This window comes from Petromyzon marinus, chromosome 43, assembly GCF_048934315.1.
Source record: "Petromyzon marinus isolate PM22_M1 ecotype Great Lakes invasive population chromosome 43, UKy_Petmar_22M1.pri1.0, whole genome shotgun sequence".
Lineage (NCBI taxonomy): Eukaryota > Metazoa > Chordata > Hyperoartia > Petromyzontiformes > Petromyzontidae > Petromyzon > Petromyzon marinus.
Window position 1 is genome coordinate 997,429 of NC_133709.1, and position 121,896 is coordinate 1,119,324.

The window sequence follows — 121,896 nt, forward strand, 5'->3', positions numbered from 1 at the left end:
TCTCAGACTCACCTGAATTTTTGCATTACAATTCGGGCCGAGCTAAAATCTAAAATTCTGGGAAAGACCAGCACGACTGGCGTAAAACAAATGAACTCAGGTTGTCCGTCAGCACGAATTGTAAGAGGAATCACGCCGACTCGAGGGCATCCGAGCCGTGCGTGCCATGGACACCGGGAATCAGAGCCGGCAAAGCCGTCAGCGTGCAGGGGGGCCCCTCAGGGAGCCGTTAAAACATCAAAGGGACCTTGAACGTACAAAAAGGTCCTGGCCATGGGCACGCCGCCAGCTCAATAACACAAGCGCAGCTTGTCTGTAAACAAAGCGATAAACTGCGAGCGGGAGCCTTCCCCGCGCGCCCTACGGAGACCCGGTAAAGCGACACCGATCCATCGCGTCGCTACGTAGCCGGCGCGGAGTTGAAACACGACGAGAGGCGGAGATGTGAGAATATCGCGCTCCCGTGCTGCGATAATTAATTAGCGGAACAAACTCAAGGGAGCAGCGAGGGCGGCGGAAGCGGCCAACCCCACTCGCAAGAAGAAGAAAACATTCCCGCAGAACAAAGCCGTCAAGAGCACAGCGGTGTCGCCCAGACCACGTCGCACAGAGCGGCGGCAGACGGCGACGGGCGGAAGGAAGCCCTCGCCCCAGGCCGAGGGACCTCGACCGCTCCGCCACGCGACGGACCAGCGCACCTCCCTACCCCCGGGGGGGGGGCTGGGCCCCACCGCAGGACCCCCCCCCCCCAGGCGCCTTCTCGACGCGGTTCGACTCCCGGTCACAAGCACGAGGAGGCGCGCTCGGCGAGCCGTCATCAATCCACGCGCAGGGCAGGCCAGCGTCCGACCCACGCGAGATTCATTATGGTCCCCCGCGCACTGGCAAAGTGGCTCTTGCTTGGCTAAGCATTTGCACGCAGGATGGATGGGCGGGGAGCTTGGCACAAAATACTGAATAATGAAACGGGAACAAAGCGAAGGGGGGAAAGGGGAGACGAAGAGAACCCGCCCAGAGAAAATAAACAAACGGCAGCACCAACGACAACGAAATGTTAGCGCCGGTTTGGGCCATCTTTGGCGCATGATGAAAATACTTCACGATCGATTATTCGTTGTTTGTAATCGACACTCACAAAACGAATGCACAATCCGCGCCGCCTCCTCCGCCACGTGGTTTGTGGTGTTGGCCGCCGAGGCCCGGAGAGCCGCGTGCCGAGTCGCGGGGATCATCGCGGCCCCTTCCGAGGGAGCATTCCTCTCAATAGACACCCTGACACGACATTAAATCACGGCCACTGCTGAGCCGGGCCTTTCCAACTTCGCTACCAGTCGACATTTCTCAGGTTTGGGGAGATTAAATTAGCTGTGCGAATAGATTTACGCAAGATGCATTCTCCAGCAGAAGCTGCGCAGTGTCTTTCATAAGATGGAAGACGTCACAGAGGCTTCCTATGTTGATGTTTTCGTTTAATGTATGTTGTTATTTATTTTAAAATGTCCACAATATTACCTCTATAGCGCTATCGGCGTCACGCGGTCACGGGACGATGCATCCATTCTTGTCTCTCGCATTGGCAGCGCGGTCCTCGATGTTGGAGAGCGGCCCACGGAAGCGGACATCACAGAGCAGCCTCCAAGAGGCTTTCTTCACGTGACCTCTGGCCCACGCACAGCAGAGGGCAGCACTCCCTCGCCCGCTCTGCCACACGAGAGTGATGCTCGACCCGAGATTGGATTCCCAGAGGTGGAATGCCATCCAAATGAAGTGCAGCGCCAATCTTGAGGCGATGGGGCGCGAGGGGAGCGGTTGTGCATTCATTTTTTAAGTTTTCAGTTTCATGTATTCGGTATAACCCTGTGAGCCATGCGGCTCTCAACTCGCGTGCAACCGTAACAAACAAAAACATGAACAAGAAACGTCTTAAAGTGACTACACGCAACAGAAAAATCCAGGAAAAAACAGCAAAGTCTTCCAGAGAAAACACCGTTATATCAACGCTGTGTGCAAAAATCCCAGTGGGATGCAAGTCAAACAATAACATCCATAAGACAATTTAGATTAAAGTTATCAGGCTAACTGTACTACAACAAACACACATGGCTAAACCAAAACGTTTTCAAAATCACCAAAATAAAGCTTTAAAAACAATGTAACAGTGATCATAAGAACTGTGATTCAAATCTAACAATAAACGATATACATAACATGTACGAATAACCTTTGCAGCCATAGCTGGCAGCATGTGTCACTCCATAACAGCAGGAGTATCAGCAGCAGCAGCATCATTGGTGGCTGGGGCTGTCCAGAGAAGTGAGCGTGGGCAGCGCACGTCTTGGCGAGATTGGGATAATGGGCGATGGTCGAGACTGGTGCTGGAATGGCAGCCAAAGGAGCGTCAGACCTGAGAGGCGCTACCCGACTGCAAGTGCGGAACACGCGGATCGGCTTGTGTGCAGGATGCGAGGTGGACTGCAGTGTCCCGAGATGCCGAGGGACGGCAATGATGTGGGGAGGCCTTCGTCCTGCAGCGGAGAGTTAATGGCTCATGTTGAAAATGGTGATGGAAACAAAAAGAAAATCTCTTCAGAAATTGGCAATGAACGTTCTTACGTCATTTCGTGTTATTATCCGGCGTCTGTGGTAAATATAACGCTGTGAAACGTGAACGTCTAACTCACTATGGTGCAGCGTACGTGGGCCGCTGTATGAAGAATGTGAGTGTCCGTGTGAAGCTGTGGTTCTCTACGCAAGTCTTTGGGCCGCTGTGTTCGATCACGGGTCGCCGTGTGCGCTGCAGTGAAACTCATCACTCACGCGGCACAGGCGGTACACACGGAACCCATCCCGTGGCTCCAGGCGCCACCGAAACTCTTTCCAAGCTCAACACAGACACTGAGACAGAGAGAGAGAGTTACAGACCCAGTGCTATGCGAGAGGAGAAGATCAATCATGAGCTCACACTGCTGCACGAAACCGCACTGCTTGCTCCGTCACGACCATGGTGATTGTTTGTATGTGTGTGTTGAACTTCCTTCGCACCGTACATAGCCAACCATGCTCATTAGAGGTTGAGTCCAGCAGGGAAGGAGGGAGGGCATCGCGATAACACAGCGGAAATGACGCGAATTCAAGGACACATATTTTACAGAATTATAGGAGTCTGGAATTCCTCTTTAAACAATAATTTAGCCTCGTCGGCTCGGTTTTCAGCGTTGTATCGGACGCATCGTAGAGCACGTGCTGGGCTTCAGTGTCACATCACGCGCTGCGCTGGTGGTGCATCTACCGGTCATCTCGGTCACTCGACCCATGGCACCTGCTGGGTCTGTCCCGTGACCTCCTGTCGGCGAGCCTTCGACACTTCACATGGTGGCCTCAAAGTGCACCTGGCTTGGCACAGGAGCCGTGGTGACATCACCGCCACTTAGTGGCGAATGGCGGGGATTGGTGTTTTGGTGTTGGTGGTGGGGAAGGGGGGGTGCAACGGGGGGGGGGGCACCTCGGATAACCAGGCGCCGTGAGCGATGGTTCCAGGGTGGAATGGGGGAAATGAATAGGCGCTGGGTTTATCAAGCTCACACACTCTTAATAGACCACACACGCGCACACACCACCACCACCCCTACGTCGCCACCCATTCCACACACAGCCCCCATCACCAAACATGGGCAGAGGGGATTAACTGATTAATTTGGAGTCCAAATATTTATCTGAATTAGAAATTCTAGTCTCAGCTCCGTGGCGAAAAACATTATTATTATATGGATCTTTTTTGGCTGCAGATTTTTTTTCCTTTTTTTTACTCAAGGATATTGTGTTCATTGAATGCAGATGAATGCCATAACAACTCTCTACAGTCCTGTGTCAATCTACTGCTGGGTCACGGCTTCCCCCACGCCGTGTCGGTGAAGGGGGTTGATTGACCATACTTCACCACGCTGGTTTTGGTCGGGTGGGTGAAACCAGTAGGGAGGGGAGGTGTGGGATGCGGGGGGAGGGGGTGTGAGACTGGTTCAGATATCACTCAGCACGGATGTTAGCCGTGGCGGGGAATACAACTTGAGAATGCCAGGTTCGTAGTGCTGGCCGAGTTACCCTTGAAAAAAGAGCCGCGTCGCTGAGTAGGATATTTACTCGGATAATCAACTTCTGATTCTGAAAGCGCAGCTCGCTCATCGCTGCGCCACCGCCCCCCCCCCCCTCCGCCCCACCACCGTAGAGTACACCCCCCCCTCCTCCCCACGTATTGCTGATAAATGACTTGCGTCCTGTTTGGACGCCCTGTCCCTTTCACTTCTCCTCCTCCTACGTGTCGCGTTATTGCACCGAGGCCACCGTTCCTGAGCACCGCCGCATTGGTTCGACCGGCGCGGCCGCGGTCTGGGAGGGGAGCCACCTGGCACGGTGGTGGCACCGGCTGCTCGGGGACTCCAGGGAGGCACCGACAGCCCCCCCCCCCCCACGCCCCCCTATGCCCTCCCCATGCCCCCCTATGCCCCCACGCTCCCCCCGGGACTGAGGATGGTTTCCCGGATGGAGCGCTGCTCCCGCTGTTGCTGCTGCTGCTGCTGTTGCTGCCGCTGTTGCTGCCGCTGTTGCTACTGCTGCCGCTGTTGCTGCTGCTGCTGCCGCTGTTGCTACCATGCTCAGCGCCAACTGTGTCGGGCTGTCTTGAACCGCATCACAACTTCGTTTGTGCGGATGGACAATGATGAATCATGGTGCAAAGCGTGGACCGCGTGGCATGCAACACTGCACACTCCGAACATTTAAGAGTCTCGGTGTGAGCCTGTGGGTCTCTATCTGAGCCTGTGGGGCTGATCAATGGTACGCTACTTTGTTGAGCTTTCATTCGTGGCCAGGTCGCTTTTGAAACACATTCCTGCGGAGGGAGCTGGTAGGAACGTTGGGTTGCTCGGTAAATGGCCAGGGTCAACGGCGGCGTGGTGTATTGCGCAAATATGCCCGACTGTGAGGGTGGGCACAAGCCGGCGTGAGTAGGTTAAACATTGAGTTTTATAAGGTCACCACGGGGTGACCAGCCCCTCCCCATCCAGGCCCACCCCTCCCACCCCCCACCCAGCCCCTCCCCACCCTCCCCACCCAGCCCCTCCCACCCTCCCCACTCAGCACCTCCCCACCCTCCCCACCCAGCACCTCCCCTCCCCACCCTCCCCACCCAGCCCCTCCCCACCCTCCCCTCTCCACCCAGCCCCACCCCTCCCATTTTTGGATTCACGACGGACGGACGGACACAAGAATCCCCTGTGGGCTGGTGAAACCAGGAGGTTCCTACCAGTAAGATAAGTTAATACCTCAGTGGGCTTTGCCTGGAAGGATGGGGATGGTTTAGTTTAATTTGTTTGTGTTTGGGTGATTTTTTTTACTTTGCTTGTACTTTACACTGCGATCATATTTTTGTCTTATTTGTTGTTGTAGCGTTCTTACCCGCCCCTACTGGACATCTGTGAAAAATAGCTTTATAGCTCATCGGATTCCTACAGGATAAATAAATATTCTGATTCTATAGGCATTTATGTGAGCTATGGGTCTCTATGTGAATCTATGGGGCTTCTCTCTAAGCCTGCGGGTCTCTATGTGAGTCTATGGGTCTGTAGGTAAGTTTAAAAAAAACTCTTTACTCTGCGATGGTGACACTCCCTCTAAAGCCACCAGGAGCCAATGCTCATGACAGACCTGACACTCGGTAAAAAACCCAACCTAGATTCTGGCCTTACAGATTCTTTTCTCAAGCCAGTGCTCAATTCTGCGTTAGCATAAACGACTTTATCAGTAATAAAAGACACTAATATCTGCCTGTCTGAGATTTAAATATGAACAGAGCGTAGCAATAATTTATAAGCGGTGTTTAATTGGCATTCTATTAATAGTTCGAAGTTATTAATGCATGATACGCCGAGACATTCACTCGACGTAAATAAAACATGAGGATTGTGCAAGAACTTCAATAACTGAGCTGTCAATGTTCGATGCGTCACTCCGCATTGGGTCGCTCTTTAAAAATGCGCTTCACACGACGCGTTCCGTGGCAACAAGATGAATACAATGCGAGGGTTGTGGATGCGTTCACGAGTCAAGGTAGACGACGAATCGACTCGCTACAGGCGGCACTACTCGCATTGCACGCGGCACTGCTGCCCGATGCACTTAAAAGGATTTTTTTTTCAAAATTGGTAAAATTATGGATTTTGCTCCTCTTTGGGTGAATGCCACCCATACTGCATGGGGGATTTGTGCGAGGTAGATGTCTTTATTAATCACCCCCCACCCACCCACCAAGTGGACGAGCCGAGCGGCTCGCTAGGGAGGTTCGTTCCTCGTGGCGGGCGGAGTGAAAGCCGCGTTCACGAACTCCTCACCTGCGGCGCGTCAACTAAAGGGGCCTCGTGTTCCAAATATGTCGACGTACGTAAAGAACCACAAGACGCGCAGCCCTTTTGTCAATCCACTGCTGGATGAAAGCCTCCCCCCCATGCCACGTCTACCACGTAGAGATGTTGTATGTATGTTGTATGTCTGTATGGGAGCGGTGGTGTAGCGGTTAGCACGCTGCGCTACAAACCCGGCCACCATAGTTCAATTCCCGCGACTATTTGAATGGATACATCTGGCCTCCCCTAGGTCGACTCAGCCTCCAATGAGTACCTGGCGCGGTGTGTAAACATCGCCACTGGGGAGACAAAGGCGGTCGGGCGTGGTGTTGGCCACTCACCCCCCCTCTTGTACCGTTCCGGCCTTCATAGGTGCTACTCGCTAACAGCACTTGCCCCAACAGTCTGTCGAGGCTATACGGGGGGATCTTTGTCTTTGTTTGTACGTATGTTGAACTTCTTTCGCACCGTATGTAAGATGCGTGGGAAGGACAACAAACCGAACGCTAAGAACAAAAAGCAGCTCTGGAGAAATGAGTTTCCAATACCGGGTCGATGCGCGGAGTGGAGTGGATGGAGCAAGCCCTCCCCCCCCCCCGTTCCTTCTCCATACTTCACCGCGCTGCTCAGCGTCCCTGGGCCCGTTGTGACTTCTCACCGCCCGCTCGGCGTCACACTGCGGTCGGGACTCGAACCGGCGCCGCGGGGCTCACGCGAGACCGCGGCGTCTTGGCGACACCCCTCCCTGTTCACTCTATGAACGCGGTCCGCGGCGTCTCGCAGCGGCCGAGTTGCTCGCACTCTGCCCCTCTATCCAACCGCGGCGAAAGCACCCGAAACAGTTCTTTGTTAGGTGACAGACGTGCTCATTTTAGATCACTTACATACGGAACCCAGTGGGCCAAATCAACACGGCGCATTAATTGAACGCTGCGGTTAATGTGTATAAATGGCTTGCGTCTCCTCTTTAAAAACAACAAACTATTAAACAAAGTACCGCTGCCAGGCATCAATGTTGTGTTGCAGTATTGAATGAAACGCATTGACCCAACCACAGGGGCTTTTGTTGGACCACTGCCGAGGGTTGTCGTCGGAGAGCGAGGGACGGGAAAAGGAGGAGGGTGACGAGGAGGAGGATTGGGAAGAGTCGCGCAGGGCACCGCGCCCCCGCACGAATCGATGAAGTCACCCTACAACAAAGTCCGGAAATTATTCCTTCCGAACGTCATCTATACGCTGTGCTGCGGTCTTCTTCTTCTTCTACTTCGCGTGGGTGACGATGTGTGTCTGTAGATTGAACTTCCTTCGCACCGTACGTAGCCAACCGCGCTGATGGGAGGCGCGGGATGACGCAGAACAACAGCCGCGACTCTACGTCGAGGTGGATGAGTCGGCTGATTGCGTCAGGAGTGGCGGAGTGGGGAAGTCGTCGCTGCTGTGATGATGATGCTGATGATGATGCTGATGATGCTGATGATAATGCTGATAATGCTGCTGATGATGATGCCTCCTCCTTCGTGTTTGTGATTCGGGTTTTGAGTCGTGACACGTTCCGTGGTTCTGTTCTGAACCATCTGTGAAAAAAGAGCTTCATAGCCCATCTGATTCATCCAGGATACGTAAATGTTCTAAGTGGTTTAACTTGTAAAGCATCGGTGAGGTGTCTGTGCTGTCTGTGGCGCAGAGGTCAGAGGATTGTGCCGCCCTCATGTGAGGTATTTGGCTCTATGCCGCCACCCTCAATTCAACTCCCTTCTCAATTGTGACAAGCTAACGTTGACAGCCTGGTCACCAACGACTACACACACAATCAGGTTCAATTACTCTCTTTATTTATTACACGCTTTCTATTAACTCACTCTGTCTGTTGTTGTCGTTGTATCCTCAAATCTTGTAACTAAATTGTAACCCACTTCCCAATGTGGTATCGACTGCAAACTTGGTATACTTATGTCATGCTGATGGGTCTAATTGTCCACGCTCAACTGGCGTTGGCTGTAAATCACCACGGTCCCTTACGTTATGGCAAGCTTCGAGGCCACTTCTTGGAGTCGTGGAGCTCTTCCATGACTAGTACGGTACATTTCATTAAAGCGTGTTTTTTTTAAAAAAGTTTAAAAAATATATTTTTCCCACTCAATTTACCGTAGAAATCCAGGTCTGGTAACTATGATATAACATTTCACGTAGACTGCGATACAGCGAATATTTCCTCTCCGGCGAGGCACGTGGAAGAACGCAGTGTAGACACGAGCTCACTTGAAGGGATCTCAGACGTAGTTCTGTGACATCTCAGTCTACGGGCCGTTCTCAGCCACGTGGCGATGCACTGGACTCGGAGTGTTCCGAATGGGCGGAATTTCATCGCGCGACATCACACCAATAGGTCAAATGGAGTAAAGCTGAGCAATGCAATAGACAATGCTTTTCATGCAACACTGGTGGTAGTCAATCAGACAGACATGACTCTCGTCGGAGGAGTGGGGGAGGAGGAGGGGGAGGATGGAGAGGAGGAGGATGGAGAGGAGGAGGATGGAGAGGAGGAGGATGGGGAGGAGGATGGAGAAGAGGAGGATGGAGAGGAGGAGGATGGGGAGGAGGAGGATGGAGAGGAGGAGGATGGGGAGGAGGAGGATGGAGAGGAGGAGGATGGAGAGGAGGAGGATGGAGAGGAGGAGGATGGAGAGGAGGAGGATGGAGAGGAGGAGGATGGGGAGGAGGAGGATGGAGAGGAGGAGGATGGGGAGGAGGAGGATGGAGAGGAGGAGGATGGAGAGGAGGAGGATGGAGAGGAGGAGGATGGAGAGGAGGAGGATGGAGAGGAGGAGGATGGAGAGGAGGAGGATGGAGAGGAGGAGGAGGATGGAGAGGAGGAGGAGGATGGGGAGGCGGGAATGAGGAGGGGGAGGAGCCCCCTCGCGCTCTGACTGCGTCCATGCCGCGCTGGATGAATCGCGCAGGGAGTGGAGCACTCGGGGTCGTGACCGCCACGACCTCCACCACTACGGCGACACCCCCGAGGTAGCCGTCTCCCGGGGCTGTGCATCAACGGCCCTTGTCGGCCAGCACGGAGAGGCGCGCAGATTGCGCGACGTCGTGCGTCGCGAGGGCGCGGAATGCCGCACGTGTCGACGGAAGGGGCGATGCGAGTTGTGAATATTTAATCCGTAATGGGATTTTTTTTTTGGGGGGGGGGTGGGGGGACCTGGTCTTTTGACTTTAATTCCGCGCCGCGTTCAGCGAAACGCAAGAGAGCGCGCCGGCCATGAATTCGAAGCGAGGGCTCGTCGCGGTTATCGTCGTAATAATGATGATTATAATTATTTGTTGAGAACGCAGAGGCCTCTCGCGTCTGGCCGCTGACCCCAGCTCGCCAGTGCCGCACCGCGCAGCAGCAGCAGCAGCAGCCTCGAGGGCCCCGCACACCGCGCCGTCTCGGGCACGCGGAGAAGCCGGCAGTCGCATTAGAGGAAATATATTCTGAAAAATAAACATTTAAACCGAACGCCGGCAATTACCTCCTTTCCCTGCCCATTTAATTCCCCCCCCCGCCCCGCACCAAGCGAAGCCCTCGTGCAGAGAGCCCCACCACGGCATCACCGAGTGTGCCTGGAGCGTGCCGCAGGGGCGAGAGACGACGTCGGCCTCGTGCTGGTGGTGAATGTCGACCTCGTGCTGGTGGTGAATGTCGGCCTCGTGCTGGTGGTGAATGTCGGCCTCGTGCTGGTGGTGAATGTCGGCCTCGTGCTGGTGGTGAATGTCGGCCTCGTGCTGGTGGTGAATGTCGGCCTCGTGCTGGTGGTGAATGTCGGCCTCGTGCTGGTGGTGAATGTCGGCCTCGTGCTGGTGGTGAATGTCGGCCTCGTGCTGGTGGTGAATGTCGGCCTCGTGCTGGTGGTGAATGTCGGCCTCGTGCTGGTGGTGAATGTCGGCCTCGTGCCGGTGGTGAATGTCGGCCTCGTGCCGGTGGTGAATGTCGGCCTCGTGCTGGTGGTGAATGTCGGCCTCGTGCCGGTGGTGAATGTCGGCCTCGTGCTGGTGGTGAATGTCGGCCTCGTGCTGGTGGTGAATGTCGGCCTCGTGCTGGTGGTGAATGTCGGCCTCGTGCTGGTGGTGAATGTCGGCCTCGTGCTGGTGGTGAATGTCGGCCTCGTGCTGGTGGTGAATGTCGCCTGAGCTGCTGGTGGTGAATATCGCCTGAGCTGCTGGTGGTGAATGTCGGCCTCGTGCCAGTGGTGAATGTCGGCCTCGTGCTGGTGGTGAATGTCGGCCTCGTGCTGGTGGTGAATGTCGCCTGAGCTGCTGGTGGTGAATATCGCCTGAGCTGCTGGTGGTGAATGTCGGCCTCGTGCCAGTGGTGAATGTCGGCCTTGTGCTGGTGGTGAATGTCGGCCTCGTGCTGGTGGTGAATGTCGCCTGAGCTGCTGGTGGTGAATGTCGCCTGAGCTGCTGGTGGTGAATGTCGGCCTCGTGCTGGTGGTGAATGTCGGCCTCGTGCTGGTGGTGAATGTCGGCCTCGTGCTGGTGGTGAATGTCGGCCTCGTGCTGGTGGTGAATGTCGCCTGAGCTGCTGGTGGTGAATATCGCCTGAGCTGCTGGTGGTGAATGTCGCCTGAGCTGCTGGTGGTGAATGTCGGCCTCGTGCCAGTGGTGAATGTCGGCCTCGTGCTGGTGGTGAATGTCGGCCTCGTGCTGGTGGTGAATGTAACCTGAGCTGCTGGTGGTGAATGTCGCCTGAGCTGCTGGTGGTGAATGTCGCCTGAGCTGCTGGTGGTGAATGTCGGCCTCGTGCCAGTGGTGAATGTCGGCCTCGTGCTGATGGTGAATGTCGGCCTCGTGCTGGTGGTGAATGTCGCCTGAGCTGCTGGTGGTGAATGTCGCCTGAGCTGCTGGTGGTGAATGTTGCCTGAGCTGCTGGTGGTGAATGTTGCCTGAGCTGCTGGTGGTGAATGTCGCCTGAGCTGCTGGTGGTGAATGTCGCCTGAGCTGCCGGTGGTGAATGTCGGCCTCGTGCTGGTGGTGAATGTCGCCTGAGCTGCTGGTGGTGAATGTTGCCTGAGCTGCTGGTGGTGAATGTCGCCTGAGCTGCTGGTGGTGAATGTCGCCTGAGCTGCTGCTCCGTCTCGCCCCGCCCGCTGCCAGAGGAAAAGCTCCCCCCTTGCTCCCCCCCACGCTCTCCCGTCAGGAGGGGACTGTCCCCGCGCCACCGCGCGTCCCAAGCTGGAGCGACGCGGCCTGCGCGAGTTCTGCCTCCCACGCCCCCACGCCCCGCGGCATCAATCACCACTTCTATACCCCGACACTGTGCGCACTCGTGAGGAGCACTCCCCGTGGTACCCCCTCCTCCTACCTCCTCCTCCTACCCCCTCCTCCTACCCCCTCCTCCTACCTCCTCCTCCTACCCCCTCCTCCTACCTCCTCCTCCTACCCCCTCCTCCTGTCTCCTCCTCCTACCCCCTCCTCCTACCTCCTCCTCCTACCCCCTCCTCCTACCCCCTCGTCCTACCCCCTCCTCCTACCCCCTCCTCCTGTCTCCTCCTCCTACCCCCTCCTCCTACCCCCTCGTCCTACCCCCTCCTCCTACCCCCTCGTCCTACCCCCTCCTCCTACCCCCTCGTCCTACCCCCTCCTCCTACCCCCTCCTCTTACCCCCTCCTCCTTCCTGCTCCTGGCGCCTCTGAGTCGCCGTCTCTCTCTCCCTGTACCAGAGCGAGCGAACACTGCGCGACGCTGGGTCACAAGTGTCAAGTTGTCGTCATCCGTTACCGAGAGCCGAGCAACCCTCGACAGCACCGCTCTGAGCACTGCCGAGTGGCTGTCGGCAGACTTGGTCAACTCCGGGGTCAACTCCGAGGTCAACTCCGAGGTCAACTCCGAGTCATCACTCCGAGTGGCTGTCGGCAGACTTGGTCAACTCCGGGGTCAACTCCGAGGTCAACTCCGAGGTCAACTCCGAGTCGTTACTCCAAGTGGCTGTCGGCAGACTTGGTCAACTCCGGGGTCAACTCCGGGGTCAACTTTGCAGTCACTTTGCGGAGAGGCGACGGAGGGGCGCGGTTTCCGTGGTTGATCGACGAGAGCTGTGGATGTTGAGGCCGCTGTAAGCGAGCTCCGCTCGGCGCAACAGTCCCCACCATCGCGTGAGGGAATCTCTGAATTGGCGTGAGGTGCGACTCTGCAACAATTGACAGTCGATGAATGTTTCAAGCGATAAAAAATAACAACAACAACAGCAGCAACAACAGCCGCCGTATCACAATGCCAATTGGACGGTGAGCAAGAGGCACGCCAAGAGATAATTCGTGTTTCGTTTATTTTGGGGGAGATTGTCGCTGTTGGTGCAATGTCACACAATCTCTCGCCCTCCACGAGCCCACAGGGACAATAAATTCAAGTTGGCAAGCCATGGGGCTAATTGATTTTGGTTTTTATCAGCAAAACCGGAGGAATTTTGAAAAGAAAACAACATTTTGAAGAAGACAGTGGAAGCGCCTCGCTGCGCGGCGTGTTAATATGTTTCGCTGGAGATTATAACCAGCATCATGAGGTGTTTAACTAAGCTCAGCTTGACTTAAACACATTCTATCGACACGACGATCTAACTCAAAGTGCACCCATTGTGAACCTCGATGTTGTTGGTGCAAGCTAGACGTCTAAACGTACACCCCGCGAAATGCGTGTTTCGGCTGTGCGTCGTGCATTATTATTATTATTACGATCCTCACCACCCACATTGTCAATCTCTCAACGTCTCTCCGGGGCCCAGCACATCGGGAGAGTTGACATCGGGTGAGCCGCAGAGCGATTCCCACGGCCAGATTCGGCGGCAGTGAGATGATTAGAGACGCTTCTTTGACTTCCTGCATTGTGCGAGTGACCTCCTGGATCACGTCCTGATGGTGTTTGACGCAGTTGCACACGAAACACCGCGTTTCAAACTGCTGAATTTGGCTGTGGGAATTCCCCTTTGCGTAGTCAAACGCTTGTACACGTGACCGTTACATTATTTGTCCGTGTCGGGTGGTGGAGGGTCTTAACGACGCACATTCGATCAGATCATGACGTGCGTGGCCTAACACGCAGATTCAATGCGAATCACTCCGTGGCGGCATCTTCAACGTGAAGGTATTGTTTCTCAAGACCTCGTTTGTTAAATTAACTATTTTATTTTATCATATCAAGTAATGCGTCAGGGCTGCAGTAGATAATAAAATCAAATATAAAACGAAATGTCTCTCTCCATGAAAAGCCCAGGCAATAACTAAAGAGAGAGAGACGGTAACCCGAGGGGTGTAGAGCCAATGTCGCATGCGATGTCACGGGTTAAAGACGCCAGTGGCAGCGTTCCGCCCAAACAAAAACAAAAAACGAGAAACGTCGCGCGATTATTTTTTTCACTTTGCGAGCGCCGAGTGGCGTCTCGACCGTGGGCGTCGTTTTTGTTGTTTCGTTTGCTTGCTGCCCCGCAGGCGTCTCTCGCCGTGAGTCCGCTGAGCCCCCGGGGCATGCGACGCCGATGAGAAGAAGCCACTCCGACGGTGGAAGAACGCCGCGCTGCATCGATTCCCAATCCGAGTGGGGGGGCGTGGGGGCGGGGGGGGGCGTGACGTCACCGAATAAGAAGTTGACCGCTGCCAAAGACCGAAATTCGCTACAATTAACCACGCGTGATCCCGCAGCAGACGTGCCCCCTTGCGCACCGTGATTAATCGCGAGAGTCAGCTCCACGGGCAAACATCGATTGCTCCTCAGTAAGCTCGCGAGCACAACGCAGCCCCCCCCCGCACCCCTCCCCCATCATCCCGCCGTATCGACCGCAGCGGCATGACAAAGGAGCTGTCATCGGAGCGTCAATCACAAAGGGTTTTTATGCATTTCTTTTTTAACCCATTAATCCACCAGCGTCGTTTCGCGCTTTCGCTGCCACCACCGAGCAGGTGATACGGCGTGGGGGGGGGGGGCTGGTCGTCGTTACCTGCGGCCCGCTGATTTAAACTCCGCGGAATAAACGAGACGAAGCCCGCTGGAGCGGCGGCAGTGGCGTCGCTTTCGACGGAGGGAAAATCTCCTCCGGCCCCGAGTTCGCGTCCACGTCGCCGAACGAGTTAAGTTGGTTTTCCCTGCCTTTCCTTTCCACCCTCTCTGAATCTTTTACGTCTGACGGCATCGATGCCATTATTGATGACCTCGCTTGTAGAGAATAAGCAGCCCGTAACGGGTTTCCTGTTGATGACCCGCGATCGCCTGCCAGGGGCTTGCCACGAGCGAGGCCGCGCGGCTAACGATGACAGCTCCCAAGGAAGGCTTGCCCACCCCCCCCTCTCTCTCCGAGATGATTGTCGCAGAGTCTCCGGCAATCGTCGCTGTGGCTGAATGTCTCGAGCCGTGACACCGCCCCAACCTCCCAGCGACGTGGTGAGCGTGGTTTTTGTTTTGTGTGTTCACCTTGTGCGGTGCCACAACATAAATAAATAAACTAACGCGTGTGCCCTGGTAAACTAAAACTAAACGATGTTTAAGTTTACCAGGTATGGGCCTACCGAGCTGCATAAGAAGAAGCGACCTGGCCACGATTGATAGCTCAACGCAGTGGCTTGGCATGTCGAAGTGTAGAGCAGTCAGATACTCTAAACGCGTGGATGTTGATTCTCAATGTGGAGAGGAAAATTGAAGGACTCGGAAAAAATCAATGCGAACACGGGGAGAGAGAAAGAGACACAGCTGGTGTCAGGGTCGGGATCGAACCCACGACATCCTGTATACCAGGCAAGGTAGGTGATATCTCCTAGGCACCGTGATGATGATGAGAAAAAGACACAAACTCCAAATATACAGCTGGTGTCAGGGTCGGGATCGAACCGACGGCCTCCTGCATACCAGGCGAGGTAGTTGACATCTCCTAGGCACCGTGATGATGATGAGAAAGAGACACAAACTCCAAATATACAGCTGGTGTCAGGGTCGGGATCGAACCGACGGCCTCCTGCACACCAGGCGAGGTAGTTGACATCTCCGAGCCGCCATGGGCGTCCCTGGTGCCCTGGTGATCATCAGAGCAGGAGCCTCTCTCAGCCGGCGCACGGCTTTCATCGCCACCCCCAACGACTCCCCCTCGGAGAAGAGATCTCCTTCATCGCTCGCACTCACCGACAACAACCACAACAACCGCGACAACAACAACAACAACAAAAGCACTCTCACTCGTGCCGACTTTGTTGTTGCCGCTGTTGTTTTTTTTCCCATTTTCACCGCGTCCAAAATGTATTCGATCAAAAATAAAATAATAATCTACGAGTCAGATGTAGAGGCGCAGATCAACGAGGGTCTCGCGTGTGATGTCGAGACGAGGGACCGCGGGAGTGCAAAGTGTCCTCGCGCACGCCGCAATCCTCCACAGCAGCAGCAACAACAACAGCAACAACAACCTCCACGGGGCCAAATCATCCGCTGGAGCTGAACCAAACTCCAGCCTAGCGCCCGTCTCTACGGCCAATCGAGTTATCAATAACTCTGTCGATTATCGGTTCGATGAATCGGCTCATTCGGACAAGACGAAAATAGTTGTGGTCAGCGCGGGGAAGGGCGGAAGTTTCACCCGTTCTCCCACGCGTGTCGCTGGACGGGAGGTGGTGCAACGGGGCACGGTGACGTCACCGGAATCATCAGCCGCGTTGGGCATGGCGTGCCAGGGGGTTTCCTGCCTTCGGGAGGCAGGATGTGGGAAGCGGCAGTCATATTTAACGGGGCCCCAAAATAGCGGACGGCAAAATGAAGAATCCGATTTGCTATTTTATTCTCGATTAATTGGCGTAATCGTCCCAGCTCTACTCCGGCCCTACGCTCGCGCAGATGCTCACGCGTTCATGCGCGCGTATGCGCGTGCACGTGTGCACGCGTCATTGACGTGCACGCGTGGATGCTAAGCGCGCGCGAACGGAGCTCCAAACGATGAGCGCGCTCCTACTTCAGAGGCAAAAGAAACAGAAAATGGAATCGCCTGAGGGGGGGAGGTCATTTCATCCGAGCTGCATCAGAATACAAAACAGGGGCACAATGCGCGAGAATCCACGGCTCGAATGACCTCAACCTTTGGAGCGATGTTCCCATGCAATGCGCCTGCACTTTTATCTTTTTTGTTTATCTGAGCCCCCTTGAAATGACATTCATAGCGGCGCCGTGCTCTTTGACTTTGGCTTCACACCTGCGCTGTGCCGGTTGCGCGCATGCATACGCAAAGATAGCTTACAAACAGCCACACACGCGGGCGACTGCGAGCGCCGTGGTGGCTAGGAGATGTTAACTACCTCGCCGGGTATACAGGAGGTTGTGGGTTCAATCCCGACCCTGACCCCTGATGTATATTTGGAGTTTGTGTGTGTGTGTCTCTCTCATCATCATCACGGTGGCTAGGAAATGTTAACTAGCTCGCCGGGTACACAGGAGGCCGTGGGTTCGATCCCGACCCTTAATCCCTGCTGTATATTTGGAGTTTGCGATGTCTCTGCCTCTCTGTGGTTGTGTGTATTTTTCTCCAGGTCCTGCGGTTTTCCCCTCCACATTTAGAAACACGCGTTTAGAGTATTTGGCTGCTATAAATGTCCACGTGATAAGCCACTTCGTTTAGGTTTCACGTGTGGCCAGGTCGCTTCTGAAAAGGAGCTACATAGTTCAGTGGACCTTACCTGGTATAATAATAATGTTATTAAACATTTACATCATTAGACCTCCTTTGCCAATACAAAAATGTAATAATAGGGTTTTTCCCCTTTTTTCTGGCAACAAAACTGAAACCTTTTTTTACAAAGATTCATGTCTGCATTAACCACAAAACCTGCAGTCAAAATGCAAACAAAAACATACTATGATAATATATGCCAAAATGTGTACGTACGCCTTTTGGCGTCATCTGGTCGAGCACCAATTGGGTCGAGGCTCAAAAGAAAGCCGTCCCTTGGTATGGACCAATCAGTTTCAAAGACAATACATATGTAGAGGTGTTAACTACGCGCTGTTGCGTAACCCGCGTTGCCACCAGGGCGGTGCAGCATTACCCCTGGGTACAACGGTTGGGGTCAGTTGAGGTGAAACGGATCGTGGCCAGGGTTTGGTGCGAACCAATCAGACGGTTCCACGTGGGAATGTATGATTGGTTCTACCTGGCCACGAAGGGGTATAAGACGGGTGACCCAACGGACCTCGAGGAGTTCTCTCCCTGCACGAAGACAGAAGACTGGGCTGAAGCCTAGCTAGGACCCTGGACCAGCCTTTCAGCCCTTCTAAGGGCTAAGGCTCGGCATACCCAGTGGTCAGGACCCACCGGGCCAGCGGTGGGTCAGATAGCCTCCCCTAGGTCCTAGCCGGAGGACTAGGATAGCGGTAGACGTGTGAGTCCCGCCAAGTCCGGAGGTTGTACCTCCTTAGGTATCAAGGAGGTTAGCGGTAGACGTGTGAGTCCCGCCAAGTCCGGAGGCTGTACCTCCCTAGGGTATCGGGTGAGGGGACCGAATATCCCTCTGTGTGTGTTAAGCATTGTATAAGGAAATAATACAATAAACAGAGTGTGCCTCCATAAGAAGTCTGCTCGTCCTTACAACACTACACATATTGTCCTTGAAACCAAAGCGCTGTCTTCTGGACAGTCCTGCTCATTCACCTGAAGAAGGCTACTTGTGTTGTGGCCGAAACGTCGTGAGAATTTTATTTTATTACGTTTTATTTGTATTATTTTATTTCCATTCTACGTGACTTTACCGAAAGAACCAAGAAGACAATGCATATATTATCATAGTATGTTTTTGTTTGCATTTTGACTGCAGGTATTGCGGTTAATGCAGACATGAATCTTTGTAAAAAAAAAAGGTTTTAGTTTTGTTGCCAGAAAAAAGGGGAAACCCCCTATTATTAAACATTGTTTAGTTTTAATAGTTTAATGCATTCAGTCCCGAGCACTGAATACTGAGCGCTGAGCGTACGCACGTGGCACGCGCGTTTGTGTGCCACGGCAAACACTGAGGTGGTGACAGATGTTTAAACAAAAGTGCCTTTGGATAAAATAAACTAAAAATCGAAGGTAACGCACGAACAGATGCTCTCCTGCTGATTACACCGGCATTTAATCTGACACATGTTTGTAATCTGCTTATCTGCCACCGTGATAAGCCACCACAGACGATCGCGATAGGCCAACGAGTGGAAACACGGAGGCAGTCGCAGTGAGATCTGTGTGCACTCGAAGTGAGTGTTGACGCTCGTTGGCATCGTCGGTACCGAGGGGGAGACCACCCCCTGGTTTCGCGTCCCCCTGCGGGATCTGCGTGTCCGTACGCACGTGCGTGCGTGCGTGTATGTCGAAGGGAGGAGCGGTGGTGTAGCGGTTAGCGCTACGCTGCGCTACGAACCTGGCGACCGCGAATTCGAATCCCGCTCGCGGCCAACACCGGTGACGATTATCTGAACCGGGCCTGGGCCTCCCCTAGGTCGACTCAGCCTCAAATGAGTACCTGGTGCGGTGCGTAAAAACATCGCCACTGGGGAGACAAAGGCGGCCGGGCGTGGTGCTGGCCACTCACCCCCACGTGCGCCGTTCTGGCCTTCATAGGTGCGCGCTAACAGCACTTGCCCCAACAGACTATACGTGGGATCTTTGTATGTCGAGGTGCACCTCAAGGTGCACCTAGCCTGCCACGGGCGGCCGTGGCGACGTCGCCGTTCCTTAGTGGCGAACGGCGGCTGTGTTGACATTGTGTCGAACGTCTTTCGCATCGTACGGAGACAACCGCGCTCATCTGAGTTAAGTCACCGCACAGCGGGGGCAGCTGTCCCAAAGCCACGTGGGACGCGGTGCCCGTCACGAGAGCGTTGCGTTCCTAGCCACCGTGGGCTTCAAGCTGGGGGGGGGGCTCACACGAGCGATGGCTTCCTCAGGGCACTGAGTACTGCTGACACCCCCCTCCCCCACCCTCTTGACCGCCCTTCTCTCGCACGGTGCGGCCGCGCAGGGGTGCGTCTCAGTGACCACGAGCGGTGGCACGCGGGATGCTGGGATTTGACTCCAGAGGTTCACCGGTGCGAAAATGCCGCCGCCGGCGACTCCGCCCAGCCAGCAGGATGCACGGGAACGCTACCCCTTGGTAGAGCACAGTGGGGGGGGCACTAAGAAACTCAACACGTTCGTCGATAATACTGCGGCCTTCAAAGTCTAAATACATAATCGGCGACGTTTCGAGTAATGGCCTGTAGCGCAAGGTAATTGAGCGCTGTTGGTCGATCGGCGAGATGTTAACTACCTCGCCTGCTGTGCAGGAGGTCGTGGGTTCGATCCCGACCCTGACGCCTGCTGCTGCTACTGCTGTATATTTGGAGTTTACAGGTCTCTCTCTCCCTGTGGTCGCGTGGATTTTTCCCCGGATCCTCCGGTTTTCCCCTCCACATTTAGAATCAACATCGCCACGCGTTTAGAGTATTTGGCTGCTGCTATACATGTCCACGTGATAAGCCAGGTTGCTTATGCGAAAATAGCAATATATCTCAGTGGGGTCTACTTGATCAAATAAAAAATATACAGTAGTTACAAATAGATTCGGTGTGGTTAAGGGTGCAGTATCCAAGTTTTACTTCAGAGCTTCGCCACAGGCGACGAAGCGTGGGCGCGCGGTCACCACCGCGAGACTGAGCTTTCGGGGCTACGTACGGTGCGAAAGAAGTTCAACATACGGCACATACATCCACAGACAGCGAGCGAGCGACGGAAAGAGTTCGTGCACAGGGGCTGGAGGAATCGTTGCATCGCGGGATCGGGAGAGGTTGCGGCAGCTTCGGGAGGTCTTCATCCAGCAGTGGATTGAGTGTGGCTGATGATGATGATGACGCTGACATTGAGTTGTTGGTCGATGTTCGGTTGCCGAGATCATGACGGTATGAGTCGTGATTTCTCAACCAAGGCAGCGGGCCGCGTGAAGGCTCATGTCATCTAGCAAGCCGTGATGGCAATTGCGAAAATCTATCTACATGAACAACAACACGTACACAAACACACAGGTGTTACACAACAGCACGTACACAAACACAGGTGTTACACAACAGCACGTACACAAACACAGGTGTTACACAACAACAACACCTACGCACAGGTGTTATACAACAACAACACGTACACAAACATAGGTGTTACACAACAACACTTACACACAGGTGTTACATAACAACAACGCCTACACACAGGTGTTACACAACAACAAAACGTAGACAAACACAGGTGTTACACAACAACAACACGTACACAAACGCACAGGTGTTACACAACAACTACACCTACACACAGGTGTTACACAACAACAACACGTACACACAGGTGTTACACAACAACAACACGTACACAAACATAGGTGTTACACAACAACACTTACACACAGGTGTTACACAACATCAACACCTACACACAGGTGTTACACAAGAACAACACGTACACAAACACACAGGTGTTACACAACAACACTTACACAAACACACAGGTGTTACACAACAACACCTACACACAGGTGTTACACAACAACAACACCTACACACAGGTGTTACACAACAATAACACGTACACAAACACACAGGTGTTACACAACAACACAAACACAAACACACAGGTGTTACACAACAACAACAACACCTACACACAGGTGTTACACAACAACAACACGTACACAAACACACAGGTGTTACACAACAACAACACCTACACACAGGTGTTACACAACAACACTTACACAAACACACAGGTGTTACACAACAACACCTACACACAGGTGTTACACAACAACAACACGTACACCTACACACAGGTGTTACACAACAGCAACACGTACACAAACACACAGGTGTTACACAACAACAACACGTACACAAACATAGGTGTTACACAACAACACTTACACACAGGTGTTACAAGACAACAACACCTACACACAGGTGTTACACAACAACAAAACGTACACAAACACAGGTGTTACACAACAGCACGTACACAAACACAGGTGTTACACAACAACAACACCTACACACAGGTGTTATACAACAACAACACGTACACAAACATAGGTGTTACACAACAACACTTACACACAGGTGTTACATAACAACAACGACTACACACAGGTGTTACACAACAACAAAACGTAGACAAACACAGGTGTTACACAACAACAACACGTACACAAACGCACAGGTGTTACACAACAACTACACCTACACACAGGTGTTACACAACAACAACACGTACACACAGGTGTTACACAACAACAACACGTACACAAACATAGGTGTTACACAACATCAACACCTACACACAGGTGTTACACAACAACAACACGTACACAAACACACAGGTGTTACACAACAACACTTACACAAACACACAGGTGTTACACAACAACACCTACACACAGGTGTTACACAACAACAACACCTACACACAGGTGTTACACAACAACAACACGTACACAAACACACAGGTGTTACACAACAACAACACCTACACACAGGTGTTACATAACAACACTTACACAAACACACAGGTGTTACACAACAACACCTACACACAGGTGTTACACAACAACAACACGTACACCTACACACAGGTGTTACACAACAGCAACACGTACACAAACACACAGGTGTTACACAACAACAACACGTACACAAACATAGGTGTTACACAACAACACTTACACACAGGTGTTACATGACAACAACACCTACACACAGGTGTTACACAACAACAAAACGTACACAAACACAGGTGTTACACAACAACAACACGTACACAAACACACAGGTGTTACACAACAACTACACCTACACACAGGTGTTACTCAACAACAACACGTACACACAGGTGTTACACAACAACAACAACACGTACACAAACACACAGGTGTTACACAACAACACTTACACAAACACACAGGTGTTACACAACAACAACACCTACACACAGGTGTTACACAACAACAACACCTACAAACAGGTGTTACACAACAACAACACCTACACACAGGTGTTACACAACAATAACACGTACACAAACACACAGGTGTTACACAACAAGATGTACACAAACACAGGTGTTACACAACAACAACACCTACACACAGGTGTTACACAACAACAACACGTACACCTACACACAGGTGTTACACAACAACAACACGTACACAAACACACAGGTGTTACACAACAACAACACAAACACACAGGTGTTACACAACAACAACACCTACACACCGGTGTTACACAACAACAACACGTACACAAACACACAGGTGTTACACAACAACAACACCTACACACAGGTGTTACACAACAACAACACATACACAAACACACAGGTGCTACACAACAACACGTACACCTACACACAGGTGTTACACAACAATAACACGTACACAAACACACGGTGTTACACAACAACAACAACACCTACACACAGGTGTTACACAACAACAACACGTACACCTACACACAGGTGTTACACAACAACAACACGTACACAAACACACAGGTGTTACACAACAACAACACGTACACAAACACACAGGTGTTACACAACAAAAACACCTACACACAGGTGTTACACAACAATAACACGTACACAAACACACAGGTGTTACACAACAACAACACGTACACCTACACACAGGTGTTACACAACAACAACACGTACACCTACACACAGGTGTTACACAACAACAACACGTACACCTACACACAGGTGTTACACAACAACAACACGTACACCTACACACAGGTGTTACACAACAACAACACGTACACCTACACACAGGTGTTACACAACAACAACACGTACACCTACACACAGGTGTTACACAACAACACTTACACACAGGTGTTACATAACAACAACACCTACACACAGGTGTTACACAACAACACGTACACAAACATAGGTGTTACACAACAACACTTACACACAGGTGTTGCATAACAACAACACCTACACACAGGTGTTACACAACAACAAAACGTACACAAACACAGGTGTTACACAACAACAACACGTACACAAACACACAAGTGTTACACAACAACTACACCTACACACAGGTGTTACACAACAACAACACGTACACACAGGTGTTACACAACAACAACACGTACACAAACATAGGTGTTACACAACAACACTTACACACAGGTGTTACACAACATCAACACCTACACACAGGTGTTACACAACAACAACACGTACACAAACACACAGGTGTTACACAACAACAACACGTACACACAGGTGTTACACAACAACAACACGTACACACAGGTGTTACACAACAACAACACCTACACACAGGTGTTACACAACAATAACACGTACACAAACACACAGGTGTTACACAACAACACGTACACAAACACAGGTGTTACACAACAACAACACCTACACACAGGTGTTACACAACAACAACACTTACACAAACATAGGTGTTACACAACAACTCGTACACCTACACACAGGTGTTACACAACAACAACACGTACACCTACACACAGGTGTTACACAACAACAACACGTACACAAACACACAGGTGTTACACATAACAACAACACGTACACAAACACACAGGTGTTACACAACAACAACACCTACACACAGGTGTTACACAACAACAACACGTACACCTACACACAGGTGTTACACAACAACAACACCTACACACAGGTGTTACACAACAACAACACGTACACAAACACACAGGTGTTACACAACAACAACACGTACACAAACACACAGGTGTTACACAACAACAACACCTACACACAGGTGTTACACAACAACAACACGTACACAAACACACAGGTGTTACACAACAACAACACCTACACACAGGTGTTACACAACAATAACACGTACACAAACACACAGGTGTTACACAACAACAACACCTACACACAGGTGTTACACAACAACAACACGTACACCTACACACAGGTGTTACACAACAACAACACCTACACACAGGTGTTACACAACAACAACACGTACACCTACACAAAGGTGTTACACAACAACAACTCGTACACCTACACACAGGTGTTACACAACAACAACACCTACACACAGGTGTTACACAACAACAACACCTACAAACAGGTGTTACACAACAACAACACCTACACACAGGTGTTACACAACAATAACACGTACACAAACACACAGGTGTTACACAACAAGACATACACAAACACAGGTGTTACACAACAACAACACCTACACACAGGTGTTACACAACAACAACACGTACACCTACACACAGGTGTTACACAACAACAACACGTACACAAACACACAGGTGTTACACAACAACAACACAAACACACAGGTGTTACACAACAACAACACCTACACACCGGTGTTACACAACAACAACACGTACACAAACACACAGGTGTTACACAACAACAACACCTACACACAGGTGTTACACAACAACAACACGTACACAAACACACAGGTGTTACACAACAACACGTACACTTACACACAGGTGTTACACAACAATAACACGTACACAAACACACGGTGTTACACAACAACAACAACACCTACACACAGGTGTTACACAACAACAACACGTACACCTACACACAGGTGTTAAACAACAACAACACGTACACAAACACACAGGTGTTACACAACAACAACACGTACACAAACACACAGGTGTTACACAACAACAACACCTACACACAGGTGTTACACAACAACAACACCTACACACAGGTGTTACACAACAACAACACGTACACCTACACACAGGTGTTACACAACAACAACACGTACACCTACACACAGGTGTTACACAACAACAACACGTACACCTACACACAGGTGTTACACAACAACAACACGTACACCTACACACAGGTGTTACACAACAACAACACGTACACCTACACAAAGGTGTTACACAACAACAACTCGTACACCTACACACAGGTGTTACACAACAACAACACCTACACACAGGTGTTACACAACAACAACACCTACAAACAGGTGTTACACAACAACAACACCTACACACAGGTGTTACACAACAATAACAAGTACACAAACACACAGGTGTTACACAACAAGACATACACAAACACAGGTGTTACACAACAACAACACCTACACACAGGTGTTACACAACAACAACACGTACACCTACACACAGGTGTTACACAACAACAACACGTACACAAACACACAGGTGTTACACAACAACAACACCTACACACAGGTGTTACATAACAACACTTACACAAACACACAGGTGTTACACAACAACACCTACACACAGGTGTTACACAACAACAACACGTACACCTACACACAGGTGTTACACAACAGCAACACGTACACAAACACACAGGTGTTACACAACAACAACACGTACACAAACATAGGTGTTACACAACAACACTTACACACAGGTGTTACATGACAACAACACCTACACACAGGTGTTACACAACAACAAAACGTACACAAACACAGGTGTTACACAACAACAACACGTACACAAACACACAGGTGTTACACAACAACTACACCTACACACAGGTGTTACTCAACAACAACACGTACACACAGGTGTTACACAACAACAACAACAACACGTACACAAACACACAGGTGTTACACAACAACACTTACACAAACACACAGGTGTTACACAACAACAACACCTACACACAGGTGTTACACAACAACAACACCTACAAACAGGTGTTACACAACAACAACACCTACACACAGGTGTTACACAACAATAACACGTACACAAACACACAGGTGTTACACAACAAGATGTACACAAACACAGGTGTTACACAACAACAACACCTACACACAGGTGTTACACAACAACAACACGTACACCTACACACAGGTGTTACACAACAACAACACGTACACAAACACACAGGTGTTACACAACAACAACACAAACACACAGGTGTTACACAACAACAACACCTACACACCGGTGTTACACAACAACAACACGTACACAAACACACAGGTGTTACACAACAACAACACCTACACACAGGTGTTACACAACAACAACACATACACAAACACACAGGTGCTACACAACAACACGTACACCTACACACAGGTGTTACACAACAATAACACGTACACAAACACACGGTGTTACACAACAACAACAACACCTACACACAGGTGTTACACAACAACAACACGTACACCTACACACAGGTGTTACACAACAACAACACGTACACAAACACACAGGTGTTACACAACAACAACACGTACACAAACACACAGGTGTTACACAACAAAAACACCTACACACAGGTGTTACACAACAATAACACGTACACAAACACACAGGTGTTACACAACAACAACACGTACACCTACACACAGGTGTTACACAACAACAACACGTACACCTACACACAGGTGTTACACAACAACAACACGTACACCTACACACAGGTGTTACACAACAACAACACGTACACCTACACACAGGTGTTACACAACAACAACACGTACACCTACACACAGGTGTTACACAACAACAACACGTACACCTACACACAGGTGTTACACAACAACACTTACACACAGGTGTTACATAACAACAACACCTACACACAGGTGTTACACAACAACACGTACACAAACATAGGTGTTACACAACAACACTTACACACAGGTGTTGCATAACAACAACACCTACACACAGGTGTTACACAACAACAAAACGTACACAAACACAGGTGTTACACAACAACAACACGTACACAAACACACAAGTGTTACACAACAACTACACCTACACACAGGTGTTACACAACAACAACACGTACACACAGGTGTTACACAACAACAACACGTACACAAACATAGGTGTTACACAACAACACTTACACACAGGTGTTACACAACATCAACACCTACACACAGGTGTTACACAACAACAACACGTACACAAACACACAGGTGTTACACAACAACAACACGTACACACAGGTGTTACACAACAACAACACGTACACACAGGTGTTACACAACAACAACACCTACACACAGGTGTTACACAACAATAACACGTACACAAACACACAGGTGTTACACAACAACACGTACACAAACACAGGTGTTACACAACAACAACACCTACACACAGGTGTTACACAACAACAACACTTACACAAACATAGGTGTTACACAACAACTCGTACACCTACACACAGGTGTTACACAACAACAACACGTACACCTACACACAGGTGTTACACAACAACAACACGTACACAAACACACAGGTGTTACACATAACAACAACACGTACACAAACACACAGGTGTTACACAACAACAACACCTACACACAGGTGTTACACAACAACAACACGTACACCTACACACAGGTGTTACACAACAACAACACCTACACACAGGTGTTACACAACAACAACACGTACACAAACACACAGGTGTTACACAACAACAACACGTACACAAACACACAGGTGTTACACAACAACAACACCTACACACAGGTGTTACACAACAACAACACGTACACAAACACACAGGTGTTACACAACAACAACACCTACACACAGGTGTTACACAACAATAACACGTACACAAACACACAGGTGTTACACAACAACAACACCTACACACAGGTGTTACACAACAACAACACGTACACCTACACACAGGTGTTACACAACAACAACACCTACACACAGGTGTTACACAACAACAACACGTACACCTACACAAAGGTGTTACACAACAACAACTCGTACACCTACACACAGGTGTTACACAACAACAACACCTACACACAGGTGTTACACAACAACAACACCTACAAACAGGTGTTACACAACAACAACACCTACACACAGGTGTTACACAACAATAACACGTACACAAACACACAGGTGTTACACAACAAGACATACACAAACACAGGTGTTACACAACAACAACACCTACACACAGGTGTTACACAACAACAACACGTACACCTACACACAGGTGTTACACAACAACAACACGTACACAAACACACAGGTGTTACACAACAACAACACAAACACACAGGTGTTACACAACAACAACACCTACACACCGGTGTTACACAACAACAACACGTACACAAACACACAGGTGTTACACAACAACAACACCTACACACAGGTGTTACACAACAACAACACGTACACAAACACACAGGTGTTACACAACAACACGTACACTTACACACAGGTGTTACACAACAATAACACGTACACAAACACACGGTGTTACACAACAACAACAACACCTACACACAGGTGTTACACAACAACAACACGTACACCTACACACAGGTGTTAAACAACAACAACACGTACACAAACACACAGGTGTTACACAACAACAACACATACACAAACACACAGGTGTTACACAACAACAACACCTACACACAGGTGTTACACAACAACAACACCTACACACAGGTGTTACACAACAACAACACGTACACCTACACACAGGTGTTACACAACAACAACACGTACACCTACACACAGGTGTTACACAACAACAACACGTACACCTACACACAGGTGTTACACAACAACAACACGTACACCTACACACAGGTGTTACACAACAACAACACGTACACCTACACACAGGTGTTACACAACAACAACACGTACACCTACACACAGGTGTTACACAACAACAACACGTACACACAGGTGTTACACAACAACTACACCTACAAACAGGTGTTACACAACAACAACACGTACACACAGGTGTTACACAACAACAACACGTACACAAACATAGGTGTTACACAACATCAACACCTACACACAGGTGTTACACAACAACAACACGTACACAAACACACAGGTGTTACACAACAACACTTACACAAACACACAGGTGTTACACAACAACACCTACACACAGGTGTTACACAACAACAACACCTACACACAGGTGTTACACAACAACAACACGTACACAAACACACAGGTGTTACACAACAACAACACCTACACACAGGTGTTACACAACAACACTTACACAAACACACAGGTGTTACACAACAACACCTACACACAGGTGTTACACAACAACAACACGTACACCTACACACAGGTGTTACACAACAGCAACACGTACACAAACACACAGGTGTTACACAACAACAACACGTACACAAACACACAGGTGTTACACAACAACAACACCTACACACAGGTGTTACACAACAACAACACGTACACCTACACACAGGTGTTACACAACAACAACACCTACACACAGGTGTTACACAACAACAACACGTACACAAACACACAGGTGTTACACAACAACAACACGTACACAAACACACAGGTGTTACACAACAACAACACCTACACACAGGTGTTACACAACAACAACACGTACACAAACACACAGGTGTTACACAACAACAACACCTACACACAGGTGTTACACAACAATAACACGTACACAAACACACAGGTGTTACACAACAACAACACCTACACACAGGTGTTACACAACAACAACACGTACACCTACACACAGGTGTTACACAACAACAACACCTACACACAGGTGTTACACAACAACAACACGTACACCTACACAAAGGTGTTACACAACAACAACTCGTACACCTACACACAGGTGTTACACAACAACAACACCTACACACAGGTGTTACACAACAACAACACCTACAAACAGGTGTTACACAACAACAACACCTACACACAGGTGTTACACAACAATAACACGTACACAAACACACAGGTGTTACACAACAAGACATACACAAACACAGGTGTTACACAACAACAACACCTACACACAGGTGTTACACAACAACAACACGTACACCTACACACAGGTGTTACACAACAACAACACGTACACAAACACACAGGCGTTACACAACAACAACACAAACACACAGGTGTTACACAACAACAACACCTACACACCGGTGTTACACAACAACAACACGTACACAAACACACAGGTGTTACACAACAACAACACCTACACACAGGTGTTACACAACAACAACACGTACACAAACACACAGGTGTTACACAACAACACGTACACTTACACACAGGTGTTACACAACAATAACACGTACACAAACACACGGTGTTACACAACAACAACAACACCTACACACAGGTGTTACACAACAACAACACGTACACCTACACACAGGTGTTAAACAACAACAACACGTACACAAACACACAGGTGTTACACAACAACAACACGTACACAAACACACAGGTGTTACACAACAACAACACCTACACACAGGTGTTACACAACAATAACACGTACACAAACACACAGGTGTTACACAACAACAACACGTACACCTACACACAGGTGTTACACAACAACAACACGTACACCTACACACAGGTGTTACACAACAACAACACGTACACCTACACACAGGTGTTACACAACAACAACACGTACACCTACACACAGGTGTTACACAACAACAACACGTACACCTACACACAGGTGTTACACAACAACAACACGTACACCTACACACAGGTGTTACACAACAACACTTACACACAGGTGTTACATAACAACAACACCTACACACAGGTGTTACACAACAACACGTACACAAACATAGGTGTTACACAACAACACTTACACACGGGTGTTGCATAACAACAACACCTACACACAGGTGTTACACAACAACAAAACGTACACAAACACAGGTGTTACACAACAACAACACTTACACAAACACACAGGTGTTACACAACAACTACACCTACACACAGGTGTTACACAACAACAACACGTACACACAGGTGTTACACAACAACAACACCTACACACAGGTGTTACACAACAATAACACGTACACAAACACACAGGTGTTACACAACAACACGTACACAAACACAGGTGTTACACAACAACAACACCTACACACAGGTGTTACACAACAACAACACTTACACAAACATAGGTGTTACACAACAACACGTACACCTACACACAGGTGTTACACAACAACAACACGTACACCTACACACAGGTGTTACACAACAACAACACGTACACAAACACACAGGTGTTACACAACAACAACACGTACACAAACACACAGGTGTTACACAACAACAACACCTACACACAGGTGTTAAACAACAACAACACGTACACAAACACACAGGTGTTACACAACAACAACACCTACACACAGGTGTTACACAACAACAACACGTACACAAACACACAGGTGTTACACAACAACAACACGTACACAAACACACAGGTGTTACACAACAACAACACCTACACACAGGTGTTACACAACAACAACACGTACACAAACACACAGGTGTTACACAACAACAACACCTACACACAGGTGTTACACAACAATAACACGTACACAAACACACAGGTGTTACACAACAACAACACCTACACACAGGTGTTACACAACAACACGTACACCTACACACAGGTGTTACACAACAACAACACCTACACACAGGTGTTACACAACAACAACACGTACACCTACACACAGGTGTTACACAACAACAACACGTACACCTACACACAGGTGTTACACAACAACAACACGTACACCTACACACAGGTGTTACACAACAACAACACGTACACCTACACACAGGTGTTACACAACAACACTTACACAAACACACAGGTGTTACACAACAACAACACCTACACACAGGTGTTACACAACAACAACACCTACACACAGGTGTTACACAACAACAACACGTACACCTACACACAGGTGTTACACAACAACAACACGTACACCTACACACAGGTGTTACACAACAACAACACGTACACCTACACACAGGTGTTACACAACAACAACACGTACACCTACACACAGGTGTTACACAACAACAACACGTACACCTACACACAGGTGTTACACAACAACAACACGTACACCTACACACAGGTGTTACACAACAACAACACGTACACACAGGTGTTACACAACAACTACACCTACAAACAGGTGTTACACAACAACAACACGTACACACAGGTGTTACACAACAACAACACGTACACAAACATAGGTGTTACACAACATCAACACCTACACACAGGTGTTACACAACAACAACACGTACACAAACACACAGGTGTTACACAACAACACTTACACAAACACACAGGTGTTACACAACAACACCTACACACAGGTGTTACACAACAACAACACCTACACACAGGTGTTACACAACAACAACACGTACACAAACACACAGGTGTTACACAACAACAACACCTACACACAGGTGTTACACAACAACACTTACACAAACACACAGGTGTTACACAACAACACCTACACACAGGTGTTACACAACAACAACACGTACACCTACACACAGGTGTTACACAACAGCAACACGTACACAAACACACAGGTGTTACACAACAACAACACGTACACAAACATAGGTGTTACACAACAACACTTACACACAGGTGTTACATGACAACAACACCTACACACAGGTGTTACACAACAACAAAACGTACACAAACACAGGTGTTACACAACAACAACACGTACACAAACACACAGGTGTTACACAACAACTACACCTACACACAGGTGTTACTCAACAACAACACGTACACACAGGTGTTACACAACAACAACAACAACAACACGTACACAAACACACAGGTGTTACACAACAACACTTACACAAACACACAGGTGTTACACAACAACAACACCTACACACAGGTGTTACACAACAACAACACCTACAAACAGGTGTTACACAACAACAACACCTACACACAGGTGTTACACAACAATAACACGTACACAAACACACAGGTGTTACACAACAACAACACCTAAACACAGGTGTTACACAACAACAACACATACACAAACACACAGGTGCTACACAACAACACGTACACCTACACACAGGTGTTACACAACAACAACACGTACACAAACACACAGGTGTTACACAACAACACAAACACACAGGTGTTACACAACAACAACACCTACACACCGGTGTTACACAACAACAACACGTACACAAACACACAGGTGTTACACAACAACAACACCTAAACACAGGTGTTACACAACAACAACACATACACAAACACACAGGTGCTACACAACAACACGTACACCTACACACAGGTGTTACACAACAATAACACGTACACAAACACACGGTGTTACACAACAACAACAACAACACCTACACACAGGTGTTACACAACAACAACACGTACACCTACACACAGGTGTTACACAACAACAACACGTACACAAACACACAGGTGTTACACAACAACAACACGTACACAAACACACAGGTGTTACACAACAAAAACACCTACACACAGGTGTTACACAACAATAACACGTACACAAACACACAGGTGTTACACAACAACAACACGTACACCTACACACAGGTGTTACACAACAACAACACGTACACCTACACACAGGTGTTACACAACAACAACACGTACACCTACACACAGGTGTTACACAACAACAACACGTACACCTACACACAGGTGTTACACAACAACAACACGTACACCTACACACAGGTGTTACACAACAACAACACGTACACCTACACACAGGTGTTACACAACAACACTTACACACAGGTGTTACATAACAACAACACCTACACACAGGTGTTACACAACAACACGTACACAAACATAGGTGTTACACAACAACACTTACACACAGGTGTTGCATAACAACAACACCTACACACAGGTGTTACACAACAACAAAACGTACACAAACACAGGTGTTACACAACAACAACACGTACACAACACACAAGTGTTACACAACAACTACACCTACACACAGGTGTTACACAACAACAACACGTACACACAGGTGTTACACAACAACAACACGTACACAAACATAGGTGTTACACAACAACACTTACACACAGGTGTTACACAACATCAACACCTACACACAGGTGTTACACAACAACAACACGTACACAAACACACAGGTGTTACACAACAACAACACGTACACACAGGTGTTACACAACAACAACACGTACACACAGGTGTTACACAACAACAACACCTACACACAGGTGTTACACAACAATAACACGTACACAAACACACAGGTGTTACACAACAACACGTACACAAACACAGGTGTTACACAACAACAACACCTACACACAGGTGTTACACAACAACAACACTTACACAAACATAGGTGTTACACAACAACTCGTACACCTACACACAGGTGTTACACAACAACAACACGTACACCTACACACAGGTGTTACACAACAACAACACGTACACAAACACACAGGTGTTACACAACAACAACACGTACACAAACACACAGGTGTTACACAACAACAACACCTACACACAGGTGTTACACAACAACAACACGTACACCTACACACAGGTGTTACACAACAACAACACCTACACACAGGTGTTACACAACAACAACACGTACACAAACACACAGGTGTTACACAACAACAACACGTACACAAACACACAGGTGTTACACAACAACAACACCTACACACAGGTGTTACACAACAACAACACGTACACAAACACACAGGTGTTACACAACAACAACACCTACACACAGGTGTTACACAACAATAACACGTACACAAACACACAGGTGTTACACAACAACAACACCTACACACAGGTGTTACACAACAACAACACGTACACCTACACACAGGTGTTACACAACAACAACACCTACACACAGGTGTTACACAACAACAACACGTACACCTACACAAAGGTGTTACACAACAACAACTCGTACACCTACACACAGGTGTTACACAACAACAACACCTACACACAGGTGTTACACAACAACAACACCTACAAACAGGTGTTACACAACAACAACACCTACACACAGGTGTTACACAACAATAACACGTACACAAACACACACGTGTTACACAACAAGACATACACAAACACAGGTGTTACACAACAACAACACCTACACACAGGTGTTACACAACAACAACACGTACACCTACACACAGGTGTTACACAACAACAACACGTACACAAACACACAGGTGTTACACAACAACAACACAAACACACAGGTGTTACACAACAACAACACCTACACACCGGTGTTACACAACAACAACACGTACACAAACACACAGGTGTTACACAACAACAACACCTACACACAGGTGTTACACAACAACAACACGTACACAAACACACAGGTGTTACACAACAACACGTACACCTACACACAGGTGTTACACAACAATAACACGTACACAAACACACGGTGTTACACAACAACAACAACACCTACACACAGGTGTTACACAACAACAACACGTACACCTACACACAGGTGTTACACAACAACAACACGTACACAAACACACAGGTGTTACACAACAACAACACGTACACAAACACACAGGTGTTACACAACAACAACACCTACACACAGGTGTTACACAACAATAACACGTACACAAACACACAGGTGTTACACAACAACAACACGTACACCTACACACAGGTGTTACACAACAACAACACGTACACCTACACACAGGTGTTACACAACAACAACACGTACACCTACACACAGGTGTTACACAACAACAACACGTACACCTACACACAGGTGTTACACAACAACAACACGTACACCTACACACAGGTGTTACACAACAACAACACGTACACCTACACACAGGTGTTACACAACAACACTTACACACAGGTGTTACATAACAACAACACCTACACACAGGTGTTACACAACAACACGTACACAAACATAGGTGTTACACAACAACACTTACACACGGGTGTTGCATAACAACAACACCTACACACAGGTGTTACACAACAACAAAACGTACACAAACACAGGTGTTACACAACAACAACACGTACACAAACACACAGGTGTTACACAACAACTACACCTACACACAGGTGTTACACAACAACAACACGTACACACAGGTGTTACACAACAACAACACCTACACACAGGTGTTACACAACAATAACACGTACACAAACACACAGGTGTTACACAACAACACGTACACAAACACAGGTGTTACACAACAACAACACCTACACACAGGTGTTACACAACAACAACACTTACACAAACATAGGTGTTACACAACAACACGTACACCTACACACAGGTGTTACACAACAACAACACGTACACCTACACACAGGTGTTACACAACAACAACACGTACACAAACACACAGGTGTTACACAACAACAACACGTACACAAACACACAGGTGTTACACAACAACAACACCTACACACAGGTGTTAAACAACAACAACACGTACACAAACACACAGGTGTTACACAACAACAACACCTACACACAGGTGTTACACAACAACAACACGTACACAAACACACAGGTGTTACACAACAACAACACGTACACAAACACACAGGTGTTACACAACAACAACACCTACACACAGGTGTTACACAACAATAACACGTACACAAACACACAGGTGTTACACAACAACAACACCTACACACAGGTGTTACACAACAACACGTACACCTACACACAGGTGTTACACAACAACAACACCTACACACAGGTGTTACACAACAACAACACGTACACCTACACACAGGTGTTACACAACAACAACACGTACACCTACACACAGGTGTTACACAACAACAACACGTAAACCTACACACAGGTGTTACACAACAACAACACGTACACCTACACACAGGTGTTACACAACAACACTTACACAAACACACAGGTGTTACACAACAACAACACCTACACACAGGTGTTACACAACAACAACACCTACACACAGGTGTTACACAACAACAACACGTACACCTACACACAGGTGTTACACAACAACAACACGTACACCTACACACAGGTGTTACACAACAACAACACGTACACCTACACACAGGTGTTACACAACAACAACACGTACACCTACACACAGGTGTTACACAACAACAACACGTACACCTACACACAGGTGTTACACAACAACAACACGTACACCTACACACAGGTGTTACACAACAACAACACGTACACACAGGTGTTACACAACAACAACACCTACACACAGGTGTTACACAACAACAACACGTACACAAACACACAGGTGTTACACAACAATAACACCTACACACAGGTGTTACACAACAACAACACCTACACACAGGTGTTACACAACAACAACACCTACACACAGGTGTTACACAACAACAACAACACGTACACAAACACACAGGTGTTACACAACAACTACACCTACACACAGGTGTTACACAACAACAACACGTACACCTACACACAGGTGTTACACAACAACAACACCTACACACAGGTGTTACACAACAACAACACGTACACAAACACACAGGTGTTACACAACAACAACACGTACACAAACACACAGGTGTTACACAACAACAACACCTACACACAGGTGTTACACAACAACAACACGTACACAAACACACAGGTGTTACACAACAACAACACCTACACACAGGTGTTACACAACAATAACACGTACACAAACACACAGGTGTTACACAACAACAACGCCTACACACAGGTGTTACACAACAACAACACGTACACCTACACACAGGTGTTACACAACAACAACACCTACACACAGGTGTTACACAACAACAACACGTACACCTACACAAAGGTGTTACACAACAACAACTCGTACACCTACACACAGGTGTTACACAACAACAACACCTACACACAGGTGTTACACAACAACAACACCTACAAACAGGTGTTACACAACAACAACACCTACACACAGGTGTTACACAACAATAACACGTACACAAACACACACGTGTTACACAACAAGACATACACAAACACAGGTGTTACACAACAACAACACCTACACACAGGTGTTACACAACAACAACACGTACACCTACACACAGGTGTTACACAACAACAACACGTACACAAACACACAGGTGTTACACAACAACAACACAAACACACAGGTGTTACACAACAACAACACCTACACACAGGTGTTACACAACAACAACACGTACACAAACACACAGGTGTTACACAACAACACGTACACCTACACACAGGTGTTACACAACAATAACACGTACACAAACACACGGTGTTACACAACAACAACAACACCTACACACAGGTGTTACACAACAACAACACGTACACCTACACACAGGTGTTACACAACAACAACACGTACACAAACACACAGGTGTTACACAACAACAACACGTACACAAACACACAGGTGTTACACAACAACAACACCTACACACAGGTGTTACACAACAATAACACGTACACAAACACACAGGTGTTACACAACAACAACACGTACACCTACACACAGGTGTTACACAACAACAACACGTACACCTACACACAGGTGTTACACAACAACAACACGTACACCTACACACAGGTGTTACACAACAACAACACGTACACCTACACACAGGTGTTACACAACAACAACACGTACACCTACACACAGGTGTTACACAACAACAACACGTACACCTACACACAGGTGTTACACAACAACACTTACACACAGGTGTTACATAACAACAACACCTACACACAGGTGTTACACAACAACACGTACACAAACATAGGTGTTACACAACAACACTTACACACGGGTGTTGCATAACAACAACACCTACACACAGGTGTTACACAACAACAAAACGTACACAAACACAGGTGTTACACAACAACAACACGTACACAAACACACAGGTGTTACACAACAACTACACCTACACACAGGTGTTACACAACAACAACACGTACACACAGGTGTTACACAACAACAACACCTACACACAGGTGTTACACAACAATAACACGTACACAAACACACAGGTGTTACACAACAACACGTACACAAACACAGGTGTTACACAACAACAACACCTACACACAGGTGTTACACAACAACAACACTTACACAAACATAGGTGTTACACAACAACACGTACACCTACACACAGGTGTTACACAACAACAACACGTACACCTACACACAGGTGTTACACAACAACAACACGTACACAAACACACAGGTGTTACACAACAACAACACGTACACAAACACACAGGTGTTACACAACAACAACACCTACACACAGGTGTTAAACAACAACAACACGTACACAAACACACAGGTGTTACACAACAACAACACCTACACACAGGTGTTACACAACAACAACACGTACACAAACACACAGGTGTTACACAACAACAACACGTACACAAACACACAGGTGTTACACAACAACAACACCTACACACAGGTGTTACACAACAATAACACGTACACAAACACACAGGTGTTACACAACAACAACACCTACACACAGGTGTTACACAACAACACGTACACCTACACACAGGTGTTACACAACAACAACACCTACACACAGGCGTTACACAACAACAACACGTACACCTACACACAGGTGTTACACAACAACAACACGTACACCTACACACAGGTGTTACACAACAACAACACGTAAACCTACACACAGGTGTTACACAACAACAACACGTACACCTACACACAGGTGTTACACAACAACACTTACACAAACACACAGGTGTTACACAACAACAACACCTACACACAGGTGTTACACAACAACAACACCTACACACAGGTGTTACACAACAACAACACGTACACCTACACACAGGTGTTACACAACAACAACACGTACACCTACACACAGGTGTTACACAACAACAAAACGTACACAAACACAGGTGTTACACAACAACAACACGTACACAAACACACAGGTGTTACACAACAACTACACCTACACACAGGTGTTACACAACAACAACACGTACACACAGGTGTTACACAACAACAACACCTACACACAGGTGTTACACAACAATAACACGTACACAAACACACAGGTGTTACACAACAACACGTACACAAACACAGGTGTTACACAACAACAACACCTACACACAGGTGTTACACAACAACAACACTTACACAAACATAGGTGTTACACAACAACACGTACACCTACACACAGGTGTTACACAACAACAACACGTACACCTACACACAGGTGTTACACAACAACAACACGTACACAAACACACAGGTGTTACACAACAACAACACGTACACAAACACACAGGTGTTACACAACAACAACACCTACACACAGGTGTTAAACAACAACAACACGTACACAAACACACAGGTGTTACACAACAACAACACCTACACACAGGTGTTACACAACAACAACACGTACACAAACACACAGGTGTTACACAACAACAACACGTACACAAACACACAGGTGTTACACAACAACAACACCTACACACAGGTGTTACACAACAATAACACGTACACAAACACACAGGTGTTACACAACAACAACACCTACACACAGGTGTTACACAACAACACGTACACCTACACACAGGTGTTACACAACAACAACACCTACACACAGGCGTTACACAACAACAACACGTACACCTACACACAGGTGTTACACAACAACAACACGTACACCTACACACAGGTGTTACACAACAACAACACGTAAACCTACACACAGGTGTTACACAACAACAACACGTACACCTACACACAGGTGTTACACAACAACACTTACACAAACACACAGGTGTTACACAACAACAACACCTACACACAGGTGTTACACAACAACAACACCTACACACAGGTGTTACACAACAACAACACGTACACCTACACACAGGTGTTACACAACAACAACACGTACACCTACACACAGGTGTTACACAACAACAACACGTACACCTACACACAGGTGTTACACAACAACAACACGTACACCTACACACAGGTGTTACACAACAACAACACGTACACCTACACACAGGTGTTACACAACAACAACACGTACACCTACACACAGGTGTTACACAACAACAACACGTACACACAGGTGTTACACAACAACAACACCTACACACAGGTGTTACACAACAACAACACGTACACAAACACACAGGTGTTACACAACAATAACACCTACACACAGGTGTTACACAACAACAACACCTACACACAGGTGTTACACAACAACAACACCTACACACAGGTGTTACACAACAACAACACGTACACAAACACACAGGTGTTACACAACAACTACACCTACACACAGGTGTTACACAACAACAACACGTACACCTACACACAGGTGTTACACAACAACAACAACACCTACACACAGGTGTTACACAACAACAACACGTACACCTACACACAGGTGTTACACAACAACAATACCTACACACAGGTGTTACACAACAACAACACGTACACCTCAACACATGTGTCACACAACAACAACACCTACACACAGGTGTTACACAACAACAACACGTACACAAACAAACAGGTGTTACACAACAACCACACCTACACACAGGTGTTACAAAACAACAACACCTACACACAGGTGTTACACAACAACAACACCTACACACAGGTGTTACACAACAACAACACGTACACAAACACACAGGTGTTACACAACAACAACACGTACACACAGGTGTTACACAACAACAACACCTACACACAGGTGTTACACAACAACAACACCTACACACAGGTGTTACACAACAACAACACGTACACCTACACACAGGTGTTACACAACAACAACACCTACACACAGGTGTTACACAACAACAACACGTACACCTACACACAGGTGTTACACAACAACAACACAAACACACAGGTGTTACACAACAACAACACGTACACCTACACACAGGTGTTACACAACAACAACAACACCTACACACAGGTGTTACACAACAACAACACGTACACAAACACACAGGTGTTACACAACAACAACACCTACACACAGGTGTTACACAACAACAACACGTACACCTACACACAGGTGTTACACAACAGCAACACGTACACAAACACACAGGTGTTACACAACAACAACACGTACACAAACATAGGTGTTACACAACAACACTTACACACAGGTGTTACACAACAACAACACCTACACACAGGTGTTACACAACAACAACACGTACACAAACATAGGTGTTACACAACAACACTTACAAACAGGTGTTACACAACAACCACACCTACACACAGGTGTTACACAACAATAACACCTACACACAGGTGTTACACAACAACAACACCTACACACAGGTGTTACACAACAACAACACGTACACAAACACACAGGTGTTACACAACAACAACACGTACACACAGGTGTTACACAACAACAACACCTACACACAGGTGTTACACAACAACAACACCTACACACAGGTGTTACACAACAACAACACGTACACCTACACACAGGTGTTACACAACAACAACACCTACACACAGGTGTTACACAACAACAACACGTACACCTACACACAGGTGTTACACAACAACAACACAAACACACAGGTGTTACACAACAACAACACGTACACCTACACACAGGTGTTACACAACAACAACAACACCTACACACAGGTGTTACACAACAACAACACGTACACAAACACACAGGTGTTACACAACAACAACACCTACACACAGGTGTTACACAACAACAACACGTACACCTACACACAGGTGTTACACAACAGCAACACGTACACAAACACACAGGTGTTACACAACAACAACACGTAAACAAACATAGGTGTTACACAACAACACTTACACACAGGTGTTACACAACAACAACACCTACACACAGGTGTTACACAACAACAACACGTACACAAACATAGGTGTTACACAACAACACTTACAAACAGGTGTTACACAACAACAACACCTACACACAGGTGTTACACAACAACAACACGTACACAAACACACAGGTGTTACACAACAACAACACCTACACACAGGTGTTACACAACAACAACACGTACACAAACACACAGGTGTTACACAACAACACGTACACCTACACACAGGTGTTACACAACAATAACACGTACACAAACACACGGTGTTACACAACAACAACACCTACACACAGGTGTTACACAACAACAACACGTACACCTACACACAGGTGTTACACAACAACAACACGTACACCTACACACAGGTGTTACACAACAACAACACGTACACCTACACACAGGTGTTACACAACAACAACACGTACACCTACACACAGGTGTTACACAACAGCAACACGTACACCTACACACAGGTGTTACACAACAACAACACCTACACACAGGTGTTACACAACAACAACACGTACACAAACACACAGGTGTTACACAACAATAACACCTACACACAGGTGTTACACAACAACAACACCTACACACAGGTGTTACACAACAACAACACCTACACACAGGTGTTACACAACAACAACACGTACAAAAACACACAGGTGTTACACAACAACTACACCTACACACAGGTGTTACACAACAACAACACGTACACCTACACACAGGTGTTACACAACAACAACAACACCCACACACAGGTGTTACACAACAACAACACCTACACACAGGTGTTACACAACAACAACACGTACACCTACACACATGTGTCACACAACAACAACACCTACACACAGGTGTTACACAACAACAACACGTACACAAACACACAGGTGTTACACAACAACCACACCTACACACAGGTGTTACACAACAACAACACCTACACACAGGTGTTACACAACAACAACACCTACACACAGGTGTTACACAACAACAACACGTACACAAACACACAGGTGTTACACAACAACAACACCTACACACAGGTGTTACACAACAACAACACCTACACACAGGTGTTACACAACAACAACACGTACACCTACACACAGGTGTTACACAACAACAACACCTACACACAGGTGTTACACAACAACAACACGTACACCTACACACAGGTGTTACACAACAACAACACAAACACACAGGTGTTACACAACAACAACACGTACACCTACACACAGGTGTTACACAACAACAACACCTACACACAGGTGTTACACAACAACAACACGTACACCTACACACAGGTGTTACACAACAACAACACAAACACACAGGTGTTACACAACAACAACACGTACACCTACACACAGGTGTTACACAACAACAACAACACCTACACACAGGTGTTACACAACAACAACACGTACACAAACACACAGGTGTTACACAACAACAACACCTACACACAGGTGTTACAGAACAACAACACGTACACCTACACACAGGTGTTACACAACAGCAACACGTACACAAACACACAGGTGTTACACAACAACAACAAGTACACAACCATAGGTGTTACACAACAACACTTACACACAGGTGTTACACAACAACAACACCTACACACAGGTGTTACACAACAACAACACGTACACAAACATAGGTGTTACACAACAACACTTACAAACAGGTGTTACACAACAACCACACCTACACACAGGTGTTACACAACAACAACACCTACACACAGGTGTTACACAACAACAACACCTACACACAGGTGTTACACAACAACAACACGTACACAAACACACAGGTGTTACACAACAACAACACGTACACACAGGTGTTACACAACAACAACACCTACACACAGGTGTTACACAACAACAACACCTACACACAGGTGTTACACAACAACAACACGTACACCTACACACAGGTGTTACACAACAACAACACCTACACACAGGTGTTACACAACAACAACACGTACACCTACACACAGGTGTTACACAACAACAACACAAACACACAGGTGTTACACAACAACAACACGTACACCTACACACAGGTGTTACACAACAACAACAACACCTACACACAGGTGTTACACAACAACAACACGTACACAAACACACAGGTGTTACACAACAACAACACCTACACACAGGTGTTACACAACAACAACACGTACACCTACACACAGGTGTTACACAACAGCAACACGTACACAAACACACAGGTGTTACACAACAACAACACGTACACAAACATAGGTGTTACACAACAACACTTACACACAGGTGTTACACAACAACAACACCTACACACAGGTGTTACACAACAACAACACGTACACAAACATAGGTGTTACACAACAACACTTACAAACAGGTGTTACACAACAACAACACCTACACAAAGGTGTTACACAACAACAACACGTACACAAACACACAGGTGTTACACAACAACAACACCTACACACAGGTGTTACACAACAACAACACGTACACAAACACACAGGTGTTACACAACAACACGTACACCTACACACAGGTGTTACACAACAATAACACGTACACAAACACACGGTGTTACACAACAACAACACCTACACACAGGTGTTACACAACAACAACACGTACACAAACACACAGGTGTTACACAACAACAACACGTACACAAACACACAGGTGTTACACAACAACAACACCTACACACAGGTGTTACACAACAACAACACGTACATAAACACATAGGTGTTACACAACAACAACACCTACACACAGGTGTTACACAACAATAACACGTACACAAATACACAGGTGTTACACAACAACAACACGTACACCTACACACAGGTGTTACACAACAACAACACGTACACCTACACACAGGTGTTACACAACAACAACACCTACACACAGGTGTTACACAACAACACTTACACAAACACACAGGTGTTACACAACAACAACACCTACACACAGGTGTTACACAACAACAACACCTACACACAGGTGTTACACAACAACAACACGTACACCTACACACAGGTGTTACACAACAACAACACGTACACCTACACACAGGTGTTACACAACAACAACAACACGTACACCTACACACAGGTGTTACACAACAACAACACCTACACACAGGTGTTACACAACAACAACACGTACACAAACACACAGGTGTTACACAACAACAACACCTACACACAGGTGTTACACAACAACAACACCTACACACAGGTGTTACACAACAACAACACTTACACCTACACACATGTGTTACACAACAACAACACCTACACACAGGTGTTACACAACAACAACACGTACACAAACACACAGGTGTTACACAACATCCACACCTACACACAGGTGTTACACAACAACAACACCTACACACAGGTGTTACACAACAACAACACCTACACACAGGTGTTACACAACAACAACACCTACACACAGGTGTTACACAACAACAACACTTACACCTACACACATGTGTTACACAACAACAACACGTACACAAACACACAGGTGTTACACAACATCCACACCTACACACAGGTGTTACACAACAACAACACCTACACACAGGTGTTACACAACAACCACACCTACACACAGGTGTTACACAACAACAACACGTACACAAACATAGGTGTTACACAACAACACTTACACACAGGTGTTACACAACAACAACACCTACACACAGGTGTTACACAACAACAACACGTTCACAAACATAGGTGTTACACAACAACACTTACACAAACACACAGGTGTTACACAACAACACCTACACACAGGTGTTACACAACAACATCACGTACACAAACACACAGGTGTGACACAATAACAACAACACCTACACACAGGTGTTACACAACAATAACACGTACACAAACACACAGGTGTTACACAACAACAACACGTACACAAACACACAGGTGTTACACAACAATAACACGTACACAAACACACAGGTGTTACACAACAACTACACCTACACACAGGTGTTACACAACAACAACACCTACACACAGGTGTTACACAACAACAACACCTACACACAGGTGTTACACAACAACAACACGTACACAAACACACAGGTGTTACACAACAACACCTACACACAGGTGTTACACAACAACAACACGTACACAAACACACAGGTGTTACACAACAACACCTACACACAGGTGTTACACAATTACAACACGTACACACAGGTATTACACAACAACACGTACACCTACACACAGGTGTTACACAACAACAACATGTACACAAACACACAGGTGTTACACAACAACACAAACACACAGGTGTTACACAACAACACAAACACAGGTGTTACACAACAACAACACGTACACAAACACACAGGTGTTACACAACAACACCTACACACAGGTGTTACACAATTACAACACGTACACACAGGTATTACACAACAACACGTACACCTACACACAGGTGTTACACAATTACAACACGTACACACAGGTATTACACAACAACACGTACACCTACACACAGGTGTTACACAACAACAACATGTACACAAACACACAGGTGTTACACAACAACAACACCTACACACAGGTGTTACACAACAACAACACGTACACAAACATAGGTGTTACACAACAACACTTACAAACAGGTGTTACACAACAACAACACCTACACACAGGTGTTACACAACAACAACACGTACACAAACACACAGGTGTTACACAACAACAACACCTACACACAGGTGTTACACAACAACAACACGTACACAAACACACAGGTGTTACATAACAACACGTACACCTACACACAGGTGTTACACAACAATAACACGTACACAAACACACGGTGTTACACAACAACAACACCTACACACAGGTGTTACACAACAACAACACGTACACAAACACACAGGTGTTACACAACAACAACACGTACACAAACACACAGGTGTTACACAACAACAACACCTACACACAGGTGTTACACAACAACAACACGTACATAAACACATAGGTGTTACACAACAACAACACCTACACACAGGTGTTACACAACAATAACACGTACACAAACACACAGGTGTTACACAACAACAACACGTACACCTACACACAGGTGTTACACAACAACAACACGTACACCTACACAAAGGTGTTACACAACAACAACACCTACACACAGGTGTTACACAACAACACTTACACAAACACACAGGTGTTACACAACAACAACACCTACACACAGGTGTTACACAACAACAACACCTACACACAGGTGTTACACAACAACAACACGTACACCTACACACAGGTGTTACACAACAACAACACGTACACCTACACACAGGTGTTACACAACAACAACACGTACACCTACACACAGGTGTTACACAACAACAACACCTACACACAGGTGTTACACAACAACAACACGTACACCTACACACATGTGTTACACAACAACAACACCTACACACAGGTGTTACACAACAACAACACGTACACAAACACACAGGTGTTACACAACATCCACACCTACACACAGGTGTTACACAACAACAACACCTACACACAGGTGTTACACAACAACAACACCTACACACAGGTGTTACACAACAACAACACCTACACACAGGTGTTACACAACAACAACACGTACACAAACAAACAGGTGTTACACAACAACACAAACACACAGGTGTTACACAACAACAACACGTACACCTACACACAGGTGTTACACAATAACAACAACACCTACACACAGGTGTTACACAACAACAACACGTACACAAACACACAGGTGTTACACAACAGCAACACGTACACAAACACACAGGTGTTACACAACAACAACACGTACACAAACATAGGTGTTACACAACAACACTTACACACAGGTGTTACACAACAACAACACCTACACACAGGTGTTACACAACAACAACACGTACACAAACATAGGTGTTACACAACAACACTTACACAAACACACAGGTGTTACACAACAACACCTACACACAGGTGTTACACAACAACATCACGTACACAAACACACAGGTGTTACACAATAACAACAACACCTACACACAGGTGTTACACAACAATAACACGTACACAAACACACAGGTGTTACACAACAACAACACGTACACAAACACACAGGTGTTACACAACAATAACACGTACACAAACACACAGGTGTTACACAACAACTACACCTACACACAGGTGTTACACAACAACAACACCTACACACAGGTGTTACACAACAACAACACCTACACACAGGTGTTACACAACAACAACACCTACACACAGGTGTTACACAACAACAACACGTACACAAACACACAGGTGTTACACAACAACACCTACACACAGGTGTTACACAACAACAACACGTACACAAACACACAGGTGTTACAAAACAACACCTACACACAGGTGTTACACAATTACAACACGTACACACAGGTATTACACAACAACACGTACACCTACACACAGGTGTTACACAACAACAGCATGTACACAAACACACAGGTGTTACACAACAACACAAACACAGGTGTTACACAACAACACAAACACAGGTGTTACACAACAACAACACGTACACAAACACAGGTGTTGCACGCATTCGTTAGAACTCGCCAATAGCTGAGCCCAAATAATGCCGGAAACCTCCTGCAAAGGAGCCTTGGACCATCATTACTGTACTGGCACTAATTACATCCACCACGCGTGAATATTCAACATGCACCCCCCACCCCACAAAAAGCTGTGCAATTAATAATTTAATAAGGTAAGCAAATAGATGTAAATCATCTGTTGTGGCCACTTGGCGGGGCCTGCTCGTTGGCATCTCTCCCTGGGCAATGCACGGCCTGAAGGCGGCGTGCTGGGAGGCTTCAATCAAACTCCCAAAATAGCCGCCACCAGCAGCTGCTGCTGCTGCTGCTGCCCAGAGTCTTGGCGCCGCGGAGCCATCGGAAGCGGCGCTCTTCGCTCCGCAGGTGGCCTCGAGAGGAGGTGGGGGGGAGGTGTGGAGCTGCTGCTGTGGCTGCTGTGGCTGCTGCGGCTGCTGCTGCTGCTGTGGCTGCTGCTGCTGTGGCTGTGGCTGCTGTGGCTGCTGCTGCTGTGGCTGTGGCTGCTGTGGCTGTGGCTGCTGCTGTGGCTGTGCCTGCTGTGGCTGCTGCTGCTGTGGCTGTGGCTGCTGTGGCTGCGGCTGCTGTGGCTGCTGCTGCTGTGGCTGCTGTGGCTGCTGCTGTGGCTGTGGCTGCTGCTGCTGTGGCTGTGGCTGCTGCTTCGGCTGCTGCTGCTGCTGTGGCTGTGGCTGCTGCTGCTGCTGTGGCTGCTGCTGCTGCGGCTGCTGTGGCTACTGCTGCTGCTGCTGCGGCGGCTGCTGCTGTGGCTGTGGCTGCTGCTGCGGCGACGCGTCAGAGGAATGACATCGTTTACAAGAAACTGGCAGAGGAATAATTCGTACATTTGCGTCGAAAATTGTAAAAGTGCGAAGCGGGAGAGAGAGGAGTGGAGTTTGGGGTGATTCGGGGGGAGGGGGGGGGGCGTGAATGAGCCAGGCGAGCTGAGGGGCCAGGGGGAGGAGGAATCGTACGATGGGACTCCCGGCTGATGCGCGACAAAACGACGACGAGCAGCAGGCAGGACGCGCCTCTACAGTCGTCATCACGAACCAGCTCCCGTTCCTCCCTGAACAACAACCCCCAACTATTCTTCCCCTAGCCCATCATGCTGCTACTGCTACTCCCTATCCCTGTCCCCATAGCTACGACCAGGGATACCCCAAGCGCTACCGCTACCCCGTATCACTACCCCAACCCTTGTCACTACCCCAACCCTTGTCACTACCCCCTATCACTACCCCAGCCACTATCACTACCCCTACCGCTACCCCCTATCACTACCCCAACCCTTATCACTACCCCAACCCTTATCACTACCCCAGCCACTATCACTACCACAACCCTTGTCACTACCCCCTATCACTACCCCAGCCACTATCACTACCCCAACCCCTACCACTACCCCCTATCACTACCCCAACCCTTATCACTACCCCCTATCACTACCCCCTATCACTACCCCAGCCACTATCCCTAACCCTATCACTACCCCTATCACTACCCCAGCCACTAACACTAGCCCCTATCACTACCCCTATCAATACCCCTATTACTACCCCCTATCACTACCCCTATCACTACCCCAGACACTAACACTAGCCCCTATCACTACCCCTATCAATACCCCTATTACTAGCCCAGCCACTATCACTAGCCCCTATCACTACCCCTATCACTAGCCCAACCCCAACCCCTGCTTAAAGATCCCCACCTGTCCATAGCTACACCGCCAATTTTAATAACCCCATTCTTTATTGTAACCACTATCATCGCGTGTAAAATGTTATAATTTGTGTAAAGCGCACGGGACTAAGGTGCTGCTACGTAAAATAAAAATCTAAGATAACGCCGTTCCGACGTTCCCCGCACGTCGTCCCGGCAACGTTGTGCCGAGAGGTGAATGTCCCCGCGAGGGTGGCGCCGCGTTCAGCCGGACAGCCGCTCGGCAGTGACACCCACAGGGCCTGGCCACCACCGCGCTTGCAAAGTCGAGCGCCATCCAGCCCCACGGCTCGCACGCACGTGACACCAGAAGCACCATCACCACCACCAGCATCACCAGCTCCACCACCAGCAGCACCATCACCACCAGCAGCACAACCATCACCACCACCGTCACCAGCAGCAGCACCACCACCAGCAGCACCACCAGCACCACCACCAGAACCACCACCACCAGGAGCACCACCAGCACCATCACCACCAGCAGCACCAGCACCACCACCAGCACCACCACCAGCACCACCATCACCACCAGCAGCACCACCACCAGCACCAGCACCACCAGCACCAACACCACCAGCACTACCACTACCAGCACCACCACCGCCAGCAGCACCACCAGCACCGCCGCCACCAGCACCACCACCACCGGCACCACCACCAGCACCACCAGCACCACCAGCACCACCAGCACAACCACGTTATCCAGGTTGAAACCGAGCCCATCCAATCCATCCTCCGCAAATGTGACACGCCACTTGACGTGTGCGGCGTTTATTTATTGCAGCGTCGTGACACGCGTCGTGCGAATTGTTCCAGATGTGAATGATGACGAACGAGACGGTAACATATTTGGCCTCGTGTCTTGATCGCATTTAACCCCCCCCTTCCTCCGCATTTCCCCACCGCCGCGTTTATAAGCGACGAGGAACAACGTTGATGTCCGATCACCGAGCCAAAGTTAATTGTGCGAGAGATGTCAGCCTTTCTTCTCAAAATAATTGTCAACTCTATGTAAATACGCCGAGAGCCATGCTCATTAAAGTGTTTGCTGATGCTCCGTTGGCAGCGGTGCACAAACAACAAATAACAACAGCCCTCAACGCAGCCGTCAATAACACTGTGGCATTAAATTGACCAAAATTACATTAGCGATGTTTCAAAATATCGCGTATTATTTATTCATTCTCTTTTACATGCCGTGAACAAGGTCCGCTGCCAGGAAGTTTATTGTCCAAGTAAAGCCCATTGGGTCATAATGATTTTGAGGCCGCAGTGTTATTGACGAATGTGTTGAGTATATATTATGTATTAATAGTCAGACACTGACAGATATACACGCACGGTATATGGCTTTTATGAAAAGGAACTACGTTACAAGGCATTGCAAGCGCAATTCGTACCTAAATCGCAGTGGGATCATAGGATTTTTCCACTTTTTTCTGGCAACAAAACTGAAACCTTTTTACAAGGATTCATGTCTGCATTAACCACAATACCTGCAGTCAAAATGCAAACAAAAAAACATACTATGAAAATATATGCATTGTCCTTGAAACTGATTGGTCCACACCAAGGGACGGCTTTCTTTTGAGCCTGGACCCAATTGGTGCTCGACCAGATGACGCCAAAAGGTACGCCAATGCATATATTATCATGGTATGTTTTTTTGTTTGCATTTTGACTGCAGGTATTGTGGTTAATGCAGACATGAATCCTTGTAAAAAAGGTTTCAGTTTTGTTGCCAGAAAAAAGGGGAAAAACCCTATTATTACATTTTGGTACTGGCAAAGGAGGTCTAATGACGCAGTGGGATCGTTAAATTATTGCTAAAGTCGGGGATATTTTCATGAATTGTATCCTCATCATGGGACCTCCTTTGCCAGTACAAAAATATGATCATAGGTTTTTCCCCTATTTTTCTGGCAACAAAACAGGTGTTAAGATGTTAAAACACCAAACTGAAACCTTTTACAAGGAATCATGTCTGCATTAACCACAATGCTTGTGGTCAGAATGCAAACAAAAAAAATATACGAGACTCAAAAGAAAGCTGTCTCTGGTGTGGACCAATCAGTTTCAAGGACAATGCATCTACTATCAGAGTGTGTTTTGTTTGCATTCTGACCACAAGCATTGTGGTTAATGCAGACATGATTCCTTACAGTTTGGTGTTTTAACATCTTAACACAGCTGTTTTGTTGCCAGAAAAAAGGGGAAAACCCTATTATCATCCACTTTGGTTCTTTCGGTAAAGTCACGTAGAAAGAAAATAAGTTACATAATTATTAAATAAATAAATACTATAATAATAGAATACGACTCACATTTAATGTTAACACAAAAAATGTTCCCTGCCGATTGGGATCGTGTTGACAACATGACAGCCGCCTCTGCTGATTCACTGTCAACCAAATGTAAAGCTAACCTGATCGCTAAATTCAACCTCTTGCAAAGAAGAAGCCAGAACCATGCATTACAAAGCTAGATGTTAACAAGATCGTTATCAATCAGAGTAACATCCCGATCTCTGATAATCTAAAAAAGTTAATAGCTAAAGGGCTGATTTTCGCAGTTACCCCTAAACATATCCCAATAGAGGATATCATCTCCCATGTCGATGTAACCCTCAAAGGCTTAGGACACATCCAAATGGACGTTGCGAAAGCTGAAATAGCCACTATCCTCAAGAATGCTAAGAAACTTGTTAGCAACATGAGCAAAAGCGAGCGTTCTGAACTCGCAAATTTGAAAAAGAGGGATGACATAGTCATCCTCTCAGCCGACAAGGGCAATGCCACTGTCATCATGGATAAAAACTCATACAACAACAAAATCCAGGACCTACTCAATGATAGCAGCTACTCCAAAATCAATAGAAATCCGACTAACAGCCTAACTACTAAAATCAACAAGATGATCACTAGTTCGACTTCCCTGAAACCCTCGGCTGCGAGACCTCCCAGATTCTATGGGCTTCCCAAGATCCAAAAAGAAGGTACCCCACTACGGCCCATCGTGTCCATGATCAACTCACCTATCTACAGACTGGCCCGCTTTCTGTCGATACTCTGCTTCCCTTCACTGGCAAGACCACATCAGCAGTACTTAACTCAACTCACTTGGTCTCTCTAGTCAAGGACATTGTACTGTCTACTGATGATGTCCTCGTCAACTTTGATGTGGTCTCTCTGTTCACCAAGGTTCCAGTGCCTGACACCATAACAATAATTGAAGATTTAGTCCAACATGGACTGAACCATGTCCCTGCGCTGGTTAGGCACTTACTCACCAACACTTACTTCACCTGGAATGGTACCTTCTACAAACAAAATGAGGGCACCCCTATGGGTTCCCCCTTGTCACCAGTGATAGCCAATGTTTTCATAGAGAAATTTGAAACGGACGCCATCCAGACATCCACCCTGCGTCCTTCCCTGTGGAAGAGATACGTGGATGATACTTTCGTCATTTGCCCACATGGCCTCCCAGCATTGAACCAATTTCTAGACCACATCAACTCCATACACCTGTCCATCAAATTCACCATGGAAGTGGAGAAGGATGGCAAGCTACCATTCCTGGATGTTCTGTTTGAGAGGAGGCCCAATGGCTCTTTGGGACATTCTGTCTACAGGAAGGCCACCCACACATATTCCTACCTGAAGCCTGATTCCCACCACCATCCAGCACAAAATAATTCCCTCATCAAAACACTATACCATAGGGCCCATTGCATCTCTGACCAACACCACCTGGCCAGTGAATTGGAACATGTACACCTGGCCCTCAAGATGAACGGATACTCAGACCGTGCTATCCGCCAAGCTGTTTCTCACAACGTGGAGGAACAACCCATGTCAATGAGAGAGCTGTGTGGAAATCCAACCCGAAGCGGCCGGGGGGAGAGAAAGAGCGAATCGGTCACCCACCCACCGTCGCCGCTGCCTCCGCAGTGCTGGATTAAAGGCCACGTGCAGCATTGCCGCCCAAGCCACTTTGTGGCATCCAAGGTGTTCCCTAACCGGGGATTGCACTCGTACTGTGCACGCTGTCTTTACTTCTCACAGCGTGCGATGGCACCGGCCAAGTTAGCACTCCCAGCTCTTCGTCGTTATTATTTAACAACGCCGTCGAGAAGAACGTCGCCTCATTGCAGCCGCAATCGTTCCCACCGTGCAGAGTATGCCCGAATTGTATTGATTCGCACCAAATCGGGCAACGACAACGGGTAATCCTTCGGTGAAAATTCAAACAAACAAACTAACAAACAGACGAAGAGAAACGCTTTCGGATAGGTCACGGTGCAGCCTCGCTGGCACTACCGAGAGCCTGAGTTCAACTCCAGGCAGCCAACGGCGAAAAAAAAGGCATTCTTAAAAGTCGTAGTGAGTTGACTGTCTCAGCCAGGGCATCAGCGACTGCACCCCCCCTCCCCCATCACTTTAAACTTCGATCAGCGCTAAATTTGGCGACAATCCAAACCTGAGAATTGGGCATAGGCGAGTCGATAGAGGACGAGGGTTGAGATCAAGTGGCCATTGGAAGCGTCCACCTGGCCGGCCTCATCACATCTGCCTGCGTCACACCTGGCCTCATCACACCTGGCCTCGTCACACCTGGCCGCGTCACACCTGGTTTCGTCATACCTGGCCTCGTCACACCTCGCCTCGTCACACCTGGCCGCGTCACACCTGGCCGCGTCACACCTGGCCGCGTTACACCTCGCCTCGTCACACCTGGCCTCGAAAACACCTGGCCTAGTCACACCTGGCCGCGTCATACCTGGCCGCGTCACACCTCGGCTCGTCACATCTGGCCGTGTCACACCTGGCCTGGTCACACCTGGCCTCGTTACACCTGGCCTCGTCACACCTCGGCTCGTCACACCTGGCCTCGTCACACCTGGCCTCGTCACACCTGGCCTTGTCATACCTGGCCTGCGTCACACCTGGCCGCATCACACCTCGCCTCGTCACACCTGGCCGTGTCACACCTGGCCTGGTCACACCTGGCCTCGTCACACCTCGCCTCGTCACAACTGGCCTGCGTTACACCTGGCCGCGTCACACCTCGCCTCGTCACAACTGGCCTGCGTTACACCTGGCCGCGTCACACCTCGCCTCGTCACACCTGGCCTGTGTCACACCTGGCCTCGTCACACCTGGTCTCGTCACACCTGGCCTCGTCACACCTGGCCTGTGTCACACCTGGCCGCGTCACACCTGGTCTCGTCACACCTGGCTGGCCTCGTCACACCTGGCCTGCATCACATCTGGCCGCGTCACACCTGGCCTCGTCACACCTGGCCTCGTCACACCTGGTCACGTCACACCTGGCCTCGTCACACCTGGCCTCGTCACACCTGGACTCGTCACACCTGGTCACGTCACACCTGGCTGCGTCACACCTGGCCGCGTCACACCTGGCCTCGTCACACCTGGCCTCGTCACACCTGGCCGCGTCACACCTGGTCACGTCACACCTGGCCTCGTCACACCTGGCCTCGTCACACCTGGTCACGTCACACCTGGCCTTGTCACACCTGGCCGCGTCACACCTGACCGCGTCACACCTGGCCTCGTCACACCTGGCCTCGTCACACCTGGCCGTGTCGCACCTGGCCGGCCTCGTTACACCTGGCATCGTCACACCTGGCTGGCCTCGTCACACCTGGCCTCGTCACACCTCGGTTCGTCACACCTCGGCTCGTCACACCTGGCCTCGTGACACCTGGCCGCGTCACATCTGGCTGCGTGTGTATACACGGTGTGTTTACGTGTGGTGTGAGTCACCCGTTTGAAAAATGCGCTCATAAAAAAGGGCCGATTCATAAAAAAATCCTGAAAGCAACAATGGTGAAATGGCTAAACAAATATCGCAATTATTTAAAAGCGCGTCAAACGAATGCTCATAACAGATCGCATGCAGTGGGTTGAGGGAGCCTGTGGGCCGCAGAACAACCTCGCCCTGTTGTGTGCAGGTGGCACGATGCTGCCATCGCTGCACGCAAGCCCCAAGTGGAATGAACCCAGAAACCCGAGTTCAATTCTCGACCACGCAAGTCCAACGTGAAGCAAGCCCCAAGTGAAATGAACCCAGAAACCCGAGTTCAATTCCCTACCACGCAAGTCCAATGCGAAGCGAGCCCCAAGTGGAATGAACCCAGAAACCCGAGTTCAATTCCCTACCACGCAAGCCCAACGCGAAGCGAGCCCCAAGGGGAATGAACCCAGAAACCCGAGTTCAATTCCCTACCACGCAAGCCCAACGCGAAGCGAGCCCCAAGGGGAATGAACCCAGAAACCCGAGTTCAATTCTCGACCACGCAAGTCCAACGCGAAGCGAGCCCCAAGTGGAATGAACCCAGAGACCCGAGTTCAATTCCCTACCACGCAAGCCCAACGCGAAGCGGGCCCCAACTGGAATGGACCCAGAGACCCGAGTTCAATTCCCGGTCGCGTCCGACATCGGCGCAGAATGATATCTGAACCGGTTCTTTGAGCCCACCCCCATCACCTTACCCGCAATGATCAAGCACGGTGAATTATAGTAAAACCGCCGTCACGATCGGCACCAGCATGTGAGAGGTAGGTCTTCATTCAGCGCTATATTGACAAAGGGGCAATCAATGATTACGCTCGTTATTAATAAGCTGCACCACTCCAGCAATAATTCGTGCGTACGAGAGTCCCCGAGTGGCTGAACGCGAATGCACTACTCGAATACTGGACATCAAACCCATTCATTTGGCACCACGCGGCGATTTAGTCCCAGAAAAACCATTGATCACAGGAAGAAAAAAAATCTACATCAGAAGGGTGATCTATGTATGCAAAACATGAAGTGAAAAAACTCCCACCTAAAAACCATTGATTGCAAACATAAAATTGTGGCCTGCGACCGTCTCTCGTGTCAATCAATACCGCAGTGGCATTCCATTCCAACTGTGCAGTCATTAGGGGCGCGCCAGCTTTTTGCTGCGGATTATTTCCAACATCGCGGTGTGCGGCTGGCTGGCTGCGAGGGGGGGTGTGTGGTGGTGGTGTTCTTTTCCGTAATGGTCCTAATGCAGGCTTCTTAACGATACATCAATCTGGGCCGCGGGACGTGTATACGCTGAGACTCCATTACGCAGAGTGGTGGTCAGGCTCTTTAGTTACCCCAACACACACGGAGGATGAGGAGGAGTTCTCGTGCATATCCATGGCTTTCTGTAATGCTTGCCTACTTGTGTTTGTGCTTGAATGTATTTTCGTTTTCAGTTCAGTTCATTTATGAGGTATAGCCCTGTGAGCCATGCGGCTCTTGACTCGGGTGCAACCGCAACAAACAAAAACATGAACAAAGAACCCCCTATGGTGACTACGCGCAACATAAAAATCCAGGGAAAAAACAGCGTTTGAGTAATGAATGCGTGACATATGGACCAGAAATGCAGACGCGCTGTTTAAGAACAACGTGCCAAGTAGGGAGAGTGCACACAACACACATTGGCGAATGGAGAGGCGCAACACATGGAATGAACATCGGAGGGACAGACAGAGAGAGGCACGTGCGGATGGTGGGCTACAGACGTCGTTCACAGACGCAAGTCACTCAAAAGCGGTGAAGTAATTGAGAACAGTGAAGTCGGCTTGGGTAGCACGCGTCGCTAGAAGGGACGATGGCCAATGGTGAGGAATAAACGACAGTGGTGGCCAAGGAATGGGATATTGTCGAGCTTCCACTCTCTTGGGTATGGCCACGTGCCTGGACCACGTCATAGCAGGTAGCGCGCACTGATTAAACACTTTCGCTTTTTAAGGCGCATCGGCAGTGCATTCGCTACCCCATTAATGTATTCGCCTCTGTTTGGTCGTTTGGTGTTTGATAGCAATGTCAACTTGCAACGCGCTGCTGCGGCACAGCACTCGCCCGCTCTCTTTACGACAGTGTGCGGACTCAGAGGCGCCACGAGGAGGAACCCCAGGCACGAGCGGCAAGGCAGCAGCAGCAGCAGCAGCCACGCGGTGAGTCGTTGCCAACAATTGTCCAAGCTCAGCGGTCTTCTAAATGTTAAGATGTTATCGGCCAATTAATGAGTGTTTACATGTGGGAGGAAAGCGGAGCACCCAGAGAAAACCCACGCGTGCGACTAACAGACGGAACAGACGGAAGAGACGGAACAGACGGTACAGACGGAACAGACGGCACAGACGGAACAGACGAAACAGACGATACAGACGGAACAGACGGAACAGACGGTACAGACGGAACAGACGGTACAGACGGAACAGACGGTACAGACGGAACAGACGGCACAGACAGTACAGACGGCACAGACGGAACAGACGGAACGACGATACAGACGGAACAGACGATACAGACGGAACAGACGGCACAGACGGAACAGACGATACAGACGGAACAGACGGCACAGACGATACAGACGGTACAGACGAAACAGACGGAACAGACGGTACAGACGGAACAGACGGTACAGACGGTACACACAGAACAGACGGTACAGACGGAACAGACGGCACAGACAGTACAGACGGCACAGACGGAACAGACGGAACGACGATACAGACGGAACAGACGGAACAGACGATACAGACGGAACAGACGGCACAGACGGAACAGACGATACAGACGGAACAGACGGCACAGACGATACAGACGGAACAGACGATACAGACGGAACAGACGATACAGACGGAACAGACGATACAGACGGAACAGACGGTACAGACGGCACAGACGGTACAGACGGAACAGACGGCACAGACGGAACAGACGGAACAGGTGGTGTCCACATTTTTTGCCGTACCGCATTCTCCCGGCGAGCCAGGGTACAGGCTCATCGTCGACGCCCACGCGAAGGGAGTGTCGTACCATCCGTGTATGATCCACCAACCCTCGCCTCGAGTACTGGATTACAAGCCACGTGGTAGGCACCACCGCACGTTGGAGGCGCGGAGAAGGAGCCCACTTGGATGTCTCCCACGGTCATTAACGACTGACTAGATGGTCGGCTTGTGTGGTTTGTAAACTAAAATAATTGGGCACTTTAATTTGGCTCGTGTTCATTCAGAGATTAATTAAATAAAATTGAGCGCACAGATTAATACACATTGAATTGAGGAACAAACTGTGGTTTTATTGCATGTTATCATTTTACTTGAAGGCGATACGTCGTCATAACGCCCGCGTTTAATATAATTACACATCACCACATTTCTGTTAACGCAGCGAAGTTGGTTTGTCTCAAAACCGGAAACGACCATGGGTCAAGAGACACGCTCCGTGAATAAGACAAATACAAAATTACTGTTATTGTTTATAACTTTACACGACTCGATATGCCTGTTTGTGGCCGCCTGTGTTATTCCACTCGGTATTCATTTACTTCGTTTATATTTTATTCATGCGTTGCTACCTCTCCCACCACTCTCAGTGATGCACGTCAGTGCTGTCCTGTGCACACTGCTCAGGTCAATGTTAAATAAACCACTATTTATGATAATAATTATTATTACTCAACGGGGCCCCTCCTTCAAGTCTAAATCACATATGCTATAGGATTATTAAACGAGTGAATAATCGACTGAACAGCTCGTCCAGTTGATGAATGTATAATTGCATATATGGTAGGCCTCATTCATGAATGAATAATGAAACGAATGGCTTGCCTCGTTTATGGATAATGTGATGAATGAATGCCCAGTCTTGTTCGAGAATGAATAATGCATTAATGACTTGAAGTTACACGGCAAAATTAAGTGACAAAAATAAATTATCGGACACTAGCGCCTCCTTCACGCATCTGTGTTGCACACCAGCAACTCTGAAACTGCTTTGGCATTCAGTCGGGCTCGATCGAAGGGACATACATACGAAGGGAAGCGTATTGTCTGATTATTGATTGTTATTCCTCACACTTGATTGTTATTCCTCACACTATCCACAACAACGCGAACGATTACCGGGACTATATTAGAAAAATAAAGGTTTGCTGGCTGGCTGGCTTCCTAGCTGGCGCCCTGGTTGCCTGTGCGGTCACTGCCGAGTCGCCGTGGCGCGGCTGTCAGGGTCGCGGTGGGCGTGGTGCTGGTGGAAGACGTGTGGTGTGGCGTGGCGTGGTGTGGTGTGTGTGGTGTGGTGTGGCGTGGTGTGGCGTGGTGTGTGGTGTGGTGTGGCGTGGTGTGGCGTGGCGTGGTGTGGTGTGGTGTGGCGTGGTGTGGCGTGGTGTGGTGTGGTGTGGCGTGGCGTGGCGTGGTGTGGCGTGGTGTGGCGTGGTGTGGCGTAGCGTGGTGTGGTGTGGTGTGGCGTGGTGTGGCATGGCGTGGTGTGGCGTGGTGTGGCGTGGAGTGGCGTGGTGTGGCGTGGTGTGGCGTAGCGTGGTGTAGTGTGGCGTGTGGTGTGGCGTGATGTGGTGCAGCGTGGCGTGGTGTAGTATGGCGTGGCGTGGTGTGGCGTGGCGTGGTGTGGCGTAGCGTGGCGGGTCGGTGGGTACTGGGGGCCTTCATGTAACAGCGGGAGGCTTGGGTTGGCGTTGAGATTTCATTCATGATAGCCAAGTCGCTTCTGAAAAAAAAGTTAATAGCCCAGTGGGCTTTAACTGGTAAGATAAAAAAAGTTTAAAGTGTGGGTTTTATTTGTATATATTTTTAAAGTGTTTTGTTTACCTTTCCTATACTTTGCACTCCAATCGTGTTTTTGTATTGTTTGTTGTTGTAACGTTCTGGCTTTCCCCAACTGGACATCCGTGAAAAAGAGCTTTATAGCTCATCGGATTCCTCCAGTTTAAATAAATGCTGCATTCTGATCTTCTCCAGTAGCTCGCTGGCTGTTGCAACTTCTCGTCGGATGTGAGGATTGGGCAATGCTGCTCAGGACTAGAAGCCACGGTGGAGGGGTCGGGCGGAGAGTTCCCGAGATGATGATGATGATGCGTCGTCGTCGTCGAGTGGAGCGAGCGGGAATCGAACTCGGGTGGCCGGGTTCGTGGCGCAGCGCGCTAACCACTACACCACCGCTCCCCATACCCCCCCCACACACCCCGCCCCTCCCCCCACCCCCCGCCCCTCCCCCCACACCCCGCCCCCACACACCCCCGCCACTCCCCCACACCCCGCCCCTACACACCCCGCCCCCACACACCCCGCCCCTCCCCCACACCCCGCCCCCACACACCCCGCCCCTCCCCCCACACACCCCGCCCCTCCCCAATCCCCGCCATTCACTACGAAGTGGCGGTGACGTCACCACGGCGCCTGTGCCAGGCCAGGTGCACTTTGAGGCCACCACGTGAAGTGTCGAAGGCTCGCCGACAGGAGGTCTCGGGACAGACCCAGCAGGTGCCATGGGTCGAGTGACTGAGATGACCGGTAGATGCACCACCTGTTGTACCCCCCACCATGCTAACTTGCTGCATTTTATCTGCCCGGTGCTCCACTCGTTGTTGTGAGCGTCACTCCTCCACCCCCACCCCACCGGACCCCGCCCCTCCCCCAGATACCCCGCCCCTTCCCCCACCACACCCCGCCCCCCTGTGACATCACGGCACTGGTCTCGCGAGAGCTCGCGGCGCCATTCAAACTCTTCGCCGCCATCGTCGTTCGCGCCGGGCCGAGGGAAGTCGACGGCGTCCCCCCTCACCGCGGCAATCGGCACCCACCGCAATCGACACGACGACGACAACAACAACCAAACAAGATATCGCTTTGAAGAGAGACAGTCTCAGCCATGTCTAGCGACGCGGTGACGGAGCTGGCCGCCTCGCTCGCCAAGGCCAAAGTGGAGGCGGCGCTCGTGAGCTTCAAGGGAGAGTGCCTCAAGCTCAACACGGCCGAGGACGGTGAGGCAGGGAGGCGGGCAGGCAGAGAGGCGGGCAGGCAGAGAGGCGGGCAGGCAGAGAGGCGGGCGGGCAGGCAGGGAGGCATACAGGCAGGGAGGGGAACGCCGCCGTTATGAATCGCGCGGCGGCTTGCTCGTGAGCGACGGCCGTCAAGCCTCTCTCGTCTCGCGTGCAGTGCGGCGCTCCGTTTTAGAACGAACTAAACAAAAGTTCCGTTGCTTTGGAAGCAACGGGCAGCCGTCCCCTTTCCCCTCAGCCATTCAAGTTGCCGTGAGGAGGGAGGCGGACGAGGGGGCAGAGGGGTCACGTGACGAGGGAGCCGGCGTCTTCCGGAAGACGTCTACCGGGTTTGGAAGATGGCGGTTGTGCTTGGGACGGAGGCCGCAGGGAGAGGGAAAAAAACGCAGAGAGGGGGGGGGGCATCTTCCGGAAGATTCCACCGGTGGCGGTTGCTGCTAAGATACCGCAACGCGGTTGCCGGGCAACGGGGCCAAACGGCCAGCAACATCCAGCGCTGTTCCAAGATGTAATCAATAAAGAGTTTATACTTTCGTTGGTTCTTTCGGTAAAGTCACGTAGGTATAAAATAAATCACGACTGCCTCAGCAGCAGACCATGCTTTCCCACCTGATGACGGACGCTTGTGTTGCGCCCGAAACGTCGTGGTTTATTTTCAACCAACGTGACTTTACCGAAAGAAACAGAGTATGGATTCCTGCAGTCACGAAGGCTTCAAATCAATAAAGAGTTTATACTTTCTTGCCATGAGCAAGGCTATTTGAAGTGCATTGCGCGGGGGGAGACAGTGGGAGGGGGCTATTAAACTTTTAGTTTAGTCAATTATTCTTAAACATATATTTATATTATTTTTATGCTGAGTGTCCTGCTGCTTTGTCCTGTACAGCGCGTTGAGGTCCTTGATGAAAAGCCGCTATATACATTTAATTATTGTTACAAAGTGGAACAGTCAGAGGGAAGAAGTGTTGTGTATGTACATTGTATCGATGTTGAACTGCTTTCGCGCACTCTACTTAGCTCACCGTGCTAATTGGACCTCCCGCAGTGTGGTGATAGTGGTGGCACGCAGTGTGGTTGAGATTAAACTGCGTTTGGACCTCGATATGGGAGGAGGAATCTATTAGTAGAGTTCACGGGAGATAGTAAACCATGGCAGTAGCGATAGCAGAGTGATCAGGAGGCGACTGACTGCCGATGAGCGAGTGGCCGGAGTGAATTGGTGATGGGTTCTCGTCCAACCTGATTGCTTTACTTAAAATTATATCGGCTGAGAGTTCCACGAGCAAGATTATTCCACCAGATACATTCCAAGTATATAACAAGCCTTTATTTCGGATGGCTGGCGATGCGGGTTCGAGGAGGTGTTGCTGCTTGATAGGGGGGCATGTTTTGGGAGGCTTCTGCTGCTGCCGCCGCTGCCAAAGAAGCGGCGATCGCCTCTCCCGCGCCTGAGCACGTGGAGGAAGCGAGGCGATTCTTAGGCTTCAATTCGTGTTGTTGGCTCGGATGCTAAACGAAGACCAAACAAAATCGTGTTTAAAATTACATGGTGAAGTGTGGTCAAACGTCCACGAGTGCTTTTCACAGAAAGCTGATCATTATTAAAATCAAATTGGGTTTTTTTATACCCATGTGAGATTGGGGGGGGGGGGCTATGCTTGACTCCTGTGCACAACCGTGAACCACTAATTCAAATTCCATATTCCCGTGGCAGGGGAAGTTGATGCATAAGGCAGTCGTTATCTAATATCATTAGCCATGGTGTATCCACTGCTGGATGAGGGACTCTCCAATCTGCCACCATCCCTCACGATCGATCCTGCATGTAACACACCGCGTAGCACATGCCCACGAGATGCTGCTGTTGCTCCATCTCCTCGGTAAATGTTCCTTCGGAATTCGTTACATTCCGTGGCTGCCGCTCCATTCCATTATTCTTGGCCATCGTACCATCCATCATCCCTTCTAGCCTCCTGCCCTGCCCAAGCTCCACTCTTCATAAGAGTTTGTCATCCACCTGCACATGTTCTCCAATCCGTCTGCTATTCTCGCCGTCGAATTCCCCGCGTACGCATCCCAGTGCTCGTTTGCGTGTTTTTTGAGTGCGGTTGTTAGCATGCCGGATGGTGTCGCTCAAGTGCGACGATCGTTCTCATTGTGTATGAACGTACTGCCTGCGAAAGGACTACCTCGTTTGGAAGTTGGCAAGGCGTAGCTTGCCCTGGCCTTGGACCACGGTGGGAGGATAAAGACACACAGGACAAAGACCTATGTCTTGGCAGTTGCTCCAGCATTATAGCAATATAGAACGATGCAAGCGCTTATTATTAATTCAGATTGCTTCAGGTGCATGGACTGATCAATGCCTTGGTCACATAATGTGTTGTGTAGAAACGATTCAAAGTCACCCCGCATATGTTATAACGGGAACTGTTCTCTGCGGCCATCGATTTTCATTCAAAAACTTGTCACTTTCTCTGCGCTAAAAATGCATTTGTCAATGGGAAGTGATGAACAGTTATTCTCCTGCGTCTATCGTGTTACCGTGGTGTGGTTTAACCCTCGCTCTCGGAGAGTGGAATAATAAAATTATAATTTTGCACATTTGGTATTCGTGCCAAACTTATAGCGGATGTGTGTATGTTGAAATTCTTTCGCACCGTACATAGCCAACCTTGATGAAAGGAGGATGGCTGTCAAGAAGTTTCTGTGTTTCACAGAGAGTCTGCAGTAGAGGGGCAATTTGGCTATGCGAATCACAATCGTGTGATATGGTAATACCTGGTATTGTTTCGAATTTGGACAATGATGCCAGCATTAGTGATGTCACAGAGTATGTTATCGTGCAATGTGAAGCCGATGACGTGGAGTATTTTAACGGTGACGATACCTGCAGCAAACATCAGGGAGGAGGCCTGTCGGATTCAAACCGCGAACCTCTGCAAGGAGCGGCTAACGCGCTACCGGTGGGCCATGTCACCGCAGAGATGTTGGTGCGAGACTAATTCGCTGTTTTTCTTATTGTTCTGTGTAGACTCCAGCATTCGTTAAAACCGGAAATATGTGTAGTATTCTTGAAAATCCATTCACAATGCTCATCATTTTGTACACGGTACAGTTCCCATCCGTTTAAGAATTGAACCTCAAATGCAGGACCTCTGGCATTATATCACCAGGCTTGGTGACCAAAACGCCTTATTAAAAATGTATGTTTTTAAACTAATGGGTGAATTTCTTGTGCAATCTGTTCCAGTGCAATACGGGCACAATTACTGCATGTAGCGAGTAACTAATTTCAGGAACAACTTGAAACAGAAAGCTGCCTTGTGGGAGTACCCAGAGAGTCTCTGCCAGTACCTTGCCACTTTGCCCCGCATGTTTTAGTTTCAGTTGATAAACGGCTCGGCGCTAATTTTCATTAATCGGGCCAGTATAAGTTTTCACCCACTTCTAAATGTTTTAAATATACTTGCATCACCCTACAAAGCCACGCTTGGGGAAGGCCAAGTGCTGTGCTCCAGCCCATGAGTTGCCTCACATGGTCAGTGTGAAAGGCAAGCTCTCTGAGTGTATTGAACGAACAGGGTTATCACGTGGAAGGACGTGGGGAGGGGGAGGTGGCGACAGAGCCTCCTTATTCTGGGCATAGGCGGTCGTTATGGCCAGGTGGCCACTATGTAAAGCTTCTCTTTTAACAAGGTTTCCTCCATCTCGGGATGCAAGAGAGGGCGGGCGTGTGCGGGATGGCGATAACAGTTGGCGGCCGTTAAAATGAAATACCGCATCCAGTGGAAGCCAACTTCTAATGAGGCCCTCACCGCTGGCGGCCTCTCGGTAGCGTCAATCAACTTCTAATTGTAACGGCTTGCCGAGCAGCCCCAGAAAATCAAACCCATTAGTTAGGTTTTTTCACCCTATTAATATTCCGCGTGTAGGGCACGCGCCGCTTGAAACGAGCATAAATAAAGGCGGATGCTCTAGGCACATCGGATCGCGGCTCGTAAATTTGCCGAGTGCTGACCCGTTGGCCATTATCTTTGCACTCTCCGCACGCCTTCCACAAACATCTCGTGTACGTTATTTACGACATTACCCCCGAGCAGTACAGGGGCCGCAAAGCTCTCATATTTCAGATCTCACGAGCACCGGTGTCGCACGATTTGGCTGGGGAATGCATGCAAACAACAATTCACAAGCCCTGAGCTCCCACCCCCCCCCCCCCCCCCCCGAAGTAGCAGCAGGTGAATACCTCTGCCCCTTTCATTACCCTCGTCGAAGTGGATCATACAATAGCTAGGCGACAAATTTTATCTTTCTGTCCGCATCCAAGCCTTTTTCCATGATTGATCTGCTGCATTGATCCTAAAATCAGACTGTTCTAAGAGCTCAGTAATTATTACCTAATAACAGCTGCCTATTGCTTTGATAAGTGTTTTGAGGCTCTTTGCTTGATGATGGGCTGGCTTATTTTATTATTTGTTTTGCATACCTGGGTGTTAATAAGCAACATCTCCGGCTCATTTTCTCGCTTTATAATTTAATTTCATACTGCTTTGGAAGCTCTGAAGCAGAGAAGTTGTATAGGCTTGCAAAGAAAAGAAAACATCATTTTTTTAAATAACTGCACTGATCTTCCAAATGTACAATATTTGTAGAGCTTAGGTTACTTTGCCATGTTCCGCTTCACGTTTTCTCCCTGCGTTGGGAATTAAATGAACCAACCACGTGATTCATTTGTGTGACCACATTTACGGTGCCTTGCTTGCGGTTCGATTGTGTGGCATGGTCTTTGGCCACTTACATGGTAGCTTGGATGTAACAATGCATTGATTCCTCCAGTCATGTCATTGAGAAGTGAATTTGGGAAGGAATGCATTTTAAACACGACATGCGATATTTTTCCATCGGCTTCTCCGGTATCTTCCTCCCCATAGTAACAAACACAATATAACTGGCATTGACCAAACACCCCAATGCTGAAAATGTACCTGCAAATTATTAATTTTGGATCACACACAGCAACATTGACCCTCATGCGAACATTTGGCATGACCCTCCTGGAAATGTCTTGAGACTTTCTTGGGTAAGCTAGTGTAATAATAATACGTAATAATAATCATGGTAGAAAGAACATTTAACAAAATTAGCGTTTACTCCTGGGACGTGACATAGCAATAGGAGGCATGTCTTAAAAGTGCAAGGGTTTTCATGTGGAATAGTCCGGAGAAGCCGTGGGTCAGCGTGGCTTGGTGCAAACGGGGCAAGTATAAAACAATGGATTTTTCTGCACTGCGCTCTGCTACCCACAACACCTATAACACCTGTTATTTTGCATTGTGGTCACCCATTCAAGCACTTACCAGGCTCAACCCCTCTTAGCCTCCGAGGCCTGGCGAGATCAGGCCCATTACGAGTTATTTGTTTCTCGGCCTTTTTGTTGTTGTAAAGGTGCAGCCATGCAATGGTTTGTTCACATCACTGCTCGTGGAAGGGCTTCCCCTGTAGGGAGCTCTAGATATCCCCTCTTGAGGGTATTTTGGCCTACTTTTTTCACACAGATCAGACATATCTTGTGTAGTTAAAGGCATTTAATTTCTCCGTGAATGCGTCTGTGGGGGTGCTCTAATCACAGCTGCTGGCGAGCGGCGCTTACGTGGGTAGCGACACCAGCGTCTCACGTTGTGCTTCTCTCCCCACAGCGGGCGTGGTGGTGACGGCCATTCAGAAGTGCGAGCACATGGAGGCGCTCAGCCTGGAGGGCAACACCATTGGGGTGGAGGCCGCCAAAGCCATCGCCACGGCGCTCGCCGAGAAGCCTCACTTCCAGGTGCGTGGAGCTCGCCCACGCAGCGTGACACGTGTGTTGACAGGTGACACGCGTGTCAGGTTCCACACGGCACGTGCCGCCTGCCGTGCCACTTGTTGCTTCACGTGCCACGTGTACTCAGGTTGTCGCAGCATGGCGATACTGTGATGGAAGATCCGTGATTATCGTATTAACCTTTTTAAAAAATAACATCGTTCGGTGATTTTCGTTGCTCATAAAAGTGGCTTAAATATTACTTTCAGAACAAAATATATACGAATAAACAATAGCTCAAGTTCATGGTCATAATTAAAGTTCTAAAAACAGCTATTGCCAATTAAAGTAGTGCTTTGTAAAACGATTTCTGGAGAAATTGATTGCATAATTGTGATGATGATTTACGTACTCTTGTTTCATTCATTAATTCTCGTGTAACTGACGAACACAAGGCAGGCTTATTATGATAGTAACATATCAATGCCCTAAACAAAATACTAAAAATGACATACAGTTACAGAGTTCGGCTGAAACTGACCTCTGATTAGCAGGGTGGGCTACGTGCGATGCACAAGAAGTTTTACATACATACATACAAACAACAACACACACATTGTCATATCGTGTAATGTAATACCGTATCGTGAACAATGGTCACGGCAGCCCACGATATGCTTTTAGCGGCTGTCACAGTGGGGTCTTCCGATGGCGGTTATTCTCGGCTTTTCGTCTCTCCAGTCACGTGCCGGGCCGTTCAATACCACAGCGTTCATAATTTAAGCCACGTATCGATCGCGAGCATTACAAATAATGGGTAATAACACTTGAAGAAATGGAATTATGAAGTGGCTACGAGAAATTAGGTGATATTAGATTTAATGAACTGGTTTAAAGGCTGCGGAGACTTGCTGGCAAGTTTGGTGAGTTAATTAGTTTATTTTGTCAGGTTGATGTGTTTTTTTTATGCAAAAAATATATTTGCTATATTTGCGACCTTGTGTATTGGTCGTAAAATAACAGTGCAACAGAAGTCCTATTCTACACAGTCCCTGTGGGCTGCAGATGAAGCCTCCAGTTTCTTTAGGCACCATGATATTGCACGGCAGCATAAATACCGAGTGAGAAAAATGAATGTTAAATGTTGTAGGCGGTAATGTATCACTGGAAGGAATAGTGCGTTGTTAGGTTGGTTGTGTAAGGTCCACCTTGATGTGTTGGCTGTTACTTTTATACCAAGCGGATTTGGTTTATAGGTGTCGGTGGGCTGTGAATTTGAGAAGAGTAGAATGTGAACCTTGAAATTATACCCTCAATAAGGAAACTCTTATCACCGAAGCTGATGGCAATCTGCTCGGTTAGGAGGAGGTCATTAATTTGTGATGACTGGTGACTGGTACAAATTATGGTTTTATTACTGAATAGGGCATGTCAAGGATTTAAAATAGCCTCTTGCAGACACACGGCACACACTATTATTGATTGGCTGTTTTCTATCCAGTGCCAAAGGAATAATATTTCTGCCACCACTTGACTTCGTTCATCACTAACGTTGCAAATCCCCTGTCTTTGTTACCGTTTTTGGCTTTGCCGATAGCCATGCCCCCCCTCCCACATCCCTTACAGTCTTTCCTCACTTCTTAATTACCCGATGCATCACGTTCTAACCGAAATATTCCAGTGCAGGTGAGTGGCACATGGCGCCTAGCATTGGACGGGGCTGGCTGGGAGATTGTCTCCACAACGCGCGCAGGTCATTCCACAAGAATCCCGGTGAAGCGCGGCTCGCCGCCGCTGCCTGCGCCATGCCGTTACCGCCGGAGCGAACCCGTGCGGAAGTGAGCAACATCTGGCAAGGGGTCACCGGGCGGCGCTGGGAGACGGGGTCCGCGTAGGGTGCCGTAGAGGGTGTGGGCGGAGAAAAATACTCGCGCACCAGACCTAGCCACGAGCCAGAAGCGCTGAAACCACACTGCCTCGTTTAACCCGTTGAAGGTCGAATAGCCAGGAGCGGTCTCCCGCGCGCCAGGCCCGCAGAGCGCCCGAAAACCGTCTTGGGTTTTTTGGCGACCTCAAATTAATTGAACTCGTTCGAAAAGTGAAGCTGGAGAGAGATGGGGTTTTTTTTATGTTGCTTTTATGTTAAGCATTAAATGTAAATATGTACAATTGAGTGTTCGTCTTAATATAGGTGCCCTTATCAAAACATCTGTGTGGAAAACAGAATTTAGCCTGCTGCCAAAGTCTCCTAAGTCTCGATCAGAGGTGTTCATTCAACGCTGTTTCCCATTCTCAACTCGTGTATCCCCACGGTTGACCCTTATGTGCAAGCCTCGAACTGCAATTAAAATAAAAACATTGATACGACAAAATCGTAGCTTATTTCAAACAAAAAGATAGCGCAGCATAGCGCCTGGACGGGCCAATAGGCTCTAGGTTTTCCAGAGAACCCCAGAGGTGTCTGGTTAATTGGCCGATTTGTCAGCCGCACTCGCTGCCCGCACGGACTCCTTATCGATGGGAAGCTGTTGGCCACACGCGCAACTTATTGCAAGCCGTCGAGTCGTGGGAGGCTGTTTCTTTTTTATTATTTAGTTTTGGTATCATTGCCGCCTGATAAATATCCAATGAATTTAAACAATAATGGAGGCCGCTGCATTGAATGGTTTGCTCTCCATTAGTAGTGGGTTGGTTCTTCTTTTTAGACATCTTGTCTTTGTCTAAAGTATTTACTTGTTTTTTTAATATACTTTTTTTCTGTGATTTTTCTTCATCCTTTGGGATGCCAAACACATTATATGTCTGGAATTCTGTTTATTCAATTTTTTACTTTCAGAAATTGGATTATTGTAACATTTTCATTGTCAATATTATTAGCATTTTTTACAAATGGTTTAATTTTTTCCTTTCAATTAACATGATTTGTGCAAGGTAGCGGAGAAAATGTTTAGCTGGAACGTGCAGTGAGCATTGCACCACCTTGTGTCGGAGACCAGGCCCCAGAAGGTGATGTCCTAAAACTACTGCTGAAATAACTAATTTTGCTAACTTTATCCACACTCGGGGCACACATTCCATATGCCCCGCAGAGAGTGTTCATCATTTTGGTAATCAAGGCGAAATGTTTAATTCTCAGAGCTAAAATATATCTGGATGAAGGTAGTCAAAAACAATATATGACATGATGGGGGTTTATTTGCAGTCATTTACTAACCGGTGAGTGACCATTAACTCGCTGCACTTGAGAACCCGGTTTAATAACGGGTGGTGTTTAAGCTTCAAACCTCGGAGATCATCTGTGCTAGCTCACGCTTCTGTCTTGACATCGGTCCCAAGCCACCTGCCCCAACGCTCTCTTCCCTTGCCCTGCGTTTGACGCGTGCGTCGTGTAGAGCGCGTGCGCGTGAAGGCCCCCGGACATTACGATGCATGTCTCCTGCATTTGTATTCAAGAGGCATGTTTCCAGTTGCACGGCAGAGAAAACAAAGGCTTAGAAATGCAAAACCACCCCACAGGCCAGCGGCCTCAAGGATGCAAAACACATCTTGAATGCCAGAAAAATAGAGCAGAGTGCAGCGTACTTTTATCCACAAACACTTGCGATGTTTGGCCTCGTGCCCTGAGACCATGAGGCTTGACCGTGTGCACCGGCTCGCGCTCAGGGCCATGTTTGTAAAAAAAATAATTCGGCGTGAGCATTACCGATTCTGGCATTGTCGTCGCACGTTCGGAAGCGGCTCCAAAACTCGTGCACGTTGCCGACGATCCCCAGCCACGAGGAAGGAGGCTAATTTGTTTTGCCATTGCAGCCGCACACGCAGGCAGCCAGCCAGCCCGCTAGCCAGCTAGCAAAGCGCCGTGTGCGGCTCTGGGCCGCCATGGCCTCGCTGTGGCAGCTTCGGGAGCCGTCGCACGGCGGTGACTTCTTAACCTCGTTTGTGGCCGTGAACAGCAGCGGCCGCTACCAAAACACGCTCACCTGCGCTCGGCCCATTCAAGTTATGTTTCTCCCTGGTATAAACCAATCCGCATCGAATTTAATGGAACAGACGTTATCGCATGTGGCTCATGCCACAGCTGGCAGAAGGGTCTCCACTATCGGGGGCTCCAGAGAGTCCCTCTTCATGGTAATTTTTTCCAACTGTTCCACGCTCGCAGAAGTGGGAGTGCCCATACTTGATCTCTCCACCACACGACACTTGCCAATGGACTATATGTGGTGTACCATTTTTGGGTGAACAGAGGTGGGGAGTATCAAAAAATGTGCACAGTTGCAACTACTGCACCGGGAGATCAAACCGGCGACCTCAGTACTGCACTACCAGCGCGTGTTGGTTATTACACACGGCAAATTGTGAGTTATGTAAAAAATATATGACGACAGTCAGTATCACAGTAAAAAAACTACCATGCCCTTAAGGTTCAACAACTTGCCACCATCTAACGCTATGCTGATAAGACAAAAAAATTAAACGAGTACAGAGTTTGCCTCCTTAATCTGTGCCGCCATCCCATAGGTTGATGGACCTAAGTGATTTGATGTTTTGGAGGCAGCAGACACTATATTTATTGCACATTAAACATATATGGTTTGCTTTTAATCTTAAAAACTAATCATTTTCATTTCGGTATGCACAGTGCTGAATTATATTTTTTCCACCAAAACATTGGGTGTTAACTCACGGTGCATCAAGCTTTAATCTGTAAACGTCAGTCTGTCCCCCGACTGACACAGGCAGTTGGGTTTCAAGCCCGCGGCCTCTCATCGCTCACTTCTCAACCGAGCGGCTCAGCATCTCGCGGGACCCCGCGCTTTTATAGACATCTCAGCCGTCCTCTTTAAAGCCTTCCCGTCCATAATCGATCCACCAACCCCAGCCTTTGTAAGTGGGCAAATTGCACCGCAAAAAAGGTAGTAAGCAAAAGGGAGTCACGTGCGTGTGCACACGCGCCCGTCTCTTCCCCCCCCCCGCCAATTCCCGTGTATTAATGGTTGTGCAAGGCACCGCAGCACTCGTGCGACCGCGTCTCACGCGTTTTAAGTAGCCGACAAATCCCACTGTCGTTTAATACCGGCGCCGCCACCGTCGAAGTTTGTAGCGGTGCGCGGGACGACCAATCGGACCCCGGTGAGCGGCCCGAACCGAACTCTTGCGCACGGTAAATACTCATGGCATCCCTAGGTGTGGAAGCCCTGACCCCTGACCTCCACTGCCGCCGCGTGCTTAAACGCCGCCGAGGCTGAGCGTAAGAACATAATCATTTTATGTAATGGAAAAAGGCCCTCCTGCCCATCTGGCTATGGGCGGTTTATGCGTTCAGCTATTCGCTAATACGAATTTCATTCGCGTAATGCTTACTGTAGTGTCATAGATCTTTCCGAATATTTTCTGCCGCCCCCCCCCCCCTCGTGCCCCTACGACCTATGAATGATGTTTGTGTTTTTCTTTCCTTTCTGCTTGTTAAACAACACGACAGTCCTCTGCACATTGCAGTGGGCCCCAAGCCAGAGCTCGTTGCTTGGGACACTTTCATTCAGGCTTCGAGGTAGCTGAAGAGTTCAAAAGCGGAGTGACACCACTGCCTGCGAAGAGAAATCGGCGCAGCCTTGAGACTGCATCAACGACAAATGCACCTCATATGGCACGCATCTGAAAACGCAGCCTTGCCATCAGATGACATCGCTGTTGGTACACCAGTCGTGGCTTGATAGCTCGAGGATATCACCGAAGAGCGGTTCTGCTGGAGGGAGATTTTTGATCCCATAGCCATGTTGAACATGCCAGCCCGGGGTACATGCTGTCTGTGTGCGCATTGGAGTGTGTTGCTCCGTGATGCTGATATTGCTATAGATCTTGCCAACCAAACGACAGCTGTGTTTCTTTATTAAGAAAGAAAATTACGTGAAAGGCAGTGTGCCTGTGAATTTGTATACACTAATTAACATCGTTCTTACAAAGTTTTTAAGCAGTTTGGAAGTACAGAGCTGTACGTGGACTCTCATGGCAAGTACAAAGGCCTTCCCAAGGTTAGATGGCACTCCGGGGCTGCCACAGAGCTGTGCATGTGTGCACATGAAAGGGTCTCTATAGAGACGCCTCTCTCCAAGATCATTTATATAATCCACGCTCGCACAACCTCGACCCACATGATAAGGCATCTTCCTGCTCGGAGGAACGAGGGCGTATCTGACAGCACAAGGGTATATTTTTTTTCCTCTCCACCCTAAGAGAGTAACGAGCCAGTGACGCAAATGGGAATAGGGTGAGCCTTTTCCGTGGCATTTTATCAACACAACGAGACATTCTCATCACGTGCTCACCGCTGGAAACCTCGGCAATGAAATGCAGAACAAAGTCTAACCAAAGCGCTTAAATAAATGTACAATGGGTAGAGAAGTTTGAACACAATTCCTCACCGCAGCAAAAGAATAATTATATTCCCAGACCGACTTGCCATTCGAGCCACGCGAAAGAGAAGACCACCAACAAATTTGTCTGTGGCGCCGCTGCCAAGCATTGCATGTGTATAACGTTTTGCGGTCAGTGTGCGCCCGTGTACAAATCCACGTCACTTGCGTTACGTTACGAATGCGGCCGTTGACGAGGCTGGAATCCCTAGGACCGCAGGAAGGCAAGCAGACACTCGTGACAGCCTGACATTGTCAACACATCCACACGTATCCTTAGTTCTTTCGGTAAAGTCACGTTGAAGGGAAACAATAAAATAATAAAATATATATAAAACAATAAAAAATCTCACGACGTTTCGACCATAACACAAACGGTCGTCTTCAGGTGTGTCGGTTTGCATAAATTTATTTATTTTTAAACGGTGTATTTATTTATTTAAAAAACGTTAGCGCCACGCGCAGCGATTTGGCAGTGGCGCTAACGTTTTTTATAAATAAATATATACACCGTTTTAAAATAAATACATTTATGCAAACCGACACACCTGAAGACGACCGTTTGTGTTATGGTCGAAACGTCGTGAGAATTTTTTATTGTTTTATATATTTTATTATTTTGTTGTTTCCCTTCAACGTGACTTTACCGAAAGAACTAAGAATATGAATTACTGCAGTCACGAAAGCTTTAAATCAAAAAATACATCCACACGTGTAATGTGTCGCATGCAGTTTGCGACGGAGTTCACGTGTGTGAAGTTAGAGGAAGGACCGTCTGCCAACTGGTTGCTCTGAAACGCTTCCATTGGTCCGCTTTGGCTCCTCATTCCTGGCTGTTTTGTAAAATTGCGTCATTAACGTTTCCCTTGTCATTGCAGAGGGCTCTTTGGAGCGACATGTTCACGGGAAGACTTCGCACAGAAATCCCGCCAGCGTTGGTAAGTTATGATTTCGGTAAAAAAAATCGGAATTTTTTTGGTGCTCGTTTTTGCAAATGATGAAAGGTAATACATTTGCATGTGCGGCACGGAATCCATCAACGGCCGCGGAGGGTTTGCGGTCGATGCATTCCCAACTTTTCCTTCCAGGAGTGTGGATTGATGAGGAGGATGGCTGTATCTATCAGATGTCCTTGCAGCGGAGTCTCGAGTCATTTCTTGTAGGGAAAGGAGTATAAGCACGCCGACAGTGCGAGTCATTGTTTGTGAGAGCTTCAAAACCAACGCAATTCCCACCTCATCTCTCCCACCACCGCCACCCCCCGACGCAGTCCGTGCCATCCCACAATTATGTTATGTAAATAATATATGCAGGTTGCATGCCAACTAATTTCCAAACAATTTATATATTTTTTTCGCTTTTTAACAAGGCTGCATTTCCTTCCAAATTGAAAATTGAGCCGTAAAAGCGTTAGTGAGCGCAGAGCAGCAGTAATATTGTACTCATCAGCCGAAAAAAATATACTACCACTCGCTGCACGCTGCGCTGTGTTAACGAGATCTAACGACATGAAAGATATGCACGGGTGTATTTAACATATTGATTTTAAAGAAATATTATTTGGATGAGAGAAGCCAAAGGGGGGCAGTGTTTATGTGTGTGTGTGAAACAGCCGAAGGATGCAATGCTCACAAGTTGCCACTCATACCTTATGCACATCTCTCAAGGGGGTGATTACTCTGCGAAGCTGTCGGCTCATTTGGGGACATGAGATACAGCGGAAGGGTTGGTTGGCTCATGCCGCGGTAAAATCTTCGCAGAATACTCTTTATTTTTGTTCCTTCATGCACGAGTTGGGAGCGGTGGCACAGTGGATAGCGCGCTGTTCTGTGATTTCCCATCGGTGGCAAGCGATACCTCAACCGGTCCTGGCCACCCCTCCTCCACCCCCATTTCACCCAACCCACATTGTTGACCAGTGTGGTGAAGTATGGTCAAACAAACCCCATGACCAACCCAGTGTGGGGGAGGCCTTCATCAAGTAGTGGATGGACAAGAGGGTTTCAAATTGGTATTAAGTCCTGCATTTCTCGTTTTCTGGTCCGTGTCTAGTCTGCTGGGAAAGATTTAATACATTTTATATGGTCAGTTTAGCAAAGAGAAAACAGGAGCGCACTTGCAAGACCCCTGCCCCCCTCCATCTTACATAGCGGCCGTGTGTGTGTGTGTGCAAATAAATACCCAATTACATCCCAACAAACATGGGAAGAGAATCCGCGTAGACCTCTGCTGGCCTTCAAATCCACCGTTGTTTTTTTTTTTATCCCTGCCTCCCGTTTGGGGCGGTAACGTGACGAGAGCGCAACGGGAAACGTGAAGACCGCGCGTGTCCTTTTTTACGTAACACCGCACGTGGCGCAAAGCGTTAAAAAAACGCTTTGTTTGCGCATCGCCGTTTGCTGAATGCTAATCTCGTAATCCCACTGTGACGAGGCCACCACGGCGGCAGCGAGAGGAAGGTACACATGGGTCGGCGGGGGACGGGTGTTCTGCCCCCCGCATTCGATGACTTCCACGCTCGTTCGTTGATTTTACATTCTTGGCAAAAAAAAAACTTTTCCATCGGTGGTCTTTTCATCTCTTTCATCGAATCTATATTACTGCAGTCCTCTTTTCGCGCACACGCATGCATAGATCAGCAGGGTGGCGCCGTGGTAACACTTGTGCCTCAAAGCAAGAAGGACCTGGGTTTGTTTCCTTACTCTAAACCAGGGGTCACCAAACTTTTTTCACAGTGGGCCGGATAACTGAAGGAATGACGAGCGCGGGCCGCATAATAAATAAATATTTCTGGAGCGTCGGACCTGTGTTGACAGCTGGAAAATCTGTGGGCGGGAAAGATGCGTGTTTGTGTGTGTTGCCATGACGTTGCCATGGAAACCATGGTAACGTCAGAGCGTAGGCGGAGCTACCACGAGCCAGGGAAGTACTTGGGATGGCGCGAAATAAGCAAACATTACAATCAACAAGAAAATCTCGATACAATAATTTAAAATTTAAAATAGTAAATTTAAGGAACATAGCAGTCAGGAGGTCTCCGCACGCGTGAAGATCCCCTAGTATTCTAAACATATTTAAATTGTATCACGTCTCGTGTTCCATACGTTTTATCAAACAAATTCAAGTACCGTCGGCGGGCCTGATGGACTGATGTCGCGGGCCGTATCCGGCCCGCGGGCCGTAGTTTGGTGACCCCTGCTCTAAACAAACGTGCAGTATAAAGCATCGTCACGAAACGCCAATGCTGAAAAAAATACCTGAAAATTACTCCTTGAGGATTACACATAGCAACATCAGCCCCTCCTGTGAAAATTTACGCTCCTGAAAATTATTCTTGAGACTCGGTGAGACTTTCTTGGGTAAACAAGCATAATAATAATAACAAATAACATTTATGGAAGTGTAGCTTGTTTGGCATCTTTACAATGTCCACATAATGATAACCGTTATTTATTCAGTAAGGCCTCAAATGTTTCTCCGGGGGCTCCCGCATGGGAGTGTTTACCCAATTCCCCTTATGAGTGTTTTGCTTGTGGGAGAAAACCGGAAGAACCCAGAGGGGAAACCACTCAAACGTCCGCACGTGTGTGGATTTAAGATTAAGGTTGCTGTACTGCCATCTCATGGCCTCCTCGCAGCTCAGCCAGCAGGTTTGGGAGTTCCACCAAGTCCGTGTGATGCACCGCAGCCCTTTGCCTCCAAAGCGCCGAATCACAGGCGTGCGCCACGTGCCGATTATAGGAGTATTTAGACGTCACGGTGGCTAGGATATGTTAACTACCTCTCCCTGGTATGCAGGAGGTCGTAGGTTCGATTCTGACTCCGATGCCTATATATATGGAGTTTGCATGTTCTCCCCGTAGTTACGTGGATTTTTCTCTGCGTCTTCCGGTTTTTCACTCCACATTTAGAATTAACATGCGTGTAGAGTGAGAATATGTTTTCCCCTTTTTTCTGGCAACAAAACAGGTGTTAGGATATTAAAACACCAAACTGAAACCTTTTACAAGGAATCATGTCTGCATTAACCACAATACTTGTGGTCAGAATGCAAACAAAAAACATACTCTGATAATATATGGCATTGTCTTTGAAACTGATTGGTCCACGCCAGAGACAGCTTTCTTTCGAGCCTACTCTCAAACGGTGTTAGACCAGAGGACCAGAGAAAAAAGGGGAAACCCTATTCTCATATTTTGGTACTGGCAAAGGAGGTCCCATGATGCGTGTGGAGTATTTAGCTGCTAGAAATTTCCACATGGTAAGCCACTTAGTTGAGCTATAATTTGTGGCCAGGTCACTGCTGAAAAAGAGCTATATAGCTCAGTGGGCCTTACTTGATGAAATAAAAATCAGCTGTTTTTTAAATATCTTTGGCTGTTTTGAATACACTGTTCCTTGCCATAGAAGCATGGAGTTTCCAACTAGCACATCACGAGTGCGAGTAGAGTTGAGCGCAACCCAACGCTCGTTTGATCATTGGCAAGGCTGCGAAGGGGACTCACTCGGGGCACACCTGGCCGGGGTGGCACACCGTAAGGCACCATCCAGGCCAGATGCCATCGTGTGAGCGTAGGATTATTTTAAAACTAGTTACTTGTCCATTAAAATGGACTCTGTGGCAATGTTTTGTGCATTCACGCATATGCATGGTTTTGTTTTATCATTGTAAGAAGTAAAACCTTTAATCGTTTTTTGTAGTACGGTTTAAAAATTAATACGATGAATGGAAGTCGTCGTTGGCCGTTCAGGAGCTCGTGCAGACTTCACGAGACGTTGCAGCCCGTGCCACGCTATGGTTCACCCCCCCCACCCACCCCGAAACTTGAAATTCTCAATTAGCGCATTAGGGGATGATTTGCATCTGTTTCCGAAACCGCGAGTAAAACGACTCGCGCACCATCGATCACAGCGTCGCCGCGGACGTCTCCCAATGCTGATGAGCCGCGACATCGCACGGGTAGATCCACGAGCTCGGGTTACCCGCCCATTTGTCTTGTTCAGAAGCAGAGTGTGGGCGAGCGTGTTCAAAAACACGCTGGCACCGCGCGAGTGCAGACGGTGCCGAATGCGTGCCGTGAAATCATAATTTACCGCCGCTCTACACGCGCGGAGCGGCGAGAAATTTCAATTAGCTCTGTTTCCACATGTCGCCCGCCACAGCCGTGTAATTTTAGCGCAGTGATGCGTTTGGGCGACACATGAGCGCACGCACCGCCTCTCCAAGTGGTTCCCAGTATCCGGTGGTGATTTGTGTTCAATCGCAGGGCACGGCCGCCTAGTCCGTCCGGGGTGTGCAGCGCAAGTGCGACCGTATGACCGGCTGCCAACAGGTCGCAAGGCAAACGCGTGCTGACGAGTTTAACAAATATATCAAAGTCACTACACTTGCCAGAGCTCCCCAACTTGGTCTTTTTAGGTTTCTCCTTTCAAGAACTTGTGCACGTAACTTTTATATTCTTTTGGTAAAGTCACGTAGATTAAAAAATAATTATAAAAAAATGAAGTGAATAAAAATCATTAAAAATTAAAATAATAAAATTAAAAACACTAATGTATACTTGCCTAGTTATTAAGCTGGGTGAGCGTACTGGCAGTCTATAATGTAGACTGTAGCCTGGTTCTTAATCGGAGTGAGTGGACTGGCAGTCTATAATGTAGCCTGGTTATTAAGCTGAGTGAGTGTACTGGCAGTCTATAATGTAGACTGTAGCCTGGTTATTAATCTGGGTGAGTGTACTGGCAGTCTATAATGTAGACTAGCCTGGTTATTAAGCTGGGTGAGTGTACTGGCAGTCTATAATGTAGACTGTAGCCTGGTTCTTAATCGGAGTGAGTGTACTGGCAGTCTATAATGTAGACTGTAGCCTGGTTATTAAGCTGGGTGAGTGTACTGGCAGTCTATAATGTAGACTGTAGCCTGGTTATTAAGATGGGCGAGTGTACTGGCAGTCTATAATATAGACTTATTGGTTCTTTCAGTAATTAAATTAAAATAAACCACAGGCTACAGTCTACATTATAGTCTACATTATAGACTGCCAGTATACTCACTCCGTTTAAGAACCAGGCTCCAGTCTACATTAGTGATTTTTCTGTTTTTTATTATTTTTAATTTTATTTTCATTATTTGTATTCACTTTATTTTTTATTATTATTATTTTTCTATCTACGCGACTTTACCGAAAGAAACAAATAATATGAATTCCTGCGGTCACGAAAGTTTAAAGTCACGTCACTTAATTTAGCTGGCTGTCTTACTCTTATATGATAATGTGTTTATATCGTGGTGTTGACTTGGCACATCATTTCCATCGCCGTCTTCATCCTCATCACCATCATGGACATCATCATCCCACCGGCTGTTGGACATCACTCAACTGAGTTTTGCCAGAGGAACACAGAATTTCAGTTATGCGTTCAATAGATCTTAGTGAAAATGGAGAAATTCGTGTTATTATGTTTTACTCTAAATAGGGGTGTAATGATTCATGGATTTAGCAATTAATATCGATTCCTAAGCTTTTGATAGCTGTATTGAATTGCATATGAATCAATGTTTGATTCATGTATGTTGCAATGCGGGAGGTGTGGTGGGTCTAGTAAACCCTCCACCTTCAATGTAATGATCACAAAAAGACGCGAGCCTTGCACAAGTGCCGTGGTGATGTCACCGCCACTTCGTGGCTAACGGCGGTTGCTGTTGTAGAGGTGGTGGCAGTACCGTAATTAACACTCGACTCTCCACGAACAATATTTTTTGGCAATATGGTACAACATGAGATTTCACGATATGGCAATTATCACTGTCAGTTTCCCATAACTTTGAAATTATATTTTAAATATTTACCGTATGGTTTCAGTCGGATTAAGGATTACTTAAAGTACTCAAACTGCAGTTCGCTCAACTTTAAGCCTGCCATAAGTCTTTGCAATTAATATTCATTTATATTGTGCATGCCGCTGGTTACACTAAAAGGTTCATAATTTGCACCACAGTCGTGCATTTCCACACTGTCAAAGTATTTTTTGTTTGTTGGGTGTAGCAAAAATGCCGACGTAATACCGTCAATAACATTTAATATCTCCTGGTAGTTGATCATTACCTGTGGCTGATCAATCGGTGCTGCTAATCTTTAAGGCCATACGAGAAGCTAAGAAAGGAAAAAATAACCTCTCTGCCAGTCAGGGTGGAATGAATGGTGCACTCAAACGGCGTGTAATCTCAAGACACATTGCACTGGTGGATGAGGAAGTTTTCAAGGTGATATTTGTGTTTTCTCTCTGCTCGAGACAAATGAACGTTTCCTGAAAATCGAACGTGTAGTCAGAACTGGAGTGTGCAGTCGAGTCTAGGCACACTGGGGGTAGGTAGCTGGATGGATGCGTAGGTGAATGTGTTTGTGTGGGTTTGGGTAGGTGTGGGTTGGTGGGTGGGTTTGGATGTGGGTGCCTTCGGTGGTGTTGTGAGCAGCGGTTGCGCTATGACGGCACTCGTCTGTCTCGGGGATGGGCGGGCGTGCCTAGCGGTGCCCGGCAAACGCAGCGATAGCGTTTCGACACATCGATTTACCGTGCGCAAACACGGAGACAGATTGTCTATTTTTTTGCGCAGAAATGTGTTGATGCTCGACACTTGAGGAAGAACAAAGAACAACTCAATAGTCGGCGGTTGTGCAGCCAAAGCAAATCTCACAGAGTGGTGACCAATCGACATCGTGATCCCACAATGCACCCTGCTGCTGATGTAGCTGAAGCCGCCCGGTTGAGTCTGGCTGAAGCGATGGATATGCCGTGTGTAGCACCGGTTGCTCTCGATGCATTCACTATGGGGCCACGGTGTCAATTGGTCCCTTCGCTGTGAGATTTTATTGGGATTGGTCTCAAATTCCCTGGAATTGGTAACAATGAATCCTGCTTGGAGAGGCGCCAAATTTTAATTAATTACAAAATGGGGCAACGCTTTTATTTGTTTGTGGCACGTAACTGGTGCATTGTTTTAAACTGCTATGGAAGAATACATTTTTGAATGCAGAAATTGCAGCTCTATTCCGTTTTAGAATGTTTTTTTTTTACCCGGTAATGTATATATACGTTTTAAAATATTAATGTTCCCATTTTATGGATGTAAATTTTCCAACCGCGAGCGTCCTCGTCATCACCGCTGCCTGTTGTGCGAAGTACCCGAGTCTCGGGCCACGGCACACGGCAGCGATCTCGCTGCCGATTCCAAAGAATAGCACCGGCACTGCTGCGGCTGCTTCCATTGGTTGGGGCGTGACCTCTGTAAGCGGGTAACACCAGATCCCGCACCACCACGCTCCCCCCCCCCCCCCCCCCCCGAGGTCCGAGCAGCAGAAAGTGACGCTTCTCCACGAAGGCGGGTGGTTGAGTCAGTTTCCAGCAACCGCATCGGGCTTCAGCACTCCCTTTTCTTCTTCTTCTTCTTCTTCCTTCTTTCTGTCTTCTTTGGCGGCAGCGCCCGCAGTGGGCACCTTGTTCTCGACTGAGGTCGAAATGACTCCGGGGAAGGAGGTCCCCGGCGTTGCCCGCTCACTCGCAGACAAGCGGCGTCACCACGTGATCCCAAGTGGCGTTGGCCTGCAGGAGGAGGGCCTCACTGCGTTCTCGTGCCTCCGAGGCGTGTCGCGACTCATCGATTCGTTGATGGCAATCGATCGCGATAGATGCGTTTGCATCGCGCGCACCACTCTGGATTATTTACATTTTGCACAACTTGTACACAAATACAGTGCAAATATTACCGTTGGACCATGTGGGAAGGGACAAATCCCAAAAAAACCTATTGATTCTTGAATTGTAACCCTCAATCATGACACCTAATTGAATAGCAGGGAGGGTGGATTGTTACTTGCCTGCTTACTCACCAAGAAACGAGAGCAATGCATATCGCACTTAATGACGTGGTAATGAACAGTGTCAATCACTTAAAGTAGCTACCTTAGTAACAGCTACTGGGCCGTACCTCTTGTCACCCATGGCACCAACTATGACAAATTAAATTTTCAATCCCGCCGACTTGATGGCCACCACCCACGGTAGGGGACTGTGAGCCTTCGTCAAGCCGAGCGTTTTGCGCTTTTCCACAAATTGCCAACGGAGAGAATTTCTCCGTGTGTAGCGCGCACGAGGAAGACAGCCGCTTCGTGCGTGGTTCTCAGTTCGCGAAGGTTGTGACGATCGGCAGATACTTTGAAGGTACAACAACAACAAACAAACACAAATGTAGTTTTTGTTAAACACGAGAACAAACTGATTAGCGATGGGGTGTGGTGGGAATGGTCTCCCACGTGCCTCCATGGCCCTGCAGTCAAGGCAAAGGTGCAGGTCTGCAACTGCTTGCTCAGGCCACCACTGGAGGGATCGTAAGAGGAACCCCTTGAGTAAGTTTTTGGCCTACTCTTCCATGTTGGCCGGGTGTTTTAGAAGAGATGGGAGTACCCAAACTTTTCCCCAGCATGCGTGACCTGCTCTGCTACGCGGCATTGTCCATTTATACTGCTGGGTGGACGGAGCCTGGAGGAGCTTCGGTGCTCCAGGCCCCTTCTAGACCTTCCGGGCCTCCCTTCTACAGCATTCCGTTCCGAACAAACGGCCCTGCCGCTTCTCCTCCGCTCGCATACCCCACTCGCAGGTTAAATATTAAACGCGCCGCATTAAAGTTGCACGAGCCCACGTGTACCGGTTGACTCCTGGCATATGCAGCGATTGAGAGGAATCCGTCCGTGTCCCACGCGCGCGTTTTGTAGGTACACGAGAATCCGATACGGAGGCAATTCACGATCCGGGAGCGTGCGCCCATTCGTCTTGCGGGAATTAAAAAGCTACAAATCGATTCGTTCGCCTGTAGGCGAGGTCACGTGGCATCACAGGAGACCTGGGTCTTTAACGGCTTTTTTAGGATGGAGCGTGTTCGTTTTGCTTGTTGATTTGAAGGTAACATCGGAGCCGTGTCTCGTTATGCCGGCACATTGCCGGCAACAGCGTGAGGCCGTGTGCCATTAAAAGCGTTATGCTGTGATGGTTTAATTAAAAACACGACAAGATATTTAGGTAGCGCAAGGTCCTTTGCGTAACGGAAACGGGTATTGCTGTAGGTGCAGGATATTCTGGCATTTGATGTCCTTTCAGGTCATTAAAGCAGTGTTATTAGTGTCAGGAACATCATTGTGATGGTGGTGATGATGATGTGCATCAGTGATGAACCACTGAAATCTCTGTGTGTGCATGAGTGTGTAATATAATGATAGTGGGGAGCGAGCGGTGTGCGCAATGGTTAGCGCACTGAGCTACGAACCCGGCAACCCGGGTTCAAATTCCCACTCACGGCCAACCAGTCCCGGGCCTCCCCTAGATCGACTCAGCCTTAAATGAGTACCTGGTGCGGTGTGTGAACATCGCCGCTGAGGAGACAAAGGCGGCTGGGCGTGGTGTTTGCCACCCACCCCCTCGTGTGCCGTGCCGGCTTTCATAGGTGGCCGCTTTACAGCACGTGCCCCAAAAGTCTTGTCGTTGTGTGTGTAGTAGCCTGCCTTTTTAGCACGGTCTTGGTAAGGACGAAGGGACGGCATTCCTGCCCACGGCCACAGGGCAGGCGCACGCAGCAGGCGTGCTACTTCAGCTATACGAGCTAAACATGCCACCTGCTGTCGGAGGTGCAGGCTGCAATTCTAGCCCTGCCTCTCGCACAGCTGTGATCGCAGCGCTCGTCGTTGGTAATGAACGAACGGCTTCTCACGAACTGTTTCACGTCCCCGCGCCCATGCATCCCGCCTTCCCATCCTTCTGTCTTCTCCCAACCTCGCCCCGGTGTCTCGCCTGTGCCGCCACCGTGCCCGTCTTCCGCTAGACGGCGCTGGGCAACGCGATGGTGACGTCGGGCGCGCGGCTCGTGGAGTTGGACCTGAGCGACAACGCGTTTGGGCCGGACGGGGTGCGCGCCTGCGACACTCTCCTGCGCAGCCGCGCCTGCTTCTCCCTTCGCACGCTGCGACTCAACAACTGCGGCATGGGCATCGGCGGCGGCAAGGTCAGCCGCGGTGGAGGTCACGCACGCAGATTTGCGGAAATAAAAATAACTGCAGCTCTCCCGCGGAGTTGACCAAACCAAAACTTTCCAGTAGTCGACAGCGAATCGATGAACTTCACACGAAGGTTTTTCACAGCCACTAATACTATTTATAATTGATTTATTTGGGTTAAGCTGCACAACCATCCACAACCCGACATGGCCTAGCTAAGTAAATTGGCACGTGTTGAATGCGCCAATTATTATTTTAACTGTTGCTTAGGTTTTCAGAATCTTTTTATCTTTATCGGAATCTTGATTTAGACTGGAGGAGGAATCCGATGAGCTATGAAGCTCTTTTTCAGCACCGCCTCTTTGCGCCCGTGAGCAGGAAGTTGCCGTCGCCGCGTGGCGCTGTGCTCGACGAGTCCCCCGGACTGTGCGGTGCGTTTGCGGGCGTTGCAGATTTTGGCGGAGGCGCTGAGCGAGTGTCATCGTGCCTCGGCGGCCGAGGGGAAGCCGCTGGCACTGCGCGTGTTTGTGGCCGGGCGCAACCGCCTGGAGAACGAGGGCGCGTCCGCCCTGGCCAAGGCCTTCATGGTGAGGGGTTGATGCATTGACTTAGGCGTGTAACGGTGTGTTGATTATTATGCAGGTTCAGGTTTCAGATTCTAAGTTTATTTCGTTTATCCAGGGTGAGAACTCAAGAGACAAAGGATCGAGTCTCATTCGCACGAGTGACCTGTGGGCCACCGAAATAACAGAAGCAATGATACGAATGAGACGGTGTTAACGAGACAAAAGAGAATAGACTCAGCATTGTGACAATTCATCGAACTGCCAGGGGCATCCGTCACTACACGTGTGATCTAAATATTGACAGTGCAATAGTAGCCAAACAGTCACTGCATCTAATCTTAATAATGACCGTGCGGTATCATTGAGTAACGTGACCGGTGTGGGTGGGTCGCGGTGGGAGTGGTGGCGCTGTTGTTCAGCTGCAGTGGTCGTGGTTTTTTTTTTCAGGCGATGGGTTCCCTGGAGGAGGTGCACGTCCCCCAAAACGGCATCAACCACGCGGGCATCACCGCCCTGGCCAAAGCCTTCGCCAAAAACCCCGAGCTCCGCGTTCTCAACCTCAACGACAACACCTTCACAGAGAGGGGGGCCCTCTCCATGGCAGAGGTAGTCGGCTCCCTCCCTCCTTGTTCTTCATTCATTCAATCATTAATTTATTCGCCAATTTGTTTGAAAAATGTATGAGCGGGAGAGAGCGGCGCTGGGAAATGACACAGCGGGGTAACGCGGTCGAAATTGCATTTGGCCTTGGCAGATGTCTTGCGACTTCGAAGAGCAAACTCGCTTATAAACATTTCAAGCCAACTTCAAAGCAATCTCGGCGTTGACGCAGGGCATTTGGTGGAGACATCTTATCACGAGGGGTCAACAGTGGAGAATGCGATGTTAAGTGAGCATCACAGCCCATGGGCGCTCCACTGTTTATTTTATTTTCAATGGTTTATTCACCAATGCGCACCCGAAGTGTGGTCACTCACAATCCCCAAGAGGAGGCCTTCATTCAGCATCGGATTAACAGGGGGCTCAATACGATTTCAACTTCTCATAGGTCAGCCGTGTGTTTAATCTCTTTATTTTGTGTCGTCGGCTAGACTGTAAACAAGAAAGTTTCAGCAGCTTTCAAGGACGCACGTTGCGAGCCATTTGCAAATATAGATTTTTAATGGATTGGTACTATCTTTTTTTTCTAAATTTGACTTTATAAAAAAATATACTCTGCAGGCTCTTAAAGTTCTGAAGAAGGTGGAGGTGATCAACTTTGGGGACTGCCTGGTGCGCTCGGTCGGGGCCAAAGCCATTGCGGTGGCTCTCAAGGATGGCCTGCCTCACATCAAGGTGAGCGCTCGCGTTGCCGTTGGACGAGTACTGTCACGCCGGCCCACGTGAGCATCGGTCTTTTTATCCGGCTGGCTTGTAAACACTTGCACCGGCTAAGGTTCAAAAGGGGCTCGTGCATTAACGCCCTTCGTCCGTCCGTGTGTCAGCCTGGCCCGTGGAAAACCCGCCGATGGCTCTCGTAACGACGATCCAGCATGCGTGTGGAACGTTGGTGTAAATTCGTGCGGCTGTTGGGGATTTACGCGATCGTAAACCTGCTGCTGCTGTTGGAGTGCGAAGCTGTGTGGCGGTGACTCGGGCGCGCGAGGGTTTCCCTTGCTGTCGCCAAAGTGCGAGCGAGTGAGCGAGCGTGCGAGACCAACCTTGACTCTCGTGCAGGAGCTGAACCTGGCGTTTGGAGAGATCAACATGGACGCAGCCATGCAAGTGGCCGAGGCGCTCGAGACGAAGTCATTCTTCAAGACGTTGGACCTGAACGGTGGGCCCTCGTGCACACGGCATATCGGAGCTCTTGCTTGCGCGAAACTGCTGCCTCTCTCTCGTCGGTTTGGCGATGCCACGGTCCAGCGGGACTACGTTCGCAGCTTGTCACAGTGATTCGCAATTCGATTCCCAGTATTCCGGCGTCGTCGTCCAAATTATCCAAAAATAAAAAATGTACCCGCAAATTGCAGTATTCAATTGGGATGTACACAGCAATCATCGCCTACTATTGCAAAAGCTTGGCAGGTTTCTCCAAAAAAAGTCGTGAGTCTCAGTAAGGATTGTTTTCTAAGTAAATAATAAATAAGACCAGCGGCCCTCAGCCCTGCTGTTGCGTTGGTATAACGGCAACATTGTCGGCGGTCCTTACACGCGTCCCTGAACGTGGGTGTATTCCTGTGTGTGTGTGCGCGTGCATCCCTGTGTGTGTGTGTGTCTGCGTGTGTCCCCGTGTGTGTGCATGTGCGCACCCCTGTGTGTGCATGCGCGCACCCCTGTGTGTGCATGCACGCGTGTGCAGGAAACTGCATTGGCGAAGAGGGCTGCGAGCTACTGCGAGGGACGTTGGAGACGATCAACAAGGAGCACGTGCTGGGCACGCTCTCGTACGCACCCCGGCGCACGTCCACTCCCTGTCATACCGCCGGGCCTGGCCTCGCAACCTCCTTTGTGCCAATTGATTTGCCAATTAGTTGTCGGTTTTGTGGGATGCGGACGGGTGCTCTGGAGGATATACGGTTTCACGGGGCGAGCCATGCATGGACCGTGTAGGGCCTGCTGGGAGCGTGTACACCGGACCGTTTGATACGGAAGCCGAGCGCCGGCCCTGGCGATCTCCGGCTGAGGTTCTTGACTAGAAAGCGGCCATGGCGCATCCCACTGTGAGCAGCGATTGAAGCCATCGGCCCCGAATTTAAAGTTAACCTTGTAAAGAGAGATCGCGGCCAATTACAAGGGAATTGAATTTACCCCGTTGTGCCACTGCTGCTGCAGGGATGACGAAGGCTCGGAGGGGGACGAAGATGGCGAGGACGACAACGAAGACGAGGAGGAGGACGATGGCAGCGAGGAGGAGGAGGAGGAAGAAGGGGAGGGTGAGGAGGATGAGGAGGAGGTGGCGGGGGAGGAGAACGGCGAGGCCGGGGAGGAGTCTCGAGATGGGGAGCTGCAGGTTCGCGGCGTGGCCCTGACGCCCAAGGTAAGGCCATGCCTCCCGCTTGCGTTGCTGCGTTGATTATCGCCCCCCCAACACCCCCGCCTGCCCACCCACCAGTCGTGTGGCCTCGTCTCCCAAGCCCTTACTACAAGGTGACTTAATTTTCCCTGCCAAAGCGGACATGGTTAGAGCCAAGAAATCTTAAAGGAGAGAAATGTCGTGGGTCGTGGATGGCAATAAGGAGCGCTGGCCTATCACCTCGAGGGCTGGCTTGTCAAGTAGAGGACTTGTCTGTCACGTAGAGGGCTGGCTGTTGCTGCTGCTGCTGTTCTAGCAGCGTCACGATTAAATTTCCAATGTTGGTTTTGGTGGCACAGAAGTTGGCGATTGGTAGCCGTTGGTGTTGCGGCCTGTGTTGGTACTAACTTCACATTTGAGGAAATCCCCTCAAGCCCCAGCTGCGTTTTTTATCGTGTCGTTACGCTTTTACAATTGGCAGTTGGATTCGGGAGACGCAAACAACAACAAAAGTGTCATATTTACTCCAAAAGATGTCGACGGTCTCCCGCTTCCGTCATTTAAACTTTTTTGCTGTGCTCGGCGGTAACGAAGCCCCTTACTCACGCGGGTCCCACTGTGCCGCCCCCCCGCTCTTCCCACAGATGTTGGACGCGTCGGACGCGTTGGCCGTAGAGATAGACAAGCTCAAGTTGTAGGGACGCAGCAACAGCAGCAGCAGCAGCCCTTTGCACCGTCGCCCTGCACAAGACAGCCTCGGGGGGCCCACCACAACGGGGGGGTGGGGGGGGGGCGTGCTTTCTCACTACCCATACGTGTGCCCCCTTCTCCATATACTTTGTGTCCGGCTCGTTCCACACCTCACAAAAGCTCGTTCCACACACGCACGCACTCTGTGCCGGCCCACATAAAGTCGAACGCTCGGTCCAGCGCGTGAGGCGGTCGCGGTGCCCCGGGGGTAACGTGACGGTGTCCTCTCGCTTCGTTGACCGGCTCTTGCTCCGAGACGTCCGTGCCGCCGGGGGATGTACAGAGACCCCGCGCCGTGTCGCGGTTTGACGCCGCTGCGCCCCCTCGCCGCTCCCGCGTTGCCGACACAGCGGACGCTCGCGCGTGACGAGCGCCGGTTAACCGACGGCGAACGCGCGCGTCCAAAAGTAACGAGGCCAACGATGGTTGCACGGAAGACACCCGCTGGGGCCGGCTATCTCGGAGCGCGCTGGTTGGCGTGGGTGCCCCGCGCGTGTCGTTCTCTCCGCTCGTAAACTGCGCCCCGTCCATCGCGCTCGGCGGATGCTGGATGGCCACCGTTGAAGCGGCCGCCTCTGCGTGACGCTCGTGAGACCACGCGCTGCGAGAGGAGATGTGGAAAGTGAACAAACGCAAGCGGTACGCCCGTGTCTGGTTGTGAAATGGCATTTGGATATGTCCCGATAAACTCGCGTTGCATATCGGTCGCATATTTAAAATATGTTAAGGACATCAAGCTAAGATTTGGTAGCTGTTTTTTATTTATAGTTCATGCATACAAAAGTACACGTCTCTTTACGTAATGTTAAACCATATACGAGCGCTTAATAACCGTGCGTGATAATATTCTTAATGCATAATACACAGACGTGTTAATCTTATTCAGGTGATTTTAGGGCAATAACCGTCAGAGCGGTTTTGGGGGGGGAGGGAGGCCTTCGTACAGTCAATTAACAGCGCTGACAATGAATGAAATTCAGCGCGGGCTACACAAGGAGTGTACGGAGCAACGTCAGAGAAAAACGCATTTGGCGGCTTCGGCCTTACGGGTAAACCGATTTGATGGCGCTCGGCTGACGATGGGACGGAGTCACCTCGCACGTGCATCCTCGACGTGCTCATCGCGCGTCGAGCGTTGGGTGGTTCGCTGGCGAGGACCGCTCGTCAACGCGGCGGCGATCTTCGGTGACGTGCGCGTGACTGCCCGTCGTACTGTGGGGTCACGTGATCGGTTGTTCCGTCTTAGGGAATGCGTCAAGTTCGGGTGAATCGGATGAATATTTTTGTTAGTTTAAAAAAAAAGTTGAACTTATGGATTGATATGATTTAGAATATTTTTTTATTGAGGGCATGTATGGTAATCTTCTCTTTGCAGCTGACTTATATGGCTTTAAATATCATTGATTTGTATTACTTGAACTCATTATACTCAGATGCACAGGTAGGAAACAAACCGCGTAGTAAGCCCTGACGGAGAGCGTTGTGATGAAGTAGCATTCCAGAGTTGTTATTAATGAATAATCGGCCTTCCCAGAAGTACAAGATTCCTTAAGTCTTATATACAACTCTCCTTACTGTGATTACAGACCATAAGAGGGATGTTGTTATTGTGCTTAAGATATCCTTTCTCCCCTTTAAAAAAAGTGTGCCAAGCCAACCTAAGGGGAAATCCTTGTCACCCACTGGGACGCATATAAATCCCAATTCCACATCGCGTCGCGACAATAAGTTTGACTTGGAGAGAGACACCAGCAGCAGCAGCAGCGGCGTGTGTGTGAACGGTTTCCTAGCCGTTCATATGCACGGTGGCTTCTGCTCTGCCAAACGCCGGGGACCTCGCGCTTAAATTCCAAAGAAGAATCATAATCTAGTTCGATTATTTTTTGTCTTTTACGGTCAATGCCGCACAATTCCATGAACGGTGGTACTAAGTGGGGGCCTGGTTCAGAATGAGCCGGTACAGCCTTGTTTTTATTGGGTGGATGACCAATGATGGCATGCAGGGAAATTGTGCTGTCAGGATAGGCTGTAGTCATTCGTGCCAAAATATTAAATGACACGGGCATTGGTTAATTAACGTTTTGTTCATTCAATAGCTTAAAAAAAGATATATACCTCGTAAGGATTTGAAATATGGCATTCAAAATATGTTTTACATTAATATTCCTCGACAAATGGATTGCTTTTCACGTGTATTATTTTGGAAATGCACCATTTGGAAATACATGTTAAAATTGTTATTGTGTGGCATTATAATGCAGGTGTATATTTATTTAATATTGTTAAGAACAGCGGGTAACAGACGGCGGGTAACAGACGATAGGTAATGCGGGTGGGCAGAACGAGAAGCCAAATCGAAATATTTTTTAGCACAAATTTGCTTCCAAATATTATTTCAACAACAAATGAGAAACCACCGTCCCGGGGCAGCAAAAGTCTCGAAATCCGTTCTCTATCGAAGTCGGTGGGGTGGACGTTTACAATCGCGTTGTGCTGTTCGCAATCCCAGGGAGAAGTACCAACAGCAAAACAACCAGTGGCGCACGCTACGCTTTGTGTATCCCGGAGCTTGGCAAACCCAGCGAGGTAACAAATACTCTCGTGTATGATTGGTCTGCAGGCCCTTTTAAAGCACCCTAATTTTGCGACTCATGTTTACAAATTGTCATTTGGAATGTTTTGGAAGCGGTGTTTAAATTTGCCGTCGATATATTTTTCTACCGGTAATCGATACGAGGGGAAGAAGGTGCACTGGAAATGACTTAAACTGAGCAAGCATAAGACCATGGTGGGATGTATGAGCAGAGCACAGCTGGACTGGCCAAGACCTGTCACGGCACTCGCGAATCTATGCCTCAGTGTGTGTGCGCGCACGCTGTTGCGTTTTTTGAGGATTGCAGGCTGGCAGCCGTGCAGTGTTAGGGCAGAGCTGTCAGAGAGAGCCCGTGACCAGCAGCACAACGGTCCTCCGCTGCAGCCCCACAACATTTTTTTAAATCTTAAAAACCCTAAAATAAGTAAAACACGCCTCGCTTAACATTATTAAATGTACAAGTGTGCACATTATCCTCTTTCACAATCGGCGTCTGCTCTGCACGTTCGTTAAAATAATGAATTACGAATGTTCGTTTGCATTTTAAGAGACCAAATGCGGTTTAATTGATTTGCCCTTGAGGTCTTTTCCAATTGCAGACAATCTTTCTAATGACAACAATAAACCGCTTTACGGGGCTTAGCGACAGTGTGCAGTGTGCGCCACGAACCCCGTGCCTCTGCCGCTCGTGATTGGAGCACCGGTGCCGTGTAACTTTAAAACCGGCGTCGCCTCCGCGGGTGGCGTTCACCCGCGGACACTTTGTCCGGTGCCCGCTCCGCAGTGCCGACGACCTCTCCGTGGGCAGCGGGGCTCAGCGTTTTGCTATCCGATCGCAAGCTGCGATGTTGAGATGCGCGTCGCAGCTGCGCTGGCGTCGCGTCATGCCGATGGCCACACGTTCCGCCCGCTTCCGCGTTGGGTGCGTCTGGGGCAAGCCTTGCGGCGGCTCCATTGTCAGGTCTTGAGTGACGGAGCATTGTGCTTTGGCTGCACCGCGAGCCGAGACTTGCCGGTTGCTCACCGCCAGCAGCGGTTAGGCGAACAAGCGTTTGCCGTGTGCCAATCGCGTGCTTTTAAGATAGTCGACGGAAACGAACGTTGCGCAATGCCTTGTTTCACAAAGAAGTGGTACGTGCGTTGCAGCCTTGAAACAGTACTGGATGTGAGCTTGCAGGGCCTTCTTCCTTTGGCTTGACTATTACATTCCGTTGGTTCATCTGTTTTAATCAAAAATGTGGGGCATTGCACTGACTTTTTTCTTCCCCCTCTTCAGTTTTTCTTTAGCGAAAATAAAATAATAAAAATGTAAACTTCACGAGCACTTTCGTTTTTATTGCTTCACGCGGTCTTGCTGCCAACGCCGACAAGCTGGGCCTCCGCGCAGGTCTCGCGGAGCGAACGCGGTGCCCGTGAATAAACGTCGTTCATTTGAGGCATTCGCTTGCATCGTCGGTTCATGATTCTTCTTGGTACGTCTGGGTAAAATGCGTTCGTGATCTTTTAATAGCTCGGCGGTGCTGGTTCGTGTTGTCACATGGGTTTCATTTTGTTGCATTGAATGGCAGATGCTCTGTTTTGCACTCCGTGAGATGTTCTTTGTTTTAACACCTCCAGTTGTCTTAACACTTTGCCTCCCATGCTAACCGTGCATGTTTTTAATACATACATTAATAAATAAGAACTTCAAAACTACACATGATAAAACAAATTAATGGTGCATTTCAATATTGGCTTCAAAAGGCACTGACGTGTTCACAAAACCTGACCTTGTGGGACCTGCGCTGTCGGCAATCCCACTGATGTATAATTTACTTACTCATTTGATTTTTTTTCTTTTCAAAAGTAATTGGGCACGTATCGCATCGGCCACTACATTAAAACCCCATTTCTCCCGAGTGCTGATGAGAGAGGGGGGGGGGGAGGGGCGGGGCACCTCTCGCTAAGTGCCACGGTGGCTCGAGAGATGCAATCTAATTTACGAGCAACGATCGCAGCGCGCACGTGTAACGAGGTGCAGCTCCGGCTGCCGTGTGGCTGGGCCCTGGGCGGACCGAACCCCGCGCCTTCTCTCGAGCGCCCCGGCCACGTGACACCCCCCCCCCCCCCCCCCAATGTGCGTGGCCCAGCGTGCGTCTCTCTTCGTTCAGGTGGCGGCCCGACCCGACGCCTCGGCCTTCCTGACGTTCCCCTCGCCGGAGAAGCTCGTGAGCCTGGGGCCCCAGCGCTCGGCGCTGCTCCTGCAGTCGGTGGAGGTGAGCTCGACGGCCGCCCCAAGGCAGCGGCGCGACCTCGCGACGGTTTTGGCCGCGGCAAGGTCCCGTTGCCACGCGCTGGGCAGCAGGAGACCTTGGCCACTTCATCGCTCTCAGAAGTCACGATTGACCTCTTGGCTTTAAGGGGGGCCTCTCGTGAGAGTGGGTAGGCACTTCGTATTATGCACAGGCATACGTTTTTTAACCAATGCCCAGGTTGGAAAAAATATGAATACTGTATATCAAGTCCCTCAGACTTCATCTCTTTGGTGAAGATAACTATATCTTAAACAGCTGCTATGGCCTTCCTTTTGAATTGCAGCATCACCTTAGCCTTCAAAAATATCTCCATGGTAATAATCGAAAAAATAATCCCTTGCTGGCCGTCACGTCGCTTGCTCGGCACGTTCGCACGCTGACCGATGCCCCCGTGTGGTGTGGTCACGGTGGGTTGAAGGGTCACGCTGCTCTTTCGCAGGAGGACGTCCACAACCCGGACAAGGTGGTGGAGACGTTCCTCAAGCTGTCCAGCGTCTACAAACCCGAGACGGTGGTGCAGTGCGCCGTCTTCGAGAGCGCAGGTGGGTTGTCGCGCCGTGCTACGACCAGTCTGCCTCTTCTCTCGATTTAAGTCTCGGTTCAGAATTTTTTGGGAATCCGAATCTTTAATTTAGACTGGAGGAACCCGACGAGCTACATGAAGCCCCTTTTTCACAGATGTTCATCAATATTTAGTTGTACGTGCCAATATCGCCCTCAGTGGGCATCGGTGCACAATACAACGAAACGGTGCCACGGCCACAGCCACAGGAATGAGAAGAAATGCGTCATGACCTCAGCGGCTAAGACCGGCTGAGCAAAGTGAATTGCAACCGTGCCAGAAAGTGAAGTCCAGGACGGGTTCTCCAGTCTCCTACCACAGATACATGGACGCAAAGTGTCGTTGGTTTTGGTCAAACATCCCAATGCAGGAACCTCTTGAAAAAGAGCCTTTGGTGTAGTTTTCCTCAGTGGTAAATAAGTAATTATTCATCAACTTGCGGCATCGCCCTCGGATGTAAAGGAACTGCCCCCCTGATTCCAGCATCACGCTCCCGTCATCAACCTCACTGCAGCGCGTGCTGTCGCATTTTGCACGCCAATGTTATTGTCTTGCTATGCATTATGGACACAAAGCGGCGGGTAATTGAGCATCCTGTTGCAGATGCCCTGCTGCAAAGGGCCTTTCAAATGGCAAACTTCCAGCAAGCCTTCATGTCGTCTCTGCTGATCCACCTAGGCCTGATTAAGGTAAACGGCAGAATACGGGGCATTTTTGTACATTTCACATCGCTGTCAACCCATACGGTTTACCCAGATTCTTGTGCAGGGAAATTGAGTTTTTAGGCCCACACAGTGTACAGCCGTTTCAATACGGGCAAACAAGTTGTTGTGTTTCTCCCTTGTGATGGGACTGTAGGATGAACGTTGAGTTTTATAAGTGAACCGGGTTGACCAATAAGGTCTGAATTGGCCTGTAATAAAATAGGCACTGTTAAGGGCTTGACAGATATCATCTGAGAACATTCTAATTGTTATTGTCATGCCCCTCTGAGAAAGACCTTTCTTTTGGAACACTCAAGAGAGTAGTGCATCACCCAGATAACTCGAGCAGCATCCTCTAGAAGTGGTTCCCAACCTGTGGTACATGGACCCCTGGTGATCCGCAAGACCACAAACAGGAAGCGGTCTGCGGAAACACTGCAGATACGATTTGTTTTTACAACACACCATTAGCCGGACCGTTGGTGGTGCACACCTGTAATCCAGCACTGTGAAAGAGTAGGCCAAGATACTCTCTCCATGGGCTCTCTTGAGCTGCCTCTCGTGGAGTCCCTTAAACTGGCAGTTGCGTGAACGATTTCAGGGCTGCAGCTTTACCTCTATAAACAATCAACACTCGGCTCCATTGTGCTGCTCTCGAGGAGCTGTGATTGGTTTTCAGTTGGATTCCGAGCCTGCAAGTGAAAAGCGAGGGGCATTTTAACAGCACCAGCGACGCTCAGTGGCAAATAATTGCTGCAGCATGTTTCCATTTGCAAGCATGTCGAGAGATTCCCAAACGTGCTGGCTACTCCTCGTGGGCAACCAGGAGAGCAATTTCCGAATCAGACCACGGGCAGTTGGCACACTTCATTTGTTTCAGATACAATTTACATATTCACTTAGACGATTATTGCATTATCGGTTTCCTATAACATTGTTTTAATGCTTCGCTGTATTTCAAGTACAAATAAAGAGTATGAAAGTTATTGAACTGCAGTTCCCCAAACATAAGCCTGCAATGTTTCCTTATCATTGAAATTTTACAGTCGGTAATGCTTATAATGCGCATGCTCTCAGTTGCACGTTAAATAATTTAATTCACAATAGCCGAGGCTTTAAGTTGTGATGCAGGAAGCATTATTCATTGGTAAAGTAGCTCGTTGATTAACTTTTAATTATTGTTATTTCACAACCATCTCATGAAGAAAATAAGACAGCTCAGGCATCGAGGTGTCTTAACCCTGGCTCACCAGAAGAGAGTACAGCAAACATGTGGATTCCAACCTGCCTGTCTGGGAATATAGCGTTTCCCCCTTGCACACCTGGGTTTTCTCAAGAGTGCTACAATTTACTTGCACATGCAAATGATTAGTTGATAACACTATAATATAAATAATGCATTGGTTGTAACACCTTCATATACAGAAGAGCGTAGAGCTTGGACATTTGTTGACTGGCTCACCGCGTGGCTGCTATCCTTCCAGAAAATCACTGTTTAGCAAAACAGGGACCGTAGCATAACAGTAGATAGTAGCATCGCAACCATACAGAGGCCATGGACGACTTGAGTTTGGATTCTGTACACCATTCATGAAATATGCGTGACAAAAAACACTTTTCATTGATCAGATTGGCTCGCTAAAAATAATTTCTTTACAACAGCTTTTTGTGTTTAGTTTGTCTTTCCCCTGGACCTCCGATTAGCACGGTTGGCTACGTACAGTGCCAAATAATTTCTACATGCATACCGTTGTCAGCTGCCGCAATTGCTAAAAAACAAGTTATGTCGGTGATGATTGCCCTTAAACGGCTTTGTGTGCGTGTGTCCCGTCATGACAATCAGAGCGAGGAGAAAGTGAAGCCCGTTTCGAATCTACAAGGCCCCCTGGCGACGCTGGAGCACGTCGTCAAGCAGCAGTACTTTCCACGCTCCCTGCTGCCCATCCTCAAAGTGTTCATGTCAAAGTGAGCCCTAACGCACTTCCACCTTGTCCATTAGATTCTTGCTACGCGGTTAATTCCAGGTCTCGATAACCCCGCCCATTTCTCACGAGGCTCTCTTCTCAACAGCCGATTTCGTATTTGGAAAGCGATGGCTCCGTGTCTTACAGAAGTAGAGTTCAACTGTTTGATACACATCTTGACATTGGTGGGAGACTTGGAAGTTTTAAAATATATATTTATTTTCTCTAATTTCCTATTTAGTGGGGTATCTATAAATGGATGACACTGGACATTGTAAAATAAAACATAAAACCTTGTACAAAGCTACTTAAGATTTTTCTACATTTTAACTCGCTTATATTGCACCATTGTTCTGTCATATAGCTGAGAAAGATTGGACCAATACAGAGAAACAATGGCACAAGCCTTGCCAATGAGCCCTGCCAGTCATACTAAACACGTTACCCCCCCCCCCCGTTTCCCTATCACAGGACTAACAAAATCCTGGAGCAGTGCGAGCCGGCGCGCAACTCTCTGCTGCAAACGCTATCCAGCGTCTGACCGCGATTTTGCTGCGCTGTGGTCGCGTACGTTGCACAAAGGCAGTGGGATCGCGGGTCGCCGAAAACCTGGTAACGTTTTTGCCGCGGTGCCGCAAAATCACTGCATTAGTGGTCGACGCGTCACTCAAGTGCCGACTTTGCACGCCAACAGCTCGTAAGAGTAGCAGGAAACAAAATAACGTGACGATGGCACTGCCAGTAAATTCCAGCCGTCCGGGCACAAAGTACCCACAACACCACCCACCTTGTTTCCAACGGAAGCAATCTTTTCTGCAATCACGATTGCGGTAGGGGTGTAACGATGTGTTCATTTTGAAAATAACGATGCACACCCTGCAGTCGCAAAACAATAATTAACTTGGCGCTCAATGTAACGAAATGTCTCGAGAGCACAATTTTTACCTGAGGGGGGGGGGGGGACCCCTTAATGGCAGCTGATACACAGGTCACAAATCTGAATTGACGATTTATCGAATCGGATTGGGTGTGGGTGGTTGTGCAGAAGGGTGAATTGCTACACTCCTAAATAACCTCAGTTCACTTCCAAACACCCCTAGGTTTAATATAGGCAACCTGAAGTGTTAAATCGTTAAAAGCGGATTTTAATTATGTTAATTACAGACGATTGACTGGCACACGTCTCGTACGAATTGAATCAAACATTTTGAATAGTAACAAGCGCGCATTGAAAATTGCATTGTGCAGTGTAACATGCATTCCCAGTGAACGCATTGCTACCAGTGGCTACAAGCCCTGTATTACAAGCAGACTAATGCAAGTTTTTTTAGACTTTGGATACGGGACAGAGTCCCATCGAGTCACCATTGGCAATTACTGATTCTTGTGCCTGATGACGATTGTACTTCAGTTTGCCAGTAGTAATTGAGTGGCCTCAGATAAAGGTAAATGACTCAATTATACAATCAATTTTCAGCGCTCCAGCGGGTGTTTAGGGTTCACTAATTTAGTTTCAAATCTGGCTTCTGTCAGGCAGTGGTGTACATAGATGTATATGCATGCCTAAAAAATTAGAGCAAGAGCAGCAGAAATATTTTGAATACAAAATAAACCCAAAAAGTGAGATGCCAATGGTATACATACATTGAAATGTAACGTTGCTGTTGTGAGCTGTAACTTGCCTTTACACCGGTAAATAAAATGGCAGCAGAACTTTCCCTTGTGATTTTCATTTGTTTTACTTTTACTTCGTTTGGGTAAAGCATGTGACACAAGCATGTGACACAAGCCTTTTGAAGCTTCCTATGTGTTAATTTATTAAACATGAGTGAATTATGTAATATAAATGCACATAACAAATTGTCTTTGCTTGAATACCACCAAATTGACAATTGTGAGAACAAACATCACTGCCAAATAAAATGTAATATTTAATCGGAAAGTTTGCAATAAACAGCTCTGTATATCCATTCGACAGTACAGCCATTCCCCTCCTTCACAATATCTGTCCCTCCACAGAATATTCGTGTTTACACATTCAATCTCACAGCAGTCTGGGAGTGTACAATTTCAGCAGCATGAATTTAACACAAGCAAACTTGAAATCATGCACTCCCACACCATGGCCAATGGGATTTGCAAAAGCTAACATTTTACATAGAGGGGCAGATATGCGTATTTTTTGTTATTCTCCACAATGACGCTCAATTGTTTTGCAAAATACATGGGAAGGTTTTAAATTTAAAAAAACTTGCTCCTCCTGGGTGCACACCGAGGGTGCTGAACGGGGAGGGGGGGGGGGGTACGTGGCGAGAGAGCAAGTCGAACTCCCGCCTCGCCCTTTCTCTCACCGCCCCGGGCCTGTCTGATTTGATGAATGACACGCTCGGTACATAATACAACATTATTGAAAACTCTTGAGGATCGCGTAGAAGCAATCTCGCGCAACCTTTATTAGGGCAACCAAAGCATTCTCGGGACCGCTGGGGGCACGCTTAAGCCACGGAGAGAACAAATTACAAGTGACGGAGCTACCTGCCTGAACAATTATCGGCATGCACTATCAATCACAGATGCCTGTTTCATATATTCAGGATGTACGCATAACAGAAAAATAGGTTTTCGTTTTAGTGCAAGGTTGGGTTACAACTGTAAAGTAGATTTGATGTTGCATTGTATGTACAATATAAAAACGTTTGAAAAGGAATAAAAAAAAAATATGAGTCTTTAACAATTCACAAACATCAAGCTCCTGCAAACAAAGGTTTATTGAGGTCCTTTTTATACAAGACTCCCATGAGCGCATAAAACATTCCCCCCATCTCTCAGTCTTCGTTCATCTTAGGAGGGAAAAACAAAACAAGTTTTTAACATAGCTTGAGTGAGAATCAGTGTCATCTCCAATACCTTAACAAAAACACATGGGAATTCAAAATATGAAAATGACGTCATGAAAACTGCGCACTGACAGTACATCAGGTGAATATTCAGGACAATAATTGCTCATGCTCCAAACGCAAAGCGTTTTTTTTTTTGCAAAACAGACTGAAATATCGTTTTCTGAGGCAAATGTAATTTATTTCGGCTACAGAAAGGCCATTGACTATATTTGTAAAATGGTGAAGGAGTTTATTGTTAAAGTTAACTTTGGAGCAGGGAGTTCCCTTCAGTAATCCTCCACAGGAAAGCACTGCATTCAATCGATCCATATGACCTGAGACTGAGGACAAACCTGGGACATGTGCAGCAGGTCTTCTTAGAAGTCTGAATAATGTTTTAACCTAGACAAGACAAAATAAATTATTCGTTAAAACATGTCATTACACCACTATGCATTTACTGCTTTTAAAGAAGCATTGCAATGTTAGTTTTTCCACCAGATTCCATCCCAATGTTTCTATCGGTCTCAACATTCAGAACTCTATCAAAGCAGCGCATAATTCCATGTTACAGAATGGTCCACTGAAGGAGATGTCACAGAACTGCTTCTGAAATACCTTCAGGTGAATCTTTTAGCCACACCACAGCAGCACTTTACCATCCATCCTGCTACAATTTAAATGTCTGTCACATGACAGCCAAACCGATAATTCCAGAGCCGGAATCGAACGAAATTAAGTGCAGAAACTAATGTAATGCGATGGGTTTTCCTGGGCAGTCATTGGCAGCTGAGGTGAACGGGTCACCTTGTGGATTTCCATTTCAAGACACAGAGACAGCGTCCACCTGCTTACTCCTGCACGCTCGCGAATACATTCCGCTCACGCACGGGTTTTTGCATGGCTTCGAGCCCTCACCTGTACAGCAGCGCCATGCCCTTGTTATTTGCGATCGAGAGGAAGCCGCTGTGTGGCGAGAAGGCCATCATCTGCGCAAGGTAAATCGTCTTGCGGCGAAATACGGGGAAGTTGGAGAACACCGACTGGGACGGGACGTGGACCTGAGCACAATGGAGACGCACAAACGTCCCTTAGCCCGGTCACAGTTACATTGGCTTCCAGCTGCCAAACGAATACATTATAATGTAAGGTTGCACTCATTACACACAAAGTGCTTGCCACAAATTAACCACAATACCATGCTGAGCTCGTCAAGAAGCATAGCCTTCGCACAAAAGACTGCCACCGCATCGCACACTTTCAGATGCGCTTCTGGGGCCGTCTGGAATGCTCTTCCAATATTAGGAAGCCACTGGCGCTATGCACTCTTAAATCTAGACTGAAAACCAATTTCTTAGAACTAGTAATAGGTTTTTACCCTTTTAGCTGGCACAAAAACTGACACCTTTATACAAGGGATCATGTTTGCAAAAACCACAACACAAGCAGTCAAAAATGCAAACATAAAGAGACAACTGATAATGATATGCACTGTCCTTGAATTTGATTGGTCCACACCTGAGACGGCTTTTCTTAGAGCCTAGTCTCCACTGGTGTTGGACCAGATGACGCCAAAAGGCGTACAACTCAAAGGCTTATCCCGAGCTCTCAATACTCTAATAGTGCGCTGTTTTTGAGTTGTACGCCTTTTGGCATCATCTGGTCCAACACCAGTGGAGACTAGGCTCTAAGAAAAGCCGTCTCGGGTGTGGACCAATCAAATTCAAGGACAGTGCATATCATTAGCAGAGTTGTCTTTTTTGTTTGCATTTTGACTGCTTGTGTTGTGGTTATTGCAAGCATGATCCCTTGTATAAAGGTGTCAGTTTTTGTGCCAGCTAAAAGGGTAAATACCTATTACTATATGTTGTTCTTAGAACTACTTTTTGTTTTAGTTTGTTGTCCTTCCCCTGCGCCTCCGATTAGCATGGTTGGCTACGTACATACGTCTGGTGCAGCACATGCAGGGAAAATGAGCCAGCCTACACGAGTCTCTCCTTTAAATCACACTGACAGCACATCGGGTGCTCGTTTTTAAGGCAAGGTCTGTCTCGTGGAGACCCCCGACACGGCTGACCGAAAAGTGCATTTGCCACTTGTTGCAAACGTATGAGGTTCTAGCCCAACGGCCACTCTGGTTAATACTCCCGCACACCCACCCCCTCCCCTCCCCGGTGGGTTATCGGGAGCTGCCGATGGACAGCGGCACGTACCAGTCTCGCGGCCTCGTTGGCCTCGTTGGACGCCATGGCGAGGATCTCGGAGGTGGAGTTGAAGGCCAGGCTCGTTGTCGGGGTGACGAGGTTCATGAGGGCCTTGATGGGTGCGGGGTTGGGCTTGGAGTGGCACTCGTCGCACGTGTACAGGTTCACCACGCCGCTCACGGACCTGCGCGCACGGAAAGACGTGTTGTAGAAACTCGGCTCAGTATTGCGCCGCTCTCCACGTACAATCGTAGCTGGGTACAGACAGTTTGTGTGTGCATCCAGACGAATACCCCTTTTCCACTGGCACACCCAGCCAGGCTCCCGGACGACCCTCACGGAAAGGGTGGGTTTTACACCGGCTATTTGCCGAGCCACAACCGAACAGCGATTCGCTGGCCTCGTAAAACATCTGAATCTCGCTCGGGATCCAGCAGGGCCAGGGGTGCTGCCAACGAGCTGTATATCAAGATCACACGCAGCGGACAAGGAGTGACCGCGTCATCTGCAGTTATCTCGACTCGTTCATTGTGTGCAACATCAGCGGTGCGGCTCTGTTGCACAGCGAAAAAGAGGAATCGATGTCGAATAAAGGAATTGGGCCAGGCACTCGGTCGGTCGACAACAGCCGTGGGCTCTCGAGCGTCACGTTGCATTCGCGAGCGCAAGGAGAAGGTTCCCACCCGCAGGCGAGGTAGCGGCCGTCGGGAGAGGCGGCGATGCTCGAGCCGTTGACGCAGCCGTCGTCCGTGAAGCGGTTGACGCAACGCCTACTGTCCACGTCCCACACGTACACCTGGCCCTCGTCTGCAAGCAGCCCCAGGTGGCACGGTTAGTTCAACTTCCACTATAATTACGATTAAACGCGGCGCGCGAGCACGTGGCCCTGCAGCACCACGGGGCCTCACCTGTTGTGGTGTAAACCCTCTTTCCGTCGGCGGAAAAGGTGGCGGCGTTGGCCTGCCCGTTCACCTTCATGCTTCCCACCAGCTCGTTGGCCTGTGACACGCACGCATGGGTGAACATCCACAAATGCAAACGAATGCATACGCACAACCATACATTGCCTTACATATTCTTCAGATTATATGTGTAAAATATCATTCCATAAACCAATGGTACTTATTGGAAAAAATATAATAAGATTGAACGCAAAAGAATCCCATTACGTACAGCTTTCAAAGTGCCGTGGGTCAATGAAAACACAAACACGGAGTACTCATTACCTTCAGACTGATTAGGTGCTGAACTCCCGATGTCCCCAACACCATCATGAACCGTCCGTCGGGAGAGAGTTCAAAACGCTTTATGCATTTCTCCTCCAAGCCTGCAGAGTTGGACAGAGCGCACAGGTGAGTGTCCAAGTACGACCGCTCACATCCTCACTCGTACAACCAGTCTTCATCAGTAAACCGTATGCCCCCAACCCATCTGGCTAACCTCTCGAGATTAGCGATATACCCCAGTGGTTTCCAACCCGCAACAAATGTCCCGTGGACCACTATGCACCAAGTAAAACCACTCTAAAACCGCAGGCCCTGTAACAGTTTAGCAGACCACTTCCCACGGCCTTGAAGACCACCAATGGTCGACAGGCCACAGGCTGGGAACAACTGATGTAGATAAACAACCATATAAATAACCCATCTGGCTACATGTTTTGACAAACGACTGCACATTCAGATGAGCGGCAGACTCATCACGTGACAGCATGTCTGCCACTGAGGACTATACACAAGTTGTTCTACTCGTAGACCAGCCAATCGAGAGGTGATTAGTTCACGTAGCCAAACGACAGATACAGAGAGATGCGGCGGAAGATGCGTGCTCACCCCGGATGGCGAGGATGGGCGTGATCTTCCCGGCGATCATGTCGTACACGTAGAAGGGCTTGCTGCGGATTCCGGTCGCGATCACCTTCTCCCCGTCGGCAGAGAACCTTGCGCGGTACACCGGGAACCGGTCCAGGAACACACTCTGGATTTTCGGGTTGGTATGACCATCCACCTGAAGCAAATCGTGTTCAAGCATGACATGTGACAACTCCACATGTGACTACAGGTAGTCCCCGACTTACGATGGTCCGACTTACGATATTTCGATCTTACGATGGCAATAGCGATATGACAAAATTGTAAAATATTTTTTATTTCACGCGGCAGTCAAACGCAGCAGCGTACGAGGTACGATACTGTAACTTTATCATCGCCATCCTCCTCTTCCGACAACTAAGTTCATGTAGCCATCAACAACCTAACATCGTTCAAGTATGCAGACGACGGACAGAATCTTGGCGAGTACAGTAGAATGATACGTTACGATACGTTCAATGCATGTATGATACGTAGCTTTAGCGATTTCATTTTAGGGTTACCACGATACGATACATACATTTAATGCATGTTAAAAGTTTTTTAAGCAGATAGGATTGTTTCCTGAAAAAAACTTTATGAAATTGCAGTTCATATAGGTAGGCTAAGAATTTACCTTGTTTTTGCAATACAGTATTGTAATTAATAAATACATAAAGTATATTGTTTATACAGTACGCTACTGTTAATTGCTCTGTTTTGCTAAATTATCACCATTCTTTAAGACTCCTGGGTAGGCTAGGCCATTTTCGACTTTCGATATTTTCGACTTACGATGGGGTCGTCGTAATGCATCTCCATCGCAAGTCGGGGACGACCTGTACTGTATATCCAATGACTTGTTTTAAAAGTTAAGCCTTAAAAACCAATGATTCATACTTTGCCAATATGGTTTCAGTTTATGATAACATTGAGATTCATGCACTAGAGTAATGGTTAGCACACACTGGGCTGGTAACGCAGAGGTCACAGATCTGATTTGTCCTTCAGGCGCGGCAGCTGAAACAATGGTGCAAGTTTATCAAATCCTCCCCCCCCACTGCACCTGACCACCCAGCAGTATAAATGGGTTGGCAGGTGTGGAAGAGTCATCCCAGTATCCCTATAAAGGTGGGTGGAGGAATCAGAAAGTGAAGTTCACATGAATGTTAACCGTGGGAGTTGATGCAGCACCTGGAAGAGGGAGAGCGACCTGTCCAGTCCGGCGGTGAGGATCACGGCGGCACTGGGGTGGAACTGCACGGAGGTGAGGCGAGCATCCGACGTGCGCTGCTGGTTTGCTGCGATGCAGTTCTTCATCTAGTGGGAGACCAAAGTGTGAAATAGTTGACAATCGAACACTCAAAATCGGTTCCTTGACTTAAACCAGGCAAAAACTCATCGGCACGACTTCTCTTTCGTGGGTATTTATCAATACATGAGCGACAAAGATACGCTCGTGAACCTCATCAATTGGGTGAACGGATGAACCAACATGTTTCAAAAGGCAAAAAAGTATTTGATCCCCTGCTGATTTTGTACGTTTGCCCACTGACGAAGAAATTATCAGTCTATAATTTTAATGGTAGGTTTATTTGAACAGTGAGAGACAGAATAACAAAAATCCATAAAAACGCATGTCAAAATTGTTATAAATCGATTTGCATTTTAATGAGGGAAATAAGTATTTGACCCCTCTGCAAAACATGACTTAGTACTTGGTGGCAAAACCCTTGTTGGCAATCACAGAGGTCAGACGTTTCTTGTAGTTGGCCACCAGGTTTGCACACATCTCAGGAGGGATTTTGTCCCACTCCTCTCTGCAGATCTTCTCCAAGTCATTAAGGTTTCGAGGCTGACGTTTGGCAACTCGAACCTTCAGCTCCCTCCACAGATTTTCTATGGGATTAAGATCTGGAGACTGGCTAGGCCACTCAAGGACCTTAATGTGCTTCTTCTTGAGCCACTCCTTTGTTGCCTTGGCCATGTGTTTTGGGTCATTGTCATGCTGGAATACCCATCCACGACCCATTTTCAATGCCCTGGCTGAGGGAAGGGGGTGCTCACCCAAGATTTGACGGTACATGGCCCCGTCCATCGTCCCTTTAGCAGAAAAAACATCCCCAAAGCATAATGTTTCCACCTCCATGTTTGACGGTGGGGATGGTGTTCTTGGGGTCATAGGCAGCATTCCTCTTCCTCCAAACACGGCGAGTTGAGTTGATGCCAAAGAGCTCCATTTTGGTCTCATCTGACCACAACACTTTCACCCAGTTGTCCTCTGAATCATTCAGATGTTCATTGGCAAACTTCAAACGGGCATGTATATGTGCTTTCTTGAGCAGGGGGACCTTGCGGGCGCTGCAGGATTTCAGTCCTTCACGGCGTAGTGTGTTACCAATTGTTTTCTTGGTGACTATGGTCCCAGCTGCCTTGAGATCATTGATAAGATCCTCCCGTGTAGTTCTGGGCTGATTCCTCACCGTTCTCATGATCATTGCAACTCCACGATGTGAGATCTTGCATGGAGCCCCAGGCCGAGGGAGATTGACAGTTCTTTTGTGTTTCTTCCATTTGCGAATAATCACACCAACTGTTGTCACCTTCTCACCAAGCTGCTTGGCAATGGTCTTGTAGCCCATTCCAGCCTTGTGTAGGTCTACAATCTTGTCCCTGACATCCTTGGAGAGCTCTTTGGTCTTGGCCAAGGTGGAGAGTTTGGAATCTGATTGATTGATTGCTTCTGTGGACAGGTGTCTTTTATAGAGGTAACAAGCTGAGATTAGGAGCACTCCCTTTAAGAGTGTGCTCCTAATCTCAGCTCGTTACCTATATAAAAGACACCTGGGAGCCAGAAATCTTTCTGATTGAGGGGGTCAAATACTTATTTCCCTCATTAAAATGCAAATCAATTTATAAAATTTTTGACATGCGTTTTTCTGGATTTTTTTGTTGTTATTCGGTCTCTCACTGTTCAAATAAACCTACCATTAAAATTATAGAACGATCATTTTTGTCAGTGAGCAAACGTACAAAATCAGCAGGGGATCAAATACTTTTTTCCCTCACTGTACGTGGATTTTCACGATTGTGCTGTGTGGCTCTTCAAAGTGTTTTCTAGCTCTACCGCGTGATGCTCGGCGTGACTTCCGGCGCTGCTTCTTCAGGAAACTATTTTATTTAGTTCCTTAGAAGAACTGCCAGCAAGTGAAGCGAAACAGCGGACATCGTGCCAAACAACATGCAGTACAACCCGAAACATATCGTAGGAGCTGCTACGTCACGCTGCCCCCAACACGGCGCGTTGCCCCTCACCCGTAGAATGCCCTTGGGCAGGCTCTCCGAGGATGCGAGGTAGTTCCCGGTCCTGGTGAGAAGATCGTCCTCACCGTCATCTTCTTCCTGCTCATCGTCGCTGTTGTGCTTCGCCTGGCGTTCCTTTTTGATGCGGGACAGGTCAGCCCACTCGGGAACGCCGCCCATGGCCTTCTCGAACCTGAGCGTACCGCAAACCGGCACACGCAGCAGAGACGCCGTGCTCACAGTTGTTGCTCAGCTGCTGCAGATGGCGAAAACCTGTGGGATCCTAAACGCTAATAATTTTCATCGTATTTTATCATCTCAATCAGGCATCGTCTATTCACTATGAGATAAAGATCTCCCGACACTGTCTATATCCCTCACAGCCCCGTGACGTTAGTTCCATGAGGCTTCTGCACATGAGCTGGTCTCATCGCTCCACCATCTAGCGCGACGCCCACACGGTACGAACGCGAGCACCATGCGCCACACGTGCTCACGCAAAACGCACGCACGACGGGGCTCGCGACACACGCGACGAACGTGTGGTGTACACGTGACGTGCACCCACTCGGCTTTGAGTCGCTGCTGCAGCTTGGCCCTGGGCAGCGTCTTCTCGTCAACGTGGCGCACAAACTCCCTGCGGTACTGGTGCTTCATGTCCACCCTGTGAAGCAGAAAACACAGGGGTTTTTTTCAAGACGGCAAGACGACATACCTTTAAGTTAAAAAAAAAAACACAAAAGTAATGATGCAGAAAATGTTAAGAATTAAAAACTGAGGATAAAATAGGAAACGTCGAATATGTGAACATCTACCTGTAGAATATAACAATTACACTGTCCACAAACATCGCATTGAGTGTGGGCGGCTATTCAGATGTGTGACGTTGTACAGTTCTGCATCAACTGACGAAGACTCACAACTCATTGGCATTATCAGCGTCGTCCTCGTCCTCCCAGACAGGCTGCTTCTCCACCTGATGCTTCTCATCAGCCACCTCTTCGTCATCGCTGGAGTCGGATGCAGCGCTTGAGAGCTGCATCGCGCAAGCATTTAAATCAGTTGTAAATAATTTAATGTAGGTGCCAGTCACTTAAACCAGAAACCTCGGATCACGTGCACTACGACTACCGTACTCTCCAGATTGTAAGATGCTCCGGAAAGTAAGACGCACAGCTTCATAATTATAAGACACCACAACAAGCATTCGCGCAGAAGCTACACGGAGGCTTGGTGACGAGACTTCTAGGTGCAGCACAGAAGGGAGTGCCACAGCCACATCTCCTGCTCTCAAAATGCATGAAGAAGGCACCTTAAGAGGCTGCGTGGACACCAGCTTGTGAATGAAATCGTCCTCCCCTCCCAGCACCAGATGCTCCAGCCTGCGCTCTTCCTCCTTCCGCTGGCCCAGCACGAGCCTGTTCCTGTGCCTCTGCCGGACCTTCTCTTCCAGGAGCCGCACTGACCCTGCTGGATCCAACTTCACCGTCTCAAGGCCCAGGTCCTTGGACTTAACCTTCGGCATGATGGCTGAGAGGGACACCAAAGGGGCATGTCAAATCTCCGAGAAAAAAAAAAAACTGCATAAACTTCCAGGTATGTTTCACTTATCATACCCATGCCTGTCGTGACATCTTAGAAGCTGGAAAGGGCCGACCCCTCCCCCCTCGCTGCTGCAGGCTCAGCCGCCCCACACCCCCTTCTAAATTAATATGCAGTCCAGTACACTGTAGTCCAAAAGATAATGGTACAATATTTAACACGGCGACGGCAGCATTCCTCAAATACACATGGGGTGAGCGCTCGAGCAGAATGCAGACCGTATCATTACTAATTCTGTTTAAGAACTTAATATTAACTAAATGTTTGTTTAATGATGACTATGTCATGGCCGCCCGATGAATTTGTACAAGGTAACACTGCAGGGTTGATAATACTTTAACACCCTAAATGTTAAAACTTCAACAGGGATGCAACATTCCAATGTGGCAGCACCGTCCTGAAGAAAAAGACCACAGACTCAGTTGAGGCTTTCCTGGACAAATACATTGCGTAACAATATTATTATTAATCCATTAATATTGTTAATAAACAAAACAAAAACTCAAAATACATGTCAATAACCCTGCCCGAAAAGCACAATTATATAATAGCCAACGTTTTGGGCAAAGGGCACTCATTTATAGCACATAAAGAGAGCATGGTGGATATTAAGTTGGAGACTGCACTTTACACCGTGGGGCCTCCATGTATTTTGCTTTGAAGAAGGGCCATACCCCGAAACGTCACCTGTTACGTTCCCCTTTACGGTAGTGTTCTTGACGAGTTTGTTGTCGAGTTTTTTGTTTTGTTTGACTGTGCGTGTGCAAACGCCGCAGCAGCATCGCTATTTCTATTAACGGTGGCGATTCACACGAATCTCAACTTGATTATATTTGACCAGGTAAGGTCCCCGACTGAGATATAAAACAGTCGCTCTTTGTCAGCACACACTCGGCCAGTACACACAATAAATGGTACGACAGCATTACGATCAAGCATGCACACAGCCACCATTTCAGTAATTCACACACTCATTACAGGGATTAAAAAAACGCAAAGTCAAACCAGGGCATAACGATTCATCCCTAATATAGTTTGTTTTGGGTTAGATCGCGTAAATGTGTCGTTAAACCCGCCACCGCCAATTAGTAAGGTTTGTCAAGTAAACAGAACGTGCCAATTCGTTACGAGTACAGCACACCGGTGTGTTGGAGCGCAAATCCACAACATTAACAATCTAAGTACATAACGATTAAGTTGATGGCCTTTTCGGGATACGAAGTTACAAAAGTAACCACCGCACGTGACGCAGACACGCGCCAGCTACCACCTCAGTGGGCGATTACAATATATATCAAGATATACCACCACTATATTAGGTTATATTCCATATCAATTATAACATGTGTGGTAAAAGCCACTTATACCGTTCAAGAAACGTTTGACAAATTAACGCGTTAATCGGTTATTCAAACCGATCATCACAATGCAGTGAGCTCAAACAATAACGTGCACATTGTACAACGTTGCCCAGGACTAAAGACACAACCATAGTATGATTAAGCTATGCTAAACGTGTGCGTTACACGTTAAAAAAAGCGTATTCTTAAACTTCACGCGCGGCCTAACGCAGGCTTCGGTCTCCGATTCTGAGGTAAAAAAAAACATTACGACAAAAAATCAAAGGCAGAACATTTCCTCAAATGTAAACTTACGAGTCGCGTCCTGCTCGCGTTGTTGAATGAAGACGAATGTCGCGTAAGTTGTATTGTTAAAGTGTGAGTTGTATTGTTAAAGTGTGAGTAGAGCGAGCGATGCCCGGCGTGGTGAGCGAGCGAGCGCGCGTGGCCGGGAGGAGTCTCACGCCGCCCCTCAACCCCCCCGCAGACTTAACGACTAAAAATTATCTTTTTCTCTTTGCTTATTTAATTTACAAAATAACACAAACTTCATACATCGCCATCGATCAAATAAACATTTGTATTTTTTGTTTTATTTTATAAGTTTATATGTATAAGTTTATTTTAAAACGGGAAGTTGCTGCCGCTGTGGCCGCTGGGACAACTTCCGGGTCGCGCGAGAGGTCGTGAAGGGCGACAGGCGCCATGTGGACGCTGCTACTCGCGCTCCTGGCGCACTTCTTTAAAGGTCCTCCTCGTCGCCAGCGATCGCTCTCCTCGTCGATGCATTTCGTGTACTAATTAACAATGCAGCAAGGCTGTTGTTGTTGGTGGTGTTGTTGTTGTTTCTTCCAACGCACACCGCACTGGGTGGGCCTGCGCTGTCAACTACCGTGCAGTGTATATAATGATTGCACGATCAGCAGGGTTGTTATTATCTGAATTGACATTTGTACTTTAGGCACACTGCGATTAAATACCCAGGGACACAATTATAATCGACGTTAACCCCCGGCTGTGCCAGAGTGGTGAAGTATGGTCAAAATAACTCGGCACGCGGGGGCGTCTTGCCGGATACCGTGTGTGTGCAGCGAACAGTGAGGTCCATTAGCAGTGGGATAAGTGATACAAAAAGCTTGGTTCTTCTCAAGTGGTTCATTTAGGAAATAATAATTCACGTTTATTTGTAAGGCACCTTGTAAGATTAAGGTGAAAGGCCACGAGAGAAAGAGAGCGAGATTGAATATACGGGATTAAGAAAATGTCTTGCTAAATGTCAATTCCTGTATCGCTATTAACGACCGTGCCCTTACGCGCCGTGTCAGCTTCTCATAGTTCCATTTCATAGTTCATAGTTCCATTTATTTGGTGTAGTCCTGTGAGCCATTCGGCTCTTGAATCGGGTGCAACCGCAACAAACAAAAACATGAACAAGAAAACATCTTAAAGTGATTATGCGCACGTTCAAAGATCATGTCAGGAGAGGAAGAGTAGGCCAATGTGTATTAAAAAAATAAGAATAGGATTGAGCCTTGGCAATACAACTGCTGTTAAGATGCTCAAACACCCAAGTAGAAACCCTTTAGTAATGAGTCACGTCCGCATGAACCAAACTTTAGGTGAACATGCAAACAAAAAAGCTTTGGTAATTATATATGCATTTGGCAGTATTTTAATATTGCATTTTGGTGTTCTTTTAGTCTCGTGCTGATCATTCGTCCTATTTACGCGATATAACTCCCCCCCCCCCCCCCAAAAACCCCGAATTATGACTATACGTCATTGTCTTTTAAACGGATCTGTTTACACCAGAGACGGCAGCCTTCTTTAGGGCCTTTGTCTCAAAGCAAGGTGCCAGGTGCCCCGGGTGCCCCAGGTGCGCAGTGGCCACCACGAGTGGCTAAAGCGGCGGGCCACCTCGTGCCAGCGATCCTCCTCAACACGGGCAGCATGGGTTGGGGAACTCGTGGCTAAAACAAGAGGAATGGATGTCCGTCGTTCTTGTGTAGAGAGGAGCACTTACTCTATCACAATGTATTCATTTTAGATTTCCCGACAATTTCTAGAGTGTGCTTCAGAAAAAGGGTGCTTCAAAATAATGTTAACACTTACATGGGGATATCATTTTTAATGGAATAAGAACGGATAATACACTGTAACATGATAACAAATGTATGTTAATAGCTTCAAAGAGTCTCCACTTGTTCGCCATCGTTGTCAACACGTACCTGGAATCTTCTCCAGGTGGTCTCCAGAGCCCGGAGGCAGCACATTTCTTGTGGCATTGTTACAAATTCTCGGAAGTGTTAACATTTTTTTTGAAGCGCCCTGTCTTACAAGTGTTAAATCTGCTAGAACCCATTTAAAAGTTGAATGAACAAATCACTTATTTAGGTGATTTTTATGTTTGTGTTATTTTTTTTATACTACCCAGATAGAATTGATGAACGCAGAATCATCGCCATGGACTTTTCACGATCTCGGTCGCATGCAATTTCTCACAATGATAACCTTCATAACGTTTCTAAATATTGACCGACTACTCATATTAAGCAAATGAAACATTTTTTTATTTGAAGCTTTCGTGACTGCAGGAATCCATACTCTGTGGTTCTTTCGGTAAAGTCACGTAGGTAGAAAAAAGAACACGAGGTTTCGGTCGTGTTTTTTAATTGTTTTTTCTATCTACGTGACTTTACCGAAAGAATCGGAGAGTATTTACTTGTTTCCCCAAAATCTAATTGTGAAGATGTTAAGTAGTTATAATTTATTTGGTTCGTGTTCAGCCTCGACACTACTACAAAACTACTATTTTTATTTTACCAGGTAAGGCCCTCTGAGCGACCTGGCTATCACAAATGAAAGTTCAACCAAGTGGCTTTGCACGTGGAAATTTAAAGCAGCCAAATACTCTAAACGCATGATGTTGATTCTAAATGTGGCGGTGAGGGGGGTGGGAAACTGGAGGACCCAGAGAAAAATCCACGCAACCACGGGGAGAGAGACCAGAAAACTGCAAATCCACTAAACTCTGCCTCGAGTGGACATTGGTGTCAATCTGGATTCCTGGCTTTGTGGCTTTGGGCCTTGGCCCCCGTCGGTCGTGCCCTTGAACCGCGGCTGGCGGTGATGTGCCCGCAGGACGAGAGCCGCGGCATGAACGCACACTCCTCGCCATCAAGCCCGATGGCGTGCAGCGAAGGCTCATGGGAGACATCGTCAAGCGCTTCGAGGGCAAGGGCCTCAAGTTGGTCGCCATGAAGTTCCTCAAGGTGGCCTGAGCAACACGAAATCATCATTATTACTGAGAAATGAATGCATCAGTAGTATACATTGTTATGCACCTCATTATAACAAACCATGCGTATCCCGTTGGTAACGAACGTAGCTGCAGCGATTACATTAGCAACCCTGCATATAATGATTGTACACGCTGACAAATGTCCAATCAGCGTTATTTACAGTGCTATACAGTACACTGTACCGTATTATTAATACTGTACACATGTACCTGTGTTTTTATGCTTTAATTTGCATTTGGCTATGGCGTGTACAGATACAAATTTATATGTACCTGGCCATGTATTAATGTTCTCATGTGTTTGTTAAAACCTGTTGCAGTAGACTAAACACCCCGATACTGTGACCTTTCTGCCAGTTTTGCAAGTGGTTCGTGATAACAGGGTAATGAATACCTTAAATCCTCCACATTTATTCTTCCGATGTTTCTAGTGGACACCTAGTATCGGTACGCCTGGCGTGATTGGCATGGGACCAGGTTCAAGAAATCAAATGGCCCACGCTGTCAAATCCCTCCCCACTTCGTAAGCCTCCGGCGCCCGTGGCCCCTCTGTGTCCGTGGGTCCTGGCGCGGTTGCGCTGACGGGGCACTCGGTAGCTCCGCCACTGGGCAGTGTGCCTTTTGAGAGTTGTGTTTCAATGCGCTTGCGCTCAGAGTAACGCCACGACAATGTAGCAATGCACGTCGTTTCTGCTGTATGGTTCAAAATACTCAGAAAACCCAAGTTCACGTTGCATGCTGTGCTTTGTGCAGCCGCCCGTCGCACTGCTGCAGCAGCATTACATCGACCTCAAGGACAAGGCGTTCTACAGCAGTCTCGTGCAGTTCATGAACTCGGGTCCTGTGCTCGCGATGGTGAATCTGATCTTCATTCTCGGCTCTCCTCACCGCACTCACTCTGCTTTGTGGTCACAATGGAGGGGTTTTATGAATCGTAGAAAATTTGCCGAAATGTTTCTCCCCCACTGATATTATCAGGTCAGCCAATCGGTGAATTTAATGATGCTATTTTAAATACACAATTTTTTATACACATAATTTTGGTATTTCTCAGTGCACTGCAGTCTCCAATAAAATTTAGTTATCTTAATCTGGGTCTTAATTTATGCTTGTTAATATCCCCTCGCCATTATCAACCGTGCTTTGGTGTTTGGTGGGTGGTCGTAGTCACTCTAGTCACCGTCACGTCATCCACTGAAGTCATCATTGACTAAAAATATATAAAACACCTGCCGAATGTTTTCGTCACTAATTTCATGAAATGAACACTGGGCCATAGGCACAGAGTGCAGTTGTGGCGCTGTGGAGGTGACGTGTGGTGGTGGTGGTTGTGTAGGTGTGGGAGGGGAATGGCGTCGTGCGCACCTGCCGACGGATGCTTGGGGAGACCGACCCAGCGGACTCGGCGCCCGGCACCATCCGCGGGGACTTCTGCATCGACATCGGGCGGTGGGACTTCCCTTTGACACATCGGCCGTCGTCTATTGTTAATCGGCGCTTAATCCTGATCTTTATTTTTTTATGCCATATATTCTGTATCCACCAATGGGTCAAGGCCTCCCTACACCATGTTGATCATGAGGTGTTATAATCTAGCAATGCTTAGCAACGTTGGTCAGTACGTTGTGAAGGCAGGAGGAGTTCTGATATAATTTGCCACCGATTTTAGCCGTGGTTGGGAATCGAACTCGGGTTACCTGGTTCAAGGCACAGCGCTCGCACCGCTGTATGCTCCACCTCCCTTGTATCTCACCTAACTTCAAATATACATCACTGAAATGTAACATTGTGTAAAGACGACTTGACACTTTTCTTGAGATGGTTTCTTTATTGAAGACACGTTCACTCGAACAGGCGAAGATCCCCTGCAACATTCCGAGTCTCCCGCGCATTTCCCTATATACGGACCGATGCCACGCCCCCCTTCCCGAACCTTCTCGCTGACTGGAAGATCGCTCCACCAGCAGGCTCTCTACCATCTTACGTCACCTGACCACGCTCCCATTCACGATCACTCAGTCACCAGTCTCTTCGTACTTACAGCTGACACCCCTGTCATTACCTCCCGTGACCACTAGTATTTTTTTAAAAATGTATTATTGTATCGTAATTAGTCTCCTCCACAGTAATATTTTGACGATGCTTGTTCAGCCTTGTTTCACATATGTACTGTTTAGTTTGTGTGACCCAGGTCACAGTTGAGAAACATTTGACAAGTTCTCGTCTGGTTTAAATTGTAATTTCATCAACGTTATTTGGTTTGTCACCGGGTCGGCCGCGATAGGCTGGCTTGGCAGGACGAGAGGTTCTGGGAAGACCGATTGTGGCATCTTTGTTTTTACAGAAACGTGATCCATGGAAGCGACTCGGAGGAGAGTGCCCAGAAGGAGATCTCCCTGTGGTTCCAGCCGGAGGAGCTGGTCACTTGGTATAGCAACACGGAGGCCTGGGTTTACGAGTAATGGAGGCCGTGTCATTCGCAGATATTTCTCTTCTCAACATTTGCTGCCTACTGATCTATTTCCATCCAAACACGCTACACCTCGAAGGCTTGTTTAGTTTGGTAAATAAAAGCTACGTTTGTTCGTCTAGATCATTGAGGTGAAACGCCTTGATAGAATACCTCGCTGCACAAAGCTGCCTCTTGTTTTGCGATTCCGTCCAAGTACAACACCTTTACAAAAGTAAAAAAAAAACAAAGCTGGATTAAAAAATGTTGGTGAGAACCCAGAGTTTCCATACAGCTTCAACAATTTATACCTGAGAATACGATATTTTATATATATTGCAGAAGCAGTTTGCAGCACTAAAAGCAGAATGGAAGGCACCTTGCCACACAGAGGTCTTTAGGCAGTGGCGGACTGTGCATGCCGGTTGTCTTGCCTTGCGCGATGTCGTGTGCTTATGGGTGGTGGCTGGTTTCGGGGTCTTGCTGCTTATTTGCGGGTGATGCAGAGACACGTTTAGTTGGTGTCTACACGAGGTCAGTGCAGTGTCTTAATTTAGTCTGTCCACATGTCTCCAGCTGTCTTGAATAGCAAATATAAAGCTGTTTATGTCTACAGCCTAAAATATGAAAACTTCACTGGTTATTTGCATAAAACAGCTGGAGTAATGTTCTTCAGGAGAAAATGAAAGCCGTGTAAGCAAAGCGACACCACTTTATGGAGTTTATGCAAGTAGCCAGACACGTGGGTCGTTCACTCAAGTAAAAAATAACTTGTTTTTTTTAGGCCAATAAAATACATCATTGTTCCCAGACCTCTGGATGCATTTGCGTTGTCAAAATAGTTACCTCTTTGGTTTTTTCGGTAAAGTCACGTATAAATAAGAAATAATAAAATAACAATAGCGTACGACGTTTCGGTTGCAACACAAGCAGCCATCATCAGGTACAGAAGAGCTAAATTATGAGGGGAGACCCATAACCTCAGATGTATATACAGACATCTGAGGTTATGTGTTTCCCCTCTCTCATAATTTAGCTCTTCTGTACCTGATGTATATACAGACATCTGAGGTTATGTGGCTCCCCTCTCTCATAATTTAGCTCTTCTGTACCTGATGATGGCTGCTTGTGTTGCAACCGAAACGTCGTACGCTATTTGTTATTTTATTATTTCTTATTTATACGTGACTTTACCGAAAAAAAAGAGTAATCCCTGCAGTCACGAAAGCTTCAAATCAAGTCCAAAATAGTTACCTTTCAATTATCCATGGGTGGATTATCCGGCTTGGAGTAGCCATGCTTTTGAACAAAAATAATACCTTGATATACAACGGTTGAATCATTACCCACTTCTCACTCGTCCCCAATGTGTCTGCAAGTGAACAGATTTAAGAAGCAATAAAATCGGATGACAGTCTGCATCTTCACCCCCATTCTGTGCAATTAAACAATCCATTTATATCCTAAATGGCATTGTTCAGTCCCCGCTCCACCCTTAAAATATCCCTGATAAATGAGTGTTTACAGACTGCCAAGTGTCTGTTATATTTATAACCCATGTAGGAGTGATATTCAGCTCTTAATTATATCGAGGTGTATTTTACTGTTTATTACTGCATATGCCTCACCACAAATCTAAATTTAAGTGACTTTATCGATCTCAACAAAAATAACGTCATTAGTTTCACATTATGAAATGTGTATAAGAAACACTAAATTAAAAATAAGCTGCAGCATGTTTATACAGTACTGTCATTTAATGATGGCCAGGTTTCAGCATTGGTGTGAATTGTTTACATTTATCTACAAAATATAAATGCCTTCCAAATTCCAACAGCCTTTTCTCGTGATCTCTGGAGAAATCCATTCCCATGACACCCATGTGGTTGAAAACGATTGCCTGGTAAAGACAGGCGTTATGAACTAGTTAGCAATAAAGTCTAAGCAGCAATCTGGTTAAAGTGAACCGGCTCAGCTGGAGAGCGAGCGGCTCACGGTCAGAAGGTTGCGAGTTCAAGTCCTGGTTGGGGGTTGACTTGGCCCATCATCCCCTCCGGGGTCGATAAATAAGAACCACTCTTGAGGAAGTCAACAGTGGTTGCCCTTTGGGGAGGCTCGCCCCCACCCACCATAAGAATGACATTTACACCGCTGGCTTGGAACTGTAAATAGAAAACTAAACTCAAATCTGGCTGTCGTCTGATGATGCTAGTTGTAATTACTGGCGAAACGTTGTACTCAAATAGTAAATGTTGTGGATCTACTCTCCCAACACACCAGTGTGCTATACAACTAACCAATTTTCATGTTCTGTTTACATGACAAACCTTACTAATTGGCTGTGGCGGGTTTAACGACCCGTTTATATTTACGCGATCGAACCCAAAAACCTCTTATGGATAATATTGGCCGTCAAAGTCTACGTGTTAAACAGATTGGCCGTCAAAGTCTACGTGTTAAACAGATTGGCCGTGAAAGTCTACGTGTTAAACAGATTTGCCGTGAAAGTCTACGTGTTAAACAGATTGGCCGTCAAAGGCTACGTGTTAAACAGATTGGCCGTCAAAGTCTACGTGTTAAACAGGTTGGTCGTGAAAGCCTACGTGTTAAACAGATTGGCCGTCAAAGTCTACGTGTTAAACAGATTGGCCGTGAAAGTCTACGTGTTAAACAGATTGGCCGTGAAAGTCTACGTGTTAAACAGATTGGCCGTCAAAGTCTACGTGTTAAACAGATTGGCCGTGAAAGTCTACGTGTTAAACAGGTTGGTCGTGAAAGTCTGTGTTAAACAGATTGGTCGTGAAAGCCTACGTGTTAAACAGATTGGCCGTCAAAGTCTACGTGTTAAACAGATTGGCCGTCAAAGTCTACGTGTTAAACAGATTGGCCGTGAAAGTCTACGTGTTAAACAGATTGGCCGTCAAAGTCTACGTGTTAAACAGGTTGGTCGTGAAAGTCTGTGTTAAACAGATTGGTCGTGAAAGCCTACGTGTTAAACAGATTGGCCGTCAAAGTCTACGTGTTAAACAGATTGGCCGTCAAAGTCTACGTGTTAAACAGATTGGCCGTCAAAGTCTACGTGTTAAACAGGTTGGTCGTGAAAGCCTACGTGGTGAAAGTCTACGTGTTAAACAGGTTGGCCGTCAAAGTCTACGTGTTAAACAGGTTGGTCGTGAAAGCCTACGTGAAAGTCTACGTGTTAAACAGATTGGCCGTGAAAGTCTGTGTTAAACAGATTGGCCGTCAGTCTACGTGTTAAACAGGTTGGTCGTGAAAGCCTACGTGAAAGTCTACGTGTTAAACAGATTGGTCGTGCAAGCCTACGTGTTACGTGTTAAACAGATTGGCCGTGAAAGTCTACAAACCTGTCGTCCCGACAGGTTTGTTGTCGTCCCGACAGGTTTGTTCCTTTCACCTGAAGGCCACTTGTGTTGTGGCCGAAACGTCGTGAGAATTTTATTGTTTTATTTTATTCTCATTCTACGTGACTTTACCGAAAGAACCAAAGA

General features: G+C 47.9%; 3 protein-coding genes and 1 long non-coding RNA gene across 4 annotated transcripts; 2 read left to right on the plus strand and 2 right to left on the minus strand.

Annotated features, from left to right (window-relative positions):
• Nucleotides 1-63,443: 63,443 nt before the first annotated feature.
• RANGAP1 (Ran GTPase activating protein 1) lies at nt 63,444-101,177 on the plus strand. The gene is made up of 15 exons (XM_032970079.2): nt 63,444-63,761; nt 69,479-69,606; nt 76,868-76,927; nt 86,860-87,039; nt 87,484-87,618; nt 88,045-88,203; nt 88,819-88,932; nt 89,314-89,413; nt 89,939-90,023; nt 90,412-90,616; nt 96,086-96,190; nt 96,669-96,771; nt 97,395-97,480; nt 99,339-99,460; nt 99,931-101,177. The coding sequence occupies exons 1-15, from the start codon at nt 63,650-63,652 to the stop codon at nt 99,998-100,000; spliced, it is 1,764 nt and encodes a 587-aa protein (XP_032825970.2). The 5' UTR covers nt 63,444-63,649; the 3' UTR covers nt 100,001-101,177.
• Nucleotides 93,554-94,558, minus strand: LOC142930781 (uncharacterized). The gene is made up of 2 exons (XR_012946729.1): nt 93,760-94,558; nt 93,554-93,722 (listed from the first exon to the last, which is right to left on the minus strand). It is a non-coding gene; the product is annotated as an uncharacterized LOC142930781 (long non-coding RNA).
• Nucleotides 101,178-102,209: 1,032 nt separating the features above from the next.
• UTP18 (UTP18 small subunit processome component) lies at nt 102,210-113,117 on the minus strand. The gene is made up of 14 exons (XM_032970080.2): nt 112,953-113,117; nt 111,008-111,225; nt 110,616-110,731; nt 110,264-110,359; nt 109,708-109,888; nt 107,587-107,712; nt 106,375-106,549; nt 105,769-105,869; nt 105,451-105,541; nt 105,226-105,349; nt 104,552-104,726; nt 103,257-103,399; nt 102,692-102,740; nt 102,210-102,299 (listed from the first exon to the last, which is right to left on the minus strand). Exons 2-13 carry the CDS (start codon nt 111,218-111,220, stop codon nt 102,716-102,718), a joined length of 1,566 nt encoding a protein of 521 aa, XP_032825971.1. The 5' UTR covers nt 111,221-111,225; nt 112,953-113,117; the 3' UTR covers nt 102,210-102,299; nt 102,692-102,715.
• Nucleotides 113,118-113,276: 159 nt separating this feature from the next.
• On the plus strand, nt 113,277-119,199 carry LOC103091858 (nucleoside diphosphate kinase A 2). The gene is made up of 5 exons (XM_032970082.2): nt 113,277-113,385; nt 115,779-115,909; nt 116,692-116,793; nt 117,275-117,387; nt 118,283-119,199. Exons 1-5 carry the CDS (start codon nt 113,343-113,345, stop codon nt 118,398-118,400), a joined length of 507 nt encoding a protein of 168 aa, XP_032825973.1. The 5' UTR covers nt 113,277-113,342; the 3' UTR covers nt 118,401-119,199.
• The last annotated feature ends 2,697 nt before the right edge of the window (nt 119,200-121,896 follow it).

Excerpts from the sequence above, each read along its gene's own strand:
- RANGAP1 (XM_032970079.2), top strand. The coding sequence starts at position 63,650 with ATGTCTAGCGACGCGGTGACGGAGCTGGCCGCCTCGCTCGCCAAGGCC. Across the intron at positions 90,024-90,411 it reads CACGTGCTGGGCACGCTCTC|GGATGACGAAGGCTCGGAGG; the intron begins GTACGCACCCCG and ends CTGCTGCTGCAG. Across the intron at positions 99,461-99,930 it reads CTCAAAGTGTTCATGTCAAA|GACTAACAAAATCCTGGAGC; the intron begins GTGAGCCCTAAC and ends TCCCTATCACAG.
- LOC103091858 (XM_032970082.2), top strand. The coding sequence starts at position 113,343 with ATGTGGACGCTGCTACTCGCGCTCCTGGCGCACTTCTTTAAAG. Across the intron at positions 115,910-116,691 it reads TCGCCATGAAGTTCCTCAAG|CCGCCCGTCGCACTGCTGCA; the intron begins GTGGCCTGAGCA and ends TGCTTTGTGCAG. Across the intron at positions 116,794-117,274 it reads CGGGTCCTGTGCTCGCGATG|GTGTGGGAGGGGAATGGCGT; the intron begins GTGAATCTGATC and ends GTGGTTGTGTAG.
- UTP18 (XM_032970080.2), bottom strand. The coding sequence starts at position 111,220 with ATGCCGAAGGTTAAGTCCAAGGACCTGGGCCTTGAGACGGTGAAGTTG. Across the intron at positions 109,889-110,263 it reads CAGCAGCGACTCAAAGCCGA|GTTCGAGAAGGCCATGGGCG; the intron begins GTGGGTGCACGT and ends CGGTACGCTCAG. Across the intron at positions 103,400-104,551 it reads CCAACGAGGCCGCGAGACTG|GTCCACGTCCCGTCCCAGTC; the intron begins GTACGTGCCGCT and ends CATTGTGCTCAG.